This window comes from Bos taurus, chromosome 3 (genome assembly GCF_002263795.3).
Source record: "Bos taurus isolate L1 Dominette 01449 registration number 42190680 breed Hereford chromosome 3, ARS-UCD2.0, whole genome shotgun sequence".
In the NCBI taxonomy this organism is placed as follows: domain Eukaryota; kingdom Metazoa; phylum Chordata; class Mammalia; order Artiodactyla; family Bovidae; genus Bos; species Bos taurus.
In genome coordinates, this window is record NC_037330.1 from 9,813,382 (window position 1) to 9,955,219 (window position 141,838).

Sequence of the window (141,838 nt, forward strand, 5' to 3'; positions counted from 1 at the left end):
GCCTCACTCTTCCTCAAAATATTCTTCATTCATTCATTCACTTGCCCAAGTATCTCTGAGTACCTGCCAGATGCTAGGTACATTTCTAATGAAGTAAATTTCCAGTGAACACAGTGAACCTGGTTCCAATCCCAGAGAAGCATCTCATCCGTGTCAGTCAGTCTGCTCTTGCTTTCCACCTTATTTCTTGTATCTTTAGAAGAGTCTCAGCCTATTTAGCGGAGAAGGTGATGGCACCCCACTCCAGTACTCTTGCCTGGAAAATCCCATGGACGGAGGAGCCTGGTAGGCTGCAGTCCATGGGGACGCAAAGAGTCGGACTCAACTGAGTGACTTCACTTTCACTTTTCACTTTCGTGCATTGGAGAAGGAAATGGCAACCCACTCCAGTGTTCTTGCCTGGAGAATCCCAGGGACGGGGGAGCCTGTTGGGCTGCCGTCTATGGGGTTGCACAGAGTTGGACACGACTGAAGCGACTTAGCAGCAGCAGTAGCAGCAGCAGCCTATTTAGAAGGACTTGATGATCAGGCTCCCATTTTGGGCTGTGTACTAGCTTCCAGAGATGGAGCCAGTTCCCCATTTTTGTATGCCTTTGTGAGGAAAGGGCCTCCATCCAGCTCCCATCACTATGGCAACCTCCCTCCCCCTCAGTTTCATTTCTCCAATCCAAAGCCCGGTCTTGTCTCCTTCGGTGGGTCCTGTGCTGAGAGGAGGCGGAGGACAGCTGCCGGGCACATCCCAGGTGTTTACAGCACCAGGTTACTAGGGCCTTGGGCAAGAGTCCTTCATTTCTAGGACCCAGGGAGTGTGGGCAAGCTGCTTCCTGTGCTGCCGCTGCCTCTGCATCTTCCCCAGGCTCCTTCCTCATCATCCCCACTAGGGAAGACTGCTGTCCCCTTCCTCCCTAAATCAGATGGGCAGCCTCACCAGCAGTGTGGGGAAGAGGCTTTCTCACCTTCTCTGCTCCCTTTCACTTCCCCTAAGTGCATCCCTCGTACCTGAAGAAGTTGGTCTCGTCCTCCCCAGGGGTCTTGTAAAGATGTGGTACCCAGCCTGGGATGGGAGAGACAACACGGCAGCCGCTGAGATGGCCGGCCAACGTGCTTAGGTTCTAAGGGTTCCTAGTTGTTCAGTCGCCAGCTCTCTGTGACCCCACGGACTGCGGCATTCCAGGCTCCTCTGTCCTCCACTATCTCCCAGAGTTTGCTCAAATTCATGTCAACTGAGCCAGTGATGCCATTCAACCATCTCATCCTCTGTGGCCCCCTCCTCCTCCAATCTTTCCCAGCATGAGGGTCTTTTCTAATGAGTCAGCTGTTTGGACTGCAGTCAGATTTCCTTGCCATCCAAGGAACCCTCAAGAGTCTTCTCTAGCACCACAATTTGAAAGCATCAGTTCTTTGGCGCTCAGCCTTTATGGTCCAACTCTAATATCCATACATGACTACTGGAAAACCCATAGCTTTGACTACCTGGACCTTTGTCAGCAAAGTGATGTTTCTGCTTTTTAAAATGCTGTCTAGGTTTGTCATAGCTTTCCTTCAAAGGAGCAAGCATCTTTAAATTTTATGGCTGCAGTCAATGTCTGCAGTGATTTTTGGAGCCCAAGAAAAAAAAAATCTGTCACTGCTTCCACCTTTTCTCCTTCTATTTGCCATGAAGTGATGGGACTGGATGCCATGATCTTAGTTTTCTTAATGCTGAGTTTCAAGCCAGCATTCTCACCCTCCTCTTTAACCCTCATCAAAAGGCTCTTTAGTTCCTCTTAATTTTCTGCCACTAGAGTGGTGTCATCTGAGTATCTAAGGTTGTTAATATTTCTCCTGGCAATCTTGATTCCAGCCAGGCATTTCGCATGATGTACTCTGCATATAAGTTAAGTAAGCAGAGTGGCAATATACAGCCTTGTCCTATGCCTTTCCCAATTTTGAACCAGTTGTTTCATGTCCGGTTCTAACTGTTGCTTCCTGACCTGCACACAGGTTTCTCAGGAGACAGATAAAATTCTTAAAGAATTTTCCACAGTTGGTTGTGATCCACACAGTCAAAGGCTTTAGCAGTCAATGAAGCAGATGTTTTTCCGGAATTCCCTTGCTTTATCCATGACCCAGTGAATGCTGGCAATTTGGTCTTTGGTTCCTCTGCTTCTTTGAAACCCAGCTTATACATCTGAAAGTTCTCAGTTCACGTACTGCTGAAGCCTGGCTTGAAAGGTTTTGAGCATCACTTGGCTCAAATGCATTAGGCACTATGTGGAATGAGTGAAATTTGTATGGTGGTTTGAACATTCTTTGGCGTTACCCTTCTTTGGGATTGGAATGAGAATTGACCTTTTCCAGTCCTGTGGCCACAGTTGAATTTTCCGAATTTGCTGACATACTGAGTGCAGCACTTTTACTGCACAGTTAATAATACCTGCAGGGACCTTACAAGTAAGGAGTGGGTCCTTACTTGTTCCAGGGGACCTTCTTCACAGGAAAGTTAGAAAGGGCCTTGGGTGCCTGGAGTTTGCCCAGCTTCTTACCTATGTCATCCAGCTCAGGGCTACGAGGAACAAGCCCCCTTGGAGTGAAGGTCAAGAAGAAAAGGGCTTCCGTGCCCATTGTTAACTTCTGAGCCAGGTAGAGAAAAATGGTCCAATTTTGTGGGTTAAAAGCAAGACCAACACTTCTTGAGAACTCTTTGCAGGTGAAATGGAGCCTGTATTGTGCTGTTCTTAGTCGCTCAGTCGTGTCCGACTCTTTGCAACCCCATGGACTGTAGCCTTCCAGGCTCCTCTGTCCATGGGGATTCTCCAGGCAAGAATACTGGAATGGGTTACCATGCCCTTCTCCATGAGATCTTCCCAACTCAGGGATCGAATCCAGGTCTCCTGCATTGCAGGCAAATACTTTACCGTCTGAGCCACCAGGGAAGCCCCAAATTGGAGCCTGACAGATCCCAAAGCCTAAAAGTGAGACTGTCTTGACATGGCCTTGGGTGGGCAGCTAGAAGTTACATGACTGGGGTTTGGCTTTGGAGATGGGAGAATATAGCCACCTCTGATCACATGAAGATAGTTTGGGGGGAAATCTTAAGAGTTCTCCCCTCAGAGTTGTCCCCTCTAGGGATTCTCTGAGCTGCCCCGTGATGTGAGAGAGGTTTGATTTCTTCTCTCAGGATAACTGAGAAGCCCCACACAGGCTTCTGCGGCTTCAGGACTGGCCTGAGTCATCAGCAGGAATCTAATTCCTAGAAGTGGAGCATTCCTGACAGCCAGGTAGGCAGCTGTCATCTGAGGCCAGCTGGCTGCATCTGGTCACCTTTTATAAATCCTCCCCCTTTCTCACTGAGGAATGGCAAAGGAGATAATTACAGGGAAAGGTTCCCTGGTGTTAAATGGGGGCTGGAGGGTTCAGGCTGCGTGATATGGTGGAAGGGCCAGCAAGGGACTGTAGTAAGCCCAGCTTGCAGGGGGGCGGGGGTGGGACATGGAGATAAAGAGAGAAAATTGAAAGTGTTTTGAAAGCATAATGGATCTCCCCCCACGGCTTCCCACCTGCCCCATTCAGGAACAACCAGCCACAGACTTGTTACTTGAGGCCGGACTTTTGGGTGGGCAGTGTTTTCTCCTAGGGGTGGCTTCAACTTTCCCTCCTAGGGCTCAGGGGTAGAAATGAACTCTGTGTACCCCTCCAAGCTGCTATATCAGCTTAGGGGTCTCTGGGAGGCTGTGAAATTCCAAGCTGTGGTTCGGTGTGGAGGAAATCTGGGGGTAAGAAACGCTCATTGGTGCATTGTCTTTGTTGATGTGCAGATGTTAGAACCTTGCAAGAAAAAAAAAGTGCCCAAGCTATTAACTTTGTCGTATGAGTACCTGATTGACTTTGAGTGTCTGATTGACTATGAGTACCAACTCCCTTTCTGCTGAACCTTGGGTGTTCTGGTTCTTGCAACATCAGACTGGGCTGGTGCAGCCTGGAAAATCCAGTGGCTGGACGCCACCACAGAGCAATGAGTCAGGTCTGCAGGCAGCTGCCTCCTGGGCACGTGTGCCTATCGCCTGTGTCACACTGCACTGGTGCTTGGAGGCGGTCTCAGAGCCTTTGCCCCTGCCGCAGAAGCAGCACCAATGAGGCACGACTTAGCAGCCAGCTCTGGTGGCTGAGCCAGGCTGTCCCTGACTCAGTGGGGTCCTGGGATGTCCTCCAGTACCCCCTGAAAGCTTCAGTATCCCCGTTGGTGACTCTAGCCACCTCTGGGCATTAATTGGTCTCAATAAAAGTACTTTGATTAAGCTCAGATGAAAGGGGCTCAGGATATTTCAAAGCCAGTCAGGGCTTTTGGGGTGAGGAAGGGTGGCAGCTGTTGAGGTGGCAGTGGAGGGGAGACGCTGGAGTCTCAGACAAGAAGTCTGGGTGGAGAGTCCACGGAGCGCCTCGCTCTGGTTCCTCTCTCATCCCCTGCACTGCTGCTTCTGGGGGTCTAGGCGCCTGGGAGCGGACTGTGGGGAGGGGTGGCTCACTCCCGACCGACGTCTCTCTCACATTCCAGGCTGCTGCCGAGGTGGCCTGCCCCCCTTTCCCTCCCTCTCCCACCCTCTGAGAGACATCCTGGCAAATCACACCAAGGTTACCTGGGAGAAATTCATTTCCAACATCACGGAAATCTAGAGTCCCAGAAAAGACTAAGTTATTCTTGATTTGACTGGCTTTAAATAGCTTAGACCTTCCTGCTGTCCTCACCCTCCAAGTTCCCAACCTCCCAGCCCTGCATTTCTTCCCACACTCTCCACAGCCTCTTGGGAGTAGGGTAACCATCACCTCCCTGCGCTTGGATGACTTTGAGACTGTGACAGGAATAGGGTCCCTGGAAAGAGGAATCAAGGGGCTGAATGGGAGTAGGGAGTCGGAGAAACTGCCCAGAGCTCATGAGGTTTTTTGTACAGATCCTGGGAAAGACTGCTTTGTCCCCGGAGCTAGTGGGAGTGAGCACCAAATCACAGAAGGTCAAGGCTGGAAATGACATCCAAGACTCTTTTACCCTGGAAACTTCTTTGTAAACGAATCAAATGGTTGGACCATCTGAGCTTGCACACCTTAAGAGACAGGCTGCTCATTACCTCATAAAGCAAAACCCAAACTGTCTTAGAGCAACCCCAATGCTCAGAAAGTTCTTAACATGGAGTCACTGCATGTCTTCCTGACCATCCTCTGGGGGCCCTAGTTCTGCTTCTTGGGACCACATGAGACAAATCCATGTTTTCTTCATGATGCCCCTTCAGATATCTCCTACCCCAGCTACTGTGCAGCCTGACCCCCTGGGGAAAGCGTGTGCAGTTCGGGAACACAGTGTTCTTCTGAGCATTTGGTAGGGGGAGAGAGAAGCATGTTGGAGGGAGGGAGGGGGGGAAACTGGGAAACCTTCCACTTATCCCTTGGGCTGGGCATGTTGCTCTCCTGACAGTTCACACTCCCACCGCCCCAGGCAGCCCTGGCCAAGCTCTGTTGCCTCTGAGCCCCACCCCCTCTGGCACCACCTTCTGCTTTCCCAGTGTCCAGGCAACAGGAAGCAAACAGGGAGGGCAGAGTGCAGGCTGGTCGGAAGGGCTTAGTGGGCAAGGCCTTGCAGCAGATACACACCCAGCTTTGCTCTGCTACCTGAAGGCTCCCCACAGCTTCCCTGGCAAATTCCGGGAAAACAAGGCAAGACTGGAAACCACTCAGGAGCAGCGGCAAGGGGAAGCTCCCTCTGGGCATATGTGTTGAGGAATCCCAGTGGCAGAACCCAAGGCAAATTTTACTTCTATAAAGTAAAATTATACTTTCAGTTCAGTTCAGTCGCTCAGTCATGTCCAACTCTTTGCCACCCCATGAATCACAGCACGCCAGGCCTCCCTGTCCATCACCAACTCCCGGAGTTCACTCAAACTCACGTCCATCGAGTCAGTTATGCCATCCAGCCATCTCATCCTCTGTTGTCCCCTTCTCCTCCTGCCCCCAATCCCTCCCAGCATCAGAGTCTTTTCCAATGAGTCAACTCTTCGCATGAGGTGGCCAAAGTACTGGAGTTTCAGCTTCAGCATCATTCCTTCCAAGGAAATCCCAGGGCTGATCTCCTTTAGAATGGACTGGTTGGATCTCCTTGCAGTCCAAGGGACTCTCAAGAGTCTTCTCCAACACCACTTTACTGAAGATAAATACTGATACCGAAGATCAAAGTCCTATTGGACATGTAGGGTAATCATCACAAGGTCTCTCTCCCCGCATGCAAACATACACGGTCCAGGATGATCTGTCTTCATTGCCTGGTTTATCCCAGGGGTCTGGCTCTGACCCCAGGGGGCACTCGGGCAGATAGGGTAGAAGGTCCCCAGAGGTTCAGTTCTCAAGGATTGTGCCTCCTCCGTCCAAAAATACCATCAGCTGTCTTTTCCAACTTCACTCTCTCCTTTGCTGTGTCTGCCAGAGCTCTGGTTTATTTTTCAAGGACTGAAATACTCTGCCGGCCACCTCTTTCCACTCTCAGACAAACCAAGTACATCCTTAGTTATCCTTCAGATCAGTGTTTAAAGGTCATTTCCAACACACCAGGGGGTCTTGCCACATATGATGGGAGGTCATCAGCCTGTGATAGGAGCTGGTGCCCCTTCCCTTTTCTGTCTCCCCCTCCAGACTGAGCGCTCCAGAAGACAGAATTTTGTTAACCGTTGCTTCCCCAGGGCCTAGACACTAGGCCCAGCTGGTTTGTTAATGGATGAAGGTTCTGTAAGAAATGGTTGATCTCGTTGAGGTGAGTTCTCTTTTATCCTTAAGGTCTCTTAATTCTTCAGGTTTGCCATCAGGGATTCAGATAGTCTTTCAAAGTGAATTCTTCTTTCCTCCACTGTTCCCTTGATAACAACTCAGTTTATAGTGTTTAAGCAGCCTCACTTTGCTAAGACATTCTGCTGATAAAGTAGGTTAGACCACTCCTTTCAGCGAGGAGGACAATTTCGGGGCTGTCTGCTCTTCTGACTCTAGGTCAGCTCCAGGATGTCTCCTGCTGGCAGAAATCTGGTTGTATCCAGGCTCCCTCCTAGGGTCCCCGTTCTTCTGAAGTGGATGAGCAGGAATCACTGAGCCTTGGGAAGCCTGAGCTGAGGCGTAAGGAGACCCTGGGTCTCACATCTCAGAAACTCTTGCCCACTAGCCTTGACCGGGGCCTCAGTCCCTAAACCCCAATCTTGTTTCTGAAACTGAACTTCACTCGTGGATCTTATCCTTCTCTCTGTGTTCTCAATCACTCAGTCGTGTCCAACTCTTTGTGACCCTATGGACTGTAGCCCACCAGGCTCCTCTGTTCATGGGATTCTCCAGGCAAGAATACTGGGAGTGGGTTTCCGTGTCTCCTCCAGGGGATCTTCCCGACCCACGGACTGAACGTGCATCTCTGGTGTCTCCTGCATTGGCAGGTGGAATCTTTACCACTGAGCCACCTGGGAAGCCTTTTCTGAACTGTAACTCTTCACTGTCTGAACTTGACATGCTCCCATCACAGCACTCTACCACCCAGGCACCTCCATTCTTCTTGTCCAAGCAGGACCTCACCTGGCGGATCTCCGACACCAAACCTTCGCTGAGAGCTGGGGTTCCCGGGCTTCTCTGTGACCATGTACCAGGCACCTCTGTTTGCCCTCTCTGAGCATGAGACTGTCTGCCCCATGGCTCTCCTGCCACCAGACCCTTTCCTCGGAGGTTTCTCTGCTCAGCACTCCCAGGGCTGCTGTTTGCTCCCTGGATGTCACAGGGGTGGGCCCTGGAGGGGAGATGGGGAGCTTGAAGCTGAGCCTCAGAGGCCTGGGAGGAGGGGTTGGGGATAGGTCCAGGCAGATGGGGGCAGTGCCTGTCCCTCCCCACGATGTTCTGGGGTTGGGCTGCCCCTCCTCTCAGAAGCAGCCTCTGGGCCTCTCTAGGTCCTCGTCTGCCTCTTCTCTCTGCCTCTGTACTCCTGTCCACGCCTTTCCAAGTTTCTGTCTTTGAGTGTCTGTTTCTGCCTTAGAAGAGAAGCAAATACAACCCAGTCTGGTGGTGTGTGTGTGTGTGTGTGTGTGTGTGTGTGTGTGTGTGCACGATAGAGGGGCCATTCTCCTCCAGGGAGCTACAGATTTCTCAAAGAAAAACAAGGGGCCCTTTTGGAAATTGGTGCACTCTGTTCTGGACTGTAGCCTGGATCCTCTGCCTCCTGTCCCTGTCTCAGCCTCTGGGGGGGCCACCTGGATGGCATCTGTTTCCCTGCCTCTTTACTAACCACTGCCTCTCCCAATCTCTCTCTCTCTCTAAGGGGGCACACAGGGAATCCTAGTACTTTACTGGATCTGCCCAGACCTTTATAGGACCTGAAAAGGAAGTGGGTGGGGCAATGGGATGTTTGGGGTGAAGACTGGTGGGGAAAAGGGAGGGAAGAATTGGGGGAGGGGGCCTCCTCCCCCAGGATGAAAATCACAGAGAAAGGAGGGCTGGGAGCTGGTCCCAGAGGGAGGGGCCATGGGCTGGAATTGTGCTTTGAAAATTGAGCAGATGCCCCAGTGCCATCACTCCAATACCACCCCCCAAAACCCCTGCAGGGCTCAGGGCGCAAGGCAAGAATGCCGACAGCTTCTTTTATGGGCCCCAGATTGCAAGGAGGTGGTAATTAGCCCTCAGTGGGTCAAAGGGGAGCAACAATGTGTCCTGCCTTTTGAGACTTTGAGGAGCCCCTGCATGGAGACCTCAAAAGTGGCTGTTCTCCCAGGAGCATCTAGGCCCTTGGTCTCCCCCAGAGCCAATCTCCTCGACTTCAAAACCAGGAACCCCTTCACCCAAGTAAAACTGCCTCTGATGGACCCCATTGTCCAGTTCCATTTGGTGTCAGAGCCCCACTCACTGATATAGCTTCCTGCATCCCCTCCCCAAATGCCCTTCTGGGAGCTTGACCAGATGGTGAGCTTAGGTCATGGAGCAGAATTTAAGAGGTTGTATTTCTTATGGGATTCAGTTGCTTTATTTCTTTCAGATGGGCATACATGTATTTAGAACTCTTTCCAAAATTTTGAAATCCCAATGAACATGTGCTACTGGTATTCTCCCAGAAGAAAGGAATGAAAATTCTAGCCAAAGTCAGACTTAATGAATGAAGGTTGAGGTCTTTCTATATCATAAATACAACCTCATTTTTGATCCCCATGAACCCTCTGTCCATGTAACTTTAACCGAAGTTTTAACTCTAACCACAGCCTCAGTTCAGTTCAGTTCAGTTCAGTAGCTCAGTCTTGTCTGACTCTTTGTGACCCCATGAATTGCAACACACCAGGCCTCCCTGTCCATCACGGACTCCTGGAGTTCACTCAAACTCAAGTCCATCGAGTCAGTGATGCCATCCAGCCATCTCATCCTCTGTCATCCCCTTCTCCTCCTGCCCCCAATCCCTCCCAGCATCAGAGTGTTTTCCAATGAGTCAACTCTTCGCATGAGGTGGCCAAAGTACTGGAGTTTCAGCTTTAGCATAATTCCTTCCAAATAACACCCAGGACTGATCTCCTTTAGAATGGACTGGTTGGATCTCCTTTCGGTCCAAGGGACTCTCAAGAGTCTTCTCCAACACCACAGTTCAAAAGCATCAATTCTTTGTTGCTTTCTTCACAGTCCAACTCTCACATCCATACATGACCACTGGAAAACCATAGCCTTGACTAGATGGACCTTTGTTGGCAAAGTAATGTCTCTGCTTTTGAATATGCTATCTAGGTTGGTCATAACTTTCCTTCCAAGGAGTAAGCGTCTTTTAATTTCATGGCTGCAGTCACCATCTGCAGTGATTTTGGAGCCCCCCCAAATAAAGTCTGACACTGTTTCCACTGTTTCCCCATCTATTTCCCATGCCTATTCTAAGTCAAACCCCAAACTCAAGTTTGACCCAGCTCTAAATCCAATCCTAAGTCAATCTCAAGCCTGCCTTCGATTGCATCCCCAGGCAAAGCTGTAGATGACACTAAAACCCTGTTCCTTATCAAACACGAATCCCAGCCATGAAGCCTAGCCTCAGTTCTAGCTGTAATTCTATCCTTAATCCTAATGTTAACTCTCTTCCCAACCTCAAATGTGACCTGAGCCTCGTTCCTCATTCCACCTAACCTCAATCTTAATCTCGGCTCCAGTCTTCTCTCCAACTCTAACAGTAGCTAAAATTCCGAATCCAGTTAAACCTCAGCCCTACATTTCAGTCTAAAGGAACCACAGTCTTACTCCTCTCTTTTCAGACTCCCTCTTCCTGGCCCCACCTGTTCACCCCTCCATCTATCATTGCCTTTCCCCAGGAGTGGGTCTGGTAACCCACAGGGTTGCTATGCCCTTTTCTTGGTCCACTCTGGACTGAGAGTCAGGATGCCTGCTTGTTCTCCACTTAGTCAGGCTGTAGCAGCATCACCTAGACTAAATCCTCGTGTTTTTCTAGACCTCTATATCCCCATCTGTAAAGTGGGAATAATGATCTGTGTTCTCCAGAGTGTGCAGGCCAATCCTATAATCCTTAAAGTGAATAAGCAAATAAGGACATTTACAGTGTACAAGTCGTGGGCCCCGGAGCACGCTGTTATTGTTGGGAGTGCAGCTGTGGGGCTGGAATGCAGAGATTCCAGCATAGACTCCTTGTACTTCCTTATTGTTCTGTCTTATTTTTCCCAGAGGGGTGGGCCCTGGCAGCGTCCTGAGCCCCGTGACTCTCTCCAAGACTCTTCCCCATCCCCTTCCTGTGCCCCTGTCAGCAATAGGGCAGGACCCTTAAGCCTTTGGAGAGAGTTGAATTGTTGAATAAAGCCACTCATGGCTGGGCCCCTACCACTGTGTATGGGGCAGTCCTGGAGTCTAGGGGAGGCCCAAGGCCTGTTCTGGGACCGCCCCCCCAACTCCCAGGAGCAATGAGCAAGGGCTGGCCCTCCATTTTCTCGCCCTGCCCAGCAGGACTTCTCATCCCAGCTCCAACCTGCCTGCAATGGTGGGGGCTTAGTCACCCTGATGACCATCCACGTCAGGAGGGTCCTTGGTCTCCCTGTGCACAGAAGCAAGGGCACCATTCTATCCCTGAAAGAAGGGTGTAAAGAGGGGCTTGGTACTACTCAACAGACACTCTGGTGAGGGGTGTCCATGTACAAAGGCACACCCCTTCCCCTGCCTTCCTGGCGCTCATTTCCCCAGCAGCCCCTCACCTGCCTGTCCACTCACCTCACTCCCTCTGCACCCGCTGGGCCCTCTCGTCTTAGGCGTCACTGAACTGGTTTTGGTTGTGTGTGGGAGGTGGGAGGCTGGATCCCCTGTAACACACCCGGTTCTGCAGGATCCTGTGCACCTGGGGGTGACCCTGCCTCAGGTAAAGGCGCAGGGCACAGCTCAAGAGGGGGCAGCCAGGGGAAGACCCCAATTCCCCACAGACCCCTCCCCTCCTCCTTTCAGCTCAGGAGGCCTGACGCCCTTTGAAGTCCTGGGTCCCTTTAATCTGGGGCCTCCCCTCCAGTCCCAGCATCCCCTTCCCTGGTGCCCTTTCCCACAGGTCTTGACCTGGGTGGGAGGGGGTCTGCAGGGTCAGGGAAATGAGGAGGGCGTGGGATTTGGAAACCTGCGTGTCAAACACAGTGCCCTGGGGTCAGCGCCAGCCTTCAGCTCCTGGTTACCCCTGCACCCCCAGTCTGGCTTCCCCTTCCTCTTCTCCATTTCCCCGAGGGAAGAGGCAACAAATGAGTGGTGAGGGGTGCTCCGTGGACGCCGTAAAATTGGGTGACTGTTGTCACCCCAAGGATGGGGCCAGGAGGAAGTGGAAGTTTAACAGGTGCCTAATTACAAGTCCCGCTGGCCACCCTGCGCCTCTCTCAGGATAGGGAAGAGCTTGGGGAAGGGCTGGGTGATGCCTGGGTAGGCCACTCTTTGTCACCCTGCTAATTAGGGCTCCTGGGACTCCTCCCCAAGGCGGGGACCAGGCCCCCTCCCTCCTGTAGAAATAACTCCGGCTGCTCCCCAGCAGGGCACTTGCTGCACCTTCCTGCCACCCCCGGGCAGCGTCTGGGCCCTCCGCTCCCCTTCCCTCCACCTGTCCCCACACACCCACAGCCGCCGGCCTGCAGCCACCGGCCCCAGGGATCCTAGCCCCGGCGGAGGAAGCACTGAACCTAGAGACATGGGAGTCCGAGGAGCATTCCACCTTCTGCTCGCATGCCTGAGCCCAGGTATGGGGCTGGGCAGGGGCGGGATGCCCACCTGATGCCGGATGCACAGGAGAAAGGCAATGAGGGGCTCACAGAGGAGCCTGGAAGGTGGGCTCAGATTCCCTGGCAGGGTGCTGCCCCCCTTGCCCTGCTGGGCTGGAGTTTGGATGTTGCCAAGGGGACCTCTCCCCAGGAGAGCCCTGCACTTGGTTTGGGGCATGTGTTCTTGGATGGCTCTTCATTGTGTCCGTGAACCTGTGGGGCTCACACACGTTTGTACATGCTGTGAATGGGAGCAAAGGGCTCACCAGGAGTTACTATGGGAACTGGGGGTGGGGGCTTAGGAGGAGCCTGGAAAGATCTCTTTTCCATTGGTCTGTGTGCTATCCCCAGTGGGAGGGCCTCCCACCCACCCCACTTGCCTGGAGAGGGCAGAGCCTTGGGCTGGTGGAGAATGAATGGGCTGCTTCCAGCAGGACTGGGCCCCTGCACCGTGAAAGCTCCAGGGTAGCACACAGCCTGTCCAGGGTGAGCCTGGGGAGGGCGGGGAAGGTGACTCCCAGAGCCCCCTCCCTGGGACACGCGTGGAGGGCAGGGCTCCGGACTGGACATCGAGGCTGCCTGCCCAGGATGGGGCAAGTCCTAGCAAGAGCCCATCTGTATGGGCATCGGTGGACATGGCTGAGATGCTCTCGGGGGTCAGGGTGCAGGCTGAGGGGGCACAGGGGAGGAGCTCAGGGAGCAGGGAGCATATGAGTGTCCGCCTTTCTGGCAGCAAGCCTGCAACATCTTCTCTGTCTGGTGGGAGCTGGCCTGGCTGAGCTTACCGTGGAAGCTGTGCTGTGGGGACCTGGCACATCTCTGTGTGTCGTGTGTACCTTTTGTGGGGCTGCCGTTTCTCCCCTCCCTTCCCTTCTCCTCCTTTATCTGCAGAAGGAGGGTTCATGGTTCTGGAAGCAGCTTACAAATTCACAAAGGACTTACAAGCTGAGAGTAGACAGGGCTTTTGAGGCATCTGCCCTCTTCCTTGGCAAGCCTGTCGTGATTTCCCTGCCCCTCCTCTAAGTCTCTGCACCCAACTCTTGCTCTTCCACTCTGGTCTTCTTCCATCCCCCCAGCTTCTCTCTCCTCTCACACTCCCTGGAGGTACTTCCTTAGCACCTGTGAAGGTGAGACACCAGGAGTGACTTCCCCAGGAGAGCAAGAGGGTGCAGAAAGCCTGGGAGGAGGTTGAGAGAGATTTAGGGAAACTAAAAGGCTAGGGTGAGGCTCCCTGGCCTGGGACAAAGGCAGACACTCTGCCTAGTGCAGGGTGGAGACACTCTCTTTCAGTCCATCCCTCCCTCCCAAGCCCCCTGCCCAGAATACTTACCCTCCCGCCCGGCTGGCTCCCAGGATGTGGAGAGCATTCTCTTGTTGCTTCCCCAGGGTGGAGCCTCCGCACTCTACTGAGTTCTGGCTCATCTCTGGCTTGCCTTGTGCCAGCCCAGGGCCTGGCAGATGGTGTTAGGATCTTTATCTCAGGAGTGGGCTGGTGTTAGCATGGCCTGGGGCTAGAGAAGGCATCACCAAGTCCCGTTAGAGCCCCAGCAGCTAGTCTGCCTGCTCTGGGTTACCCTGGAGGCTTGAGCAGGGGTGGGGGGCAGGTTCAGGGCATGGCTGATGGCCCAGCTGGGATCCTGAGGGGCAGGTTCAGTGATGCCTGTGGTGCTGCGGATGTTGAAAGGGCTCCTGCTGGCTCTCTAAGAACCAGGCTAAGCTTATGCAGCTTAGTCTTGAATGAACGCGCATGGGGGACTGCCAGTGTATGCAGTGGGTGTATCTTCTGGATTAATATGTACCTGTGTTTGTGTGTAGTTGTGTCTGTATGACTGTGTGTCTGTGTGGATCTGACAGTGTCTGTGTGTACAGGAAGGTGGGACTCCATAGGTAGGTATCTGCATTTTGAAGGCGTGTAAGACTGTGTCTGTGTGTTGATGTCTCTGGCTGTGACAGTGTGTAATCGTGTGTGTGTGTGAGACGCTCTCTAAGTGTGCAGGTGGTCCCGGGAGAGAGCCAGAGAAGCAAAAGCAGGATGAGCAATCGAGACCAGGGGCTGAGATGCCAAAGGACTCGCTAATTCTTGCAGAGTGAGCCAGGCTGGGCAAGGGGCCGGGGGCGAGGGGAAGGCTGGAGACTGGGAGGTGGCGTGATGCCCGCTCAGCCAGGGTTGGGGCCCTTTGGGTACCAACCCCCCAACTTCGTGTTCCTCTGTAGGTCCAACCGGTTGGGGCTAGCACTTGCCTGGGGCTTCAGGGGAGGGAGGGAGAGATCAGTCCTGAGCTTCCAGATCCTGGCTCCTCACTTGGGGCTGACTCAGTGAGGCTAGGGCTGGTAGCAGCGGGAGGGGCCCCAGGTGGAGCGAGCATGTGAAGGTGGCTATACCTGAGCCACAGGATCACACAGGGGGCATGACGCAGAGCACACAATGCCACATGCCTTCACGCAAGGCTCGCCCGTCCTATACTACAGACGACTGCGGCCTTGGTCTCAACGCCATCATGCATTGTCACACACGGATGCAGCCAAGCTCCTGGTCACAGCTGCACACAGGCACACACTATCACTCAGAGCACTTACACAGCCAGGCACACACCGTCACGTGGGCACACAGCCACAGATATGCACTGTCACACACAGACACACAGAGGACTCCAGAGGTCATGGTGTCCATCCTCCTGCCTCTGGACACGACCACTTCACTTGGTCCAGACAGATGTGGCTTTTAACCAGCCAGTCGCTTCCATCAGAGCATTTAACAACTCGACGTGCTCCACATGCCTCCACACACAGGCACACACACGCTCACACCCGCAGGTCCTGTCATGTAAATATAGAAGCAGACACTCTACCTAGTCATGTGCATAAATCTCCCTACAGTACACATAAGCAGCCACAAACACTCATAAACACACAATGTACATATGTGGACATATCCACACATGCATATATAATCATGCATACATACAAGCATTCATATTTTATTTTAAAATTTTATTATTTTTATTTTGACTGTGCTGGGTCTTCACTGCAGAACATGGGCTTTCTCGAGTTGTGGCACGTAGGCTCTAGAGTGTGTTGGCTCAATAGTCATGGTGCATGGGCTTAGTTGCCTCACAGTGCGTAGGATCTTAGCTCCTTGACCAGGTATCGCACTCACATCCCCTGCATTGGAGGGCGAATTCCTAACCACTGGACCACCAGAGAAGTCCCATATATAAGCATTCTTAATAACTATATATATACAATATACAAACAGTATAGTTGCAATTCTACACAGTTATAGAATACAGACACGCTAACACAAGTCAGCACAGATATGCATGGATCAAGTCATGCACACTCTGAGAGCAGGCCCTACTCCCTGAGGAACCCGCACTGAGGCCCGGGCTGCCACTGACAAGGAATGGTGGAGAGAAGGGAGCTAAAGCTGATCCCAAGCCCTGGTCCCGCTCCCCTTATCCCATCTGCCCTGCCTGTATCCTAGCGCTGCTGTCTGCTGTACGGATCAACGGGGATGGCCAGGAGATCCTGTACCTGGCGGAAGGTGACAATGTGAGGCTGGGCTGCCCCTACATCCTGGACCCTGAGGACTACGGTCCTAATGGGCTGGACATCGAGTGGAAGCAGGTCAACTCAGACCCCTCACATCGGGAGAATGTGGTAAGTGATTCTCTCTGGGTACGTGATTCTCCTTACTCCACACTTCATAGTATTCACTTGTTGGGCAGCTAGCACACTGCAGGGCGAATAAGAAAACCCAGCCCTTGAACTTTCCCCAAGGCTTCTCGAGAGAATGGGGCAATGGGGAGGAGCTGTGTAATTTCCAATCAAGCCAGCCAGTCAGGCCAACTCCTCCCACCCCACTCCAAAAGGAAGACAGGCACTGTCCTGGCCCGACCTTACACTTCCAGCTCAGATAGCCTTTGATTGAGTACCATCCAGCTTCTCTGTGCGCCTGTGGCTTTATTCATCTCATCCCATTTAATCCTCACATGCCCCTGGGAGGTAGCTATTAGGCAGAGAGTGCCTGATTTCATATGATCTCACACATTCTGTTAAAAGTCAGTGGATCAGGCATTATCATTCCTGTTTTTCATCCAAGAAAGCTGAGTCTCAGGGAAGTTCAGTGAATTGCCCCAGACAGCCAATCCACAAGGCCTTCCTTGGCTCTACCTGTCTCACCATCTCTGTTTTCTTCTCTTCACAGTTCCTTAGTTACCAGGACAAGACGATCAACCATGGCAACCTCCCCCATCTGCAGCAGAGGGTGCGCTTTGCAGCCTCAGACCCCAGCCAGTACGATGCCTCCATTACCCTCTCGAACCTGCAAGTCTCCGACACAGCCACCTATGAGTGCCGGGTAAAGAAGACCACCGTGGCCACCCGGAGGGTCATCATCACCGTCCAAGGTGTGAGCAGGCTCCTCTGGGATCCCCTTCCCCAGCCTTCAGAATCAAGGGTGGCCTGGCCACCCTGAGCCTGGCTCTGCCTCTTGGCTGGGCCCTGGCTCACAACTATCCTCTTCCCTGTAGCGCGGCCTGCGGTGCCCTTATGCTGGTCTGAGGGCCACTTTACACACGGCAATGATGTGGTGCTGAAGTGCTTCGCCAATGGGGGCAGCCCACCTCTCACCTACAAGTGGGCCAAGATCAGCGGGCATACTCACCCCTACCGGGCTGGGTCTTACCATTCTCAGCACAGCTTCCACTCTGAGCTCTCCTACCATGAGTCTTTCCACAGCTCCATCAGTCAAGGTGAGGGGGCCTTGGGAGAGGGGAAGATGGGGATGCTGGGTCCCGCTGGGGCTCCCCTAGGTCATCAGCGGCACCAGCTGTGGGAGACTCCTCCTTGGAGCCTGTTCCAGAAGCTGCTATAGAGGGAAGAAGAGAAGGTAAAAGGGGAGAGTCAGTCGAAAGCAGCATGACTAATTCAGAAAGAGCATGGTTTCAGATAGAGCTGGGTTTGCATTCTGGCTGGACCGTGACTGGCAGCAAGGCTCAGGCAAGTGGCTTGGCCTCTCTGTGCTGTGGTTTCATTCTACGGTATATGAGAAGGGAATGCTAAGGGCCATCCTCCAAGCGCGTGTGAGAATTACACGGGATGAGGTGTGTAAAGCTGCTGGCACAGAGAGATGCTGACTGGTACTCACAATCAAAGACGATCAGAGCTGGAAGGAGCCTTAGAATTCCTCTGGTCTAACCTGGTCCTCACTGCACAAATGAGGAGACCGAGGCTCAGGGAGGGGGCATATTTCCCCAAGGTCAGAGAGTGAAATCATGGTTTCTTTCCTGTTGCTGGGAAAGGGGCCTTCCTTGCCTCTCTTTCAGCAGGGGAAGGTGACTCACCTGGACACAGTGGGGTGGACTTGTGTGTGTACACACACCCTCCTTCCATGGGCCATCCCGCAGTGGTCTAGGCTGGGGTCAAGCTCTCAAACACCAAGCCCCTTGGCCTCACCATTGCCCTCTGATGCTCCTTCAGTTTCAGGCCTGAACAACGGTGACCTAGTGTTGAAGGACATCTCCTACAAGGATGATGGGCTGTATCAGTGCACAGTGGCCAACCACGTGGGCTACAGCGTGTGTGTGGTGGAGGTGAAGGTCTCAGGTGGGTGCAGGCAATGGCTCCTTGGCTGGGAGGGTTGGATGGGAGGAACCTGGGCTGTATTTTGGAGTCTCAGCAGGATCAGCCTTATGGGTCTCATCAATGCATATAGCTCTGCCAAGGTCAGCCAGGAAGCCCTGGGAGAAACATGCAAATATGAGGAGTTAACTTGCCTCTCCCCATATATTCCTCCCTGTGTGTCCAAGGGCCCTATCTCCTGGGTCCCCCATCCTTTTTCATACAGAAGTCCTGTGCTTGCCACTCCGGGTTAGCCAAGCACCTGCTAGGCTGCAGAAAGCCTGACTAGTCTCTACTTCTCTCCCCAGACACCCGGCGCATAGGAATCATCATCGGCGCAGTGCTGGGCTCTTTGCTCGCGCTGGGCTGCCTCTTGGTGGGCATCTGGGGGCTCGTCTGCTGCTGCTGCGGGGGCGCCGGGGTCGGCGGCGGCTCCCGCGGTGCCTTCGGCTACGGCGGCGGGGTCGGCGGCGGGGTCGGCGGAGGGGCCTGCGGCGACTTGTCTAATGAGATCAGGTAAAACCTGATGCATGCTGCATGCTGCTGCGCGGCAGGGGACCGGCGCCCTGCTCCCTCTCACCCCTGCCTACCACCGGCCGGCTGGGACCCCCACCCCCACCCTGCCTACCATCGCCAAGGAGTGCTGGGACCAGAGCATGTCAACCGGCCACTCATCGCATGGCTTTTCTCTTTCCTCTTCCCCTGCCAGTCTTCACTTCTGCTCTCCTGCCCTCCATCTCCTTCGCGTCTTTGCACCTCTCTGTCTTGTCTAGACTGTAAGCTCCTGGAGGGCAGGGCCTGTATTTTTCACTTTTCCCTTGTATCGCGCCGGTGAGAATTCTTGGACATGCCTATTTAAGAAGAGTTCATTAATATTAAGAATAGTGCTAACAACTTATATTAGAAACAAACTAGAAATAAAAATAGTACAAGACTAGTAGTGCTAATGACTGCAATACCCTGGGGATGGAGAAAAAGATGGAGAAGATTAAGAGAGGAGAGATGAGAAAAGAGGAAGAGAGAGGGCAAGGTCAGGGTTAAGGAAGGAAAGAAGGTCAGGGAAAGCAGCTCCTTCTGGGTCTCCAAGGTTCCCTTTCTATCAGAGCCGGTGGTTCTGCGAAAACATGAGAAGGGGACAGGAGGGCGCCTAGATGGGGCGGCCTGCCCTGCCGTGGGCTGTCCGGACATGTGTGGACAAGCCCCGTCCGGAGGAGGATGGGGACGGTGGCTCCGGGAACGCTGCGGAGCCGCGGGTCAGGAAGGGGCAGAGAGGAGAGTAGGTCGAGGCTGAAGCTGAGAGGCGAGGGGAGGCGGAGGGAGGCGCGGGAGACGAGAGACTGCCAAGAGCCCCCGGCTCTGCCCAGGCCGTGCCCACGCCCCGCCGCGGAGGAGCCCGCTCACCCGCCCGCCTGTTGTTTTCCACAGAGAGGACGCCGTGGCGCCGGGGTGCAAGGCCAGCGGGCGCGGCAACCGCGTCACCCACCTCCTGGGGTACCCGACGCAGAACGTCAGCCGCTCCCTGCGCCGCAAGTACGCGCCTCAGCCCTGCGGCGGCCCGGAGGACGTGGCCCTGGCGGCCCGCCCCGCCCCCGCGGCCGCCGCCTGCGAAGCGGGCCCCTCGCCGGTCTACGTCCAGGTCAAGAGCGCCGAGCCCGCCAGCAGCACCGCCGAGGGGCCGCTGCAGAGCAAGGACGGCCTGCTGGTGTGAGCGCGCGCCGCTGGGCTGCGCCCCGGCTGGGAGTGGGGCGCGGGGCTCTCTGCTCGCAGCTGGGGACGCGCTCCGGCCGGCGCCGACCTCGGCTGCTCCCGGCCGCGCGGCGGCTGGGGGCTGAGGACGTTTCCCTCGGGAACTGAGTCGAACGGCTGAGCCTCCTTCTCTAAACGTAGGAGAGGGCGGGAGACGGCACAGAAAGGCCATTCGGGCCCTCTTCTCATCCTTGGAGCCCCAGGCTCGTGGAGAGGGAGAGAGGAGGAAGTCCGAGAGCGCACGAGGCCGGTGGCCAGTGTCCCCAGCCAAGGCAGAGAGCCCCGGGGGCTGGGTGGGTGGGGATCTGGACTGAATTGTGAGTGTGAGATCTGAGCTCCGAGGCAGCAGAGTTAGCACAATAAAGAAAATTTAAGATTCGAGACTGAGGTGGCTGTGGTTCCACGGAGGTTTGGGCATGGGGTCAGGGTGGTGGGCCATGCTCAGGGGTAGGGGAGGAGTCTTTGCTTCCTGTTGTCCAGTATCATTTCCTGAACATGTCCCCCTTACCCTCCTTGATCGGGAGCAGTCAGAGCCGGAAGGGCCTGTCTAATCCTACCCTTTCCCGAGACGGAGACTCCTCAGGCTTGATTTTCAATCCAGAATCCTGCTTTTCTCTTTTATTCCAGAAATCAAAAGAGAAAACAAGGAACGGGCAGGCATGACCTCTCTGAATATTCCCTGACCATTCTCAGCATCTTTCTTCCGTCTCCTCTCACCTAGCAAATCCTGACTTCCTGATCTCTCCCAGATGTATGCCATCCTTTTCAACAACTAGGAAGGGTTTCAGAGCCCTACTCTGGGGTAGAAAGACTAAGTTCATCTAACCTAGCCCCCTTTTTAATGGAAAGGGGATTGACATTTATTGGGCACCCTCTGAATGCCAGGTGCTTTCTGATATTTCTTCTTATGTAATCCTGTGAGGTGCAGTATCCCATTATATAGATGAAGCAACTGAGGCTCACAGGTATTAAGTATCTTAACCAAGGTCACAGGTAATAACAGGCGTGTTTGACTCTCAGACTGATGCTGTTTCCCTGACATTTGAATTCCTTCTTCTACATTCCTGACAAAAGATACTTCAACCTCTTCTTGAATACCTGCAGTGGCACCTCCCAAATCAGTCCTTTTGGCCTCTGCCTGTCAGAGATATGTTTCTCCTGTTGAACTCAAATTGGGTCCCCGCATTGTTTTTATCCCTTGGTCCAAGTGCTACTCTTCGTGAGCCCTAAGCATCACATTCTCAATTCAGCTGCCTCTAATGGACCAAGTGGCTGTACTCCACGCTGGATGATTGCAACAGGCACACGACTGGAGCTGTGCCTGGTTTAGGGGTTGAGGGTCTTCTGAGGACAATAATAGTACTTCAAGGTCACTCTGCTCTACCTGCTTCTGTCCAGCCACCTGCCTCTGAGAGCATAGCACTTCCTTTTCTTTGTCTTTTTTTTTTTTTTTGCCTTTTTTTCTCTTAAGGAGAAGCTGGGCTCCTGAAGTCTTTCTGCTTCTACCCTGTGGCCATGTGAACTGTGGGGAATGGATGGACCTCGGAGTTTGTTGATAGAGGAAGCTCTGAAACCTTGCTTGGTTGTACGTAACTAGGAAACCTTTCTTGTTGGCTTGGGTACTTGCAAAAGGGTAATGGCGTCTCTGGTTCTGCCTTGATAGAGTTTGGGAAGAGAAAGGAGAGATGACACTTACCTGGCAGGGGCCACACCGTGATCATGAAGGTGGTTTTTCCAGGGCGAGGCTCACCCATTGCACTCGGGATGTGCTGCCCCTGTGATTTACTCAAATGTGGGAAACTCGATGGCATAATTTGTGCTGGGGGGGACTGCATTCACACTTTCTCCTGAAGAAAAACAAAAGAAAGGAGAGATGATGGTGGAACAGAGGGAGCCAGGGAGAGATGTCTTAGAGTGGGGGTGGGGGGATGGAGGGTGGGGTTGGGGGGGAGGTGGGGATTCTTGAGGATGGATGGGGACACAAGGGGAGGGAGTAAGGGGACTAAGTGAGGGGAGCAGAGAACTGCAGGAACCATCTCTTCCTCATTTATTTGGAGACATTTAACAGCACCTGTAGGATGATTTGTTCATAGAACTGTAGGATGCTGGGCCTGGCACATTTTTGCCCTTAGGCTGGGGATTGAATAGGGTGATTTGGGGAGGGCTCTCCCAGTCTGAGACCCTCCAGCTCAGCTCCCTGCAAGGAAGTGAGGTACAGAGGCAGCCAGCTGTGCAGGTTGTGTTGAATGACATCATCTTCCCCATTCCAGGAACCAGGGAGCCATGCTCAGACTTAGCCTTCCTTTGAAGGGTGAGAACAACAAGGTGCTGGCAAGAAAAGCTCATTAAGAAGCAGTAAGAGATTTTAGAGAGACTTTGGAAACAACTTTCGGCAGGGTGACTCAACAGGGAAGCCCAGGAAGTTCCTAAATCCCTAAATAAATGATCACTGTACTCATCACCTCTGGATGAGAAAGGATGGGAGTTTCTGCTCTGAAGGTTTTGCTTCAGGGACACTTTGGGCTTTTTCATTTCTCCTGCTTGAAACCTTGTCAGTATTGGAGAACATTTATGGTGGTAAATGTTTACGAGTGGTTTTGGGAGTGAAGTTGAGCATGTTGGGGGCCAAAAGGCCCTAATGTGTATCATTTGCTATTGCCCTGATGTAAACTCCCCCACCATGGCTGACTTCAGGCTGCCGATGTGATGTCCTTGCAGTGGAGTCAGGAGAAATGTACACTATCACACCATCTCTGCAGAAGTAAATAACCTCAAGAATTAAGACAGTCATGAACTGTAGCAGACTAATTGGGATAGGGTGAATTTTGAATGCTTATCTCCTGTGTCTCAGCAGAATTCATTTAATTGTAAATTTTTATACTTTTATTTTTAATAATGGTTGCATTTAACAACTGACTTGCCAAACTTAGGCAGACCATATCTGCAAGCTGGCAGAGGGCTGTGCACACAAATGTTGCTTCAAGCGAGGGAATCTTAAGTGCAGTCTCAAGTTTTCTCTTTTTTTCCAGAGACACACAGAGCACCCACTTCCTAGTTCTGCCTTTTGGCATCCCAGCCTTGCCAAAACTGAATTCTAGTTTCTCTAGTCAATGAAAAATTACTCAGACAGTTTATGTGTCCTTGGTAACCATCAACAACATAACTTCCCATCCACATATCTTCCGTGAATGGCTCTCCAACCCTGAGAAATCTACTCACGGGACATCCTGAGTCCTTCCTGAGTCCGTTCCCTCTCTGATCCTCTTATTCAGGTTTTAGGAAGTCATTCTCTACTCATCCTCTATTATGTCCCGAAAACGTAACTGTGTGAAACCCCAGTGGTTTTTCTTCTGTGCTTCTGGTAGAATAACTATGCTTGCTGCCCCATTACATTTCAATTACTCTAGGCCCAGTCACACTGCGTGACTCTATGGAGGGATTAATTGTTTCCCCTGCTTTGCTGGAAACAAAGGGGTTTGAAGAGCTAATTACTCAATCACAGCTTAGGCAGCATTCTTTTGGAGGTTTAGCCCTGCCCCCTCTGCTTCCCAAGGGAGCCTCGGGTGAGGCTCTGGAGTTCATGCTCTTCCTCCATCCAGTCCATCTGGAGGACTCATTTAATTTATTCCTGCTGTGTGGAAACAAAATGGATTCCATTTAGTTCCTTGCAGTTACATTAGAAGAACACGCTGAACGGCAAAGAGCGTTGAGAGACATGGGACTGTGCAGGTGAGGAGATGGTGGTGGTTTTGGAGGATCTAGAAGAACATGGGCCAGGTCACTGCCTGCCAGCAGGGAGCGGACAAAACAGCCTCCCGCCACCCATCTGCCACCTGTGGCCATTGCCCTCAGCAGCCTTCCTGGATTTATTTTATTTTACTTATTTTATTCCAGATGTATTTTAGAAGGACAGAGGATGGAACACTGTTAGGGAGGAGACCAAAGCCCTTGACAAAGGCAGGACACTTAGCAGAGGAGGGTGAAGGTGAAACTGTCGAGCTTATTTTTGTAGCAACTGAGTTTGAGGTGATGGTGGACCCATACTGGCTAGCTTGGGGAGAAAAGAAAGAAAGGAAGGAGGAAGAAAACGTGTAGTAAATATTTGTGATTTAGTCATGTCCACGTATGTGGTGTTGGAGAAGACTCTTGAGAGTCCCTTGGACAGCAGGGAAATCAAACAAGTCAATCCTTGTTTGAAGGAAATCTACCCTAAATATTCATTGGAAGGACTGATGCTGAAGTTGAAACTCCAGTACCTTGGCTACCTGATGTAAAGAGCTGATGTTGGGAAGATCAAGGGCAGGAGGAGAAGGGGACAACAGAGGATAAGATGGTTGAACAGCATCACTGACTCAATGGACATGAGTTTGAGCAAACCCCAGAAGTTGGTGACGCCTGATGTATTGTAGTTTATGGGGTCGCAAAGAGTTGGACACAACTAAGCAGCTGAACAACAACAACATAAGAAAAAGCCCTAGTTTTGGAGTCAGACAGACCTGGGTTCCTTATTATTAATAAGTTCCCAAAGCTCAGTTTCTTCATCTGTGAAATGGAATAGTAAGAGGCTATTTTGTGTGACATGGTTTTAACAGAGCCTGGTACATAGTAGGGGCTTCCCTCATAGCTCAGTTGGTAAAAAAAATCTGCCTGCAATGCAGGAGACCCTGGTTCAATTCCTGGGAAGATCCAGTGGAGAAGGGATAGGCTACCTACTCCAGTATTCTTGGGCTTCCCTTGTGGCTCAGCTGGTAAAGAGTCTCCCCACAATGTGGGAGACCTGGGTTGGATCTCTGGGTTGAAAAGCTCCTCTGGAGAAGGGAAAGGCTACCCACTCCAGTCTTCTGGCCTAGAGAATTCCATGGACTGTATGGTCCATGCGGTCGCAAAGAGTCGGACACAACAGAGTAGGGGCTCTGCAAATGGTTGATCCCAAGCCCCTAGTCCTCAATGTGTAATTTCAGAGGAGGGCAGACCCGGAGGCAGCGATTTAACCACACAGAGGTCAAGGTTGGAGGCTGAGGTAGTGGGAGGTCCACAAGGAGGGGGAAAGAGTGAGGAGAAGCCTTGGGATTGAATCTGGAGATGCTCAGCATCTAGGGGATTAGGTGAGCAGCCCAGGGCCCAGCGAGTAGTAAAGCAGGAGAACCAGGCCTGGCCTCTGAATCCTGGAACACGTGTGCATATATTAATATTGACGGCAATCCTCCTGAGCAATAGTGATGCTAATAATAACAGGAAGCACCTGAAACACAAGCTCAGCAGGCCCGAGCCAGGCCTGAGGATGAGCTGCCAGGATTCTCAGCGCCGCCTCCCGGGACCAGGGTGTGGCCTCTGTGACCTTTCACCTCTGCCTGCTCGCAGCTCCTGGGGATCAGGCCACATCAACTGCCTCCCTGGGCCCGGTGCCGACTGTGGCGCCCCTTGGAGGACTGACCTGATGGCCCCTCCCGCAGAGTATTCACCCAGCTCTCCCAAAGCTGAGGAGGTACCCTCCCAGCAGAGGGCACGGAGATTTTCTTCAACATTTTTGGGAGAATCAGCTCCATCTTGAAATAGAGCCCCTTTTGTGCACTACAGGCCCCGCTTGCTGCCTGTCAGGCCCCACAGACACCTCCTGGTCAGGGCACCCCTCCCCGCTGCCCACCTTCTGCCTGGATGCCACTTGCAGCCATGGGGTGCCTGCCCTCCCTGCTGTGACTTGCCTGAACTTGCAAGTGGCTCCCCTTGCAATGCTCAATGCTCGGATTCAGCTCCCAACCCCAGCTACAGCCCCAACCCCCACCTGGACTCAGTCCTTTGGTAGAGGCTGTTTTCCTTGCCTGTAACCCTCTCCTCCTCTCACATCCTCTTTCTCATCCTGCATCAGTTCTTCAGAAAGGCGCCCTAACTATGTCCTGTTCTATGATGGCAGTCTCCCAGATAAAGGGAAGTGGTGTTGACTTTGCTTTCTCTGCCCTGTCCTGGGAATTTCCTGCATCCTCTCGCCTCCATCAGATTAGGCTTCCACTGAGGTCAGGGCTGTGTCACCTCTTTTCTCAACATCTGCTCCTTTCAAGAGTTCAGAACCTCTCCATGAGCTGACCTTCCTTGAACTTAGTGTGATGGATGACTATCAGACAGAAAATCAACTCCTCCCCCAACTTGGGGTGACAATAGCCAATGCCCCCGATGACTTCATGGGCACATGATGGAAAAAGCCACAAATATCCCCCAGATCCTTCCCAAAAGTGCATGTGAAAACTGTCCTCCCTAAAAGGGCCTGGAAGCCAATAAGCAGAGTCAGGCAGGACCTGGGAAATCTCTGGTCCAGGGCAAGTGGACATCTGGCATGGCTCTGCTGAACAGGTCAAGCTGCCCCAGTTCCTTGGACTAACAGGCTCCTTAGGAAGCTCTTTCCTATACAGTGTGCAGGCTTCCCGTTCAGTTTATTAAGGACTTGTGGAGATAGATTGCTGCCATTAAAAAACTGAGCAACAGGTTCTTGGGCAGGAGCCTGATCTGCAATGATAACATTGTTCCTGTGGGGAAATAAGATTCCTTCCTTTCAGTACCCATTAGCCTTTCTAGGAATGTATCACTCAGTTAGAGAAAGTGACGAAGGAGGGTGGGAATCATCTCCCAGTTGGCCGCTACCTTTCTATCTATCCATCCATCTAAAATGGATATGCCCAATGACCTCTGTTTAGTCCTGAATGGCTGGGGTCTTTCCTTCATTTGCATAGCTTGTCCCTATACTGCTGCTCCTGAGTGTGCAGCAGCAGCAGCAGCAGATTGTCTCTAATTGTTGCATACATTGTACCTTGAGAACTGCCTGTCCATTTATCTTTATATCAAATCTGAGTGTCTGGCCAGTATATACTTAGAGTCATTGTCTGAAAAATAATGTTAATAAAAAATAGTATACCCCAAATATGTAAATAAAATTGATATGCCTATAAAACTCAAATTTATCCACCCAGGCCAGGCCTCTCTCCCACAATGCACACTCCCCTACCTACTTAGATATGTAACAGACATCTCAAACTCAGCATGCCCCAAACCCTGCCCCTGATCCACTTCCCCCAGCATCTTGCCCACTGCAGTTGATAGCCAGTATGTCTTTTCTTAAAACCTTTCTTACACTCACCTGTCTCCCCAACACATCCCATCTGAGGAACTGTCTCCCTTCAGAGTGGATCCGACTTCTGACCAGCCTCTCGTCCACCACTGTTACCTGCCGACCCCCAGCCACCATCATCTCCTGCCTGGGTTACAGCAATAGTGACTCCATGCATCCCCCTGCTTCTCCCGCTTTTCACTTGCACTTACTCTCAATGGAGAAGCCAGGGTGATACAGAATCTTCCAGTTGGACACGTTTGGCTTCCTTGCTGAGGGGCTGTCTGAAGCATGGTCACTTTTGTCCACCTGTATGTCCCCAGCTTCTGCGTTAGCCACTTAGCGCATTACAGCTTACTGTGTGTCGGTGATGGGACCAGGGCATTAAACCTGACCCTCCCAGGGTCTCCCAGCCTCCCTAGGGAGATCATTAATCCATTTGGAAAAATTGCAGAGTGAGGCGCATGATTATTGATCCAGCTTCATGCAAAGCTGGGAGAGGTGATACTCTGAGATCCCTTGAAGGAGGGTTTCTTAGAGAAGGAGGGCCTAGGGCTGGACTTCAGAACTTCGACTGGAGAACAAGGTGGATAAAGGGATATATTCTAGTCTGGGAGGTAGGGGAAGAACCTGCAAAAATGATCAAAGTGCACGAGCTCGTCGGATTCAGGGACAGGCAAAGGTGGGTCTGTCTGGAATGGAGGGTGTGGGCTGGGGCTGCTAATTGCTGAGTCATCTCATCTTAAGGACTCCCAGGGCGGGGCTGGGGGACAGGGGAGGTGGGGTGTGTGTGTCAGCTGGTATGCTCCCCGGTAAGGGGTGTGCCCTCTTCCGTGCTCCAGACTGAGGACCCTTACGTCTTCTGCTGAAAATGACCACGAAGCCTCATCTGTCCAACACTCCAGCTTCCTCTCCATCTTCCCCAGACTTCCCTGACATTCTTCTTAGCTTTAGCATAAAGGACTTGGCTGACTCAGTTCTCCAGGAATGGGGCTGTGCTCTGACGGCAGCATTAAAGCCATGTTGGTTCCCGAGAAAGAGGCAACTTGGTGATGAGACGTTTGTGTGTCCCTCAGACTGGGTGCTCAGACAGCCTCATAGGAGACTGTGAGTCAGGGGAAGGATTTTTACCACGGTCGGTGATGACCAGATGGCCACAGCTTCAAGGGACGGTGCACAGCAGACCACTAGTGCCCTCCTCTCCCGGCCCAAGGCCCTGACTCATGCTGCCCCCGACTCTTGGCCTTGTCCTCCCTCTGCCTAGGTACCCACTGGCCCTTCGGAAAGATAAGAATCATTCCAGGTTCAGAGCACTAGGTACCCAATGATGATCTCTGCTTTGACCTTGCTTCAACTCTGGGGCCGAGAGCCCCCTGCTGGCAGGCACCGGTCTCCATCCCGGGAAGCTCTCCTTTCCCCAGCCAGCCTGATCTGAGGGGGCTCCTCTCCAAGTCCCCTTTCCTGGGCACCCCTCGCTTCACCCTCCACTGCCCTCACAAAAGGATGCCCTGAGCAGGTTGTCAAGACTGATCTCTGCAGGACAATCATGGTGTCTGGCAATGACTCCTGTGGTGAGCTGCTCTTCTCTGACCAGGACACTGGCTCTTCTTGGAAGGGCTCCCCTGAGACCTCACTGGGGCTCTCCCTGGACAATCTAGATTGGACTCTGAATGCTGTGGGGTGGGTTGCATTCAGAGAATGTTGGGGTCCAGGGTGGCCCCTCATGGCCAGTGAGGTATCTCCAGCTCACCCTCATCATTATCAACCTCGAGTCTCGAATGTTTCAGGGCTTTCTGGGGTGAGTAGGCAGGACTCAGGCCAGGTGGCAGAGAAGCAAACAAGGACAGGATCAGCCAGGGCAGTTTGTGCCGAGCGTGCTGTGGGAGGCCCTGTCTGCCTGAGATGTCTTACCGTCCCTACAACCTCAGGTTTGTGTTGGGGTCTAGAATGTAATTCTGGATCTGAATGGAGAAATTTACTAATTACAGGCATGAAACAGCTGTCCTGAGAGGGAGTGGATCCAGGGAAGAGGGGTCAATGGCTTCTCTTCCTTAAATCGATTTACATTTAAATTATAAGGTTGCATTGTTTGAAATTACCTACATTTGAGCATTCTATTTTCACATGATTTCACACAATACATTGTTCAGCCTCCAAATGTCTTGTTCCTTTTAAAGTCCTATTCCCTGATAATTTAGGGACAATTAACTTCCCCCTAAAACTTACCCTTCTTTCTGTATTCCCAGTTTGGGTAAGTGGCGCCTCTACCTGCCTTGTTCCTCAGGTCTGACATCCTGCCCAAGTACCCCTCACATATCCCCAAATCTTGTGGTGGCTCACACAGAAAAGAATCTGCCCGCAATGTGGGGAACCCAGGTTCAATCCCTGGGTTGGGAAGATCCCCTGGAGAAGGGATGGCTACCCACTCCAGTATTCTTGCCTGGGAGATCCCATGGACAGAGGAGCCTGGTGAGCTACAGTCCATGGGGTTGCACAGAGTCGGACACGACTGAGCTATTAACGCTTTTCACACACTTTGTCTGTTCTAGCTCCTAGATATTTCTCTAGTCCATCCACTTCTCCCCCACTACGCTTGTGCACCTCAATTCCAAGCTGTCATCACATTTTGCCAGGATCCCTGCACTAACTTCATCTTCCCGCATTCACCCTCCTCCCCCCAAAACCACTCCCCACCCGCGCCCCGCCCCGTCCCTGCAATCCATTCTTCACAAGGCCCCCAGAGGGAGCTTTTAAAAATGTAAGTCTGATTAATGTAAGTCTGATTATGTCATTTCCCTTCTTAAAACTCTTCAGTGGCCTCCTTTTACTTTAAGAATTAAATTTTAAATATTACCATGTCCTACCAGACCCTGCATGCTCTGATCTCTGTTGCTTCTCCCAGAGTCCCCCTTGCTCATTACCCTCCGTCCTTCAGACGTTCATATGTGCCAAGGTCTTTCTAGAAGGACCTCTGCTCTCTTATCCTCTGCGTGGAGGACCTCCCTACTTTGCATCACTAAGTACTGTCCATGCCGGTCTCAGAGGGAATGTCCCTCCTCAGACAGGGCCCTGGGGGTTGCCCCTTACCAGCTCTATTCTTCTCCTTCATTATTCTTGCTCACAATGTTCAGTTCTTTTTCTCTCTAGAGCTCAGCACAGTTTTAATTAAATATTTGTGTGTGTTTGTTTCATCTCTCTCTCTCAATTAGATGGAAGCTTCCTGGATGCGGAACTCTCTGTCTGTCCTACTCACAGCTGTATTCCCAGCATCTCTAGCATGGAAGCTGCCCAGGAGAGAGGTGCTGAGTGATGAGCTGGAGACACACGGCTCAGTCTTGCAGGAAATTAGGGGCTGTTGTTCCCCCACATGATTCCAGAACAGTTTGATTCTGTGCTGCAGTGTGAGCTGGGGCTTGCTGTTCATCATGGGGCGGCAGGCGGAGGGTCTCACTTCAGGAGCTGGATGGGAATCACGACAGAAAAAAAATGATTGTGGTCCAGTGGCTAAGACTCTGAGCTCCCAATGCAGGAGCCCTGAGTTCAATCCCTGGTCAGGGAACTAGAGCCTGCCATCTGCAACTAAGAGCCGGCACAGCAAATAAATAAGTAAATAAATAAATAGAAAAAAAAGTCCAGTGAGGGGGGTCCCCATATTCAGGCCCACTGTTAACTTTTATAATGATAAATAAGGCTAACAAATAGTTACATAAAACATGTCCTAGCTTCTTCCTTTGACACCTACCTATACTTTCCAAATGGCCTGGAAGGCTAGAAATCTTGGACTAATGGGATTTCATACCAGAACTTGGAAGCATAGAAGAACTGGCCCTTTGCCCCAGAACCAAGGCCAGCTCACTCTTGTTGGGAGTTTTAATCTTCAGCGAGTAACACAGGAACAGAAAACAGGACAGATTTACTCCATGGTAGTGCCTAAGGAGGTGGTCCTGAGGCCTGCGCTCTCCAAGGCCTCCTGGCTTCATCCTTTCCACGGCCAGGTTGGTCAGGATTTTCTTTAGTTCTCTGAGTGGGCTGAATGTTTATATTCCTCCAAATTCGTGTGCTGAAATCTAATCCCTAGTGTGATGGTATTTGGAGGTGAGAAGTTTGGGAGGTGATTAGGTCCTGAGGATGGAACCCTCAGGAACAAAACCATGCATGTGTGATCAGTCATATTTGACCCTTTGGGACACCATGGACTGTAGCCCACCAGCCTCCTCTGTCCATGGGATTTTCCAGGCAAAAATACTGGAGTGTGTTGACCATTCAGGAATAGAATTAGTGCCCCTAAAAAGAGACCCCAGAGAGATCCCTCACCCTTTCTGCCATGTGAGGGCCCAGCAAGAAGACTGCTGTCTGTGACTCAGGACTCTGGCTCTCACCAGACACTGAATCTGCTGGTGTCTTGATCTTGGTCTTCCCCGCCTTCAGAAACATAAATCAGTTTCTAGTGTTTATAAGCCACCTAGACTGTCATGTTCTTTTATAGCAGCTTAAACTGACTATGACACTGAGTTACCCAGAAGTTTTTAATAAATTCCTTTTCCTGCCTTAGTTAGAACCAGAGTTGGTTTCTGCTGCTTGCTTCTGAAGATAGCATCCCTTTATTCTTAAATATTTTGAAGAATGTGATGTTTTAACTGCTGTATGTATTGCATTCGCTTATTTGGCTGGTATCCTGTTGTTTTGTGCTTTCCTGCCAATAGCATTACTATTTTTGACCTATTTCTCCTTTTTTTCAGTTCTGATGCATTTCCTGAGCACTTACTTAGCAAAATGGCAGAAGCAGGCAAGCTGGAGTAACTATTCTTTATAGGAAGTATGGCTTGTTTTTGACACCTTGGTGGAATCCTTTCATCGTGCATTTTCCCCACTGTTTACTCATTCATTAACTTAGAATTCATTCTTAAGACTGGGAGGAACTTAATGTTGTTGGGAGGATCCTATGGTTTGTCTAGGGCAGGAATGGCATCTTGGCTTCCAGCTTCAATTGATTGGTCAGAGTTACATGAGTGTTGCATGAAGATTCAGTGGGAAAAGTGTGTCATAATTAATTCTCTGGATTTGACATGGTCACAGAAAGCAGAAGTCTGGATATATGTACTATATATTTGTCATTCCCAATCTAATGCAACTTCCCACCTCGTCTGAGAAGTCTCTGGTCTATAATATTACTCTGAGACGGTTTCTGCTTAAGCATGTTCATTGGAACAGATCATTTCATGTTTGGATTTCTCCATTTGTTATTAAGTTCTTCCCTGGGAGTATGGTGCAGGTAAGGGGCTCGGCTGGTTTAGATAACCTAAAGCTAGCTCTGACTCTGCCACCTACCAGTTATATGACTCTAGGGAGTAACAGTCTCTCTGAGTCTTGGTTTTCCACCTGAGAAATGAAAAACTTGAACTGAGTAACCACAAAGTTTCCTTCCAGGTTTAAGATCCTATTATTCATATGAGTCAGTATCTGCCTCACAGAGACATGTTCCATGTGTTCACTTACACAACCAGGCTTCTGTGAGAGCTCTTCAGATATTGGCCTTCTGAGTTTTCTGTTCTTGCTAAACATGACCAGTTTCTTTAATCATGCCTGATATGATGAGGTTTCCAGACTTTTCACCATTCTGGTTATTCTCCTGTGGACATGAGTTTTCCAGTGTCTCCCTGGAGGTGTGGCTCCCAGAACCAGACCTGGGCTAGTGGTGCAGTGGGATATCCCCACTCCTTAGCCATGTGCTCAGCCTCCTGGCCAATGGGACCCACGCTGACCAGTGCACAGTCCACTAAAACTTCCTGAATCTAGGGCTATATGTTTTAGAGGCCCTCCTTCAAGCTGCCTGCAGAACAGATGCAGGGGGCCATGGAGTCATATCTCACCAGAGATGGTGCTTCCCCGAAGACCAGTAAGTAGCCAAGTGCTGATGAACTGAACATGTGCTACTTCTTGATAAACACAGAAGAAAGATTTGCCAGAGATGTCGTTAATGTTTGCAGTGGTTGGTTTTAACTGATCAATTTTTAAAATTGAAGAATAGTTGATTTATAATATTATATATTTCAAGTGTACAAGACTGCAATTCAATATTTTATAGGTTATACACCATTTAAAGTTATTCTAAAATAATGACTATACTTTCCTATGCTGTGCAGTATATCCTTGTAGCGTATTTATTTTATACACAGTAGTTTGTGCTTCTTAATTCTCTACCTTTACCTTGCCCCTCTCTCCTTCCTTCCCAGTGTTTTTTTTTTGGTTGTTCTTTAAATGAGGCATTGGGTGCTCATATCTCCACTGGTGAAAAAATGTGTCTCTGACCCTTCTCTTTTTCTATTCTGCTCCCCACTCTCATTCTCTCTGACTTTGTGGTACATGACTCCTTTGCCTAAGTGGCTCTTGTATTTACACAGAAGGACAGGTGCGAAGGTTCTTGCTCACAGGAAATACAAGGAAAACAAGGAAAAACAAATGCAGACTTGGAGAGGATTCTGCTTTGTCCATGAGCCTATTAGAGATGATGATGCCAAAATCATTACGGGAGGACTCTGACCCTCAAACAGAAGAGGGCCCTCTGGCTTCCCTAACCCCAGGGACAGGACGTTCTGAAGACCACAGAATCCCAAGTGCTGTGGCCCTGCACCATCACTATGGCCCTCCCTTTTCCTTCCCCACTCCCTTTGTTTTGACCCAGATGCCCTGGCCTCTTCTCTGCTCATCGTAAACCCCAATCATGATCCCACTTCAGGGCCTTTGTATCTTCTGCTTTCTGGAATGTTCCTTACCCAGGCACTTCGTGGCTTACTCCACTGCATTTGGACTTCTGTTCATACATCACCCCATTTGTTCTCTGAGGTCCCCTTCTCCCCAACACACCATTCTCTTGTCATCTACTCTGCCATCTACTGTCTTAGCTTTCTTAACAAAGCCTATCCACATGTGACATGTGCTTATTTATATTATCTAGAATATAAATTCCATGAAGAAAAGACATTGCTTTATTCACTACTGATTCCCCAAGGCCTTGAAGTATACCCAGCACATGCTGTGCCCTCAATATTTGTTCTTATGTGACGTCAATCCCAGTGCTTATCAACACAAACACTCTTCTCACAGAAGCACTTTGAGGTTTTCAGTAGCTGGTTAATTAAGTCCACCAGTGGGCAAGTGAGTCACTGGGGATGGGAACGTCCATTGATTTGAGAAGCGTGGATTTGTTCAAAGGCTCTGGTGTACCACACTACAAACCCACCATCTACATAAAGTCACCAAGGGTTACTGTGTGAAGGGAGAACTGTGAGTTCCACCTCATCCAGAGCTGCTCTGATCTGAGGCGAGGCCCCCGAGATGAAGGCAAGAGAGAAGGTGAGTGGTGTGTGTGTGTTTCCCCCATACAACCACCGTGGCTCATTGCTAGATCTTGGGCTTTCTCTTTCACATCAGTTTTAGAGACCAAGGCCAGTTTTGCATGACTCATTGACCAGGCAAGGGGAATGCCCCTGGGGGGCTGTGGGAGCAATATCAGCTGCCGTGGCCACGTGCACCATTCAAGCGGACTTGGAAGAAGGTGATGAGGGAGTAGTGGATGCAGAAGAAGTGTGAGGTCTAGGAGAAGCCGTTGAGCAGCAGAGGACCTCTGAGCAGAGCCAACAGACAGGGAAATTCCAGGATCAGTCGAGCGAAGGAGTGGCCATGTGACTCTAGAGGCCAGTTGAGCTGACCATTTGTCCAAGGTGAAGTGACTGCCCAGGAACTGGGGAGAAGAGGGAAGCTCCTTGCACAGAGCTGACATCCTGAGTGGAGGGATTAAAGCATCCCTGGGAAAATACTTCAAAATCTATCCCTGTTTCTTCAATGCTTCCTTCCTCTATTATCAAGACTTGCGTGACGTCCCAGAAAAAAGTCCTATTACACCTGGGAGGAAGTAACTCTGAACCTTACCATTTACTAATTCCTAAGTGTCATGTACAGGGGTGAGAGTTGGACTGTAAAGAAGGCTGAGCGCTGAAGAACTGATGCTTTCAAACTGTGCTGCTGCGGATGACTCTTGAGTATCCCTTGGGAAGCAAGGAGATCAAACCAGTCAATCTTAAAGAAACTCAACCCTGAATATTGTTCGGAAGGACTGATGCTGAAGCTGAAGCTTCAATACTTTGGCCACCTGATGCGAACTGGAAAAGACCCTGATGCTGGGAAAGATTGAAGGCCGAAGGAGAAGAGGGTGACAGAGGATAAGATGGTTAGATAGTATTACCAATTAACTGGACATGAACTTGGGCAAACTCCAGGAGATGGTGAGGGACAGAGAAGCCTGGTGAGCTGCAGTCTATGGTGTCTCAAAGAGTCAGAACTGACTTGGTGACTGAACAACAACAAGTGTAAGTTTAGCTCTTCAATTCTTTTTTTTTCCCCAGTGACTGCTCAGTGGCAGGCTGTGTTTTGCAAAGCTGGCTGCAATAATACCTTCCCTCCCACATGCGCTCCTTTCGAAGTGACCTTGAACATCTTTCCATTGAGTGGTGAGTCCCTTGAACTTGGATCATCTGTGCTTGCATCTGAAGATGAACATGACAGATACTAGGATGCCTCAGCACACTTTCCCTCCACAGTTTCCCTTCTGCTTAGCTTTTCCTGGATCCTCCCTCTCTCAGGGTCAGACAGAGACACTTTTTCTGAGCTGAGCTGCTTTTCTTCAAGTTGTGCAAGAACTTCCTGTTGGCTGGGCAATTTTTTATTTTTTGACTGTGCACAGCCTACGAGATCCCAGTTCCCCAACCAGGGATTGAACCCGTGCCTCCTGCAGTGGAAGCATGGAGCCCTAACCACTAATCTGCCAAGGAAGTCCCATGGCTGGGGCAAATTTAATCTCTCTTTTTCTGATCACTGTGCTAGACAGTGAGGAGAGAATCTCAACCCCCCTCCCCACCCCAGCTCCTGCAGGAGGCATGATAGTTAGTCTTAGGGTGAAGATGTCAATTAAAACTATGTTACCTGCAAAATGTCACCCATCCCAAGCAAGAGATGTCAACCATCCTTTGATCATCTAGAACTGTAAATTACCTATGAGGACCATGAATTTGGATGACCTGCAAGTCCTTCAAGGCCAGAAAGAGAAACCCTTGACCCCCATTTCTCTTCATCAGGTTCTAGACCTTTTCTTATGATAATTCCTTGGCTTGGGGGAACCATCAGGGTCTCAGATAACAGGGGCTGGAATTGGGACTGGAAGTAGGTGATTTTCTAATGTCTTTTAGAGGCTGGGACCCAGGCTGGAGGTAATCCTTTGATGCTGGCTGGTTAATAGTTGTATTAGTCTTCTCAGTTCAGTTCAGTTCAGTTGCTCAGTCGTGTCTGACTCTTTGCGACCCCATGAATCGCAGCACGCCAGGCCTCCCTGTCCATCACCAACTCCCGGAGTTCACTCAAACTCACGTCCATCGAGTCCGTGATGCCATCTAGCCATCTCATCCTCTGTCATCCCCTTTTCCTCCTGCCCCCAATCCCTCCCAGCATCAGAGTCTTTTCCAATGAGTCAACCCTTCGCATGAGGTGGCCAAAGTACTGAAGTTTCAGCTTTAGCATCATTCCTTCCAAAGAACACCCAGGACAGATCTCCTTTAGAATGGACTGGTTGGATCTCCTTGCAGTCCAAGGGACTCTCAAGAGTCTTCTCCAACACCACAGTTCAAAAGTATCAATTCTCCGGTGCTCAGTTTTCTTCACAGTCCAACTCTCACATCCATACATGACCACTGGCAAAACCATAGCCTTGACTAGACGGACCTTTGTTGGCAAAGTAACGTCTCTGCTTTTGAATATGCTATCTAGGTTGGTCATAACTTTCCTTCCAAGGAGTAAGTGTCTTTTAATTTCATGGCTGCAGTCACCATCTGCAGTGATTTTGGAGCCCAAGAAAATGAAGTACGACACTGTTTCTACTGTTTCCCCATCTATTTCCCATGAAGTGATGGGACCAGATGCCGTGATCTTTGTTTTGTGAATGTTGAGCTTTAAGCCAACTTTTTCGCTCTCCTCTTTCACTTTCATCAAGAGGCTTTTTAATTCCTCTTCTCTTTCTGCCATAAGGATGGTGTCATCTGCATATCTGAGGTTACTGATATTTCTCCCAGCAATCTTGATTCCAGCTTGTGCTTCTTCCAGCCCAGCATTTCTCATGATGTACTCTGCATATAAGTTAAATAAGCAGTGTGACAATATACAGCCTTGACGTACTCCTTTTCCTATTTGGAACCAGTCTGTTGTTCCATGTCCAGTTCTAACTATTGCTTCCTGACCTGCATGGTCTTCTAGGGCTTCCAAAACAAGACACCACAGAATGAGTGACTTAACAGAAATTTATTTTCTCATTCTTGGAGATTGGAAATCCAAGACAGAGGTGTTAGCAGGTTCAGTTTCTCCAGAGGCCTGTCTCCTTGGCTTTCAGGGGCTTCCTTCTCTCTGTGTCCTTCCATGGTTTTCTTCTGTGTGTACATGCTTCCCGGGTGTCTCTCCCTCTTCTTGTAAGGACACCAGTTATATCAGCTTAGGGTCATCTCAATGACCTCTTTTAACCTTATTTTTTAAAGGCCTATCTCTAAACACAGTCATATTCTGAAATATTGGGGATGGGGTTTAGGATTTCCACATGTAATTTAAAGGGAACAGATCCATAACAATACTTCATGAACAGTGGATGGGCAGTGAGTGCTATGGATAATCAATCTATGGATCCTGGAGAACTTCTGGTGTTCTTGAAGAGATGTCCTGCTAGGCCCATGTTGCCCAGAGTAGGGCCAGAACATGTACCAGTAGAGAGAGAAGGGGGAGGGTGTGGAAGGTTGTGCCAACTGCCCCGGCCACTCCTGGGAGGTGGTACAGGAGTCTCATGGAAGGTCCAAGGTCCCAGGTGGTTTCCAGGCACCAGCTACATCCCAGACCATCATGTGGCTGGGCAGTGGGGCTCCTCACGATCCAGGCATTGCTCATGGCACAGCCTACACGAGGGGGCTCTCTGTCTCTTGATCCACTTCATCAGCACAGACATCCTTTTTCTTTTTTCCTGTCAAGGAGATCAGAAAGAAGGTAACTCCTCCAGTGTTTGTACCCAAGGCCCCTGAATCCTAACTGTCCTGGTCCAAGATCATCTTGGGCAAAGGGATATCTCTCCTGGTTTTCTAAGACCCTGGAAAAGGAGATGCTTCAAGGACAGGAAGTTCTTCCTAATGTCTAGTCTTCCTCTGCAACTGCGGTACACTTTTAGTTGTAGAAGGTATAGAAACTTAGAGCTGGGACAGACTCAGTTAATGACTGGCAGAAGCCACATGACAAGAGCCAGGGCTGGCTTCCAGATGCCCTGAATGTAGCCTTTCCACTTTCCCAGATAGTCAAATTCTCTCTGCCGCTTCTCGGTGGACAAAGCTGCTCTTTTCTGAGCCTCAAAAGCATCAGATTAAGTGAAAGAAATCAGTCACAGAGGACCATACAGTTTATGATTCCATTTACATAAAATGTCCAGAATAGACAGTCTAGAGACAGGAAGGAGATTAGTGGTTGCTTGGGGCTGGAAGGGAAAGGAAGGGTTAGGGAGTGATGGCTAAGGGGCTTGGGAATTTCTTTTTGGAGTAATGAGAATGTTCTCAAATTGAGTGTGGTGATGGATGCACAACTCTGTGACTGTAATAAAAGCCATTGAGTTTTACTCTTTAAATGTATGAATTATATGATATGTGAATTATAGTCCAATAAAACTGTTAAAACAAAAAGCTGCTCTTTTCCTGGCTTCTACCTTCTTACCATGAATCTTGGGGACTCTTCGGGCCAAAGGGCCAGGCCAGACGCTCTCAGGCGGAGACAGGGCCCCTGGATGGAGTGTGACCTCAGCTGTCCCCTCCTCCCTCCTTTGCAAGTGGAAAGAATACGCTGGAGCCAGCTTGGCGGCCCAGCTGCATGCTCAGCTGCTGGGCCAAGACTCTTGCCTTTGAGGACACATCCACTGTAATGGGGTCTTATGCCTCCTTCTCCTTGCTGGCCCACTATCTCCATCCTGGGACCAGCCCAGACAGCCTAGGATGGACATGTCCAGGAGGCCCAGGTCAGCAAGGACAATTCTTTCAGGGGTAACACATCCCAGGACTGGCTGTAGACGTCAGAACCCAGAACGCCTCCTTCTCTCTTCTCCTGGAAAAGGAAGCCCTGTGAGCTCCCGCCCAGAGAGGTGCTTCTCTCAGGGAGCATTTCCTAGGATGGTTGACAAGAAGGGGTTGGGTTTCACCTAGACTTACACCCAACACAGCTTTAGTGATACCAGCTATGTTCCAGGAACCCTTGCTAGGTGCCCGGAGGTGACACAGAGTTTGTTTTTCGAGGGCTGAGAACTCCATGGAGAGTGAGGGCAGTAGGTGCTGTGACTGAGGTGAGCATTGGACGGTCAAGGCGGGGCACAGACCCAGGCTGGGTGTGCAGGAGAAGTTCCAGAAGGCTTCCTGGAGGTGGCATGCCTTGAGGATGGTGGAGCTGACAGCCAAATGAAGAAAGCAAGTTGGGCGGGAAATCATGGAAAATATTTTCCAGACAGAGAGAGTAGAATGTGCAAATGCTTACAGAGGTACTTGAGAGAGTAGCACATTTGAAAACTGCTAAAGGAATTTCAAATAATTCAGTCTGAAGGAAGACCGGAATATTCGATGGAGAGGGCCAAGAGATGATGTGGGAGAGGTAAGGAGGGCAGAACATACGAAGCCTAAATAAGAGGAGGTCCAAACTCAGCCCTCCTCCTCCGCAGACCTGCCTCCTCCGCCCATCCCCAGCCCCCACAGGACTCCTACCTGACCAGGGGCCCCAGTGCCAGGCAGACAGACCAGCCAAGATCAGGAGCAGCGAGACAGGTACCACCACCAGCAGCACATCTTTGTAGGAGGCCCTCCCTGGAGCTGGACATGGAGGAGACACGGTCACAGGGGGACCAGAAGCTTCACCACCCCTCAACCACTGCTCCCCAACCCTCGGCATACCTGCCTGGCGATGGCAGCTCTCCCAGGGGGTGACTGTGGCCAGGTCCCAGCTGACGGGGTTGGAGACAATGCAGGAATAGGCCACGCCTTTGTCTCCTGGTCCCAGGGACACACTCAGCACCTGTCCATCCGTGAAGAGGCCAGCTGGCTCCATATCAAGGTCCACAGTTCCCTCCCGTCGCCAGCTATAGGTTATGTCGCTGGTGTTGGGAGCCCGGCAGGACAGGAACACGTGGCAGGTCTTGGGGGGCTGAGCATCCCCTGATACAGCGATGAACACTTTGACCACGGGCCTGGGCACTGCATCTGGGCAAGAACAGCAGAGCCGACATGGGTTAAAGGGATGCTGTGCGCGTGGATCCCATAGCTCCAGCTCTGGGATCCATGCAGGGCTAGAAGCTGCCTCTGACTAAGCCTCCCCAAAACCTTGTCTTTCTCCCACTGCCCACAGGACAGAAGCTGAATTTCTAAGTCTGGTATTTAACATCCTCCATCAAATAGTTGATGTCAACCTTTCCAGCTATACTTCCTGCTGACCCCCTCCTCACCCATCTGATTAATTTCCTGTTTTCCAAGTGTGTCATGCCTTTCCATATCTTCCATACGGCTCAGCTGTACACACATGCCTGTTGTTTCTCATCCTTCTAGAGAACTCCTACCCATCCTTCAAGGCCCAGTGTGGAGACACTGCTTGCCGCTCTGACCGTGGAGCCTTCCCTGATAGTCCTGGTGCAGCTCCGAGCCCTCCAAGCACTCTGTGTATCACAGTGTTCCCCTGATACACGGTACATCAGTCAGAGAGACAATCAGTGTTTATTAAGGTAGACACAAAGACAAACACATTCCTGGGTTTTTGGAGCTTTTGGAGTCTGATGAGGAAGACGTACTAATGAGTGACTATGAATAACTAAGAAAATTCTTACAAGAATGCAAAGTTCTGTGAAGGAGCAGACAAGTGGGTGGGAGCTCTGCCTTGCGATTTCCATACCCCTCACTCTTAAGGTGCTCAGCTACCCGGGCCACTGGCCAAACTGGTGTCCTGGTGTCCAGACCATGGCTCCCTTTTGCTATATTGGTTGATGAGTAGATCAGGAGTCTCATGGCAATGAATGCCAGCGGGGGCCCATTCTGGAGACAACGGGAGGGCTGTTTCTGACAGCATTCCAGAGTCAAGCAGAGTAAAACCTCATTAATGCCAGCTCAATCTGGTGGGATTTGTGATATGAAAAAAGAAAAGATTTGCTGGGTGCACTAATAGTATAAACAAAGATTACAGGGGGGATATTTACACTACTTAAGAGGACAAGCTGCATCCAAACATGATCAGGCACAGTAGAAACACCCATTGACATTTCTGGTAATTGATCTGCTAATTCAAATCATTCTCATCCATTGTCAAAGCAGAGCTCCTAAGGATGGCTGCTTGGCAGCTTTGTGCAATTAGTTCTAATCACGCTATGTATTTGGAAGCAATAAAACAGCAATTTCCTTAAAATCTGTAATTCAGATGCTGAGAACAAGGCATTTTAGAGCTTAGTGGTGTGGGTGCTGCATGTATTATCACATTCCACGTCCTTATTTCACATGTGCGGCAGCGGAGACTCAGAACAGGGGCGAGGCTCCCTGGCTGCCTGGATGGTTGTGAAGGTTGTTCACTGGGCAAGGGCCTTGGGCTCAGGGGTAACAGGTGAGAGGGTGTTGAATTTCAGCTGGCGCTTGGCTTGCCAAACAGTGCAGCCTGGGTCAGGGCAGTGTGCACCCTTTAGTCACACACTAGCAGCCCAAGGGGCTCACCGAGTGGTGACCCAGTTATCTCCCTCTGGGCATGGGAGGGTCTCTCTCTTTCCCAATTTACCACCGCCTCTCTCTCCCTCAGTGATTCCTTTTGCCCAGCTCTCACTTCTACTCTCCATTCTTCCATTGGGGCCTTTTCTTTTCCCTATTTCTATCCAAATTTCTGAGGTTTTACTAAAATAGCGGTCACTGACACATCTTTACCAAGCCACTAGGTAGATGAATAGGAGCTCAAAGGCCATTTTATCTTGACCAGCAAAAATATGGTGGCAGTGGTAGAGGTGGAGGCAAAGGTAGTGACGGTGGAGGCAGTGATGGTGGGGTGATGGAGAGGGGGCAGAGGTGGAGGCAGTGATGGTGGGATGGGTGATGGTGGGGTGATGGAGAGGGGGCAGAGGTGGAGGCAGTGATGGTGGGGTGATGGAGAGGGGGTAGAGGTGGAGGCAGTGATGGTGGGATGGGAGATGGTGGGGTGATGGAGAGGGGGCAGAGGTGGAGGCAGTGATGGTGGGATGGGTGATGGTGGGGTGATGGAGAGGGGGCAGAGGTGGAGGCAGTGATGGTGGGTGATGGTGGGGTGATGGAGAGGGGGCAGAGGTGGAGGCAGTGATGGTGGGGTGATGGAGAGGGGGTAGAGGTGGAGGCAGTGATGGTGGGATGGGAGATGGTGGGGTGATGGAGAGGGGGCAGAGGTGGAGGCAGTGATGGTGGGATGGGTGATGGTGGGTGATGGAGAGGGGGCAGAGGTGGAGGCAGTGATGTGGGACGGGTGATGGTGGGGTGATGGAGAGGGGGCAGAGGTGGAGGCAGTGATGGTGGGGTGATGGAGAGGGGGCAGAGGTGGAGGCAGTGATGGTGGGGTGATGGTGGGGTGATGGAGGGGGGCAGAGGTGGAGGCAGTGATGGTGGGGGTGATGGTGGGGTGATGGACAGGGGGCAGAGGTGGAGGCAGTGATGGTGGGGGTGATGGTGGGGTGATGGAGAGCGGGGTAGAGGTGGAGGCAGTGATGTGGGATGGGTGATGGTGGGTGATGGAGAAGGGGTAGAGGTGGAGGCAGTGATGTGGGACGGGTGATGGTGGGGTGATGGAGAGGGGGCAGAGGTGGAGGCAGTGATGGTGGGGTGATGGTGGGGTGATGGAGAGCGGGGTAGAGGTGGAGGCAGTGATGTGGGATGGGTGATGCTGGGTGATGGAGAGGGGGTAGAGGTGGAGGCAGTGATGGTGGGGTGATGGTGGGGTGATGGAGAGGGGGCAGAGGTGGAGGCAGTGATGGTGGGGGTGATGGTGGGGTGATGGAGAGCGGGGTAGAGGTGGAGGCAGTGATGTGGGATGGGTGATGGTGGGTGATGGAGAAGGGGTAGAGGTGGAGGCAGTGATGTGGGACGGGTGATGGTGGGGTGATGGAGAGGGGGCAGAGGTGGAGGCAGTGATGGTGGGGTGATGGTGGGGTGATGGAGAGCGGGGTAGAGGTGGAGGCAGTGATGTGGGATGGGTGATGCTGGGTGATGGAGAGGGGGTAGAGGTGGAGGCAGTGATGGTGGGGGTGATGGTGGGGTGATGGAGAGGGGGCAGAGGTGGAGGCAGTGATGGTGGGGGTGATGGTGGGATGATGGAGAGCGGGGTAGAGGTGGAGGCAGTGATGTGGGACGGGTGATGGTGGGGTGATGGAGAGGGGGGCAGAGGTGGAGGCAGTGATGGTGGGATGGGTGATGGTGGGGTGATGGAGAGGGGTAAAGGTGGAGGCAGTGATGTGGGGCGGGTGATGGTCGGGTGGAGAATGTGGTTGTCTTGGCGGTGGTGATTGTGATGATAGTGGCTCTGATGGAAGTGGAGGTAAAGTTGCTGGAAAGACTCATCCACCCCCCAGTGAATCCAGTCACACCAGTGAGGTGGTGAGTGCAACTTTATGAATGACCCTACAAACCCAGGTAGAGCAGAGGAGCTGGTCAGCTGAACCCTGGAAACTCAGAGTTGTGAGAAATAAAAAGAGTTGTTGTTTTTAGCTGGTAAAATTGGGGATGGTTTATTTTGCAACAATACATAATAACGAGAACCCTCGAATGATATACATTTAAAATCTCTCAATACGGCTAAAAGAGTTCTTTAAAGAAATATGAAATAATTCTATACTTTAATTAAAATTTAATTTTTAATTTAAAATGTTGTGTCATAGTTCCATTGTAATATTTACATTTCTTTTCTGTGGTGCATAAAATAATGGCACATCTTATAACCTGATATCTTAGAACTGATGACTTACAGGATAAAGAACCCGCTTGCCAATGCAGGAGATGTAAGAGATGTGGGTTCAATCCCTGGGTTGGGAAGATCCCCTGGAGGAGAGCATGGCAACACACTCCTGTATTCTTGCCTGGTGAATCCCATGGACAGAGGAATATGGTGGGCTACAGTCCTTGGGATCGCAGAGTCAGACGCGACTGAGGGACTGAGCACACGCGCACAGGCTAGCCTCTATCCTAGACGCTTTCTCAACTGATTTTACCTTTATTGGCATTTTCATGATAATATTACTGTGCTGGTTTTACAAGTGAGAAAGCTCAGTGTCAGGCAGCTAAGTATTGTTCTCAGGCCACTGAGATAAGAAGACAGAGCTAGAGTTCTGACCAGGGCTGTCCAGTGGCAGAGTCTGGTGGCCCCAGCCAGAAACTCACGTGGGAGAGCCCCAGGAGTTTTCTTACCTGTGGGTGTGGGGGAGCAACTGTTCCCTGAATCAGCCGTGAGGTCAGAAGCCAGAGGTTTCTAGGACTCCGCTCTCCCCAGTTCCCAGGACTCAAGATGCCTTCCCGGAGTTTGATGGGAAGGCGTGGGGCAGAGAATCTGCATCAGGCACACTCACCGTACACTTTGAGCTGCAGGGTCTGGGTCCGGGCCCGACCTTGCTTGTCCACCAGCAGCACGGAGAAGTTGCCGCTGTCTCCAGACTCCAGTGGCCGCAGCTCCAGGCTGAGGTTGGTGTGTAGCTGGGCTCGGCCCAGGAAGCGGGAGTGGTATAGCGTCTCTGGGGAGCCCCGGAAGAACGTGGCCAGGAGCTCCTCTGAAGGCCAGAGGGATCTCCAGATGGCCTCTCGGACTTGGAAACCGGGAGGGTGATCCGCCACCAGCAGCGCCGAGCCACCCACCTGGCCCTGCACTTGGGCACTGGCGATGACCATGGGAAGCAGTGCTGAAAGGACAGAGCTCCGTCACTCTGCCTGTGCCAAACCTTCTTTCTCCCTGCACTCAGCTGAGCTGCTATGGAGCAGAGGGCCCTTCTCTCCATGCCTCCTCCACCCAAGCTGAAGGGGCACTGTGCCAAGGCCTGGGAATAAAACAGTGAGGAAGGAATTTGGTCCTTGGGCTCACGGAGCTCTGACTTTTAAGAAAGCAGTCTGCCACAATGGCCAAAAGGCGTGCCCTGGGAGAACATGGGTATGGTGATAGGGTGAACTGGCCTGGCCTTGAGGAGCTCAGAGAAGCGAAGGTTAAGCTGAGACTTGAAAGAGGAATGGGAATCGGCCAGGCCAAGCAGAGGGCAGCCTGTAGTGGGGACTGGGCAGTGTTAGAGGCCGGGCGAGCAGCACAAGGGTCCGGAGGGTGAGAGAGCTCGGTGCACCAAGGGAACTAAAGTAGCTCTCTGCAGGGGAGCAAGACATTGCACTGCAGTCTGCCGGAGCCAGGTCCTGCAAGGCCCTGAAAGCAGCTTTGGAGTTGGGGCTTTATCCTTAGAGTGATGGGGAACCTCGGATAGGTTTTAAGTAAGCGAGTGACATGATTAGATCCATGGTTAGAAAGACAACTCCAGCAGAGGTATGGAGGATGCAGAGGACGTGGGGGAATGCTGAGGCTTTGGCTACTAATCCCAAGGAGGGTGATGGGAACTTGTACCATGGAAGGGAGCAATGGGGATGGGCAGAAGTGGGAGGAATGACGTGGGATTAAGGTGTGTAGTCAGTGGGATCTGGTAACAAATTAGATCTGGGAGTGAGGGAGTGAGGAGTCAAGGATGGCTCCCAGGTCCTTGGGACCCACTAGGTACCATTCTCCATGATCCAGAAAAGGAGAAATAGAATGGAGGTGAGATGGCAAGAGGCTGTTTTGTTGGGAACATACTGCGTTCGACGTGTGTGGGTGACACCTCTGTTTGAATTCCCACTCTGACTCCTTTGCTGGCTAATTTCTGCTCATCCCTGAAGCATTCCCGCCTCCCCAACCTCCCCTATTCCTCATTGCTGTTTACAAACTCTCTGTGTTCTCACAGCAGCCTGGGGCCACCTCTACAAATGCTCTTATTCCTCTATGTTACCGCTTGTTTACGAGTCCCATGAGACCCTGAGTTCCTCTTCTGATCTTTGGGCTCCCCGTGACCACTGCTGTTTAGGAAGAGGATGCAGGAGAAGCCAGCAAGTTTACTTACCGCATGATGAAATTGGTGAGGACTTCCCTTGCGCCTGACTCAGTGGAATGCGCAGGGGTGCAGAGCAGAATGAGTGCAGATAGGGAACATACCCAAGTGTTGGGAGGTTGGTTAGGAAGATGTATTCTGGATGACCACTCAGCCAGCCACTGTAACTCCAGTCCCCAGTGCATCTCACTGCCCTGCCAGCCCCAGGCACCTCAGTCCGAACTGGGGATGGCTCCAGAGTTAATGCACATCGGAGATGCCACATCCAGAGAGCACAGCATTGAATGTCAATCAAGACTCCTGTTCTATTCTACTCTAGCTCTGCCATGAATGAACTGAGCAATCTTCTGGGGCACTCTCCTCCCTTCTGTCATCCCATCCAGAAAATAAGGGGGTACATTCAGTCAGTGGTACTTTCACCACTCAGAAAAATTATTTTAGCTTCCCATGTCCAAGGATATGAAAGATTTTCAAACCTAACAGATTTCCTCTTTGGGGCAGGACTTCCTTGACATGTTTAGAGATGTTGACACTTGCAGATTTTTGGAGCCAGGAACTCAGGTGGGAAACCCAAAGTTGTCTCAAAGGCCTTGTGAGTCTCTGATGCAAACAGAAGAGTCTGAGTCTTTGCTGCACCCCACAACTCTCATCCCCTGGCCTAGCACTGCTGGCTTTTGTCACATTGACCACTTGTTGACCAATCAGGGGCGGGGGGGTGTCAGGCATCAGACAGGATGCAAGGGGTGTCACCCAGTGTTGAGGAGACCTGAGGTCTCTTCTGACATCACACTGTTATTGGCCACCCGGAATCTGCATGCACTATATTAACTTGCTTTTGCCTCTTACTCTCCTCAGTGTCCACTTCCACAGACCTTGGGGTAGGGGCTCAGGTTTCCCACAGGCAGCTGGAAAGAAGTCCTTAGACTGCAAGAGCCCCACTCCCCCCCTGCTCCTCCCAGACTGTATTTAGAATTTGCATGCTGCCAGACCCTCATGTTCTCACCACTATATCTAACAAAACCAATGGTCCTACCAGCTTCAGTTTTAACCTCCCTGGACCACAAAACAGTTCATGTCTCATGGACACAGAGGCTCCTTGTGCTTCCACCCTTCTTCCCAAGATCCTGTGTCTCTTTGCTCCTGCCTGGCTTTCAAGGCTGCCTGAGAACTTACTTCCATCTTCCCTACCCCTCCTCAGCTCCTGAGTTCTCCCTTGGAAGGGGGAGGGGCCTTCAGTTCTCTGAGGCTAGGCCTGCCCTACTTACCTTCCCAGAGAAGCAGACTCCACAGAGACCACACAGCCATACTTCAGAGAGGCAGACGAACTCCCTCAATGACCCAAATCCAGAACATCCCAGGTCAAGTGGATGCTCGGAAGGAGCTGTGGTCCTTCTGGAAAGTCCCATGTTCAGAAGGAGGAATCTTGACTCAGAACAAGATGCCCCGAAAGTGAAAATATCCAGAGAAAAGTGGAAGTTGGCTTCAGACTTAGCTGGGCTCTTTCAGGAGCCATTTCTTGTAAGTCAGCCTCTTTCAAATGCCTATGGTTAGCTAAGGCAGGCGGCAAGCACCCCCGCACAAGCCGACATCCTCCTCACTGAGTCTCTCTGGGCAGCCCCGCATCCCACGCTGCCTGGCTGCCCCTCCTTTCCTGTTGAAGCCACGGAAAACCCTTTAAACTGCAATTCCCATTGTCACTTCTCCTCTGCTTAAAATTTTTCCATGGCCTCCAGCTGCCCTCAGGATCAAGGGCAACTAAACTGTTGGCTTAAGATACAAGGCTCTCCTAAGTCCAACTCCAGCCTGCTTCTCCAGCCTGGCGTCCCATGCCCTTCCGCTCTCTAACCACACCAAGCAGTGCCGCCTCTTCTCAGAACTGCCGATTCCACACTTTCACGTTGTGCTCGATCCTCCAGCAGGCAAGCTGTTCCATCCGTCCTCCCGGACTTGCTGTGGTTATGTGGGCAATGCAGCTGACCAGACTCCCATTCAGGGCTTTCTGACCACGGGCAGTGTGGGGAAGCTTCCCTTCTGTGTGCTCAGGGCACGCCTGTGCTTCTGTGATCACTCGTAACATGTCATCCTGTAACAGTTTTCTCATCTGCATAGACTGTTTATTGCCAAGGTCTCATATTCATTTCTGTGTTCCCCTTGGTGCTGGGCAAGCCACGAATGCTTTGTTGTTTAGTTGCTAAGTGGTGTCCTATTCTTTGTGATCCCATGGATTGTAGGCTTCCAGGCTCCACTGTCCATGGGATTTTCCAGGCAACAGTACTGGAGAGAGTTGCCATTTCGTTCTCCAGAGGATCTTCCTGACCCAGGAACCGAACCTGTGTCTCTGCGTCTTCTGCATCAGCAGGCAGTTTCTTTACCACCACGCCACTGCATATCAGGGACTATGAACCCAGACCTTAATGGATGCTTAATGAATATTTGTTAAACGAGGGCACGAATTCTAGAGATGGTTACATATTTTGCTACCTGAAAGACCTACAACTCTTCTTCAAGAGGATCTGATTATCTCCCTGTTAGAGATGGGGGAGTTTGAAGACCAGAACGAGGTTAGCATCTTTCCGGGGTCACAGAGAAGCAGAGCTGTGAGCTGAGCTTCAGCCTTTGGAGCATGGCCCATTCTGCCAGTCACCCCATCCTCACTACCTTTATCTTTTCACTTCTGAAGGTTACTTGGTTTCTTGAGTCAAGGAAGGTTTTGCAAGAAGGAAGATCTCCGAGCTTCCCGAGTGTGGCTTGTGGTACCTTGTCCTGCCTAGCTTCTGACCTGTCAGTCAAATTGGACGCTCCGCACTGGACCAATAAGGAGGCAGACGTGGTGGCGGATGAGCAGGAGGATTCCGGGATAGGCTTCCAGCCCTCCAGGTACTCACCACCAAATGGTAGGAATAGCATGTGCCTAGGCAATGGCACCCGACTCCAGTTCTCTTGCCTGGAAAATCCCATGGATGGAGGAGCCTGGTAGGCTGTAGTCCATGGGGTCGCCAAGAGTCGGACACGACTGAGCGACTTTCCTTTCACTTTTCACTTTCATGCATTGGAGAAGGAAATGGCAACCCACTCCAGTGTTCTTGCCTGGAGAATCCCCGGGACGGGGGAGCCTGATGGGCTTCCGTCTGTGGGGTCGCACAGAGTCGGACACGACTAAAGTGACTTAGCAGCAGCAGCAGGAAGGGAAGACCCACCATGGACAGACATGGGTCTGGGCAAAAGAGCAGCACAGAGAGTCTACCCCACACGATCCCATAGACTGTATCCCACCAGGCTCCTCTGTTCATGGAATTCTTGGGGCCAGAATACTGGGCTGGGTTGTCATTTCTTTCTCCAGGAGATCTTCCTGACCCAGGAATCAAACCTTGGTCTCTGCATTTCGAGCAGTTTCTTTACCATCTGAGCCTCCGTGGAAGCCCCTGGTGGACAGGAGCTGCTTCCTTAAAAGGAGGAATTTGAGCTGCATCTTGAATATGGATATACTTTGGATAGGCGGAGAAAACAGGGTGGGCCAGAAGTTGGGTGGGAGTTGCTCTGAGCATGAGGGGAGAGCAGTGTGTAAGGCTTGACGGTGGGGAGGTTCCAAGTAGGCTCCAGGGACAATGAAGGATCAGAAGGGGGAACCCTCTAAGGCTGCTGTGGGTAAAATGGAAAGGGAGGTTGGGAGTCAGATTGTGGAGGCTTTGAGTATGGGGTTAAGTTTAGGTTTTTATTCTGGAGACCAGCAGTTCTCATCCTTGCTGAAAACTTGGGTTCTCGAGGATTCTGTTCAGTGGGGCTGGGCTGGGTCCCAGGAGTCTGTCGCTTTAACAATCACTGCATTCGGGTGGTTCTGAGCTGGTGGATGGAGGGAGCTCTGAGAAGCACTGCTTGGAAGGAGGGGGCTGTTTGTTGCCCATTTTTGGCTAGCTTGCTAGTGGGAGGACAGCGTGCAGGGCTGATTGCTGTTGTTCTTTAGTTGCTAAGTCGTGTCTGACTCTATGTGACTTCATGGTCTGTAGCCTTCCAAGCTCCTCTGTCTGTGGGATTTCCCACGCAAGAGTACTGGAGTGGGCTGCCATTTCCTTTCCTAGGGGATCTTCCCAGCCCTGGGATGGAACCCGCATCTGCCGCAGCAGCCGGAGGATTCTTTGCTGCTAAGCCACCAGGGAAGCCGAAAGGCACACTGAAGCAGAGGATGGTTTTGACCCATTAAGCCTTGGGTTATGGGCCCAGCACACTTTCACAGTACCGCTCTGCTACCTCAGGGCTGACAGGGGGAGAAAAAGAGGCAGGGTGGCCTGGTAGCAGCTGTTGTGATCATCCCGACTGAAGTAGAAAGGAACCCTCTAGGGAGAAAGGGGCAGAGCTGGAGTCATGATGGAACTAACCCTAATCTGCCTATAGGCGGAGAGGCCAAAGGAGGGGATCAGCTACATGACTCCACTGTCAATTTCCTCATCCATGTGTCAGATATTTATTGAGCATCTACTTACTTGCCGGGTGCTGGGGACACAGACATGAAAGGCACAGCCCCTGCCCTCAAGGAATCTGCAGTTTAGATGAGAAGATGGACATGTAACCCAATAATTACAATCAGAGTGGCCAGAGCAAAGCCAGCTGTGTGCAAAGCACGCTATGGCAGCCAGAGGGTGGATGGATAGGAGCCAGCAGGGTGGGCAGGAGGCTGGGAGGCCCCTGTGGAGCTGGGGTGGAGACTGAGGGGAACCTTAGGATATAAACGAGGGTGAGGATAGGACTTAACTCAGGCTCTGGGGTTGGGTTTTGTGGGTTCAGATCTTGGTTGTGAAACAAGCAAAGTGACTGCTCTGTGTTTGGCATCTTCCTTCATGAAATAGAGATTAATAACAGTATCTACATCTTCATGGTGCCCTCAGGGTGAAACCACTTAGAATGGGGTCTGGCGCATAGTCATGTGAAATGAAGAATGTTGCCCACCATCCAGTTCTACAAGAATCAAGTCCCTGGCTACTGCAGTTGTTACCCTGAAAGGAATTCAGGGTGACCATCAGGATGAGGCCCTCTGTGCTCTGGGAAAACAGGCAGAACAGGCCCTCAGATATATTGAAAGAAAATTTTATGAACCCTATTTCTTGCATCTTCCCATACTTAGAAAAGCAATAAAATGATTAACTAAGATGGCTGTGCCTCATGCCTGGCAGCAACCTTCTACCAAGGTGTGTGCTGGGTTGCACGTACCCCTTCTCCCAAACCACATATATGCTGACTTCCCCTAACCTCTTCGGAGCAGCTTCTCAGAGTGACTGGAGAGGCTGTCTCCTGGGCTCTAGTTCTCAGTGAGTCTCCAAATAAAACGGAGGCTCTCAGCTCTCACATTGTGCAATTCAATTTCAGTTGATAGTCTGCACTCAAAAAAATTAACCATTGTTACTACGCGGCCAGAGAGAGGGAAGAAGGAGAGCCGGGCAAGCGCAGATAGTGGAGTGTTGAGGTTCGAGCAGCCCTGCTGTAACTCTCTTCTCCCAGACTGTGAGCTCCTGAGAGTGGGGATCAGGCCCCCTTCATGTCTGCACCCTGTATATCACCAAGGACAGGCTTTCTACCAAGTGGTGCCCTGCAAACAGGTGTTGAAGAGGATTGAATGATTCTGAAATGTCAAGGCCAGGTTTGGGATGGCCCTGGGGTGCGGGAGTCTGGCCAGTATGTGAATGCTGGAAATACAGATGCTGAATTCCCTTGGGGGAGACAGTGAACAGTCACACTCCCTCTTAGCAGAAAGGGTGGTCGGTAATGGTCCATCCCAGCAGGACATGAGTTGCTGTCTCCAGTACACCAGCCCTTTTTCTTGAGGGGACTTTCGGAGGGGGAGCTGAGAAAGTGGGGAGGAGGAGGTTGGGTGAGGACCTGAAAATATCGCACGCACCTCCCCTCAAAGAACTTCTAGCAGCCCTGAGACAACTGGAGAAGAACCGACTGATGAAGGCACAGGAAGGGTTAAGTCGTGGAGGCAGTTTCTCTCCCCACTGCTAATCACTGGTTCAGACCACATTAATTACCCAGCCACAGGGGGAGTGCACAGAGCAAATTAACTGCTGAGTTCAAAGGGGCCACTCCCCACATTTCTTAATTAAGAGAGCAGCTGGCAGCCTGGGCTGCACTCAGCCTCCCTGGGGCCTTTCAGGGAAACTCCAGTGGCTGAGTCTGAGTCCACCTCTGCCCAGGCGTGGGCAGGCAGGGTGGCCCCATCTGTCAGGTGGAGTGGTCTGCATTCGCCTTCACTGTGGGCTGTGGGTGGGGGGCTGGGGGGAGCAGGTGTGCACTGTGGGGGTGGGGGGAGCAGGTGTTAACTGTGGCTCATCTGAGCCCGCAACCCTCAGCTCTGAGAGCAGATTTCAGGTCGGGTGGTGGTGCAGATTCAGGGTGGGGTGGAACTGGATGCAGTGTGAAGGGTGGCCCAAGCGACGCCCTGTCCCTGCCTACTCACACTTGTTCTTCTTGGACTGGCCTTAGGGCAGAATGGCCTCACTCCTTCCCCGCCTCCCTGCACCGGGAGACAAGTGAAACGGGGGGGGGGGGGGGGGGGGGGAAAGGTAGAATGTTTGAGAAGAGAAGGGAGCTGGTAGAGGAAGAGCACCAGGCAGGAAGGGGTGGGGGGCCTTTAGAGGCTTTTGGAATACAAGGAAGAAAGCAGGGTGTTTCTGGGGGTGGATGGGTCTCTGGGCACTGCTTCTTCTTTTTTTTTTTTTTAAATCACTTATTTATTTTAATTGGAGGATAATTGCTTTAGAATATTGTGATTGGTTTTGCCGTACATCAACATGAATCTGCCATCGGTATACACGTGTCCCCCCGATCCTGAACCCCTACCTCTTCCCTCCCCACTCTATCCCTCCAGGTTGTCCCAGAGCACCGGATTTGGGTGGGCACCACTTCTAAGCAGGATGGGGCTGAGGGGCAGGTAGAAGCCCCATGAGCCCATCTGTGTCTGCCTTCACCTATATGGTTCCCATAGAGTGGACCAGCTGCCTGCACCATCTGCCAGCTGATGCCATGGCAGCCCCGAAGGCTGCCCTGGCGAGGGGGCGTGCTGTGTGCACCCCTCCCTTGGCAGCCAGCTTGCTCACTGGCGCTGCCCTGTCGGGGAGACTAGGTTTGAGGCAGTGTGTGCATATTTGAAATGGACACATCTCACTTCCCCTGAGAGGACACTCTAGTGTCTGCCCGGCCCAAGGATGGCGTCTGCTTCAGTATTTGTGCCCAGGGCACCTCTCCTACATCAGCCTTATCCTGTCCCTGCTGGGAATTGGTGGAGGGAATGGGGCCTGGTGCTCACAGCTGGAAGTGGGAAGACTAAGGAGAGGGGAGAAAGAGGGAGCCTATGAAACAGCACTCAGGAGACTGGGTGGGAGGGGTCTGAGGCTTCAGCAGGCAGGGCCTGCTTTTGAGGCAAAGACACACTTTCCCAGAGGGTGGAAGAAAGATGGCCCAGAACAGAAAGCAAGGCATGACTGAGCCGTGTTGAAGTAGAGAAGGGGGAGAAGGAAACTCACTTCTTCACTTGCTGGCTTACACAGTATTTGCTGGGTTCCCATGGTGTGCACGCTGACGTACTGAGCAAATGTTGATCGGGGATCTAGCATGAGTAGGCCCTGTGCAGTCAGGAACACAGGCTGATGATGACAACGATCATGTTCCCAACCATGAAAGAAACAGTCACTATTGATCGGCACCTCACGTGGGAGAGAATTCCAGAAACAGGTAGAACAGAGGCTCTTCATTCACAGAGTGGTGCGAGCTGAAGGAGCAGCCTTGGTGATGCTCTGGGTCTGCCGGTACAACTTCTTTCGGCTGTGTAGACAGAGATTCAATATGGGGAGGCCTGGGTCTTCCCCATGCTGTGGTCCTTGTCTGTGCTTACTGTCATCACAGTTGAGACAAAGATGAAGGACACAGAGCTGTTTCAGTTCAGTTCAGTTCAGTTCAGTCGCTCAGTCGTGTCCGACTCTTTGCAACCCCATGAATCGCAGCACGCCAGGCCTCCCTGTTCATCACCAACTCCCGGAGTTCACTCAAACTCATGTCCATAGAGTCGGTGATGCCATCCAGCCATCTCATCCTGTCACCCCCTCTTCCTTCTGCCCCCAATCCCTCCCAGCATCAGAGTCTTTTCCAATGAGTCAACTCTTTGCATGAGGTGGCCAAAGTACTGGAGTTTCAGCTTCAGCATCCATCCTTCCAAAGAAATCCCAGGGCTGATCTCCTTTAGAATGGACTGGTTGGATCTCCTTGCAGTCCAAGGGACTCTCAAGAGTCTTCTCCAACACCACAGTTCAAAAGCATCAATTCTTTGGCTCTCAGCTTTCTTCACAGTCCAACTCTCACATCCATACATGACCACTGGAAAAACCATAGCCTTGACTAGACGGACCTTTGTTGGCAAAGTAATGTCTCTGCTTTTGAATATGCTATCTTGGTTGGTCATAACTTTCCTTCCAAGGAGTAAGCGTCTTTTAATTTCATGGCTGCAATCATAGTGGATGCTTATTTAAATAAAAATGTAGGGGGTCTATTTCCTAGCCAAATTTAAAATAACCTGGAATTGAAAGAAATTCCAGCATGTGCAACCTGCCTGGTTCAGGGAAGGGCCGTGCTCAATTTTTGTTGTTCATATCTAAATGGTATAGTCACATACAAAACAAGGGTGGGGTGTTTAATGAGACCTAACAACGAAGTTGTCCAATGAATGGATCAGACCACAGTGTAGGCTGCTGTGCAAGTCCCCGACTACCCAAGAGAGTCACTAGGGAGCAGCCCTGAGGCTCCTGGTCATCCTCTTCATCTCCACATTAAGGGGCAGCTCCAGACTGCCTCTCGGTCCTTATCCCAGCTAAGTTCTCTTACCTGTAAATGATATGACGCCATAGAGCCCAGGTCCCTAGATGAGGCACAGCTAACTCACCCCTGCTGGGTAAGTGTTTGCATTTAGCTCTGACTCGGAAAGAAAAAGAACGTTTCATATTTCAGAGCCTTGATCAAGCATGGAGGCTGCTGTGGGCCTTCCTGTGGGCAGCAGCACTGCAGCAGGCTGTGGGATCCCTTCTGCAGGGTCTGGCCCACCCTGGGCAGTGCTCCTTCCACCCCTGCCCACCAGCATCCCTGGGAACAGAAGGAGGTACCTACTCTGAGAACTGGAGATGGGATTTGGGGCTGGATGTGTTGACATTAGGGCTTCAGATGTCACTAGTGGTAAAGAAAGAGAGACGGAGAGGGAGAGAGAGATTACAACTCCTCACGTACCTGAGTTGAAGGACCCGTTTTTCTTTATTACTCCCAGTCCACTGTGGAGTTATACTTTTGTACAATATCATAAAAATGAATTACTAAGAAAACATTGAAAGAGAGGTACAAAACACAAGCCCTCGTTTTAATGATTATATTAAAAAAACATAAAATTACTCTATCAGATTGCTATAAAAGTTCCTAAATTCTTGTTTTCAACTGTTCTATTATCTTACCTGGACTGGTAAATTCAATTCACAGACAGACCCCAGTCCGTGGACCAGGAGCGGGTGTGGGGCAGAGGGCAGGGAGGTATGAAAGCTCAGGAAGGAGGTGATCTGTGGGCACGACTGGAGGGCTGGCTCCTTCCAGTCCCCATCACCGCTGTTCCCTTCTTGAGCTGTCTTACCTACGTTTCGACTTTTTAGAAGTGGGTGGCTCGTTTACAGAGGGCTGGGTAAAGGATTAGGGTCGGGGGAGGGTTACTTCCTGATGGACCTTGGCTTCTGGATGGTGTGTGCCTCCCAGTGATGCTGGCAGAATCAAGGGGCAAAGGGGAGGGGGCCCTGGTGTATTCTGGCTGTGCACTGGACGGGCGATGAAAGAGACAGAGAACCGGAAAGAGGAAGGGCTGGGATGGGAGGAGGCAAGGGAGAACAGGGAGTAGAGAGGCAAGAAAAAAGGGCTGGCCTGGGTTGCCCTACCCACTGTCTTCTCCCAAAGGACAACTGCAAGCAATTAAGCTCTCCAAGGCAAGCGGACTGATTTACTTCCACCAAGTATGTATTTTGGAGGTAGACAGGGCTTTTAAAACTTTCATGTACATGCAAATCGTCCGCCTAGAGAGCTAATTGAAATGCAATTCTGATTCAGCAGGTCTGGGCGTCTGCATTTCTAATAAACTCGAGGGGAAATGATAGAAGTTTGCAGCTCTGAGGGGCCAGGAGTTCTCTGAACATTAATTTCTTACTAGGAGAGGAAGATGCCAGTTCTGGTAACTTGGACCCCACTCCCTGTGATTCCAGGGCACGGGCCCACAGAGCAAATATATATTAATAACTAACCTTCATTGACCCTGCTTCCTTTGTGGCTCAGATAATAAAGAACTTGCCTGCAATGCAGGAGACCTGGGTTCCATCCCTGGGTCAGGAAGATCCTCTGGAGAAGGAAATGGCAATCCACTCCAGTATTCTTGCCCAGAGAATTCCATGGACAGAGGAGCCTGGTGGGCTACAGTTCATTGGGTTGCAGGTCGGACACGACCGAGTAACTAACACGTCCACTTTGTTCATTGACACCAACTCAATGGACATGAACTTGGGCAAACTCCAGGAGATGGTGAGGGGCAGGGAGGCCTGGCATGCTGCAGTTCATGGGGTTGGAAAGAGTTGGATGTGACTTAGTGACTGAACAACAACAACCTTCATTGAACACTCTGGTTGTGGACTGCATTGAGACTCCCCTCCTTTTCCCTCCCCTGGTCCTTCCTCTTCCTCGCCCTCCCAAACTCTCATTACCAGGCCGGTTCATGGAGTCCAATCTCCTTGAATAAACCAGACCAAATAATCAGGCAGCCCAAATGATCGATACTGATGGACAATATGAAATGAATTGATACACCTTTATTAACAAACAGATCTACAACCATGTATCTTTTTGAACACTAAGGGATAACAGGAGTTTTCTCATGTGCTCGGCAAACGGGGGTACTTGCTGCTAGGTTGGGGAACTGGAAGCCACAGAAGAAGCTGGGATTGCCTGGCCTCCTGGGGAGCACTGGGGGCTGCGGAGGTGTGTGTGTTGGGGGTGGGGGGATGCCGTTGCTAGCAGAGGGCCTCCTTGTAGTCACTAGTAGGAACTCAGTGGATCGTGCTTCTTCTATTCAGCCCCTTGTCTGGATTTTTGCTGAGCTGTGGGTGTCTCACCTCAGCATAGATGACAGAAATGTCCTGTGGGAGGGTGGGGTCAGGGTAAGAGAGCTGATGTCACACAGAGGAGGAGAAAAGAGCAGGAGTCCCATCTCACCTTTTCCTGCTGGGCTGGCTGGGCAGGCCTGGCTGTGGGGGAAGAGCAGCATTCAGGTTAGGGTACTGGGCTCATGGGGTGTCCCTTTCCCACCTCCTCACTGGCACCTTCCTCTAGAGAACACGGGCTGGCAGGGTCCGGGCTGCTCTCCTGTTACTTCTCAGGGCCTCTCGCCCTCAATCTGAAAACAGGTGGAGTCAGGAAACCCCAGCTGTGCAACTTGAGGCCACTGACCTGGCCTCTAAGCCTCAGCTGCTTCAACCAGGAAAGGGAGGTGGTGATGACTGTGACTGCTTCATAGGATTCCAGTGAGAAGCAGGGGAGATAAAGGTCTCCAAGATACTTTTAGAATAACTCCTCCATTAGACACCTGTTCTGCATGGGGCAACCTTTTAGGCGTGAGAATTATATATCTAGTCTATGTAGTATATAATAAGCAGAGGTCTAATTCTACATGTCTAATCTCACATCAGTCCTATATAGCAGGGGGTATTGATTCCAAGGCTCAGCGAGGTGAATAACTCTCCACAGTCACTTCCATAAGAAGTAGTCTGTGCTGAATCACTTCAGTCGTATCTGACTGTTTGCGACCCTATGGACCATGTCCTTCCAGGCTCCTCTGTCCATGGGGTTCTCCAGGCAAGAATAAGAATACTGAATCTTAGAGAATGTGAAGCATTCTCCCACTGACAAAAATTCCAGCATCTTGGAACATAAGGGCTCTCTTTGCTTTGGGTTTCAGATCCCTGCACCCACCATCAGGTAAAGCCTGTTCAGAGCTTGAGTTGGAAACAGACCACCTCCACCCCCACCCCTGCCTTCATCTTTGTTGTCTGCAAGGATTAAAGGATCCCATTTCCTCATTTCCCTTATTTTGCTCGTGAAAACCATATAGTCTGTGGTTGACTTCTTTTTTTTTTTTCTCTTATGTTTAAGTCCTCATTGTGACTCTTCACAGGAAGGAACTGTGCCCACGTGGGCTTCCCATCTGCCTGGCCATGTTATAGGCACAACTGGTCAGGTCTTGAGGGAAGAGCCCTGTGTCCAAGAGACTCCTTGGCTGTCCACTTTCCCTAATGTGGGGGAAATGTGGCGGTGGGGAAGCAGAGCCCCTAGGCTGATTCAGACCCATTGTATTTTATTTATTTATTTTTTCAGACCCATTTTATAGACCAGGAATTGAAGTCTCTGTGCAGGTGAGACATAAAAGAAAGCTCCCTGTTTTTGAACACCTATTGCATACCAGACAAACTTTGTGGTTTCTACAACCCAGGTTCTATTCCTAGTCATTCATAATAATTTTACAAAGTAGCCATTATCTGGGCTTCCCTGATGGTGCAGCAGTAAAGAATCTGCCTGCAATGCAGGAGCCACAGGAGATCAGGTTTGATCCCTGGGTGGGGAAGATCTCCTGCAGGAGGGCATGACAACCCACTCCAGTATTCTTGCCTGGAGAATTCCATGGACAGAGGAGTCTAGTGGGCTTCAGTTCATAGGATCTCAAAGAGCTGGGCATGACTGAAGCGACTTAGCACGCACACATGCAGGCATTATCTACATGTTATAGATTGGGCTTGGAGAGTTTATGTAACTTCCTCACAGTCACACAGAACACAGAGTCAAGTTCTGAACTCAATTCTGACCTACGCAGAAACCCGCACTTTCCCACAATTCCGTGTTGCCTGTTTGTCTGTTTGAGAGAGGACTAGCTCTCCCCGTTCTGCCAGCCTCACTGTCGTATCTGTGGCTGCGGTTCATGGTCTTTTTGGCTCCATCTTAGAGCTGGGACTGTCCTGTTTAGACTTATATTGGGGGCAGAGACAAACTGTCATTCTTTTTCCTTTGTTCCTCCACAGTGCTCAGAAAAGGGCAAACAAACAAACAAAAACCACCTCCCTAGTTGGGATGGTCACAGTGAAGGTGTGGTGGAGATGATGTTTATGATGGTGAGATCTGGCAGAGTGCCTGAAGAACTGTGGACAGAGGTTTGGGACATTGTACAGGAGGCAGTGATCAGGACAATCCCCAAGAAAAAGAAATGCAAAAAGGTTGTCTGAGGAGGCCTTACAAAGAGCTGAGAAAAGAAGAGAAGCTAAAGGCAAAGGAGAAAAGGAAAGATACACCCATCTGAATGCAGAGTTCCAAAGAATAGCAAGAAGAGATAAGAAAGCCTTCCTCAGTGATCAGTGCAAAGAAATAGAAGAAAACAATAGAATGGGAAAGACTAGAGATCTCTTCAAGACAATGAGAGATACCAAGGGAACATTTCATGCAAAGATGGGCACAATAAAGGACAGAAATGGTATGGACCTAACAGAAGCAGAAGATATTAAGAAGAGGTGGCAAGAATACACAGAAGAACTATACAAAAAAGATCTTCATGACCCAGATAATCACGGTGGTGTGACCATTCACCTAGAGCCAGACATCCTGGATTCCGAAGTCAAGTGGGCCTTAAGAAACATCACTACGAACAAGTTAGTGGAGGTGATGAAATCCAACTGAGCTATTTCAAGTTTTAAAAGATGATGCTGTGAAAGTGCTGCACTCCATATGCCAGCAAATTTGGAAAACTCAGCAGTGGACACAGGACTGGAAAAGGCAATTTTCAGTCTAATCCCAAAGAAAGGCAATGCCAAAGAATGCTCAAACTACCACAAAATTGCACTCATCTCACACGCTAGCAAAGTAATGCTCAAAATTCTCCAATGCTCAAAATGCTTCAACAGTTCATGAACTGAGAACTTCCAGAAGTTCAAGATGGATTTAGAAAAGGCAGAGGAACCAGAGATCAAATTGATAACATCTGTTGGATCCTCGAAAAAGCAAGAGAGTTCCAGAAAAACATCTACTTCTGCTTTATTGACTATGCCAAAGCCTTTGACTGTGTGGATCACAACAAACTGTGGAAAATTCTCAAAGAGATGGGAATGCCAGACCACCTGCCCTGCCTCCTGAGAAATCTGTATGCAGGTCAAGAAGCAACAGTTAGAACTGGACATGGAACAATGGACTGCTTCCAAATTGGGAAAGGAGTATGTCAAGGCTGTATATTGTCACCTTGCTTTTAACTTATATGCAGAGTACATTATGTGAAATACTGGGCTGGATGAAGCTCAAGCTGGAATGAAGATTTCTGGGAGAAATATCAATAACTTCAGATATGTGGATGACACTGCTCTTATGGCAGAAAGCAAAGAAGAACTAAAGAATCTCTTGATGAAAGTGAAAGAGGAGCGTGAAAAAGCTGGCTTAAAACTCAACATTCAAAGAACTGAGAACATGGCATCTGGTCCCACCACTTCATGGCAAATAGATGGGGAAACAATGGAAACAGTGACAGACTTTATTTCTTGGGTTCCAAAATCACTGCAGATGGTGACTGCAGCCATGAAATTAAATGATGCTTGCTCCTTGGAAGAAAAGCTATGGGAAACCTAGATAGCATATTAAAAAGTGGAGACATTACTTTGCCAACAAAGGTCTGTCTAGTCAAAGCTATGGTTTTTTCAGTAGTCGTGTATGGATGTGAGAGTTGGACCATAAAGACAGCTGAGCACCGAAGAAGTGATGCTTTTGAACTGTGGTGTTGGAGAAGACTCTTGAGAGTCCCTCAGACTGCGAGGAGATCCAACCGGTCCATCCTAAAGGAAATCAGTCCTGAATATTCATTGGAATGACTGATGCTGAAGCTGAAGCTCCAATACTTTGCCACCTGATGTGAAGAACTGACTCCTTTGAAAAGACCCTGATGCTGGGAAAGATTGAAGGCAGGAGGAGAAGGGGCCGACAGAGGATGAGATGGCATCAGTGACTCAATGGACATGAGTTTGAACAAGCTCCAGGAGTTGGTGATGGACAGGGCAGCCTGGCGTGCTGCAGTCCATGGTGTTGCAAAGAGCCAGACACAACTGAACAACTGAACTGAACTGAACTTTCGACACACCTGTGTTTGTGGTGATGGTGGTCGTGAAGTCGTGAAGGAGGAGATGATGGTGGTGGTGGTGGTGGTTAAAGTGCCAGTAATTATGATGGTGGTGGTCAGGGTGATGATGGTGGTAGTGATACCTCACCCTAAGCCCCAAACTTCCCCTTTACATGAACAAAGATGTCAAGGTTGGTCAGAGATCACTTACCTTCATGCTCCCTTGGGATTGTGATTGTGTGAATCTCAGAGTAGATAACTCCTTCGTTGTTTTCATTCTGGTGATAAACTGAAAGAAGAAATGTGACTTAACTAGGACCCACCTGCTCTCCCACCTCGAGACCTAAGTGTTCTGAGGATGCTTATGGAAGGAAGCCAGTCAGGGGCTGTTATGCTGATAACTGGCAGTGGGAAGTGGTTATTAATGTGAGATATCCATCTTGGCAGGAGGACTGTGCTCCCTGACGCAGGTTCTAGCAGTGTCTCTAGCCCTGATATTGTTCAAACTAGAGGTTGGCAGCTAGAGGTTGGTTTGGGTGTTTTTGTAAAAAAAGGTAGTGAATATTTTAGTTTTTGCAAGCCCCAGCTCTGTGGTGTGAAAGCAACCATACACAGTACATACACAATGTTCCTTGCAAAAATACTTGGTGGGCCAGATTTGGCTCCTGGGACATAACCTGGTAATCGTTGGTCTAAACCTCCCCTCTGGGGGCTGGGATCCCTTCCTGCTTCCCTCTCCCACCACCAGCTCCATGCCCTTGCTCCTCAAGCTCTCCCCAGAAGCCTCCTGCTTTCTTCCCCAAATGACTGATTCCCGAGACTCAGGCTCATGAGGCCTTCTTTTTCCCAACTCCCCTGGCAAGGCCCTTCTCTGCCTTTATGGACAGACGCTGGTCCTGATGCAAGTCCTTACCATTGACATACAGCGGGTGCTGCTCTTCACTTGGGGCTGAGGGTAAATTCCGGGGTGGAAGGGGCCCTAGGAGATGCAAAGGTATGATTCACTGAGTGCCCTCAGAGAGCAGACTAGGCAGAGGGTGAGAGAGACTGAGAGTAAGACAGTCAGTTTACCTTTACAAATCGTGTAAAATTACCTTTAAAAATTGTATAAAATATTTAAAAATTAAATTTCAAAAAATGTCAGTGGAGGTTGCTGGTCTTCCCTAGTGGCTCAGATGGTAGAGTCCATCTGCAATGCAGGAGACCCGGGTTTGATTCCAGGTGGGAAAGATTCCCCTGGAGGAGGGCACAGCAACCCACTCTGGTATTCTTGCTTGGAGAATCCCATGGACAGAGGAGCCTGGCGGGGTACAGTCCATAGGGTAGCAAAGAAACAGACGCAACCGAGCGACTAACACAACAACAGTGGGTTGCTGGAGGTCTGAGACGGGTTTGCTGATGATTGTTAATCAACAGGTCTGGACACGGTTGATTTTTATGGGATGTTTCTTTTGAAAAAAATACTCTAATGGATAGGATGGCTCCATAGGAATCACAAACTGGAGGAAGCAGGGTCAGAAAAGATGGGTTACACCCTTGCGTTGAAACAGTGCAGATCCACAAGTCAGGCCGCTTTTCAGAAGGAGGAAAGCTAATAATTTTAACAACACACCATGTGCCAGAAACACCCCAGGACCAGGGAATTCAAATGCAACGTCTACTTAATAGCAAAGCTCCTCACCCAGGGGCCAGCAGAGAGCGGATGTCAAAAAGGGCCCCCTTCCTAATTCTCTGCTGTCTGACATTTTTCACAACCACTTTGCAAAGGTTAATACTATGATTTCCATTTTTTAAAATGAGATGACTGGTTGGGAGAGGTGACTTCTTCAAGGTCACACAGAAAGCTGGTGGAGACAGAATCTTAATCCAGTGTGTATGTTTTTTTCTCCATTAGCCTGCTGCCTCTGTGATAGCAGGCGTTTCCAGAACTTTAAAAATTATGTCCTGGGGTGGGAATTGGGTCACAGGTGTATTTGAGAACACCCAGTTCATGCCCGGTGTCCAAGAAATATTCATCAGCTCTAATAGCAAGAAAGCATCAGAGTCATCAGGTAGCGCCTTTGAACATGGCTCCTCCTGTAAAACGAAGAGGGCATTTGTGGAGACTCAGAGAGGCCCCTGATTATTAGACATTCCCTGATGCTCATCTGTCAAGGCTGTGATTCTGAGTTTTCATTCTCAAAGAGCTCTGTAAATTTGATGGAACTGTGTTTTATGGGAGGCGTGACAACAGGAAGTAAAATGAACACTTAAAAAAACAGCGAGAACTTGGACACTTAGGTAAGTGCTACTTTGAAGCAGACCCCCTGTATGACCACATCCTAGTCCTAGTGATTCCGTCATTGGTCAAAACGCTTTGAAGCTTGCCTTCAGAGATACAGTCTGTGGGTTGTTTTCATTTCTTGAGGAATGAATATGCTGTCTGGAAATGATTAAGGATCTTGGAAAGTCGAGCATGGAGAAAAAAGTTGTTGGACAGTGTTTCTTGGGTAACTGGGGAATTTGGCCTGAAGCTGGTTTTCTGAGTGACATTCTAAAGAAGGATTTGTGCCCCTGAGATTCTGAAATGGTAAGACCTCCACCGGGAGTCTTATTTTCATGAGAGAAAATAAGTTTCTTTTGAACTGGAGTCCAGGTGCTAGCAGGCTGACAGTGGGGGTGGGTAGGGGGGTGGAATGAGAGGGGAGGCAGAGTCTCCACATGAAGAGGGATGTCCCTTTGTCCCATCTTCTTGCAGATCTTTCACCAGTGACTGCTCCTCCACCATCTTGTTTGGGGCTGGGAGGGAGAAGACTGTGATGTGTGGCTTTGCCTTTAATGCTTTGATCCAGAGGTGAGTGGGTAGGAACAGCCATGTTACTGAGGCCAGGCCAGGGAAGGAGGTTTTATGCAGGTGCGGGGAGAGCAGAACTCACAGGCCATCAGTTCACGGTCCCTGCTCCTGTGCCTCCCCATCTAACTCTGGGCCTGCCTCCGTCTCTCTCCAACTGCACTGTCCTTAGTTCCTCAGTGGTGTCCAACTCTTTGCAACCCCATGGACTGTGGCCCACCAGGCTCCTCTCTCCACTGCGCTTCTCCATGCAAGAGTACGGGAGTGAGTTGCCATACCTCCTCCACGGCATCTTCCCAACCCAGGAATCAAAGGTCTCCAACTCAGGTCTCCCACATTGCAGGGAGATTCTTTATCATCTGAGCCACCAGGGAAGCCCATGAATACTGGAGTGGGTAGCCTATCCCTGCTTCAGGGATGTTCCTGACCCAGGAATCGAACCACAGTCTCCTGCACTGCAGGCAGATTCTTTACCAGCTAGGCTACCAGGGAACCCCCCCTGGTACCTTAAAGCAACCCTGGCCTGACTGCATGGACTCAAGACTAAAGGAAAGCAGAGATGAGAAGTTAGATGGACAAAGGCTGCTAAATTAAGAAGGGGAGAGGAAGCTGGAGGTTGACTTAAGCTCTAACTGGGGTGCCTGGTGAGGTGGTGGGGCTGGGGGTGGGGAGAGATACTTTCAGGTACCCTGGCTGTGGTCAGGGAGGAATTCTTGAAACTGTAGGATGGGGTGGTCTTCCTCAAAGAGCAGGCTGGCTTAGCTCCCAGAAAACTCATCACAAATTCCTTAACAGAGGGGGCCGCATACTTGAATAAGCAAATCTAGCTGAAGGTCTATGACACCAATTACTTTCGCCCTTGGCAAGTGGAAAATAAAAATGTCCCTGGGGGAGGAAGAAATAAGTTGATTTGAACCACTGTAGGTGCCCTAGGAATAAACTGGCACCAAATAGCTTTGGTGCTGGGAACCATTCCCTTCAACATGGCTTCATGGCTTTGTTTAACCTTCAAACAAAGGTTAAAATTGGAATAACTTGGAGCCACCCAAGGTGATTGCTTTGAAAGCCAACATTCATGCTTAATTATCATGACCAAGACAGGAACAGGAGAAGAGTCTTCAATTTCAAAACCCATAGATTACCTAGAAATCCCATTTATCTAATTATTTTCACTTCTTTCTCCCTATAGAAAGGGAAAGTTGCTCAGTCATGTCCCACTCTTTGTGACTCCATGGACTATACTGTCCATGGAATTCTCCAGGCCAGAATACTGGAGTGGGTAGCCTTTCCCTTCTCCAGGGATCTTCCCAACCCAAGGATCAAACCCAGGTGTCCCGCATTGCAGGCGGATTCTTTACCAGCTGAGCCACAAGGGAAGCCCTAGAATACTGGAATGGGTAGCCTATCCCTTCTCCAGGGGATCTTTCTGACCCAGGAATCGAACTGGGGTCTCCTGCATTGCTTGCGGATTCTTTACCAACTGAGCTATCAGGGCAGCCTCTTTCTTCTATAGAATCCTCCCTATAGCCTATAGCATTTCTCTCATCTGATTTTTGTTGTTGTTGCTGTTCCGCAGAAGAACGTGATGGATTTATTTCAAGAGTACATATTTCAGTCTTTAAATGCTGTTAAGAGAAATGAGGCTTGTTGAAATGTAAGTTGGAGGCAGGCATGTGGTAGACAATATCTTATGGAATAGTTTCACATCTCACCTGAAACTTAACTAAACTTTTTATTTTCAAAGACTCTGATCGGAGGAATTGGAGAATGGATAGCAGGAGCAAAGGCAGCCTGGGAGCCTGCCAGGTGATGTGCTCAAACTAGAATGAGAACGTGCTGCGCTCCCACTCAATGCCAGGCTAATACATTAGGCATGAGATAGATGTTACCTCATTATCTCAGACCTTACAACATCCCTAGAGGGAGACATTTAGTGAACCTTCGAGGGAACTGGCCCAAGGTCGCCGAATTAGTAAATAGTGGTGCTGGGATCAGGCCACTCCCCAGTCCTCTCCACCACACTTCCTTCCTGTTGAGTTGACATACATGGACACTCACCCAGAGCCCAGTATAGCACAGAAGTGTGTGTGCGTGAGCACACACGTGCACTGGAGTTTTCATGCCCTCTTTCTCCCCTGCTAAGCAGACCAGAGCTCCCCTGACTTCAAGGAGAGAGTTGGAGGCCTTGGGTTTGTCATATTCACAGCCATAGACTGTCTTTCAAATGCGAAGGACACTGGTCTACATCTCGTTTGGCTTGTAAGAATTCCTCTGTTTGTGCCTTATTCATGCCTGAGTGTGCAGCTGTGTGTTTGTGTGACTGCACCAACACACTCCTGGGTGTGTGTGAGTTTTGGAAGGTGTAGCTGTCCCTCTGGGGGCCCCTTTGTGTGACATGTGAAGAAAAGTCCCTCTCCCCACCAGTACACGTAAGTAAGCAATTGGTCCCATCAGACTTGCTTTCCAATGACTGGACTGTGCCTGGCATAGGGATTCAGTAACCAAGAAGGCCAAAAAGAGTTACTAACCGTTTTTCCTCCAGGGTCTGCAATACCCCAGAAGTGCAGCAGCAATGACCATCATGGCAAGCAGACTTGCAGGCAGCCAAGGAACCAGCCAGTTGCTACTGGTGGGTGCAGATAAGACCTGAGGATCTGGGGGGTGAGTAGAGGTGACCATGAGGATTGAGGACGAAATTCACAAATGCACCCCAGACAAGTGCAGGAGAGTCAGAGTGGCTGGCATTAGTGGGAAACGCCTGGCCTGAAGAAGCCTGGGCAACGGGAATGAGGGAAGGACCAAAGGATGTCAACGTGGATGGGCATCCCATGGCTGACCATGTGGCACCCCCCCCCCCCCGCCATGGTGTCCCCTCCCTCTCCGTGGGCTTCACTATTTCTCCACCAGGTTCAGTGGAGATGTTCCCATCAGGGTCTATGCTCAGTCAGTCATGCAGTGCCTACTCTGTACCCAGCACTGAGCCGGGCACAGCAGGAGGAACACAGATCAGTGAGGTCTAGGGCTCAGAGCCCAGCTGGGGGACAAGACCTACCATCCACAGAGAGTGTCTCGGGCTCACTTGTCTCTCTGGAGACACGGTTCCCAGCCTCGCAGGAGTAGTTCCCAGCATCCTGCTCTGACGTCACGCGGAAGAGGCAGGAGGCGGGTCCCCCATGGGGAGCCACGTGGTTCCGCAGGATGTCCCCATTGAGGTGGAATGAGTACAGGATCGGAGGGGAGCCCCTCTGGACCTCACAGAGGAGCTCCACCTCATCCCCCACAGCTAGGCTGGTGGGTCTCAGGGTAAGCAGAGGACGGGACACGGGAGCTGGGGAGCACACAATTGGGAGGTCAGTGGACTACCCAGGCTCCTCCCTTAGGGACCCCTCCCCACACAATCAGGGGCCCCACTGCCCACAGCCCAGGCGTCTAAGCAGTGTCTCCCCTCCCCCACTCACCCCACACCCTGAGCTCCAGCTGAGGGCTCCGTTTCTGGATCTGGCCACCCTCAGAGGATGCCTTGCACCAGTAAAGCCCGGCGTCTCCCTCTTTGGCTGCTGGGATGCGGAGTTCTGGGCGGGAGCTCCTGTTCTTCAGGGTGCGGCCCTCCTTGTGGAAGGAAAAGAGAAGCCGCGAGGCCGACTTCTGACTGTGCAGCTTCGTCTGACATCTCAGGGTCACAGGGCTCCCCTCGCAGAGCTCGTGAGAGGGGAGGGCTGTCAGCACGGGAGGCAGGAACAGCTCTGGGGAGAGACAGCTGGGGGCTCAGGACGGGAGTCTGGACAGTGAGGCCTGGGGAGGCTGAGGTCTGAGCTTTGGCCCACTCCAGACCCCACGGAAATACCGTCACCGTCTCCCAGCACCTCACCGCTCATCCCAACCACAAACCCTGAAACAATGCCCATGCTCCCAAGCCCCTCTGGGGTCCCAGAAAGCCAGACCCGGAGGGGCCTTAGCGGTCACCTAGTCCCCAGAGGAGAAGAGTCTGGCTCAGGGTCTCAAGGGGGCAGTGAGCATCAGGGTTGCTTCTGGGCTCTTCCTGCCCTGCCCGCCCAGGGCATCTTCCACCTCCTTCCCTGACTCTACGCATGTCCCATGGTGGGGGAGGGTATGCAGACAGCATCTTGGGCATCTCAAGGCCCTACCGACTGACCCAGCAGCAGGGGCAGCCAGAGAGAGGGGTGCAGCTCCAAGCCCTGCTGTCCTCTAAGACCAGGCCCCTGAGCAGCACCCTAACCATCCCACCCACCATGTGGTGACTCACCTTGGACTTGAACCATGGCAGTCCCTGAGTCCCATGAGTCCATGTTTCTGGGATATTTCACCCGCCCAGTGCAGTTATACCAGCCACTGCTGTTAGCTGTTGCTGTCCCCAGGAGGAGAGGCTGGTTTTCCATAGAGAAATGGAGGAATTTTCCATCTCTGTAGAATTTCACATGGGACAGTGCCGCGTTCTTCCTTCCCCGGCATCGCAGAATCAGTATATCCCCCTCAAACACAAGTTGTGGCTGGGCTTGGGGGCTCAGCCAGACTGTAAGATGCAGGAACAGGGTCACCCTGGAGCTGTGGACCCCTCAGTCCACTTTCCCCCTCTTCCCCAGCCTAATCCTGCCCCCTCCCCCCACTCCTGGGATGGAGACTCCTGGATGGCACCCTCGCAGCTGTCACTGTCCCCAGGTCGTCATGCCAGACCGGGGGCCCTCTGCTTTCCTCCACTCCCTTCCCCCCTGTTTCCTCTGCCCTTCTCCTGTTTTCCTCCTCCCTCCTCTCCCTCCTCTTCTCTTTCCGTGCCTTCTCTCTGGCCTCCTTCCCTCCTACCCTTCTTCTCTCCATTTTTTTTTTCCCCTCTTACATGACCAGAGATGGAACCCTTCCCTCTGCAGTGGAAGCTCAGAGTGTTAACCACTGGACCATCAGGGAAGTCCCCCTCCTTGTTTGCTTTTGCAACGCACTTTCCTCTGCCACCTTGGCAAGCTTGAGGCAAATTGCGTTCCTTCCATCCATTGTTCTCCTTGTTCTTCTTGATTGGATCCCCATTCTCCTAGTTCGGTTTCTTCTTCCCTGGTGACCCCAGCACAGCTCTTTCTGCAGCATCCACTTCGGATGGTATGTGCACCCCTCTCCATCAGAGAGGAGCTGGAGGGGTGGGTGTTGGACGTGCCATGGCCTGGGCTCGCTCCCCCCTGCTTCCCTCATTGGGCTTCCCCTGGCCCAGCCTCCATCAGCACTCCCAGCAGTGAGGTTCGTCTCCACCACAGTCACGATGTGGGGTCTGCCACCTCTGTCCTCATTTCTAAAATGCCTTTTATGCCCCGATGTGGACAAGAGAAGAGCTTCTGGGGACCCAGCATTATTTGCAGGGCAATCCCAGACTGGCCTGGCCCCGGGACATACGTCTTTGGCAAACCAGGTACCGCTGGTCCCAGATAACCTCAGAAGCCTGAGAGTAATGATGCGTAATCAGATAGGGAGCCCTAAAAAGAGCCTCAGCACATCCTACGTTTGGTTCTCTTGGATCCCCTGGACTCTTATTCTCACCCAAGAACTAATGATGCTCACAGCGTAGCTGAATAATGGCCCTTGCTTCCTTGGCTGCTCTTTCTAGCACCACTAAATATTGGTTTGGATTCGTCCTCTCGGGCATCACAGAACATGCCCCTAGAGGTCAAGATTTCATAGGTCAGAGTTTTCACCCACTTGACAGAAGCTCCATGGAGGTCAGTGGGACAGGATGAGCAGGAGGGCAAAGGTAGCCAGGGGAGAAAGAAGGCTGACCCACAGACAAAGATGCCTGATTCCTTGAACATGAGAGGGATGGAAGCGAATCTGGATGTTGATGAGTGGGGATAGCAGGAGCTCCAGAGCCACACTGAGAGGAGGAAATGGAGGCCATTGGACTTATAAGGGGGCTGGGTGGAGGCTGAGAGTCATTCTTCTGGAACTTGAAGTCACCCTGTAACTATCACAGCCTGAGACAGTGAAGTCCTGGGTTTCCCCTCTTCCTAGGCACTGGTGAGGACTCCCGAGGAAGAGATCTAGGCCGGTGATGCTCTGAGGATGTTGCTGGGGACCCAACGTTGTTGTTGTTGTTCAGTCTCTCAGTCGTGTCTGACCCTTTGCAACTGCATAGACCTGCAGTGTGCCAGGCTTCCCTGTCCTTCACTATCTCCTGGAGTCTGCTCAAACTCATGTCCAAACTCATTGCTAGCAATACTCAGTGATACTAGAACGAGCAGCCAAGGAAGCAAGGTCCGTCATTCAGCTACACTGTGAGCATCATTAGTTCTTCTGATCCAGGGATCCAGGTGGACCAGGTGAAGGCAGGATGTGCTGGGGCTCTTCTTAGGGCTTCCTAGTCTATTACTCATCATTACTCCCAGGCTTCTGATGCCATCCAACCCTCTCATTTTCTGTCGTCCCTCTCTCTTCCTGCTCTCAATCTTTCCCAGCATCAGGGTCTTTACCAATGAGTCGGCTCTTCGCATCAGATGGCCAAAGTATTGGAGCTTCAGCTTCAGCATCCATCCTTCCAATGGATATTCAGGGTTGATTTCCTTTAGGATTGACCCAATGGCCCTGATTTTGCCTATCTATTAAGTTTTGGCCCAGAGACACCCTTGGAGATGAAAGAGACATGGACAAGACTCACCAATTTTCCCAACACAGGGAACTGCAAGAGAAAAAAAGTGGTAGATTAAGTAGCAGAAAGAACTTTCTGACAAGGAGAGGGCCTGTCACCTTATAAATAGACGCTAACATTCATGCAACCAGTCAACCACCCAGCCCCCTAAGCACATAACTATCTAAGCCACCCAACCATTCACATACCCAGCCACTCAACACCCAGCCACCCAGCTGTCTAACCAAACAGCCACCCAGCCACTCAGCCACTCAACTTTTATGGTGGACCTACTGCCTGGAATTCTTCGCCCCATCTCATTTTAAATACTACCTCCTGGGACAGGTCTTGCTGGGCTTCCCAGGTGGTGCTCATGGTGAAGAACCTGCCTGCCAATGCAGGAGATGCAAGAGACATGGGTTCAATCCCTGAGTTGGGACGATCCCCTAGAGGATGAAATGGCAACTCCAGTATTCTTGCCTGGAGAATCCCATGGACAGAGGAGCCTGGCAGGCTACAGTCCATACGGTTGCAAAGAGTTGGACATGACTGAAGCAACTTAGCACAATTATCATAATACCCTATTGTGTTACTATCAGAGCACTTATCATCATTTAAAATTACCTTACCATTAAATTGCTTACTTGTAATCACCTGTCTCCCTCCCTCTGTCTAGAACTTAAGCTCCATGAGAGCAGGTCCTCTGCCTGTCTAGTTCACTGCTGTATTACCTACACCTAGGGCCCGTGCCTGGACCATGGTCTGTGTTCAATAAGCATATACTAAATAGATGCATGAATGCTTCTCCCACTCGTGCAGGGATGGAAACAAAAAGTAGAAGACACAGGACTAGATTCCTACACTATTGTGCCTAAGGGGCCTGTTTACATGCACAGAAGAACTCAGCAAAGCAGGACCGAATTCTTGTGGCCCACCTGCCCACAGAGCTCTGGGGAATAGAGTATATGGAAGTGATCGTAGGAAGGAGGTAAGAATAGACTGTATGGATGTGATCACATGAAGGAGGTGAGGTGTCCCTGGAGGAGTAGTCATTAAACAATTGTGGGGCATGGACAGGCAGCTTGGACGCGTGAGAGAACTATCAACAGGCCAGCAGTCACACCGTGTTGCACCTTGTATGCATCACACTGATGCTTCTAGAAGAACGAATGTTTGAGGAGAGGAAGTGGACAGGAAAGTGAAAGTGTTAGTTGCTTAGTCATATCTGACTTTTGGTGACCCCATGGACTATAGCCTGCCAGGCATCAGTGTCCATGGGATTCTCCAGGCAAGAATACTGGAGTGGGTAGCCATTTCCTTCTCCAGGGGATCTTCCTGACCCAAGAATCAAATTCAGGTCTCTTGCATTGCAGGCAGATTCTTTACCATTTGAACCACCAGGGAAGCCCAGGTGGCCTGGAAAGAGAGGCCAAACCACAAAATGATGACAGATGAGGTTAGGCAGGTGTGATCAGCCTAAGGGATGGGAGACCCTAAACTGAGGGACAGAGTTGGATATAAAGCAGTGGAGCATATTCTGGGCTTTGGGGCAAGAGGCAAAAGAATGAATGATGTAGGGCTGAGTGCAGTTGGTCCAGCCGGTCCCCAGGCATTTACTTGTGCCTTTCTTTGCTGGGTGCTGTGCAGAATCCTGAGAAATGCAAGAATGGTCCTGGGAGGGGTGGGTGCTGAGATCCCCTCAGCAGATCTGCCATGTTCATTCACAGGCTATCATGCTTGCTGTCCACATGATTTGGGACATATTCTCTACCTACTCAGCTCAGGTCAGCTCCCCCGCAGGTTCTCAGGGTGTATAAGATTATGAGTCCATCCCTTTATCTTCCCCTGCCTCCAATCTAAGTACATCTTCTGTGATCTTGGTGTAGAGGGAAGCACACAGGCTTTGGAACCAGATGACGTGGACTGATTCCATGAGTCCATCCCTTTCTATGGGAACTTGCACAGGTTGTTTAAAGTTCAAGAACCTCCAGTTCCTGACTCTGTCTGTATAGTGGAAATGACAATGAAACGGAGCAGGACCGTATGGTCCTTGCTCCTCCCCCCACCAGCTTCTCTGCTAGCCATTTGCCTCTGGAAAACCTTAGTCAAAGAATAAGCTTAATCAGAGAAGTGAGAAATGCTGAAACAAAGGAAAACAGTCAAAGGGGACCAAATAATAATAATGTAGTCATTAGGCATAGTCAAGGACCTTTAGTTCTGTCTCAAGGGCTATAGATAATATTCTGAGCCATATCCTGTGAGCTGTCTTATAGATACCAAAACCCCAGGTGGAGAAATTAACTACATGATGTCCAGACTGTGTCCAGGACATGAGCTGCCACAATTTCAAGAACTGACTGCAAAGAAATGGGAACAAATGGACCCCCAAACTGAAGATTAACAGTACCTAAAACAACCAAGATGATGCCAGTCAGACCACTGATGACCAGTTTGAAGATGACTGTCAGACATGACTGTGCTGTTTCTGCATGTAGCCCCCCAACCCCCAACTCTGTCTACAAAAGCTCTCACCCACTGCTTGTCAGAGCAGCCTTTGGACAGATGTCCGCTACCCTCTCCCACAGTTGCTGGCATCTGAAATAAAGCACTTTCCTTTCCACCAACCTGGCCTGCTTATTGGCTTTTGAGTGGCAATCAGCCAGACCCCGCCATGCATACCTTTTGGTAACAATAAGTCATTTTTTCCTTACAGAGCAGTTACATAGATTATGCCGACCCCCCGCCTGGGGAGGTGGCTTCTACATTAGCTGAAAGCAGAAAGAAGGCCTGACCTCAGAGTAACTAAGACCTCACTGGGCAGTGATGCCTCCCCTTCCTTTCCCTTCCCTACCGGAAAACAGTTTTGCAGCTACAAAGTGATGAACAAACAAGGCTGAGGTGACTGATGCCTATAACAAGAGGGTAGGCTCCAGTGAGCATAGATGCTTCAAATGAGCTTGTGCCCCAGATCTCAACGACTTGCTCTCCAAGGCACTGCAAGGCCTTGGGGTTGCGTTTGCAGAACCACTGTGTCTAATCAAAACGGCCACCAACTGGGGACTAACAGAGTAGACGACACCTGCTTACAGCAGTTCCTATGACGAGAACCCGAGGGTTTCAGTCTGGTACAGGCTGAAGATGAGGTGACAGTGTGATGTGAAACCAAGAGCTACTGTAAAGCTGTGGAGTCCTGGATGGCGGAGGTCACAGCCCCAGTGAGCTCTGCACTCACTGGGCCACTTTGGGAGGGATGAGAAAGCCCAGCTCCTGACCCACTGACAAAGCTTAGCAGGACCGAGCAGACCAGGGCGACGAACAGGGCCTAGAAACCATTTCCTACTACAGGAATTGGGAGATATTTATCTGAGAAAGATGAGACAGAGTAGGGATAGTCAGTGGCCTTCGAATACCTGATGGACTAAGGCAGGGTCTTTACCACTAGCGCGACCTGGGAAGCCCTCATAGGGCAGAAGTGAAACTAGTTAGATCAGAGAGGCAGGTTTCAGCTCCACACGAGGAACTGCTGCTGCTGCTGCTGCTAAGTCACTTCAGTCGTGTCCGACTCTGTGCGACCCCATAGACGGCAGCCCACCAGACTCCCCTGTCTCTGGGATTCTCCAGGCAAGAACACTGGAGTGGGTTGCCATTTCCTTCTCCGACTACATCACAGTAAATCTCTACCACGCTGTAACATGCTACTCTGCCAAGGGGTGGCAGCCGCGCACCGGGAGGGCTGTGTGTCACGGATGCTGTGTGTGTATGGGGGTGGGTTCCAGTACGAGGACTGAAGCTGGCCGATGCACAGCTCAGAGGAAGATCAAGGTTCATCGCCTAAATTTTAAATACATCATACTGTGTGTTAATCACTCAGTTGTGTCCGACTCTTTGCAATCCCATGGACTAGGGCTTGCCAGGTTCCTCTGTCCATAGACTTCTCCAGGCAAGAATACTGAAGGGGGTTGCCATTTCCTTCTCCAGGGGGTCTTCCTGACCCAGGGATTGAACTCAGGTCTTCTGCGTTGCAGACAGATTCTTTACCATCTGGGCCACAAGGGAAGCCCAAATACATCTGTTATACAGCCATGACCAGCATGTTCAGTGTCAGGGCTTCTAGCCTCTAGAATCTGTGATAGCCAATACTAACGACAGGTACCATTTGTCATGTGACCATGTCCTGCCAGGCACTTTAAATGAATATGATTTCTAGTTTTACCAGATTAAAATCCAACTACATCCAGACTAGAGAGATAGAACAGAGCAAGTACAGGGTTTGACAAAATGAATTGGGTTTCCATCTCTGTTTTGCTTGTTAGCAGGGTAATTCCAGGCAAGTTTCTTAACATTTCTGAACCTCAGTTTCCCCAACTGCTTCATAGGGATAAAAATTAAACCCTAGCCTATAATGACTCTGAAGGTTATATGAGATAATGCATGTACCGTATATTTAATTTTTTTTTTTCTCCTCTATCTCTCTGGCCACATCTGAGAGGAAGTAGCACTTGAAAGGAAATAGCAGCTTTACCCTTACAGCAACTTCGTTCTGACTCTTTCAGACAGGGGGTCCGAATCTCAGGCTGGCTTTCTGGGATCCTGAGCATCAGATGTGACTCAGTCTTGCCTGGGTTTCCCATATGCCATCCAGTTATTCAGCCAGTTACTGACTTTCCACCCCTCCTCCTTTGCTTTCCCCCGTCCAGATCCTGGGCTACATGCCGGGAAGCTCTTAGATTTTTATCTAGTCAAGTCCAAGGACTCTATTCCTTTCGCAAGGAAGGGATGTGCCCTTAAGAATCTCCCATCTGGAGCGTATCCAGGCCTGAGGCCTGCCCTTATGTGAGCACTGACCTTCTCACTTGTCCAAATGACCATTCGTAGAACACACAGGGCAACATGGTGATGTTGGGGAAGGAAGAGCCCTGAGTGGAACAAGGATTTGCTTCTCAGAGGCTAAATTCCCACAAACTCTACCCAGGAAGGGGGTGTTTTTAGGAATGCTTTTGCTTTTCAGGGCTTCCCTGGTGGCTCAGACAGTAAAGAATCTGCCTGCAATGCAGATTCTGGATTTAGTCCCTGGGTGAGGAAGATCCCACGAAGAAGGAAATAGTTATCCACTCCAGTATTCTTGCCTGGAGAATTTCATGGACAGAGGAGCCTAGCGAGCTACAGTCCACTGGGTTGCAGAGTCAGACATGACTGACTGACTAACACATTTTGCTTTTCTGGTTCAATGAAAACAAACTTCTGAGACCAAGCTTAAAACAAAAACCAAGTCAACTCAGAAACTGTGAAGCGAAGTGATCTACGTGCCCAGACTCATTCCTTTCGAGTGTAGCATATGACAATGGCTGAGACTGAGCTGAATCTAGAGGAGCCGAGTAACCCATCCCCACTCCAATCCTCTGTCTGGAGACCAGTCCCTTCTGGCATGTGTGACTGGCCCCAGTGGATCAAGGAGACAGCTATGGATTCAGAAGAATGGGTTTGAACCTTCATATGCATTGGAGAAGGAAATGGCAACCCACTCCAGTGTTCTTGCCTGGAGAATCCCAGGGATGGCAAAGCCTGGTGGGCTGCCATCTATGGGGTCGCACAGAGTTGGACACGACTGAAGTGACTTAGCAGCAGCAGCAGCATAGGTCCCCATGGGCTTCCCAGGTGGCTCAGTGGTAAAGAATCTTCCTGCCAGTGCAGGGATTCAGGAGATGCAGGTTCAATCCCTGGGTTGGGAAGATACCCTGGAGAAGGAAATGGCAACCCACTCCAGTATTGTTGCCTTGGAAATCCCATGGACAGAGGAGCCTGGTGGGCTACAGTGCATGGGGTTGCAAAGAGTTGGACACAATGTAGCTACTCAACAACAGCAACAATAACAAGAACATGGGTCCCCACAGGCGTTCAGACCCAAATCAGAACCTCCCTGGACAGAGAGAGGAAGTAGGCAGAATAGGAATAGCCATTTTGAGGAGGGCTTTGGACACTCAGGGCATAAATCTCTTGACCAGGGAAGAAGCCCAGTCATTGTTGACTGGTTCCAAGAAAAGGCTGAGGCTTCTTAAAAATACATCTCCTTGTAAAACCTCACGTTTAGTTCTGCTTGCTGAGCAAAATGTGTGGAACTGCCTTTTGTCCACTTCCCTGATCTTTCCTCTGCACCCCAGCAGCCTCCTTTCCTTCTGTGATTTTATTTTCCTTTCAAGATAGACCTGATGGATATTTTAACTTGATTTCACAGGGTGAAAAATGTCATTGGACTTCAGCATGTGATTTTTTTGGCTCCCTAAATTAGCTTTGACACATCAAATGGTTGCCCTTCCAAGGACCCAGGAAAATGGGGTAGGAAAGCTTGAGGCTCCCCAAATGGCCTCATCCTCATCACTCTCATCCACATCAGTCTCACCTCCATCAGCCTCACCTCCATCACTCTCACCTCCATCACTCTCATCTCCATCACTCTCATCCCTATCAGTCTCACCTCCATCACTCTCATCTTCATCACTCTCATCCCTATCAGTCTCACCTCCATCGCTCTCATCCCCATCACTCTCATCCCCATCACTCTCATCCCCATCACTCTCACCTCCATCACTCTCATCTCCATCACTCTCATCCCATCAGTCTCATCCCCATCACTCTCATCTCCATCACTCTCACCTCCATCACTCCCATCCCCACCACTCTCACCTCCATCACTCTCATCTCCATCACTCTCATCCCCATCAGTCTCACCTCCATCACTCTCATCCCCATCACTCTCACCTCCATCGCTCTCATCCCCATCACTCTCATCCCATCAGTCTCACCTCCATCACTCTCATCCCCATCACTCTCACCTCCATCACTCTCACCTCCATCACTCTCACCTCCATCACTCTCAAGCATACCCATGTGCACACACTAGTCTCAAGCTCTAGCCATAAACCCACTTGAATTAGGAAAGGTGAAATAAGGAACTTTGCATCTTAGGAACGACACAGTCTTTGGTGCCCAGGAGAGGCTACTGGGACTTGGTGACTTACCGAAGAGGAGCGCAACTGTCCAGAGCAGCATGGGGCCCAGCCTGGCGTGGAAGAGGGTCCACAGGGCAGATGGGAGTCAGGGGCGAGGATGGCAGGGAGAGCATCTAGGCCACAGGGGTGGGTGGGTGACCCCCTCTGACGTGGGTTGTGTTAGCGCTTGATAATCTAAATACAGGAAGTGGGGAAGAAACTACAAGCTCAAATTGGTATTTCTTCTTTGCTAGAAGGAGCGTAACACAAATGAATTTTCTTGACTATAAAGCATAAGGTAGTCAGATAAGCCACTGGCAAGCACTTCATTGTTTTCTTAATATATATATATATATATATATATTACTGAAGTATAGTTGACTTACAATGTTTCAGGTACACAGCAAAGTGATTCAGTTATACATATACACATATATTGTTTTTGAAATTATTTTCCATATAGTTGCCTGTGCTGTCCCGTAAACCTCTGTTACTTGTTGCATATCTATTTTTTAACTAGAAATCTAGCATTCTATTAATACTAAGTCAAACAAGTGGAATCAAAATGTCATTAATTGTGTTAGGCAAAAATTCATATTTTCTAAAATATATATAATACATATTACTTATATACATATATGTATATAAAAGCTTTTCTACTACATTTGATGAAGGCTTGAGAAAGAACATAAAAAAAAAGAATAGATGGAGAAGTTGGAAAACATAAATTGCCGCCAGTGTCCCAGCCCAGTGGTGAAGCCCCGCTGACCCCCGCCTCCACAGGAGGCCCTCCAACACGAGCAGGTACTTTTGGTTCAGTCTCCTGTGGGGTCACGGCTCCTTTCCTCTGGGTCTTGGCGCACAGAAGATTTTGTCTGTGCCCTCCAGGACTGGAGTCTCTGTTTCCCCCAGTCCCGTTGAAGTCCTATAATTACACTCCTTTGGCCTTCAAGGTCAGGTTCCCCAGGGATTCGCAGTCCCTTTGTCAGATCCCCAGGCTGGGAAGCCTGACGTGGGCTTCAGAGCCTTCACCACAGTGGGAGAATGTCTTTGGTATTATCGTTCTCCAGTTTGTGGGTCACCCCCCAGGCTGCTATGGAATTTGATTTTACTGCGGTTGTGCCCCTCTTACTGCCTCGCTGCAGCTTCTTCTTGGTCTTCGGACATCTTTACCTTTTCTTCTTTATCTTTTTTTGGTGGGTTCCAGCATCCGCCTGTCCGTGGTTGTTCAACGGCTAGTCGTGATTTTGGTGCTCTTGCAGGAGGGATGAGTGCACTCCCTTGCAAGCACTTTTGGACACTCTCTTGGTGGTTTGAAAAGGCTCATGCTAGGAATTAGGGTGGGGCATGGCTAAGGAAAGACCCAGAAACTGCCAGAATTTGTTAGCCTCAGCATCACTTGGTCTGGAAGGTAGCACAGCAAAGGAAACACTAAGATCCTCCACAATGCCCCGTCTCTTTTTCTCCAAGGTGCCCTCTTCTTCAAGAAGAAATGTGTCTGGCCTCTGCAATAAGGTAGAGAAGTGGAATCCTGAAGATATTCCATAGGGCCATCAGCTCAGCAGAGAATCAGGGATCAACGTGGCTGGCGTAGAATGGGGATGGAGGTTCTGCCTGAGGCTTTAAGACTATCAGGTAATTATTTTGAGAAAAACTGTTCATTAAAAGACATCATTAAAAGAGTGAACAGGTAAGCCACAGAGTGGCAAGATATTTTAAATACATATGGCTGACAAAGGACTGGTATCCAGAGTGCAAGGATTTCTACAATTCAACATGAAAAAGACAGGCAACCCTCTAGAAAAATGGACAATATTTTGGATAGCTACTTTACAAACACAGATATCCAAGCTTTCAATAAACACAGGATAAGGAACTTGACTTCATAAATCACTGTGGGAGTGCAAACCTGCACAGCAATAAGATTCCACTGCATCCCCCATAAGAATGGCAAAAACTATAGATGACCAAGCGCTGGCAAGGGTGTGGAGCAACTAGAACTCATGTGCCCCTCCAGAGGGAATATAAATGGGTACAGCCACTTTGGAAAACTGTGGCAAGATCTAATCAACCTGGACACACGGATCCCGAGGGCCCAGTGTTTTCATTCTGAGGTATTTGCACACGCGTGGGCATCACAAGACAGGTGCAGGAATGTTCATAGCGGTGTCACTTGTAACAGACGAAAACTGGAAATCACTGGTCTCTCAGCACAGAAGGAGACCATCCCCCTGGCCCCCATGTCCTTTGAGAACTGAACATGTGAATTTAAGGCAAAGCGTGGAGAGCTGGGTAAAACGCCAGGAAGCATTTTCTGACAGTGAGTTCTTCCTGGAAGACTTTAGGTGAGAATTTTCAGTCTGAAAAGAATTTGCTGTGCTGACTGCTGAAGGAGTTTCCCAGGTGGCGCTCAGTGGTATAAAACCTGCTTGCCAAAGCAGGAGATGTAAGAGATTTGGGTTTGATCCCTGTATTGGGAAGATTCCCTGCAGAAGGGCATGGCAACCCACTCCATTATTCTTGCCTGGAGAATCCCATGGACAGAGGAGCCTGGCGTGCTACAGTCCATAGGGTCACGAACAGTTGGACAGGACTGCAGCGACTTAGTACATTCGCACTGCTGAAGGTGGGAATGGAAAGGGTGAACTTTCTGTTTTCTCCCCAAGATTCTCTGATTCAGCAGAAATGGGCAACCGATCTGGCACTGCCAGGAAGTTCTTTTGAGTCTCGGTTGATTGGGAGGGAGTTAAAAGGAGTGAGGAAGTAAAGTAGGAATTGAATACCTTGTTGGCTCAGCTCAAGATGTTAACATTTATGCATTTTCCTCTATTCGTTCTCTTTCCAACAGATCTGTCGACTTGAGTCATCTTTAACTTTGTTCAGCTGCAAGTGTAGAGGGTAATGTGACACCTCTGCAGGGCTGCAGCTAAGAGAGGAGACGGAGCAACCACAAATGGTCTAGCTTGCACGCACTGAAGGTGCTTTGCAGGCAGAACCCGTGAAGCCTTGGCCCCTGGCTGCTTCTACCTTCCCTGGGTTCAAGTGGCCTGACCGTGTGAAGCCTCCCCCACTTCTCACCCTACCCTTGCAGAGAGAGGTTTTGTTGCACCTTCAAAGGTGTTAGTGACATTGGCTCTCTGAGCTTAACTGGCTGCACACTGCTTCTTGGGGGTGAAGATCACCAGAGGCAAGCAGGGCTGCTCCCAAGTTAGGATTCTTCCAGGGCCCAGACTGAACGGAATCAAGATTGGAATGGGTTGCGGGGGTGGGGGATCAAAACCCACAATACTCTAAGGGAAATGAGGGGCTAAGAGTAGGTGGGTGGATAACAGAGAGGGGATTCTCAGCCAGCAAGGGCTTGAAGCCCAGGGGTCCTCCTTCCTCAGGGTCAGCTCACAGGGGAACGGTGGTGATGGACAATGGCTTCTGGGGAATGGGAAGATTCAGTCCCACTCGTAGGAGGGAAGAGAGGAGAGTAGGGTAGGCAACTGGGGTTAGGGGGCAGCTCTGGACATGTAGACGCCATGGTGGGCCCCAGAGCCACCCACCTGGACTTAAATCCTTGCTCTGGATACTAATCTGCTGAGAGCTTGGTGAAGTTTTTAATCTTTCTGCACTGCAGAGTCCTTAACTCTAAAGTGAGATAAATGATTACACCAGCATCGTAGGGGTGTTAGGAAGGGTAAATGAGATAACACTGTGAGAAATGCTTAGACAATGCTTCTAACAGCCCTCTCTGCAATGGTGGTGATGTTCTCTGGGCTGTTTAGCCAGCTGTTATCAGCTACATGCAGCTACTTGTGGTTGGCTAGTGAGACTGAGGAACTGACATTTTCATTGTTTTAAACTTTTGTTGTTCTGTTGCTAAGTCTGTCTGACTTTTTGCAGCCTCCTGAACTGCAGCTCGCCAGGCTTCCCTGTCCTTCACTAACTCCCGAAGTTTGCTCGAACTCATGCTCGCTGAGTCGCTGATGCCATCCAACCATCTCATCCTCTGTGGCCCCTTCTCCTCCTGCGTTCAATCTTTCTCAGAATCAGGATCTTTTCCAATGAATTGGCATTTTGCATTAGGTGGTCAAAGTATTGGAGCTTCAGCTTCAGCATCAGTCCTTCCAGTGAATATTCAGGGTTGATTTCCTTTAAGATAGACTGGTTTGATCTCCTTGTTTGTTCAGGGACTCTCAAGAGTCTTCTCCAGTACCACAATACAAATTAAATAGCTAGATGTGGCTAGTGGCTGCCTTGTTGAATATTGCAGGCTTAGAATAATGCCTGGCAAGTGCTTGATGATTAGCTGCTGTTGTTAGGAAGAGTAAAAGCCTTGAGCCACTAGAGCCTTCCTCTCAACCTTAGCTTGTACTGGTAAATCCCAGAGAGGTGAAGCAATTTGAGCAAAGGTACTCAGCCATGAAGCCTGCTGGGACTGGAGTCACATCCCTAGCTGGGACTGGAGGCCCAAGGAAAGACTTGACATTTTAGAATTAATGGCAATCCACTCCAGCACTCTTGCATGGAAAATCCCATGGACGGAGGAGCCTGATAGGTGACAGTCCATGGGGTCGCAAAGAGTCAGACACGACTGAGCGACTTCACTTTCACTTTAGAAAGAGGGCAGGAGCTGTAAAGACCAGGAGTCCAGTGAAGATGGAGCTAGACAGGGAATGAGACTCTGGGCCTGGCCTGCAGAGGGCAGACAACATGGAGGCATCTGATCACCACCCTCTTTCCCTTTCCTCCTAGAGACTTGGAGAACGAGCTTGGACGGGCCAATGGGAAACTTTGTATCAGGCCTGCAGCGACCCCTTGTGGTTACATAGACAACTGCCCTAACGAGAGCATCTTTATTAATATCGAAAGATCATTCTCTATTTACCCACCCATCCAGGAAGCTTTATTTTTTATTTTTTAGGTCTTGCTCAATGCCCTGTATATCCTGCCTTCAGGAGCTCAGGAGGAGACAGGCATATACTCAATATAGTCTTTGTGTTTTTTAAAGCATTTTTTCATGCCTCCATTATCCTATTTTCATCAATTTGTTTTATTGTCTTTTTCTAATTCCAGTTTTTGATCTCCCTAAAGCCAAGAGCCAAGTCTAGTTTATTTTTGTGTCTCCAGGCCTAGCATAGTAAGATCTTCAAGATACAGCAAAGTATAATTTTTAGAAGTTCTGGAGTCAAAGAGTTGGGTTCTAATTCTGGTTCTGCTGATGGGGGTGGGAGGGGTGGCTTAATCTCAGATTTTAAATCTCTAACAAGGTGATAATGACATTGATTTCTAATATTGTGGAGAGGATTATGCTTTTGCTCACACAATATCTTGTACACTCATCTCTCCACCTGAAATTGGGGTCTACACTTACATCTTCGATTCCTGGGTCAGGATGAGCCCCTGGAGAAGGAAATAGCAACCCACTCAGTATTCTTGCCTGGGAAATCCCACGGACAGAGGAGCCTGGCAGGCTACAGCCCATGGGGTTGCATAGAGTTGAACACAACTGAGTGATTAACACTTGGCCTTCGCTTCATGGAAGCTCTTTGCTGACCAGGCTTCGGGGCACATACATGTCTCAGCTTCAGGGTACATACGTGTCTCAGCATTTAGTATACCTATCTGGCATTGTAATCACCTCTTGTATGCATTCCCCGCAAAGGACTGCAAGCCCTCAGAGGTTACAGGCCACATTGTCTTCTGTGCTGTGCATTCAGTGTCTGATTCAACAAATCTGTGTGGGATGGAGGATGAGATACAGCAGAGGCCCCCCTCCTACGGGTCCTACTAATGTCCAGTAGCAACCAGCAGGAGGCTGCTGAATTGTCACCCGATTTGACCTTCTTCAGGTCCTCTCACCCCACCCCTCGATTCTCTTACTCTTAAATAAATGGGTCTTAAGGTGAGAGTTTCCTACCTTGCACGGCTTTGTTTATTTGCTTGTTTCTGGTTCTGTTGCTGAGGTTTTGTTTCGTTTGTTTTGGCCACACCACGTGTTATGTAGTATCTTAGTTCTCCCAACCAGGGATCACACCTGCCCCCTGCAGCGGAAATGCAGAGTCTTAACCATTCCCTGATAGCTCAGTTGATAAAGAATCCACCTGCAATGCAGGAGACCCCGGTTCAATTCCTGGGTTGGGAAGATCCCCTGGGGAAGGGAAAGGCTACCTACTCCTGTATTCTGGCCTGGAGAATTCCACGGACTGTACAGTCCATGGGGTCTCAAAGAGTTGGACACGACAGAGCGACTGTCACTTTCTCACATCCTCAACCACTAGACTGCCAGGGAAGTCTGAGATTTCCCTACCTAATGTGCTTGGTTGTCTCTGAGTTAGCCTAGTATCCAAATAACTCAGCAGCTCTATTTCTTCCTTTCTGGCAATGAGAGATCATCCACTTCTTTGAAGGGGGGGGTGTCCCATTTGCTCTATGTTTCTTTGAATCACAACTCCACCCCACCTCAGTTTCCTCACTTTTGATTGTATACATACTCATTACATTCTTCCTTGCATTTTTTCCCCCTAAGTAGTATGTTAACGTTTTTTTCAGTCGTGCTTCAGATAGGGCAGCCTAGAAGCCTGTGGTCACCAAAAGCAGCCTTAGAAATTAGGGAATGGTTTCATAGAAGTGACTGGAAATGGATGGAGACACATTCTTCCCTGGAGACTGAGGAAGAAAAACATATACAATTAAAGCAATAAGTTGGATTGTTTGAGGTTTTTTTTGTTTACCATTGTCAAACATAATCTATTTCATGCATTTCTACAGAATGCATAAAATAGGTCAGATTTCATTTTCTTCAGTTTGCTTATTTTCTCCTCCTGTTCCCTGCATAATGGGAAGACGGTGGACGTGTGTATTTAGAGAAGGTGGGGGTAGAGGACTGGGGGCGCTGGACCCTGGAGTTGGACGCCCGTGAGCAAATAAAAACTAAACGTGGCAACGAGGTATCTGGGAACGAGCACAGGGTTTGAATCAGACAGACCAGAGTTCAGGTCCCGGCTCAGCTGCATTCACCACGTGCCTTGGGTTTCAGTCTCATTCATCTCCTGCTGCATTCACCCCCTCCACTCCTCTCTGCACCAATTTCTCTCTCCACTGGGTCCCTTTCGTCTGCATGTGGTCATGCACAAGTACCGTCTCAAACCAAACAAACTTTGCCCTCTGCCTTCCTCATCCCTTTCAGCTTCCACCCATGCTTCTCCTCCCTTTACTGCCAAGTTTTCAGAGGAGTCGCCCACACTCCCTGTCTCCTCTTCTGCAATCCCTCCCCAGTTCTCACTCTCGGATGATCTGCCTTCAGCCCTCACTGACCCACTTGTGTCACTCACAATGGCTCCTCTGTGTCCAGCCTCAAAGACCTGCCCCCTGATCGCCTGGCTCCTCAGCAGCGTTTCCAAAAGTCGGGCTGCTTCCCTCCTGAAACACTTCTTGACATCCATTACCTCCCCCTCGTCTGATGGTCTCCTACTTCTCTGGCTAATCCTTCTTAGTCTGTTTACTGGACCCTTTTCTTCCTGACACTGAATGTAGGGGTCCTCAGAGCTCAGTCCCGGGATCCCCTCCCTTACCATCTCTTCTCTGTTTATGCTGTTTCCCTGGCCCCACAGCATTAAATAGTGTAAGGCAACCCCAAATTTATATATCCTGACCTGACCCGACCTCTCTGGTGGACTCTGACCCCGAATATACAACTGCTGGTTCTCCTCCTCCACTGGGGTGGTTCACAAATATTTCGAACTTTGCATATCCAAAAGAAAACCCTTTGTCCCTCTTCGTGCTGGGAACAAATTACCCTTCCACTGTTCCCACCCTCCTCCCCATGTTTTCTCATCTCAGTAAGCACCACCACTCAGAAACTTCAGAGCCATTTCTTACCACTAATCTATCATCTAGTTCTATAGGTTCCTCTCCAAAATATGTCTCAAATCCACCTCATTCTCCCCATCTTTACTGCTACCTATAATGGAGTTCCTGATACCTTTTGCCTTCATCACTGGGAAAGCCTCTTGATCCTTTTCATTATAGGGGACTGGACTGCAAAAGTAGGAAGTCAAGAAACACCTGGGGTAACAGGTAAATTTGGACCTTGGAATATGGATGGAAGCAGGACAAAGACTAATAGAGTTTTGCCAAGAGAACACACTGGCACACACCCTCTTCCAACAACACAAGAGAACACTCTACACGTGGACATCACCAGATGGTCAACACCGAAATCAGATTGATTATATTCCTTGCAGCCAAAGATGGAGAAGCTCTATACAGTCAGCAAAAACAAGACCAGGAGCTGACTGTGGCTCAGATCATGAACTCCTATTGCCAAATTCAGACTTAAATTGAAGAGAGTAGGGAAAACCACTAGACCATTCAGGCATGACCTAAATCAAATTCCTTATGATTATACAGTGGAAGTGAGAAATAGATTTAAGGGACTGGATCTGATAGATAGAGTGCCTGATGAACTACGGACGGAGGTTCACAACATTGTACAGGAGACAGGGATCAAGACCATCCCCATGGAAAAGAAATGCAAAAAAGCAAAATGGCTGTCTGGAAAGGCCTTACAAATAGCTGTGAAAAGAAGAGAAGCAAAAAGCAAAGGAGAAAAGGAAAGATAGAAGCATCTGAATGCAGAGTTCCAAAGAATAGCAAGGAGAGATAAGAAAGCCTTCCTCAGCGATCAATGCAAAGAAATAGAGGAAAACAACAGAATGGGAAAGACTAGAGATCTCTTCAAGAAAATTAGAGATACCAAGGGAACATTTCATGCAAAGATGGGCTCGATAAAGGACAGAAATGGTATGGACCTAACAGAAGCAGAAGAGATTAAGAAGAGGTGGCAAGAATACACAGAACTGTACAAAAAAGATCTTCACGACCAAGATAATCACAATGGTGTGATCATTCACCTAGAGCCAGACATCCTGGAATGTGAAGTCAAGTGGGTCTTAGAAGGCATCACTACGAACAAAGCTAGTGGAGGTGATGGAATTTCAGTTGAGCTATTTCAAATTCTAAAAGATGATGCTGTGGAAATGCAGCACTCAATATGCCAGCAAATTTGGAGAACTCAGCAGTGGCCACAGGACTGGAAAAGGTCAGTTTTCATTCCAATCCCAAAGAAAGGCAATGCCAAAGAATGCTCAAACTACTGCACAATTGCACTCATCTCACATGCTAGTAAAGTAACGCTCAAAATTCTCCAAGCCAGGCTTCAGCAATACGTGAACTGTGAACTTCCAGATGTTCAAGCTGGATTTACAAAAGGCAGAGGAACCAAAGATCAAATTGCCAACATCTGCTGGATCATTGAAAAAGCAAGAGAGTTCCAGAAAAATATCTATTTCTGCTTTATTGACTATGCCAAAGCCTTTGACTGTGTGGATCACAATAAAGTGGAAAATTCTGAAAGAGATAGGAATACCAGACCACCTGACCTGCCTCTTGAGAAACCTATATGCAGGTCAGGAAGCCACGGTTAGAACTGGACATGGAACAACAAACTGGTTCCAAATAGGAAAGGAGTACGTCAAGGCTGTAGATCTTCTATGCAGGGTACATCATGAGAAACGCTGGACTGGAAGAAGCACAAGCTGGAATCAAGATTGCCAGGAGAAATGTCAATAACCTAGATATGCAGATGACACCACCCTTATGGCAGAAAGTGAAGAGGAACTAAAAAGCCTCTTGATGAAAGTGAAAGAGGAGAGTGAAAAAGTTGGCTTAAAGCTCAACATTCAGAAAACGAAGGGCATGGCATCTGGTCCCATCACTTCATGGGAAACAGTGGAAACAGTGTCAGACTTTATCTTTTTGGGCTCCAAAGTCACTGCAGATGGTGACTGCAGCCATGAAATTAAAAGACACTTACTCCTTGGAAGGAAAGTTATGACCAACATAGATAGCATATTGAAAAGCAGAGACATTACTTTGCCAACAAAGGTCCATCTAGTCAAGGCTATGGTTTTTCCAGTAGTCATGTATGGATGTGAGAGCTGGACTGTGAAGAAAGCTGAGCACCCAAGAATTGATGCTTTTGAACTGTGGTGTTGGAGAAGACTCTTGAGAGTCCCTTGGATTGCAAGGAGATCCAACCAGTCCATAGTAAAGGAGATCAGTCCTGGGTGTTCATTGGAAGGAATGATGCTAAAGCTGAAACTCCAATACTTTGGCCACCTGATGCCAAGAGTTGACTCATTGGAAAAGACCCTGATGCTGGGAGGGATTTGGGACAGGAGGAGAAGGGGACGACAGAGGATGAGATGGTTGGATGGTATCACCAACCAGATGGACGAGTTTGGGTGAAATCTGGGAGTTGGTGATGGACAGGGAGGCCTGGCGTGCTGCGAATCATGGGGTGGCAAAGAGTCGGACACGACTGAGCGACTGAACTGACTAATAATGGAGTTCCTGATATCTTTTGCCCCCATCACTGGGAAAGCCTCTTGATTCTTTTCTGCACCTCTGCTCTTGCCCGCCCATGCATTTCACAGAGAAGAAAGACCTGACTTAACAGGCAATATAAACAGACCCATCGTAAACACTCCCTGACTTAAAACTTCCAATGTCTCTCCATTGCACCAGAATGAAACATACCCTGTTTTGTAAAGCCCAGAAGGGCTTTTACAAAAGTGTCTCTTTCTAGCCTCATGTGAAGCCAGCTGCTTCTCTTCCTTTGCTGTGGATCATCCTTCAGGTCTGTGAACGACCTCAGAGCCTCCCTCCTCACAGCCTTCATCTGCTGCTCCTTTTGCCTCAGAGCCTCTGCCTCCGCCCCCACCTCTTCTTCCCCTCTCCATAGTGTGTAATGATATAAAATTAAGGAAAGTGATAAGGTAAGCAGCATCTGAGTACTCACCACCCAGCTCTATTTAATCTAAAGTGCTGTCTTACTTGCTTCAGATTTTTGTCTTTCTTAAAGGAATAAAGTAGCACGGAATTAGCTGAAGACATCTCGCCCCTGGACTCCTCCCTAATTCTAGTCTCTCTCCTTTCCCAGAAGTAACTTCTGAATTTGTTGTTTATCATCCCCGCCCCACACCGCTTTTTTTTTTTTTTTTTTTAACTTTCCTTACATGCGTTTGTATCCATCAACAATATTTAGTTTGCAGGTATTGTGGGAGGGTTTTATTGTGGGAAGATTCTGCAACTCACCCAGTTCTTCAGCATGGTTTCTGAGAGGGATCCATACTGAAACAGGTGGTTCTGGCTGTCATTTCTATGAAGGCATAGTATTTCATTGGATACAAATGTCTACGGGGAAGGCGACGGCACCCCACTCCAGTACTCTTGCCTGGAAAATCCCATGGACGGAGGAGCCTGGTAGGCGGCAGTCCATGGGGTTGCGAAGAGTTGGACACGACTGAGCGACTTCACTTTCACTTTTCACTTTCATGCATTGGAGAAGGAAATGGCAACCCACTCCAGTGTTCTTGCCTGGAGAATCCCAGGGACGGGGGAGCCTGGTGGGCTGCCGTCTCTGGGGTCGCACAGAGTCGGACACGACTGAAGCGACTTAGCAGCAGCAACAAATGTCTAACTTGATTTACTCTCCTAATGATCAATTATGGTGCCATTTTCAATTTTTGGCCATTATAAACAAGGCTTCAAAGAACATCTGAACACATCTCCTTGTACACATACTTGAGAGTTTCTCTAAGGTAAAACCTTAAAATCGGAATTTCTGAGTAATCTCTGCAACTTTACTAGATTGTGCCGGATTGCTCTTCAAAGCTGTTGAAGAGTTTCCACTCCCACTGCAGCCGGGACGTTTCCCGAGCTCCTTATTCTTACTACCGAGCTGCCGAGCTCGGTCAGGCCTCCAGGGGGCGCCGTGCAGCTCCCTGTAATTCGTGGTGGCCACGCCACAGCTGTTGGACTCTGCTTTTGTCGCTGCTATTAAATGTTTGTGGTCCGCTGGGCCGGCAGTCATTGCTGAAGACGGTATCCCAGAGACACGTTTAGGGCAAGCTCCAGCCTCTGGGTCGCTGGGAGATGTGGTCTTAATCCTCCTCTTTTCCAAATCTTTTCTAAAGTTTGAAAGCAGTACAAAACAAAACCTTCTCTGTCTTGAACTAAAACCAAACAAGAGCCTAGGTTCCTAAAAGAAAAATCTGTATGCTTAATCAGAGAAGGCAATGGCACCCTACTCCAGTACTCTTGCCTGGAAAATCCCATGGACGGAGGAGCCTCGTGGGCTACAGTCCATGGGGTCGCTAAGAGTCGGACACAACTGAGCGACTTCACTTTCACTTTTCGCTTTCACGCATTGGAGAAGGAAATGGCAACCCACTCCAGTGTTCTTGCCTGGAGAATCCCAGGGATGGGGGAGCCTGGTGGGCTGCTGTCTATGGGGTCGCACAGAGTCGGACACGACTGAAGCGACTTAGCAGAAGCAGTATGCTTAATATCCAAATATACAATGCTAACATTTTAACCTATATGTTTCCTTCAGATGTTTTCTTTTTAAGACACAAAACATTCCAGTTACACTTGGAATTCTCCTCCTATTCTTTCACCTCTCTGCCTTCCGGAGGCAGTTAAGATCCTGAGTTTGGCCAGTATCCAAACAATAAATTTGCATAACATGTATGTATCCATAAACAATGTATAGTATTATCTATTTTTTTATATATACAAGTGGTATTCTGTACCTAATACTCCTGCAGTTTTATTTCCTATGCACGCATTGTTTCTAAGATATATCTAGCTCATTCAGTATTTATCTATTCTCCTAACAATGTATTTTTTATATTGTTTTCAGCGTTTGTGTATTTAAACAATGCTGTATGCACACTTCAGGAAGGTGAAGATGTTTATGGTTTGTTCATGTTTACTTTTGAGCCCCTACAAGTGTGCCTGGCACATGGAAGTTGCTTGATAAATTTGCATTGAGTTAATGAATAAATGAATAGCCTCACACATGTTTCTAGGCGATCCACATGCAGACTTTGCCTAGAATATACATATAAAAGTGAAGAGGCTGGATTTTCAGGTGAACTCGGCCTGTCACTCTCCAAGGTTTACTGTTCTTTGGGTTTCCAGCTGGCGACTGCCAGCCAGGACAGCCCTGGGACCCAGGGTGGTCTGGCGTTTGTAGCCGTCTCCATGAGTCTGAGGATCCTGCATGTTCCTGTGGTGGGAGCTGTCTTTGGTGTCCCTGGCACTGCCACTCCTTGGCACACAGCATGCCCTTTACTTACAGGAGAATGTGCCATCTGGTCTGTTTGGCTCCTCTGTATTTGACAAATTGACCACTATTGGGAGAAGAGAAGACAAGTTCAAAGTTAAGCTGATGGGTGTAATGGGAGAGAGGGCTGGGGAGCAGGGTGAAACTGAGGCGGAAGGATGAACTTACAGGGCACCCCTTGGCTTTGGGACGGCAGGGAGGGAAATGCCGGGTGCTGGGCTGAATGCAGCCCCAGGGGTGCCCTCCCCCGTGGGCCTGTGAATTGAGTCAACAGCTCAAGATGCGAAATGAGACTCCAGTGATCCGCCAGAGCAGTGGGTGTGCAGGAGCCAGTACCCGCTGCCATCGGGAAGGCCCACTTTTATAGCATGTAGGATGACACTTCCCTGAGATCCTTTCCCATTTGGAAAGCACTAAAAAGGCACAACCTGCTAAGCCCAGAGGGTGAGCACTCTGACTTAACAGCCCTTCTACTTTCTTTTGCAAAGCATTAAAGTCATTAACTTCCAGCAGGCAGGGAAAGGTTCTTACTTAACTGTTCTCTTCCGAAGAGTCTTAAAAATCAGCTGCTGTGAGACCTTGTCTGTCATTGGCGGTGTGAAACCATAGAGCACCGTACAGCTGCCAAGTGGTGGGGCCATTCTGTCACTGTGTAACCTAAGAAGAACTGAACCCAGTGGCGTGTCCTCTGCTCAGAAGCCGTGGTGACTCCGCACTGTGGACCAGGTATGATCCTTCCCCTTTGCTGGGAGGTTCTGCTGCCCTTTCACTTTTACTGAGTCTAACCACGTGTTTCCTGCTACCGGAGGAGGTTTCGCCTCATCTCTGCCAAGTGATCCTATACCTTTCCCTCTCCCTCACTGTCACCCATTCATCTTGACCGTCTCTCTCTCTAAGCCCCCATGTGTGGACTCATTACCTGATACATAACATTTGAATTTTTAATAACATCCAACATTTGCATATCCCTCTACGCTATCTGACCACACCCTCCACATCTCACTGAAGGTTCAACTTCGTGAATTTTGCCAAACACATTCCTCTTATCTCTTTAATCACTAAGTGTTTATACATTGCATATTTTCTAATTACAGGTAATCATCTTTGCAGGCACACTTAGGGGTGTACCTGTCATGTATCCCCCAGTAGATTGTGCTGCTGCTGCTAAGTCACTTCAGTCGTGTCCGACTCTGTGCAACCCCATAGACGGCAGCCCACCAGGCTCCCTCGTCCCTGCGATTCTCCAGGCAAGAACACTGGAGTGGGTTGCCATTTCCTTCTCCAATTCATGAAAGTGAAAAGTGAAAGGGAAGTTGCTCAGTCGTGTCCAACTCTTCTCGACCCCATGGACTGCAGCCCACCAGGCTCCTGCATCCATGGGATTTTCCAGGCAAGAGTCCTGGAGTGGGGTGCCATTGCCTTCTCCCCAGTAGATTATACATTTCCCTAAATTTATTATATTCTTCCCATTCCTGCCTCTGTGTGCAGATACCCAGGCGGGTGGGGGCATGTCAATTAACCACTCACCACATGCTTACTGAGCACCCAGGTGCCAGGCATTATGCTGAATGGTACGGGGTTTGGGCATGGTCCTGAGACTCTTGTAGGAAAGAGAGAAATCGAACAACTGAGTGAATCATTATAGGTAAGCAAAGGGCCACAAAGTAGAACAGATGCTCTGGGAATACGTGTGAGTATATGTGGGGGTGGTTGGATGCCATTTCCCAGGAAATGGTGTTAAACTGAGGCCCACAGTGGGGGTAGAAGTTGGGAGCTAGGCAGAGCTGGGGAACGAATCATCTCAGGCAAAGGGAATAGCATGTGCCCAGACTGTCACGCAGAGAGCATAAAGCATCTGGTAACATGCAGAAAAAGGTTAATTCAGGTGGTGTGGGTTGCCCCAACCTTATACATTCCAAAGGTCTTCAGGACTGCCTCTGGATCAGCGCTTGTAAAATGACCTCTGAACTCTTGGAATATCCTGCCTGAAAAGAGTACCTCTGTACACGTGAGACCTTGGGCCGGGCCAGAGAGTCTATGCTAACAAAGTGACACGGTGAGTGCCTATTTTTAGACCCTGAGGATTTTGGGGGCCTTCCATATCGATTTGAGCGGCTAAAGTCAGTTATGCAAATGCTGCCTATATGATACTCAAATGACCCCCAACAAACACCCTGGATACCATGGCCTGGTTGAACCACCCTGGTTGGCAGTATTTATGTGTTGCCGCACATTGCTGCTGGGAGAATGCAGTACTCCACTCAGAGGGCATCACTGGAGCCCCTGCCTGGCTCCTCCTGGACTCTGTCCCGTGTGCCTGTATTCTTTGCAGGCTGTGATGTGTGTCCTTTCACTGCAGTAAACCACAGTGGAGAGGATGACAGCTTTTCTGTGAGTCCCTCTAGCAAATCATCAGAGTGGTCCTGCCTGTGCGTGCACTAAATTGCTTCAGTCATGTCTGACTCTTTGTGACCCCATGGGCTGTAGCCCACCAGGCTGCTCTGTTGATGGGATTCTCCAGGCAAGAATAGTGGAGTGGGTTACCATGCCCTCCTGCAGGGGATCTTCCCCACCCAGGGACCAAACCAGAGTCTCTTATGTCTCCTGCATTGGCAGGTGGGTTCTTCACACCAAGGAAGCCCAAGAGTGGTCTTAGGACATCCCCCCCACCCCCAATACAGGTAGAACAGAGAGAACAAGGGCTATAGGGGAGGGGAATGATAGAGGTGAGGAAGGAGATGGAGAAAGGGACTGGGTTTTTCAGAGCCTTCTCGGTCAAGCTCAAGGTCAAGAATGACATAGTTCTGCCTGTGGGATTGATTCCAGTGTGGTTACTTTATTTCTGTTCCATGGCCCTAGGTTGCATCCAGCCCTGGATATCACCAAATGTACCTACAGAAAACACGTCAATCAGTGAATTTGCAAGGCGTGGGGTTGGGGGGCCCCAAGGGCACATAAAACCTATTGGAGACAAGCAGTGTCGCCTGTCCAGATGGCCGCACCCACTATTTCTCATACGGCCTGCCCTGGGTTTGAAGCAGAGTCGCTGCTCAGTATATATTGGTAAAGAAGAAACAGTGGTATGTTTATTAAAAAGCTTGGGTGGGGGGGAATCCCAGAACTGTTTTCTGTACTGAATCCCACATAATGAAAACTCAGAGGTGACATCACCAATCTGTTTCATGATCACATATCCATGGTGACAGAATAAGTAAAGGGAGAAAATAGGGTCAGGGAGTGGTTGAAGCGATTTAAGCAATTTGTTGGCACAAAGGACTCAGTTATCAAGGTTGCAAGTAAGTCATCAACTTCAGGTGTGGACGTGCACCAAAGTGTTTCTTACATTTCTGCTTGCTTGGACAAGCATGCCGCCTTCTCAAGAGTATGCCTGGAATCCATAATAGCCAGAGAAAAATGTTAAAGTAATGGATGAAGTGCTTATGTAACACATTTCTAAATCAACGAGGGACTATATTTTTGATGGTGCAGGAGGCTTGAGGCAGAAGCCTGTTAGAGGTGATGACTGTGCTGGCGGCCCAACACTCCCAAGTCAGAACCATGCTGCCAAGGCCTGGGGCAGCAATGGGCTGGGGGGGCACGTGATCTCAGAGCCCCACTGACAGCCTCGTGAGCCAAGTGCCTCGGTTCTGGGGAACATAGGATGCTGTTATGTAATTCGTAATCACAGCATAGTCTCTTCTTTCTGTTCCTGACAGGGAAGGCAGTTTATATTAGACAAACCCAAGTTTGAGCCTTGTTCTGGCTATGTGGCTTTGGGTGTGTTACTTAAACTCCTGGGCCTCAATTTACTCATCTGTGCACTGGTCATTTATAAGAAAACCTTGTTCATACGGTTGTTTTGAAGACTGGATGAGATGAAGCCTATAAAGTAATTTTCACAGCTCCTGGCAAGCATCAAGAGCTCAAATAACAACACAACCAGAAAGGATGTTAAGGTTTTTAATAAATCCTCAGACATAAGACATTTTTGAGGGCTCAATGCCAGTCACATATGCCTCAAGGTTGTCATGATGAGTGAGGACATCCCCATGCTCTGAGTTAGACAACAGTGGATGCAACAGAAGAGCCCTAAGGAATCAGCTTTACTATTTTGGCCTTTGATGCTTTGGCTGCATTTTAAACAGCAGCCTGTAACTCAGGTGCTATTGGCTTCAGTGTCAGATACAAGGTTGTTCTTTGGCTTCCTAAGAGGATGAAGAGGCTGTGCTAAGATGGCCCCCAAGGTCAAATTCTGATGATCGAGATAGATCCCTGTGTGACTGGAGCCAGGGGGAGGTCTTGGCAGGTGTGCTGTGTGGTGGAAGGAGCCTGAGTCTGGAGTTACTACTTGGGTTTGATCCCAGCTCCTTTTCTACAAGTGTGCGAAGCTTCTTTAATGCAAGTATGATGTGTTGGGCAAGTTAGTGGTCTCTACATCTCAGTTTCTACATCTGTTCAAAGGGGAAAATACCTGGCTTGCAGAGTGACTATAAGGATAAACTGGTAACGGTGGAGGGTAAAATACCTTCTATATGGTAGGTGCTTCATAAATGATGATACAAGCAAGCATAGTCACAGCAAAGCGTGAAATGCATTAGTGGTAACTGATACTGTTTTGTGACAAAGCGATCCTGTGAGACCAGATTATTTTCTTTTTTAGAAAGAATGGCAAGATACAGACAACAGGTTTGATGTGAAGATTGGCAGTTCATTCTGGGAAATGGCTTATGGTTTGGATCAAATCCCTGCCCTGGGAAAACCTGATCTAGGGGATCATGAGGGGCAGGCGGAGAGGGTGTGCATGAGGACCAGATTTCCTAGCTGTCCCATGGGATGTTATGAATGTCTCTAAGGGTGATGACGAAGCACAGCTCCAAGGGAAGCGAGGGTAGCTGCAGTGAGTACACAGGATGTAAGCCTGTCTCTGCAGTGGGAGGTAATGGAAACTGCAGCCCAGAGAGCAAGCAGACCCCGGTCCAGGTGTGCTCAGGTGAAGTAGAGGTGGGAGAACCAGGCTGGGGAGGAAAGGTCTCAGAGAAGGGCTCCTGTCCTGACTCCAGCTACTTCTGCTTCAGAACAATTTCCTGGGAGAGGAACCCAAGAGGTGAAGAGGAACCCAAGAGGCGAAGAGGAACCCAAGTGAGGTGGGGGCAAGTTTTCCACATGGAAAAGCCTCCATTCAGCAGGGAACTCAGATCTGCCAGAGAATAAATACGAGTGAAACTTAAAAAACATGAGGGTGGAAGCCGACATTAAAGCGACGCCCACCAGCAACTCATTGAGAATAAAGCCCTCCTGAGTGTAGCAAGTTAAGAGTGTCTATCACCCTCTTGGAAACCTAGCCTGGGAAGACGAGGGACTGGGGCCGGGTACCAAACATTGCTTGAAGAAGTAATGGTGTGTGGTGGCATCTGATTGGCCCACTCTCCATCAAGATGTGTGAATCTACAGGAGAAACCCCCGTGTATGTCCCCACCTCACCTCCCATAGGAAGTGAAAGCCTGTGCCTGCTGCTTGTCAGTCTGATGCAGTGGTTCTCAACTGCGCCAACTCTGTCCTCCCAGGGGGCATTTGATAATGTCTGAGGACACTTTCTGTTGTCACATTTTTTGTGGAGGGGGGGTGGGTGGAGATGCTTCCGGCATCTAATAGGTAAATGTCAGGAAAGGAAAGTGAAGTCGCTCAGTCGTGTCCAACTCTTTGCGACCCCATGGACTGTAGCATACGAGGCTCCTTCATCCATGGGATCTTCCAGGCAAGGGTACTGGAGTGGGTTGCCATTTCCATCTTCAGAGGATCTTCCCGACCCAGGGATCAAACCTGGGTCTCCCATATTGCAGGCAGACGCTTTACCATCTGAGCCACCAGGGAGGCCCAGGTAAATGTCAGGGCTCTTGCTAATTTTCTCACAGAGCACAGCAAAGAGCTGCCCAGCCCTGAGTGTCAGCAGTGCTGGAGTTGGGCAAGCCTGGTCTGACTGACATGGAGATTCTGTCAAAGGAGGTTGCTTGTTCGTCTCACCTGTTATCACACTGTGGGGGAGGATGGGGAAGGGTCACGGCTAGCCTGCGATCCCTCACTGGTGGCCATACACAGAAGAGGGGGTGGTGGGAAGGCAAAAAACTGGGGGGTGGGAATGAGCCCAAAGGGAGACTCAGGCTCACCTCCCAAGGTAGACAGAAGGAGAAGGGCAGAGTTTTTCATCTCAAGTCAACCCTTAGTTATTTAAAAACTGATTTCCTTAAGCACATAATTATATGTTTATTTCCTTGTGGAACTCTTGAGGCAGAGGAGACCCGCTTAAATTATGGGGATGGAGGCTGCACACAGGGCTTTAATGGCGTTAGAAAAATTTTCTCTCCTTTGAAGGAGGCTTGGGAGGAAGGGAGGGGCAGGTTCTTTGCTTGCAGTGCAGAGGATCTGGGGGGATGGGGTAAGATAGGAATGGAGGGGCAGAAAGAATGAACAGTGGTTGTGTGACCTCCATAGGCTGGAACTCCAGAGTGCAGCTTCAAGCCTCCCTGCTTTCCTCCAATCCCGGTAATCGGAGGGAACAGATCCAGGAAGTGGGCTGTTCACACCATTCCTTTCCCACTGCCTTCATGCACACACACACTCAATACACCCCTTTGGAAGGAGGCCCTGGTTTGCATCAGGAAATAGAATGGGCCATGCTGTTGGGGGAGGGCAGGGAAGAGGAGACTCTGATGGGAGGAGGGTAAGGGCTTCAGTGCTTCTTGTCATCCATTTTTCACTCTTCTGTTTTGGCCTGAATGCTTGGAATTGTGGTTTCTTCTCTTTGAGAGATGCCCTCACCTGAGTAAGCTGGGTGGGGACCAAGGGAACAGAATGAAGAAACTGATTACCTAGATTTGACACACAGAGGAAAAAGCGGGGGGTGAGGGGGATGGCTAGGGCACTTTACAGCTTTTCTCTCACTTAGGAGTGAGATTGGCAAGACTCTGGCAAATATTCCTTTTGTCTAAGAGTTGGATTGATGTTTTTGAACTGTGGGTTGGAGAAGACTCTTAAGAGTCCCTTGGACAGCAAGGAGATCAAACCAGTCAATCCTAAAGGAAATCAGTCCTGAATATTCATTGGAAGTACTGATGCTGAAGTTGAAACTCCAATATTTTGGCCACCTGATGTGAAGAACTGACTCATTAGAAAAGACCCTGATGCTGGGAAAGAGTGAAGGCAGGAGGAGAAGGGGACGACAGAGGATGAGATGGTTGGATGGGATCACCAGCTCAATGGACATGAATTTGAGTAAGCTCCGGGAGTTGGTGATGGACAGGGAGGCCTGGCATGCTGCAGTCCATGGGGTCACAAAGAGTTAGACATGACTGAGCAACTGAACTGGCGAATATTCCTTTTGTCTAAGAGTTGGAGGAGGGCAGAGTTGAGGGGGCAGCAGTGGAAGGAAGATGCAGTGAGGAGTGGGTGGCCTGGGGCTAGTGGTGGCTAGGCTACAAAGAATGGGCTCTATGGAGGAACCCTCTCCTCTTCTATGTCCCACTGGATGGAATGTGTGTCTGTCATAATACCTGTTCTCTGTGGTTGGACTCTGTTGAACCCACCTCCTTGAGGCTGTGAATTACATGTTCTACAGCTGGAGAGTCCCAGCTTCTAACAAAGCCTGGCCCACAGGCACGGAGTACACATTTCATGATGAATCCTTACCTGATCTAGCTTGGTCAGCCTGGTCTGCACATCCCAGAAGAGAAGACAGGAACTCAGACTGGAGTTAAAGCAAAAAATGTTCACCTGCCTAGTCCATCCCACTCATCCTGTCTCTTGAAGCTGCAGGCGTGGTGGTGGTGGTGCTGGCAGGGTGGGATTCAATGCAGGAAGTAAAGGTAACATCTCAGAAACATGGCCAAGGTTCATAGCCCTGAATGTCTTCATTTAACCATCTAATGTCCTCTGTCCAGAGAGGCTGGGTTCCGGCACTCCTCAGCCTCAGACTGTGGGGCAGCATAATGGATTGGAGGTCACAGGTGAGCCGAGCAGCCTAAGGCTGGGGAGAGGCGCCCAGACCCAGGGAGACGGAGATGGTGATTCTCTGTGAACACAGCATGCAGGCCTTCACTGTCTCAACAGGGCTCAAGGGCTGACACACATGGGGCATGTGGGCAGGACTGAAGGGCTGTGTCCACAGGTGCCCTCCTGGCCTGCCAGCATCAGAGACCCTGGCTTGCCAGGGACTGGTTTCCTTTTCACCGACCAGTTCCCCAGAAGACACATCAAATATTTTCAGAGGGCAGATATATAAGAGTTTCAGCATCTTTAAAAGGCTGAAAATGCCTGCTATAGTCCTGGCCCACACTTCTACTTTCCAGAAGTGTGACCTTGGAGCTTTCTGAGCTTTGGCCACCTCATCCAAAGAACAGGGATGGTTTCTGCTTTTCCTTTGTGCTGTGCTGTGCTTACTCGCTCAGTCGTATCCGACTCTTTGCGACCCCGTGGACTGTAGCCCCCCAGGCTCTTCTGTCCATGGGGATTCTCCAGGCAAGAATACCAGAGTAGGTTGCCATGCCCTCCGGAGGGGATCTTCCCAAACCAGGTACTGAACCCAGGTCTCCCACACTGCAGGCAGATTCTTTACCGGCTGAGCTACCCGGGAAGCCAGCTGTTTGTTTATTACAGGGCTACTGAGAAGCTCAACCCACTCCAGTGTTCTTGCCTGGAGAATCCCAGGGACGGGGGAGCCTGGTGGGCTTCCGACTATGGGGTCGCACAGAGTCGGACATGACTGAAGAGACTTAGCAGCAGCAGCAGCAACTGAGAAGCTCAAAAAAGTTGATGTGTGGGAGCACTCTGTAAACTGTAAAGTGCTATGCAATGCGAGCTGTTAAGTTATTTATTCAAGGCAGCAGCAGAGGGACCCCCCACATCAGTGCAGCTCCAGCCATTCCTCCTACCAGGTCCTGCCTGCAGGGAAGGGCTCCTTCAGTCTCTTGAGCCAGCTGGGTACTGGAGAGCTTAGCACTCTTAGCCCACTTCTGCGTCTCTGGCCCCATCTAACGCACAGATCAGGGCCGCGGGGGCCCTGCAGAAGGGTACGGAGGCCCCTTATTTCGTTCGCTGGTAGAACTGGAAGACCGCCTTCTCTTGCTCATAGGTCTCGATGGAGCCGGGTCGAAGGCGCCGGATCTCAGCGATGGCGTCTCCGGCAGCCAGGCCCCGCTCCTTCACCAGGTAACAGGCCAGCATGGTGCCAGTGCGGCCAAAGCCCAGGGCACAGTGCACCGCCACCGCCTGCGAAGGGGGAGCTGGGTGGGGTGGAGCTCGACACATTCCCAACACTCTCCCGCCCCTCATTTGTGAAATACAACCAAGTTTTAAAGATGTAGGGCATTGAAGAGTGAAAATATCTGGTTAAGAATTTATTTTATATTGCTTATATATTGAAAGAATATTTTGGACTTACTGGGTTAAATTATACTATTAAGACGAATTTCTCCTGCTTCTGTTTACCTTTTTAAAAGAGGCTCCATCACATTTGGACAGAATCTTGCTCTGGAGTCTGCTCAATAGCCCTTGACTTCAACCCCCATCTCTCCCTTTCTTTCCAGAGAAAGTCTGTCCACCCTTTCTCCTTCTCAACTCAGAAGAACTTAGCTGGTTCTTTGTTGCCTCTCCTCAAACCCAATTCTCCCGCTGGGCCCTCTTTTTACTCCTCCCTCTTACAGCTTTGGCTTTGTGTACTGGTGTAATGGTTACAATGGTCTTCTGGCCTCACCATCTTCCTCCAATCTTTCTCCTGGAACCCAGTTAAATTAATCCTGGCCCTGACGTCCGCAGCTCCGAGTGTCCCCGCTGACTCCTCCCAAGCCCCTCCCTCCCCGCACTGACGCCGCCCTCTGACCTCTCCCCTGGCGTTGGCCTCGTCGACGATCTTCACGAAGCGGTCGATCTGCTCTGGGCCCGGCGGGCAGAAGTCTGGGATGCGCAGTCGGTGCAGGGTGAGGCCGGGGCAGCTGTCGCTGTGCGGGGGCCCGCGCTCCGTCAGTGACACCAGATGCCGTACACCTTGGTCCAGCAGGAACTGGTAGTGGGCGGGGAGCCGGGGCAGCGCCAGCCCCGCCAGCCGGCGGGGCAGCACCCACGAGAAGTTGGGGGGCTGCACGCCCATGGCTGAAAGAGGGCACAGGACAGCAAGTCACCGGCGGTGAAGCCGGTCGGTCCCGCTCCGCCCACCCGCCTTCAGGCCGGGTAACCCTCCACCTACCAGGCAGTGGCGCCTCCTGGGACCACGTGGTCTCTGGGACAGATCCTGGGCGACGTTCTGCGCCGCCGCGGGGGATTGGCCAAGCCGCCTGGGGGGCGGGGCTAGAATGCCGAACTCCTGGCTCTGAGTGACCGCGAGGAGCTATACGGCCCCAAGCAGGACACTCGTTGATTGGTTGGATTGTCAGTAATGGGCGGGATTACTGCAGCGGTGCGCAGGGAGATTGGTGGGCCGCAGAAACAGCTAAGAAGGAAAACCTAGAAGGAATTCAGTAATTGTTTTCTGTGGATGAAGCAACCCCGGGTCGAGCTCTGCTGCTCCCTGGCGGTCTTTGGGAGTTATTGCACCACTGGCCATCTGCCCCTGCCCCCAAGAGCCTGGCTCTCATAATTTTCGTCACAGTGGATGCCCAAGAGTTTAAGAGATGGTAAATCTACATCATCCTTAAGGAAGGAATTCCCTCTACAGTGACTCTGACAAGTCATTATCAGTGACTTTTAGAACTTGTCCAGTAAGGGAGAATCACTGTTGTACAGGGGACTCTTCTCATTTTTCCGCTGCTGGAATTATTAAAAACAAACACACAACCGTGTTGCCGCCATCTGGTGCCCTGAAATCTTACCCGGGGTAGTAATTATATAACAACAACAACAAAGACAACAACTTAAAAGGATTAACAAATTGAACATTTACTATGTGTCAGGTATTATCCTAAGTACTTTACATGTATTAACTGATATAATTGCCACAATAATCTTATGTGGTAGGTAATCTAATTAACTCTGTTTTACAGATGAGAACACTAAAGCTCTGGAGAGGTTCAGGAACTTGACCAAGAGGTAACTGATGGAAGGGGATTTGAAGCCTAGCACTTCAGCTCCGGAATCTTTAACAAAACAGTATTGTATTCTAAAGTTCAACAGAAGGTTACTGCTTCTTTACATAACCATCCTCATGCCCCTCAGCTGGGTTAAACAGTTGCAGGATTTCTTTATTTTATTTAATTTATTTATTTATTTTCAACAGTTGCAGGATTTCTTAATTTCTCTTCATGTTTCCTAAGTCCCAGGTTCTGTGAGTCACCCTTCCCTGGAGAGGCTAGAGTTTATATGTGTCATTCATAGAAGGTGGGGAAGTAGATTTGAACACAGTGTCTTAACTGTGATCTCAATGTTTCATATCCTCCTTTGAACAATGTGCTTCTAGTAATCAGACTAATTGTAATTATGAAAATAGTTAACTGTTATTGAATTTGCCTACAAACCAGGCCCCGGGCCAGGTGCTTTCTGGAAGAGCCGCATGAGGAAGGTAATTTTATATCCCTTCTGCACATGAGGCTTAAAGAAGTTGGTTAACTTACCTAAGCACACACAGCTAGTAAGTAGCTGGGCTGGTTGAGCCAAGATCTGTCTCATTCCAAGCCCAGGGAACCATGAAGACATACACCCCTCCCTGTCCCTATCTACTCTCACCCACACACTTGGTTCCAGCAAAATGAAAAGGAAATTTTCTTCGTCCGAAGATCAAAGCCTGCTCTGACCCTGTGGAAAGCGCACTTAACCATTTATCCTGGCAACTGAAGCATTGCCTCCACCTACTCTCCTCAGGTTCCAGGAGCTTCCAGATCTACCCTTTCCCTTTCTTCTGAACAATCACAGCCCTAATTAAGTCCTTCCTGTCTGCACTCCCATTTCCTGCACAACTCGCCCCGGCTCTTTCTAGCCCATCCCAGTGTGTTCCCACTATGCCTCTCGGCCACGTTACCCCGTCTCTCCTCCCAGCAACTTCAGTCAACCCCTAGCTCAGCATTTCTGATTGCACTCCCTCAGTGACAAGAGGCACTTGCTCCTATCAGATTGAACTTTTCTTAGTTCCTTTTCCTTGCTGTCCTTTCTTCTCTCCCTCACTCATTAGAGAAAAATTTTCCACATCTCTCCCCACCTCCTTATGCCCATTCCTTGCCTCCTTGAGAGCCAGGGCAAAGCCCATCTTTTCCAGAGAGAAGACATTTCTAGGGGAGACAGAGATTCCTATGGGGTCTCTGCAGGGGTTGAAGTGCATCCATTAACCCCTTTTGGGCTTCCTTTGTAGAAATTCCTCCTCCGTCTCTATTGCTCTGCCTCTCGCTTTTAACAGACCCTGCTTGAGTCTCTGCCTTGGTCTATGTCCCCTTGTCAAGAATACTGTTTAATTTTCTGTCTTGGGCCCGGGGCCTCACACTGAAAGAAAAACTCCTTTATGGTGGTTTCTTGGCTAGGATTCTTGCAACTAAAACAATGTCCGCTTCCTACACGTAGGCTCCAGCCCCAGGCAATACTGAGCTTCTTTTCTTTACTCTTCTGTAAAGTGTTACCTGACCTTCAGGAAAATTTAATCTCTATCCCCATCTCATTTTATATAAATATGTACTCCTGGTAGAGCAGTTAGTTTATTGAATTAGGGTTATCGGTTTGTGTCATTCCATCTTTGAATTTCATACATCTAATATAGAGCCTCATACACGGTGCTCAAAAATGTTAAATGAATGAAAAAATATGTATATGCAAGACTGTGAAAGTACATTTCTGGGAGTGTAGGCAAGTCTCCGGGGCTATGTGACAATGGATGTTTGTATCTTTTTTTTTTCACCAGCAAAATGAGTTTATTCAGGAATAGTAAAGAGTTGCAATTTGAGACAAGCAGACAAGCCACAAGGGCTTCCCCAGTGGCTCAGCATTAAAGAATCTGCAGTGCAGGAGATGTGAGTTCAATCCTTGGGTTGGGATGATCCCCTGGAGAAGGAAATGGCAACCTACTCCTGTATTTTTGCCTGGGAAATTCCATGGACAGAGGAGCCTGGTGGACTGTAGTCCATGGGGTCGCAACAACAAGCACAAAAGAAGTCAGTAGGGGAAAGGTAAGCTTGGATTGGAAGCACCAGCACAGACTTAGGAGGACAGGGTCTTCCTTCCGTTTTGTTCACTGTCTGTTGTGAAAAGCTGGAAATAGCATTCTTTGAAAGTCCAATATAATGGTTTTAGGGCTCTCTACCTCCCACTTCCCCAGCTGATAAGAATGTTTTGACTTTGTCCTCTTTGATGGCGAAGCCTCAGTTCCCTGATGGCTTGATTCCAGCGGCAATTGGAGCTGAAGCCAGAGTCAGAGAATTCCTTCCTCCAAGTGAGTCCCTGTGTCTTACCAAGGCAGAAGGTTGCTTGGATTTGTGTTCCTGTGGCCCTTAGACTGCAGCCAGAGCTCCCAGTGTCTTAAGTGTTCTGATCTTTTGTCTTAACACAGTTCAGACGTGGGACCCTATGATGTGGAAACTGAGTTTAAGAAGGGATGGTGTGGTAGCCAGCCTTAAAGATACTCCCCCCTAGGGAACCACCTCATGTCTTGTGTAATCCTTTCCCACATTGTTAGGGCTGGTTTGTGCCATCAACAGGATTTTGTGGAAATGATGGTATGTGACTTCCTGAATGGAAGAGAGAAGGCAAACCTAAGTGGACATTTGCAGTGACTGCAAATCGATCAGTCGTGACTGACTCTTTGTGACCCTATGGACTGTAGCCCACCAGTCTCTTCTGTCCGTGGAATTCTCCAGGCAAGAATACTACAGTGGGTAGCCATTCCTTTCTTGAGGGTATCTTCCCTACCCAGGGATGGAACCCATGTCTCCTGCACTGCAGGCAGATCTTTACTGTCAGAGCCACCAGGGAAGCCCTTTATGACTTTACCTATCTATGTGACTTCTTAGGTAAAGTCATAAAGGACATTATGGTTTTTAACTTGCTCTTTTGTGGGAGAAGCCAGCTGCTGTGTTGTGAGGAGTCTCATGAGAGATCCATGCGGGAGGCTTTGTATCAACCTCGTGGAAGGGGACTGGCTATTTTGGAAGTGGATCTTCTGGCTCCATCAAGACCTTAGACTACCTGCCCAACATCTTGATAATAGCCTCATGGATCCCTGAGCCAGAATCACCCAGTTAAGCCTCCCTTGAATTTCTCATGCATAGAAACTCTGAGATAATAAATACTTAATATTTTAAGCCATCAAATTTTGGGATAATTTCTTATGTGGCAATAGGAAACCAGTACAGATGGGAATATTCAAATAAAAGGAAAGAAGAGAAATAATTTTTCTTTTCTACTATGCATAATAGCATGTGGGATCTTAGTTCCCAGACCAGGGATCTAACCCATGCCCTCTCCACCATCCCCTCCCCCAGCAGTAGAAGCATAGAATTTTAACCACTGGATCATCAAGGAAGTCCTGAGAAATAATTGCTAATAATCTTAAGAAGTGAAATAAAATCAAGTTTATTTTTCAAAGAAAGAGTTATACTCTAAACAACTGCGGTCTAAGTGTGTGTGTGTGTGTTTGTGTGTGTGTGTGTGTGTGTGTGTTTGGGGGATGGATTGTTGTGATAGGTCCATGCACATTTTCTACATTTGGAGAACCGTACTGTATGTAGGAACCAAACAGAATAGTTTGGGTGTGAGTTTGTAAATATGGTATTGGAGGTATGTGGGTTTTATGTGGTGTTCATATAGTTATGGATGATATACAAATAATTTAATAACTGGCCCTGGCACAGGAAGCAAGGAATTGGAATGGACTCCCTATCAACCATCACCGGTGCTATAAATGAATGGTGATGCTATCCTGCCGTCTATTGGGTACACATTGGTATTGAGTGTACAGGCTCTGACGTGATCTGGGGTGTGGCCAGATTACCTTGGACATTTTAATATAGGTCTTTCCACAAGATGGCACTGATAGCTTTTCCCTGTTTCTTTCTCTCTCTCTCCCACTCCTTCTTCCTCTGTCTTTTTTGTATTTTGATTTTTATACTGTTACAGAACATACCGTGACAGATAGGTCACAACTTACTAGTTGATTTCATATACTTTCTGACAATTCTATCACCTTCATGGCACTTAAAATTCTGTTTTTCTTTTAGACCATTCCAGGAGCACACTTGAGACCATGTTGGGATATTAGGGGGAGGTCTTATACCGGAAGCTATGATTAGGTGGGGTTAGAGATAAAGAGGGAATTGGGGACTGGGCTTTAGTTTTTGCAAAGCTGTTCAGTACTCTCAAGTGAGAGCAGAATCAGAGAAGAGGGAGTGCTCAGTAAGAGACACCTTTGAGATGAGAATAGTTTTGGTAAACTATCTTACTTCCAGGATTCATGCTCTATAAACTGCTTTCCCGTGGATCCAGAGGGAAGAAATTACTGAAAATCTTGGCATTGTACTTTTCACAGCATAAGTGTAAAAATCAGAAAGAACCTCAGAGATCTTCTGGTTTAACCTCACTATTTCTAGGTGAGGAAACTCAGCTCATTGAGTCATTCAGTTGGTCCAGACTAGGACTCAATCCCCTGTAACTAAGAAGTAGAAACTAACCCAATAAAAACTGGGCAGGGGACTTGGACACTTCTTAAAAGACTATATAGAAAAGGCCAATACTTACCTGAAAAGGGTCCCTACATCAGTAGTCATCAGAGAAGTGCAAATCATAACCACAGTAATATACCCACTCAGTTCAGGTCAGTTCAGTCGCTCAGTCGTGTCCGACTCTTTGCGACCCCATGAATCACAGCACGCCAGGCCTCCCTGTCCATCACCAACTCCCGGAGTCACTCAAACCCATGTTCATTGAGTCAGTGATGCCATCCAACCATCTCATCCTCTGTCGTCCCCTTCTCCTCCTGCCCTCAATGTTTCCCTGCAGCAGGGTCTTTTCCAATGAATCAGCTCTTCTCATCAGGCGGCCAAAGTATTGGAGTTTCAGCATGGCTAAAATTAAAATGACTGATAATGCCAAATATTGGCAAAGAAAAGGGACTGTTGGAGCTCTCATACACTGGTGGTAGGAGTGTAAAATTGTACAACTATTTTGGAAAACTTTTCTACAGTTGCTTATAAAGTTAAATATACACCTCCCTGTGATCCAGTAATTCTGTTCCTAAGAATTACTCAAGAGAACAAAATCATTTGTCTACTAATACACTTGTAGAAGAATGTTCTTAGAAGCTTTATTCATAATAATCAAAAAATGTCAGGAAAACCAATATTCACCAACAGGAAAGCATCCATAAACAAACTGTGATACACATCCATAAAATAGAATATTATTTAGCAGTAAAAGGAAATAACTACTGATAAAAGTAACAAGTAACAAGATAAAAGTAACACTGGATGAATCTCAAAAGCATTAAGCTGAGCAAAAGGAGTCAGACACAACAAGAATGTAAGTATGATCTTCTGTGTGTGAAGTTTAAGGCCTGGCAAAGTAAATCTGTGGTGATAGAAATCAGAATAATGGTTGCCTCTGTGTGGGAAGGACAATAAGCTAGAAAGGGAATGAGAAAATTTTCAGCAGTGATGGAATCATTATCTTTTTTTCTTTTTAAAAAATGAAATACAGTTGATTTACAGTGTTTCAGATATACAGCAAATGATGCAGATATATATATATTTCATATATATATTTTCAGTTTTATATATATATATATATATATTTATATGTATATGGGCTTCCCTGGTGGCTCAGACAGCAACGAATCTGCCTGCAATGCAGGAAACCTGTGTTTGTTCTCTGGGTCAGGAAGATCCCCTGGAGAAGGAAATGGCAACCCATTCCAGTATCCTTGCCTGGAAAATCCCATGGGCAGAGGAGCCTGGTGAACTACAGCCTGTGGGGTCACAAAGAGTCACATGACTGAGAGACTGACATGCACACACACACAGGTGAATATAAATAAATATATATGAAATCCTCATACTATCAAACATCACTGGGTCACTAAACTATGTGACCTGGCCCAAATTACTTTAAATTTCTAAGTCTCCATTTCAGATGTCTATAATGATATAGATTATTAAGGATTATTGATAGGGTCAAATAAGGTAGAAATATGTTAAAACCTGGCAAAATGCTGGCACACAATTGGTGTTCACAAGCGGAAGTTGCTGCTGCCATCACCATCATCATAACATGATTTAGAGACCGATGGGAGTATCTCTAATGTCTCTAATGTGAAGTGTGGTCATAGGATGCTGTGGTTAGTGGAATTCTAAGATGGGCCCAAATGAACTATACACTTTGATGAGGGGATATCACTCCTATGATTTTGTCACAAAACATGGCAAAAGGGGGCCACTCAGCAAGGTGGCTCTGGGAGCTGATTCCCCGTTGACAGCTACTAAGAAAGCAGAGGCTTCCATCTTACAACTTCAAGGAAGTGAACTCTGCCAAACGGATGAGCTTAGAGGACTCGGGCCTCCATTGTGAGGTACAGCCTGGCTGTCTTCATTTCAGCCCGATGAGACCCTGAGCGGAGGATCCGGCTAACCTGTAGTTGGACTTCTGATCTCAGAACTGTGAGTTAACAAATGGGTATTTTTTTTAGCCACTAAGCTTGTGGCAATTGATCATACAGTAATAGAAAACTAATACAGATGCCTTATTTACTTGTTTTATTTTTAATATGCTGGTTGCAATACTAGACTTTTGAGATTTCTAAAGTGTGGTCTTATTTCTTGTCTCTTTTCCCCTTTAAGTCTCCCAGTCTTTAAAACTCTAGATCACGTGGGTCCATTTTCCAGGGCAGATGTGACAAATACAATGAATCAGTGGAGCATAGGAATTATCATTGTCTCATTCCCACTAGGCACCTCCCCACCTTCCTGGCTCATCCTCTGACCACTTGTAGACTAGCGCTTCTCAAAGTGTTGTGCACAGCTGAGCAGTATCACATGGCCTGGGAGCTTGTGAAAAATGCAGGATCTTAGGCCCCCTCCCAGACCTGTGGGATCCCAGGTGGCTTATATGCACACCTCTGCCTGAGAAGGAAGCCCTGTTGAGAGACCTTTCATCCCGCAGCTCTGTCTTCCCTTCTGTGGGACAGTTATCAGTAGCGCCTAAAACAGCCTGGTCATAAGAGGTGGTTCCTGACATCTCCAGGTGTCTTTGGATGAGCAGGGCAGTGGGCACAGGAGCCCACAATTAGCACAGGGAAAAAGGCCTCAAGAGACATGACTGGCCTGGATAAATGCCTGAGGTCAGTTCCAGACACTTAGTGTCCCCGGTTGGAACAATCTGTTGCTTTCTCCACTGGTTAGGGAGCTATCCAAAAAAAAATGTTTAGATGTGTATTGTGAATTTCCTGTTTTTGTTCCAGGAAGGGCTTGGCTCCTTGATTTCCTTTCTGGAGAAATTCTTGAAACATCACTTTCTACTGTTTCCGCCTTTAAAGTATGTTCCAAGCAGGACTGAAATTGCCTGATTTATCATCCTTAAGTGTCCCAGCCTCCTTGCCATTTGGGGAAGAGGAGAAGAACCCATTGGACCACCTCAACATCCCCTTATCCCTCCAGTGGGACTTCCTCCCATCCACATCCCATCCTTCTGGAATCCCCTTAGGAACCATCACCCCCATGGCCTCCACTATTTCTGCCTGTTCACACTTTCCCTCTATGAAGCTAGGGTGCTTCTTTGCAGAACACAGCCTTGACATTCCCAGCTCTTCAGTAACTCCTATTGCCTTCAAGAAGAAAAAAAAAAAAAAAATCCCGACATTTGTAGACTGCCATAAAAATCCCTCTGGAATGAGGCCTTTGCTTCTCTCTTTAGCCTCATCTTACCTCATTTCTTGGAGTCAATGCGAGTCTCCAACACGCGATGCAGAGCAGAGCCCTCTCTTGTACCTCTGCACACGCTGTTCCCTTCACCTGTCCTGTTCTTACCTGGACCCTGCATCAACTCCTCTCCTCCCTCAAGATTCAGTTTGGACCACACCACTCTCTCTAGGAAGCCTTCCCTGTGCCCTTACAATTATGTTTTGTATCCTTCTTCTTTAGCATCTCTATGAAAACATTTATTACATCACATATCAAAAATATTTGAAAGCATTTATAGCTTTATAATATAAATGTGTGCTGTGCTGTGCTAGGAGAAGGCAATGGCACCCCACTCCAGTACTCTTGCCTGGAAAATCCCAGGGGTGGAGAAGCCTGGTGGGCTGCAGTCCATGGGGTTGCTAAGAGTCGGACACGACCGAGCGGCTTCACTTTCACTTTTTCACTTTCATGCATTGGAGAAGGAAATGGCAACCCACTCCAGTGTTCCTGCCTGGAGAATCCCAGGGGCAGGAGAGCCTGGTGGGCTGACGTCTATGGGGTCACACAGAGTCAGACACGACTGAAGTGACTTAGCGGCGGCAGCAGCAGTGCTGTGCTAAGTTGTCTCCGTTGTGTCTGACTCTGCGACCTTTTGGACTGTAGCCCTCCAGGCCCCTCTGTCCATGGGACTCACCAGGCAAGAATACTGGAGTGGGTTGCCATGCCTTCCTCCAGAGTATCTTCCCGACCCAGGGATCAAACCCGTGTGTCTTAGGTCTCCTGCCTTGGCCGGCGGGTTCTTTTATCACTAGGACCACCTGGAAAGCCCTTATTATATAAGTACCATATCTTTATTTTAAAAGCACTAACATATAGGGACTTCCCTGGTGGTCCAGTGGTTAAGACTCTGTGTTTCCAATATAGTGAGTGCTAGTTCAATCCCTGGTTGGGGAACAAAGACCCCACATACCTTGTACCTTGTGGTGTGGCCAAGAAAATATATAAAACAAAAAGTTGAATACTAAAAGAAGCATTAACATATATACACACAAAAAGGAAAAAAATGATTACTTATTACCTATTTATATTAGTGTTCAAAGAGAAGACACACTATATTTTCCAAGTATGAAGGGAAGTGATACAAGAAATTAGAGGTTTACACACCTGTCAGAGGGGGTGTCCTAGGAAAGGTCCCTAGAGATCCTAGCCTGTGACATCTAAGTGAGAGGCTCTCAGACACCTCGCCTGGAAGCCACTCCACTATAAAGCTCAAGAACTTCTGGAAAATTCCCACCAGTTATCTCAGTCTGTGGCACTAATGTGGGGAAACTCAAGAGATTCACCTGTTTGCTGTTCTGAACTTCTTATCTGCTTTCCCATCTGCCTGTCTCTGGAAAAGAATGGCCTCTTCTCTCTTTCGGAAAGACTGTTCCCAGCATCTCCTCTGTGGTAGAATGGTCTTAATACTGAGAGGCATTGATGCTAAGTTTGCAACAGACAGTTCACCTAAAGATAACCGCACTTTGTTGCACCACTTTTGATATGTATTTGTGTGTGCGTGCGTGTATGTGTATATAAGTGAATAATACACATATAAAATCTCTCTCTAACGTGCAGTCTCTATCTTTATATCTATATACATTTCTCCCCTCTGGCTTCTTGAAGGTTTAATGAGCTTGTTTCTCTACTTTTTGGAGCAAGGATTCCCAGCACTGGTTTGATGACACCCTGGAGTGTCTTCATTTATCTCAGGGGGTGCCTTGAAATTCACAAAACAAGATTAATTTAAATTCATTTTCGTTTAAAAAAGTAAACAGACATTATATAGTAATTACAGGTACAAGTGTGTGTTTTGAAATCAAACTAATAAACGCTCTCCTTAGAGAGAAATTAAGAGGATGGGAATGGGATTGGAAGGGACTAGAAAGGTGGTTTAGTTAGAATTTTTCTACAACATCCCCTCTAATTATTTCCAGGTTTGTATTTCCCCCAAATTAATCCTGTTTCTCAAACTGGAAGGCAGGGACGTGGGGGCTGAAAGCTTCCTGTATGCAGGTCTATATATTCGATGTCTACCACAGGTCCTGACATCTTCAGGAAACAGATTTTAACCAACTGCATGTTGGGCAGGACATAGCGTTGGTGGCTGAGGAGGGTGCATGGCTCATGAGAGTTCCAGCTCTGTCTCTGTAGGATTGGAGGCTGAGAGGTATTTTGGGAGGTAAGGGTCTGGGTACCAATCCCATTCAAGTTCCAGGAGAGTGTAGATGCCCAGTCAATCAAGGATAAAAGAACCTAGGCTAAGATTCATTGGCCTTATATGACTTGCCAGAGGCTTCTGTAATGGCCTTTCTGTTAACAACTTGTGTAAATCATCAGACAAGTAGATCAACCTACATCATACGTGTATAAATGCAAGTGACTTGGTGCTGAAGGTACAATATTAAGGTCACGGATGCAGGAAGGAATTTTGATTTTGGCATGAGGCCGTTGTCTTTGAAGCGATAGTGCTGGTGGTGGGTTCAAATCGGATTCTGCCATTTAAAGCTGTCTAACCCTGAAGAAATTGCTTTACACCTCAGGACCCTCCTTTGTAAAGTCTAGATAATCATAACACCTACCTCATAGGCTTGTGAGGATTAAATGAGTTAATCCACGTAAAGTGCTTTGAACCACACAGGGCATAGCAAGATCAATAAACACTGGCTCTCATGATCATCATCGCAGTAGGTTCTACGTACTTCAGGACTAATTGGTCCTAGGTCTTTCAATCAGAGACCAACAGGGATACCTTTTCCTCTCTGCCCTCGGCTTGGAGTTCTTTAGTGACCCCATCTGGTCCCAAAGAATAGGCTCACGAATTCTTTCTGTGGCCCCATAGATTGGGTTAGGAAGGTTACTTGCAGCGCTAGGACTGGAAACTTAGGCAGAAGATTAATAGTATAACAAGCAAGTAAGCAAACAAACAGAACAGAAAACTACAACATGCAAATAAAAGTCTCAGTGAATCCTCTTGTTATACTTTGATAGGATATTCTGCTTCATGGGGGAAAAACAGTGCAAACATGTCTGGATTCTTAGAATCACAATTGGTAGCAAGGGAAGAATATGCCTTTAGTACAGATTTTATAGTCTCTCAGTCCTTGAAGGCAAGAAATCATTAATCAAGAACCAGTCTCAAAATGTGTTCGTCATTACCCACTACTGTTGATGAAAAATCCCAACCTCTTCTGGAGAAAATGATTGATGGAAAGACCTTAGAGGCCATTAAAACACAGTCCTAATTCTCTTTATTTTAGTGAAAAACTAAATATACCTATATCCCCAGATGAGAAAGACAGATCAAGTTTCATGTCTGATCTTAGCAAAAATTCAAATACTGGGTTTGAAATACCAATAATTCTGTTCAATTCTCTTCCTCTTATACAAATATGATATACATTATATTATTATTCTGATGTTCAAACAGTTATTTAGGATCAGAAAAATTTCATATTCATATGGAATTTATTTCTAAGATTGATTATAACCATAACAGAAATAGGATTAATGAATTATTCATATGAAATTCATGATACTCTAAAGACCATGTTTGGCCAGAAATATAGTTGATTCATAAGAATGTGGAAAGATGGTGGGAAGAAAGGTTTTTTACTGGTTGGCTTTGTTTTATAGTATTTTGGATCTTCAAGGATATAGTAGTCTTATCCTTTTTGATTCTTTTGTTTCCAGAACTCTGTGCTTCTTCAATTCAGTTAAGCAAATATATACTAGATATGCCTAGGTAAATGAAATATATTGGGCTATACACTTGAATAAAGATACAGAAAAAACCCCCACAAAACTTACATTTTACTGCTATAGACAATTATCGTAGCCGTGACCCCAGTGATTTATACCTACCAGTACTCACACCCTTATATATTCTTCTATTACATTGACATTGGCCTCATCCACGTGACTTACTTTGGCAAATGAATATAAACAATTGTGATGGAAGCAGAGATTTGATTAAGTACTTGCACGTTGAGGCTTGTCCTCCTAGAACCCTGAGATCACCATGCAGTGAAGAAGCTTGGAATTAAATACTGTATGATAGGAGAGGCTACTTGAATCCAGTCCCCGAGGGCAACCTCTGTTAGCTGAATTCAGTTGCATCAGTGAGCAAAGGCATGACCTGCAGAAGAAGAATCCAGTTAACTGATGGAATAATAATAATCATGAGGTTACTACATTTTGGATACATTTGCTACAGAGATGGAAAGCTGATATAAAAATTGATATCCAGAATTTGCACATTGCTGTAATAAAAGCCTAAATTATGTAGCATTGGCCTTGGGACTGAGTGTCTGGTGGGAGGTTATGGTGACTGCAAGCAGAATGCTGGTGGAGTCTGGAAGACCTGAGAGGAAGCTGCTGCTGGCAGTTGATAAAGGTCACCCGTAGTACTTAGTAGTGACCCAACTGACAATACTGTCACCACCGATAATCTGGAGGATAGAAAACGTACTTCATGAAGTTGTGGATTTGACTTAAGATTTCCATTTATAATGTTGAGGGTGGGGTCAATTAGATTTTTAAAATGTTATATATAACGGGATATGAGAAGAGAGGGATGAGCTAAAGAAAGAACTGCTATAATTATAAGCAGAATTTACAGCACATATAGAGGGCCCCACGATACACTGAGCTGGGAAATGAAGTTTCAAAATTTCACATTTCTAGTGTTTTCAACTGGCCAAAAGTTCTCAAAGTAAGAAATGACCAGAGGATACAGATCAAATCAAGAATGTGGCTGTAACACTTTGTGAAGACCACAGTAAGATTTTAAATGTTGCCTACTCTACTCTCTTAGACAGATAAAAGGACTTCTAAGAATCTTAAGGGCATTTTCCCCAAAGGACCTTGACATGCTGGCCAAAGTAGAGCCGAGTCTTAAAAATAATTGTTAGTATAGATTTTCTGTAATGAAATGGACTGTAACCTTGTACATGGGAAGCCCATGAAGTTTTTCAAGGAATTGGACCAGTTTAGACTAAATGGTTGGAGAAGGCAATGGCACCCCACTCCAGTACTCTTGCCTGGAAAATCCCATGGATGGAGGAGCTTGGTAGGCTGCAGTCCATGGGGTCGCTGGGAGTCAGACATGACTGAGTGACTTCCCTTTCACTTTTCACTTTCATGCATTGGAGAAGGAAATGGCAACCCACTCCAGTGTTCTTGCCTGGAGAATCCCAGGAACAGGGGAGCCTGGTGGGCTGCCGTCCATGGGGTCACACAGAGTTGGACACGACTAAAGTGACTTAGCAGAAGCAGCAGCAGACTAAATGGTGCAGGAAGGAAGCTGAGAAAATTACTCAGCTGCAAACAATGCTATTTCTTATTGAAAAGGAACACCATTTCAGAGGGCAGAGCTAACTACTTTCAGGGAATAGAACTAGGCTCTAGTAAAGAACCATTTCCCATAATCAGAGTAGGAGGCTCTACAACATTTGCCTGCCTGGATTTCAGAATTGCTATGGACCAGGTCATAGCAAACAGCCTCTTCCAACAACACAGGAGAAGACTCTACACATGTACATCACCAGATGGTCAACACTGAAATCAGATTGATTATATCCTTTGCAGCCAAAGATGGAGAAGCTCTATACAGTCATCAAAAACAAGACCAGGAGTGGATTGTGGCTCAGATCATGAATTCCTTATTGCCAAATTCAGTTAAATTGAAGAAAGTGGGGAAAACCACTAGACCATTCAGGCACGACCTAAATCAAATCCCTTATGACTATACAGTGGAAGTGAGAAATAGATTTAAGGGACTAGATCTGATAGATAGAGTGCCTGATGAACTATGGATGGAGGTTCATGACATTGTACAGGAGACAGGGAGCAAGACCATCCCCAAGAAAAAGAAATGCAAAAAAGCAAAATGGCTGTCTGAGGAGGCCTTACAAATAGCTATGAAAAGAAGAGAAGCAAAAAGCAAAGGAGAAAAGGAAAGATATACCCATTTGAATGCAGAGTTCCAAAGAATAGCAAGGAGAGATAAGAAAGCCTTCCTCAGCGATCAATGCAAAGAAATAGAGGAAAACAATAGAATGGGAAAGACTAGAGATCTCTTCAAGAAAATTAGAGATACCAAGGGAACATTTCATGCAAAGATGGACTCAGTAAAGAACAGAAATGGTATGGACCTAACAGAAGCAGAAGATATTAAGAAGAGGTGGCAAGAATACACAGAAGAACTGTACAAAAAAGATCTTCACGAGCCAGATAATCACAATGGTGTGATCACTCACCTAGAGCCAGACATCCTGGAATGTGAAGTCAAGTGGGCCTTAGGAAGCATCACTACGAACGAAGCTAGTGGAGGTGATGGAATTCCAGTTGAGCTATTTCAAATCCTGAAAGATGATGCTGTGAAAGTACTGCACTCAATATGCCAGCAAATTTGGAAAACTCAGCAGTGGCCACAGGACTGGAAAAGGTTAGTTTTCATTCCAATCCCAAAGAAAGGCAATGCCAAAGAATGCTCAAACTACCGCACAATTGTACTCATCTCACAAGCTAGTAAAGTAATGCTCAAAATTCTCCAAGCCAGGCTTCAGCAATACATGAACCGTGAACTTCCAGATGTTCAAGCTGGTTTTAGAAAAGGCAGAGGAACCAGTCATCAAATTGCCAACATCCACTGGATCATTGAAAAAGCAAGAGAGTTCCAGAAAAACATCTATTTCTGCTTTATTGACTATGCCAAAGCCTTTGACTGTGTGGATCACAATAAACTGTGGAAAATTCTGAAAGAGATGGGAATACCAGGCCACCTGACTTGCCTCTTGAGAAACCTGTATGCAGGTCAGGAAGCAACAGTTAGAACTGGACATGGAACAACAGACTGGTTCCAAATAGGAAAAGGAGTACGTCAAGGCTGTAGATTGTCACCCTGCTTATTTAACTTATATGCAGAGTACATCATGAGAAATGCTGGACTGGAAGAAGCACAAGCTGGAATCAAGGTTGCCGGGAGACATATCAATAACCTCAGATATGCAGACGACATCACCCTTATGGCAGAAAGTGAAGAGGACCTAAAGAGCCTCTTGATGAAAGTGAAAGAGGAGAGTGAAGAAGTTGGCTTAAAGCTCAGCATTCAGAAAACGAAGATCATGGCATCTGGTCCCATCACTTCATGGCAAATAGATGGGGAAATAGTCAAAACAGTGTCAGACTTTATTTCTGGGGCTCCAAAATCACTGCAGATGGTGATTGCAGCCATGAAATTAAAAGACGCTTGCTCCTTGAAAGGAAAGTTATGACCAACCTAGACAGCATATTAAAAAGCAGAGACATTACTTTGTCAACAAAGGTCCATCTAGTCAAGGCTATGGTTTTTCCAGTGGTCATGTATGGATGTGAGAGTCGGACTGTGAAGAAAGCTGAGTGCCGAAGAACTGATGCTTTTGAACTGTGGTGTTGGAGAAGACTCTTGAGAGTCCTTTGGGCTGCAAGGAGATCCAACCAGTCCATCCTAAAGGAGATTAGTCCTGGATATTCATTGGAGGGACTGATGTTGAAGCTGAAACTCCAATACTTTGGCCACCTGATGTGAAGAGCTGACTCATTTGAAAAGACTCTGATGCTGGGAAAGATTGAGGGCAGGAGGAGAAGGGGATGACAGAGGATGAGATGGTTGGATGGCATCACCGACACAATGGACGTGGTTTTGGGTGGATTCTGGGAGTTGGTGATAGACAGGGAGGCCTGGCGTGCTGCGGTCCGTGGGGTCGTAAAGAGTCGGACACGACTGAGCGACTGAACTGAACTGAATGGACCAGTGACTGCTGTGTGGCTCCCTGGTCTTCCCCCTTGTGAATGGGAGTGCCTATTGGGTATTCCATTCTCAGATGCATGCTGGGTATGTGTGGAGAAGATGAGTTATTTTTTCAGTCCGTGGGTCTCTGAATGATGTGAAGCCACACCTGAGAAGCTTCACGAGGGATTGCACCTGAGAAGCCTTAAGCACATCTAGACCTGAGCCAGATCAGGAGATCCAGGACCTATGGTTTGATGACATGATTGGAGATCTTGATAGTTGAGGGAGGAGTAGTCAATTTTTCAAATAAGAGAAATGTGAATCGGTAGGGCCAAGGGGAAGACTATGGTTCCTCATTATAGTAATAGGCCCCAATAAATTGTGCCCTATGGTATCCATGCCCCTGGGTACACAATGACTTTATACTCAGCCATAAGACTTACTTTGATCAGTGGAACATCATCACATGTGATGCAAGTAGAGGCTTAAAAGTGCTTTTACACTGGTCTTTGTCTTCTTGGAAGCTGCCCTGAGATCACCATGCTGTGAAGAAATCTAGTGAAGGACCATGTGGAGAGATTAGCCCAGTCACTTAAAACTGTCCCAGTTTAACCCTGAACCCAACCAACCCATCAGCTAAATGTGGCTTCATGAGTGAGCCCAGGCCAATAAAGAATGGCCCTAATACTCACAGAATCATGAGATATAGTAAATAATTGTTTTAAGCCATTAATTTTGGGATGGCTTATTATGTAGCAGTAGATGACAAATATAGGTGTTTATTACTAAGATTCCAGCTATTTCTAGTAAATTATAGCAAAGGAGGATGCAGTACCTTGGGTTACATGGATTTCTGAAAGTCATCGATACTATCTCCATACCTTTGTGTACAAGTTGAAGAACTAACGATGGAGAGAAGATAATGTATTATAGGTATGTGACACATTATCTCCACAGCTGTATATAAAGATGCTGAATAATAGATGAAGTCCTTGATGAACGTGTGGCAGAATGGAGGAATGAGAATGGGAACAGGGAGATCTGGTGCAATTATAATTCTAAAACTTAACTTTGGGCAAGTTATTTAGCATCTCAAAATATTTGTTTCTGTACCTGTGAAATAAGAGTTACGTTGTATATTTTATGTGATTACCATAAGGGTTAACAGAGATAATACGTATAAAAATATGCTGTGCAATGCCTGGCACATGGCCCGTGTTCTTCTGGAGTTGAGTTGGCTCTCTTCACTATGTAACATTTCACTGAGGAATCCACTTGGACCTTGGCCATGGGATAGTGGAGCAACAATTTCAGGATTAGGAAAGCTGGGGAAACTGGGTCCATGATAGCAGGGATAGGGAGCTATAAGCCAACTCCAGGGATAGGTCAGGCTTTCTGAGCTGATTTGTCTTCAGGGGTCTTTTGTATGTGCTTTCATTGATTTTTTTTAGCAGCACATTGTGTACCAGCTGAGTCTTTGGAATACTCTTCCTCTCCCACTTGTCAAAATAACCTGTTCTTTGTCCCATTTCCTTCAGGTTCTGCTGAAGTACCTCTTTGTCTTACAACTGTTCTTGAAATATGAATGCCACTCAGATGTAGAGTCAGTAAGCTGTCTCTGACACAACCCAGGACACACAAAAGAAGATACCCCTTTTGTGAGAAAATGATGATCTTTTGGATTGTCAATGTTATCAACCCAGACAAAGGCAATGTTTAATTACTCAGATGGTATGGTCTCAAAAAATGTAGAAGAGGACGCAGCTGGGCACTACATTTAGGACATTTCTATCTATCTATCTACCTATATTTTTTTGTCATACCACATGTAGGATCTTAGTCCCTGACCAGGGATCAAACCTATGTCCCCTGCATTGGAAATGCAGTGTGTTAACCACTAGACTGCCAGGGAAGTCCCCCAGTTAGGACAATTCTAAAACAAGGTACCAGGGGAATTCTTGGCCAGTTGGGAGGGCACCATGGCTACCAATGAGTTGCCTACTTGAGTCTAGTACCTACTTGAACTCTGTTGGCCTTTGGGGTAGTTTGTGATAGCAAGAAATGATCACTATGGTGCACTGGGGAAAAAAAAGTTAATTACCGTCAAAACATAAAATGGTGGAAGAAAAAAAGTAGAAGCTCTTCCAGCGCAGGGAATGAGAATAATTCTTAAGTCCCCTTGAGAAGGAAATTCATCCATTACAAAGTTCCTCAAAATAATGTTCATGACACATGGGAGACTTGGGAGGGGGAGAGTGGATACTTTATCAACAACCTTTTATTTTCCCGCTGACCCACTTGCTGATTTTCAGGCTGGTCTTGAGTTATAAGTCTTTGGTTTCCTTTTGTTGATTTTGTTTTTGAATTTCCATTTGTTAAGCAACTTTTAATGCATCAGAGGCTGTGCTAGGTATTTTATTAATTAATTAAAGTATTCATTTGTTTATCTGGCTGCGTTGGCTCTTAGTTGCGGCACTCAGGATCTTCACTGTGGCATGCAGGATCTTTCCTTGCGGTGCACTGGCTTCTCTAGTTGGGGCCTGTGGGCTTAGTTGCCCCACAGCATGTGGGATGCTAGTTCCCCCACCAGGGGTCAAACTTGTGTCCCCTGCATTGGAAGGTGGATTCTTAACCACTGATCCACAAGGGACATCCCTGTGCTAGGTATTTTAATATCTGTTTTTCCGTTTGATCCTCACAACTACTCTACTTTGGAGATGTTTTCCACTTTATAAACGATTTGACTTAGAAAGATTTGAAAGCAAGTTTGCTTGACTGCTTTTGTTCATTCCCTGCAGCATGGTGGTAGGTAGGGCAGCCCCAAGGCCTTCAAGTCAAGAACAATTACACGAATCTTTGGGAGAACGAGTCTCATCTCCAGTTAGATTCTGGTTTTACTTCCTCATGTACTGCTTTGATTACAAAGTGCTTTCTGAAGACTTACCACTACCAGAACTGCTCAAATTCTGCTCTGATTGGGAGCTAATTGGCTTACTCTCATTAATTTTACCTGGTTGAAGCCTTCCTTCCCCTGCATCTTAGAAAAGGACAGTATTGCTCTATCAAGTCATAAAGACATTATTTTGGTAGACTTTTCATATAAATGTTGTGCTGGTTTTGTCTTTCATAAATTATAGTTCTGTTTTTTCCCCCCTGACTAATATTTTCTATGAGGAACAAGGTTGGGCTTGGGTAAAATATTCCATCACTAACCTTGCTATTATGTGTTGGAAAAAAATCTGTCAAGAATAGCTTTAACATTGCTTATAGATATAACTGACCTTGATTTGGTGTTTGTGCATAAAAACTAGTAATGGACTAGTATATCAATCAGTGCTTATAAAGAGATAGTCCATACAAACTGAATAACAAAAGGGAAGGTAAGAAAGGAACTATATACAAAGGTATGCGCAAGGTTAAGGAAAAATCTACAAGGGTTGCTGTAGTACCATGGGTACATTGCAACTCACAAGCCTGAATGATCAAAGAAAGTGAGGGTTTACTGAAATTCTAAGAGTACAGCTATATAGAGAAGGCTGCCTGACATAGACAGCCTTTGTTAGAGAATGGAATCAACCCCCAGTGGCCAGGCAGGGAGGGAATGGGGGACAGATAGTCTAACCTTTCTATCTTCTCATCCTCTCTTCTCCTGCTAATGCCTCCCATTGGCTGAACTCCTCCAGAAGTCAGAGGGAAAGGGAGCTTATTGATGCAGCTCAGACAGTTCAGTCTTCTGAGGGCACAAAGCAGTGGGGAAGAAGTGTGGAGGGGAGATGGAGAAGGCCAAATGGAAGACATTCAACACAGCTGGGATGCAAGATCTGATAACAAATGTTTATGTTCAACCTGAGCTTTCGACCACAGCAAACATTCATGAGAACGGTCTAATAGATCAGATAATAATTTCAGTCTTCAAGAAATGGGAATGTGTTCTGCCTCTGCTTCCTCCAGTCCTTCTTTTTAATTTGTTTCTTAACGATTTGAAACAATTTGTGCATGATCTAACTGCATATATCCCTATTATGAAAAGTATAAAAATAACTATTCTCTATGCTGGTGATATAATTTTATTGTTGCTAACCAGAAATGGCCTCTCTGTCTTACTGGAAAACAGAGTGGCTTGATTTCAACTTCTCTAAATCCCAAATCATCGTTTTTGGCAGGTAATATATTCAATCTAATTGCCTTATATCTAATGCTTATATATAGCCAGCCAACTTTTTCAGCTACTTAGGGGACATCTCGCAACCATTTTCCTCTGGTGGTTTCACTAGAAAATTATGCTACTTAAAAGCAGATATTTTTTGGGTGCATTATTGATATTTGTTTCTAAGGCCCAGGAGATTGGTAAAATCTATTTTGAAAATGTTTTCAGGTACAAAGTGTAACATGCATTCCTGTTCAATATATTTTGGTTGGATGAAAGAGTGAGGGGATTTACTTTGTAACTTTGATTTTTATCTTTCTTTCCTTCAGCTGTTTTTAGAAAACAGTTTTTGCAAACCATCTTGAAGGAAATTTTAGTCTTGCTAAAATTCAGTGATAGATCCTCCACTGAAAATCCCCACATGGAGGTTGGGGTGGCTGGCTATTTGGGTCTTGATTGCGTGCGTGTATGTTCAGTCACTCTGTCATGTCCAACTCTTTATATCCCATGGACTGTAGTCAGCCAGGCTCCCCTGTCCATGGGATTATCCTGGCAAGAATACTGCAGTGGGTTGCCATTTTCTCCTCCAGAGATCTTCCTGACCCAGGGATCAAACCTGAGTCCCCTGTGGCTCCTGCATTGGCAGGCAGATTCTGTACCACTGAGTCACTTGGCAAGCCCTTGGATCTCGGTTAGGAGCCTTCATTTACTGTAAAGGAAGAGAGACTTCCTTGAGTTGATCTCCTGCCCCGTGGATTGTTAAGGTGTATGGAACTCTCCTTTATTACCATTACAGATTTCATGCAGCACATACTCTTGTCAAATGTTAAAATTTGGACATTTCTGCTGCCTAGTGCCTACCAAGAGCTTAATAAGATAGGTGAGCAATTCTGATTGACACCTAAAGAATGCACATTTCTTTCATTATTCTAGATTGATACTGTCCAATAGAACTTTCTGCAATTATGGAAAAGTTCTATAATTGTGTTGTACAATATAATAGTCACTAGCCTTGTGTGGCTATTAAACATTTAAAATATGATTGTCAAGACTGAAGAAAGGCATTTACAACTTTAAGTTTAATTCCAATTAATTTAAATTTAAAATCAGCTATACTTCAGGAATTCTCTGGTGGTCCAGTGGTTGGATTACTGCCACCGAGGGTGCAGGTTCAATCTCTTCTTGGGGAACTAAGATCCCACAAGCCATGTGGCATGGCCGAATAAAAGTTAAAATCAACTATACTTCAATTTAAAAAAATACCCTAAGAGGAACAACAAAAAATTAAAACTGAGGGAAACAAAAAATTTATTATGTGCCAGGCTCTGCTCTATCTCAACTAATCCTCATAATAATCCTCTGAAGGAAGTACTACAATCAGCATTTACAAATAATTTGTTTCTCATTAATCACAGCTGAAATTGACAAGAGTAAAATTACACCAAATGTCTTGGGTAACTGATTTCAGAAATGATTTAACACTTCTTAGATGCATTGTTCCTTAGCTTTTGCTTTCTATTTCAACTTTCATATATATATATTTTGAGAAAAATAAAAAATTCAAAGTAAACTTAGTGGCCTACTAAAATAAGCAAATAAATTTAAATAGCCTCATAGGCTAGAGACTAACATCTTGGGCAGATATCTTAGATATCCTAGATTTTATCCCTGTATCAAATCTGACTGTCCTTTTGCTTTCAATAGAATAGCATTGTTGAATTGCAAATTTCTATTTTATCATTTATATAGGTGGCTTTAAAACATGTTTTCATATTCTTGGACACTCGTCCATCAAAGTATAGAGACAAATTACCCTTCCTTTGAATGTGGGCCTACTTTAGTGACTTGCTTCTGGAGAATAGAATGTGGAGGAAGTGATGCTGCGTGACTTCTGAGGCTAGTTTATGAAAGACAGCCTGCCTGGCTCTCTGTCTCAGCCTGAGCTCCCACATAAGGACTCTGGCTGCTCTCACACTGCCATCCTGAAGTCACGTGGAGAGACCACCTACAGATATCTGAAGAGGACCAGCTGTTCCAGCCCCAGCTTAGAGAACTGCTTAGCTGACTCCAGTCAGTCCCCAGTGAGTCTGTAATAAATGATCACTATCGTTTTAAGGTTGTTGCTCAGTGAGATAACTGCAACAGTCTCGTAGGCAATGATGCAGCAGAAAGCAGGTCTATTAAACTCCCTTGTGTATTCATTGTTGGGTTGTTTTGAGGACAAAGCCTATGACATTAGTTTCTCATAGATCTTAGTATCAGGGAGAGCTGTACTTTCTTGAACAACTACAATCTCTTACTTTTTGCTTTGGTTGCTAGGAAGCTCAAAGTTGAATTCATGACCCACTTTTTGTAATAAAAAAGGATTGTATTTTTCCTTTAGCCTCACCCTATTATTCCCTTTACCAAGTTTTCTTTTTAACCCCCCCAATGCAGCCTCTTATCCAACCTCTTCAAAAACTGAGTGAAAGTAATGTTGGGCCTTTGCTGAATCAATGTGAGAGCTACAGATCATCCAGTAGATTGATAATGATGGCTGGTAGAATGCTGGAATTTTGTGACTCTCAAATGGCCTTATCTTATAGGAAGGAAATAGGCCCTGAGAAGTAAAATAACTACTGAGAGATACAGAGCTAGTGAGTAGCAAAATCTTACCCCAGTTGAAGCTGTGTCATACCATCTATTCACCCACGTGGCACCCATTGGTCAGAGGTTTGTTCTTTACACTGGGGGTGGGATGGTGGTAAAAGATAAGTAAGATCTTGCCAAGGGATTGACTCTCAAGATTGTGCCTGGTGGGGCTGATGCATGTCTTTAAACATAAAGGAGTATACAGTTGGAGAATTCCAGTGGTTAGGACTCCACACTTTCACTTCAGGGGGCACAGGTTTGACCCCTGATTGGGGAACTAAGATCCCTCAAGTCATACAGTACAACCAAAAAAAAAAAAAGGCAATATATAGTTGACCCTTGAACAACAGGGGGGTGGGGTTGCTGATTCTGCACAGTCAAAAAATCCACTTGCAATTTATACACATGGTTCCTTATACATGGTCCTCCATGTATATGATTCCTTCTATCTGCAGTTCTGCATTCATGAATTTAACCAACCGTGAATCATGTAGTATTTCCTACTGAAAAAAATTCATGTACAAGTGGACATGCAGTTCAAACTCATGTTGTTCAAGGATCCACTGTATATCATAAATAAGTAGAATTAAACTTTCAGAGGAATGAGAGATTGCTTCCAAGTGGAGGGTAATGGAAGTTTTCATGAAAGAGTGATTCTGAGCCAGTCCTCGAAGGACAGATGGGATTCACATGTGCAGACACTGGAGAGAGGATGGGGTGGATGATGGAGCAGACTAGCAGCAGTAAGTTCAATGCTGGGAATTCTAGGCTCCGTGGCATTTGGTGGGGAAGATATTTTTGGAAGGGGGCTGTGACACATCTCAAATTATGCTGTGTGAGTACTTGCTTACTCTTCTGTTTAGGGGATCAGCCTTGTCCAGGGGTGTGTGCACATGTGTCCTGCACATGTGGGTGGTATTGACCCAGGGAGAGAGACAAATGCTGATTAAAGTTTCCATGTAGCTGATTGCTTAGAAAACTCAACACTTGGGACTGTGTTCTGAGGTAAACTCCTTAAAACCTTTTAGCAACAAATTGCTTTTAGACTTCAGAATCGCAGAGAAAATACTGGAAGAGATTCTACAGCACTGCTCAGCCCTGAAAGCAGGGGCATTTCAGGACACTTGCGAGGAACCCCAAAACATGGTCAACCTTCTTCTTAGACTGCCTTGCGTTTCTTGCAGCCTCCTGTGATCATAGGAGCCTGTTATTCCATGGAAATAAACCCAGCAAAGCTAGAGAGTACAACTCTGCAGGGACAGAACTTCTTATTTCTAGATTTCAATTTGTTACAATTGGTAATAGGTGCTCTTCTGAAATTCCACAATTGCCTCTGCAAATAGGGAAATCCCAGGTCACATGGGTAGGAAATCACTAATAGATTGAAAACTTTCCAGACAATTAAAACAAGATCCTGCCACTTGCCTGTAAGTGAAAGTCTAAACAAACCTCCTTTCTTGATTGGGAAAACCAAAGTCAATATCAGATTACAGCAAAATTTAATTTGCCATTCTGTTGCATTCTTCTGGGTCTGTAAAACCCCAACAGGATACCAGAATAGGTGGATGACTCATAAGAGTTCTAACTTAGAATCCAACTTCTTGAGATGCTTTCCCAAAGGTGCTAAACCAACCAACAATCACAGCTGCTGTATTAACTTTGTATGAAACTTCACCAGCCTATAGGACCTCCCAGGTGGCGCTAGTGGTAAAGAACCCATCTACTAATGTAGGAGATGTAAGAGATGTAGGTTTGATCCCTGAGTTGGGAAGATCCCCTGGAGGAGGGCATACCAACCCACTGCAGTTAATCTTGCCTGGAGAATCCCATAGACAGAGGAGCCTGGCAGGCTACAGTCCATAGGGTTGCAAAGAGTCGGACACAACTGAAGTGACTTAGCATGCACATACAGCCTATAAATCATTTTCATATATAGTATCTCATGTAATCCTCCCCCAAACTCAATGAGGTTTATATCACTCTTTCACTGAGACCCAGAGAATTTAAGCAAATTATCCTAAATCTTGGGGTGAACATGTATCAGTGGAAAAGATTTACATCTGGTCTTTGGAATCTAAGTCCATTTGTGTGTTTGAGCAAGGTCTGAGGATGAGAGGCAAGGTTGGGAAGAGTGGATGCAGAGGTCCCTTGGGCCAACATTTGATCATCTGGGGATATCTTTTTGCCAGCCTTCTCTCTGCCTGGGAAGGTAATCAGTTATGGACAGAGGCCCCTCAGATCCGGAAGGGACCACAGCTATGATGGAGTTCAAATCCTTCATTTTTCAGATGTGGAATCTGAGGCCCAGATAAGTTCAATGTCTTGCAAAGATTTACACAGGTAACTGATGACAAAGCTGGGATTGTTATCTAGTTTTCTGTATTTTACTGGAATTTCTGCTACTACACCCAAATGCACTTCCTGCTACATGCTCTCTCCTTTTCACCAGGTAGAAATGTGTTTACAATGAAAGATAATTGGGCACTCTTAGATAAGTGAGCTAATATTAACAATCACTACTATTTCTGCAACACCTGTGATATGCAGGTTCTCTGCCAGATCCTTCACATGCATTATTTTGAATCTTCACAACAATTCTGCAAAGTATGTATTATTATATCTGTAAGGAGATGGAGACCAGGGTTCAGGAGGGATTTGCCAAGGCAATACTGAGTTTATACTTTTTACACTGTGGAGTGCAGCCTCTGTAAGAATTTCTGTCTTGTCCTAGAAAACAGAAATGTCTGAACTTTTTTTTTTAAATGGTCAAGTATCATTTTTGGAAAATCATTAAAATTATCTGTGTTTATTCCTAGGATGTATCTGATGAAAAAGTGAGATAAGGGAGATGAATTAGTTATCACTTTCAAACACTTCTTAGAAGTCTCGATTAATAAGGATTTCTTTTTATTGTGAAGCAAATCCAACATTTAAAAAAGACTGTAATTCAAGTCATATGCTTAAGTAATTTCTTGAGAAGAGAGACAGGATTTTTTCAAAACCCCTATTCATCTAGAGTGCTAGGGACAGAGCTCTAGAGGTTCTTTTGTATTAATTATTCTTCCCTCAAATTATCTTACCTTTAGGAGCACTGAGCAAATTCATCATTTATATTTCAGTTGGAGTACTTTGACACACCTGCTTTCCTCTTAGCATCTGTGATATGCCTTCCAAATTTTGTTTTAAAAGAGCATTTTAAATGATATTTTTAATTTTCTGAGAAACCACCATGCTGTTTTTCATAGCAGGCAGGCAGTTTTTTATTACTACCACATTGTATAAGGATTCCAGCTTCTCCTTGCCCATCCCAGCCCCTGTCTGCTTTTGTTTTGCTTTTATGGTAGCCCTCCTGACAAATGTGAGGTGAAATCTCACCGTGTGTTTTTTTAAATAATTTTTTGTTGGAGTGTAGTTGCTTTACAATGTTGTATTAGTTTCTGCTGTACAGAAAATGAATCAGACATACATATATATCTATATATCCCCTCCTTTTTGGATTTCCTTCCCATTTAGGTCATCACGGAATACTGAGTTGGGTTTCCTGAGCTACACAGCAGTTATCAATTTTATGCGTATTTTCAATAATGTATATATGCCAATCACAATCTCCCAATTCATCCTATCTCCCCTTCCCCTCTTGGTGTCTTTACATTTATTCTCTATGTCTGTGTCTCTATTTCTGTTTTGCAAATAAGATCATCTATACCTTAAAAGAGCATTTTTTTTAAACTTGGAAAGCTTTGAGGAAATGGAGAAATTTAAGTACCATCCATCCAAGGAAGGGTTTGGAACACAGATGGGGAGCTTGGAATTGCTTGTTACTTAAAACCAGCAGGGAAGGTTGCCAGAAAATGGGAAAATAGAACTGACAGGGAGCTGGGCAAGTATCAATGTGAAATTCCTCAATTTCCATTTTCCCCCCGACCCCTAATGGCTATTGCTGGCCAGTGTGCTGCCAAATCCTGATACAACATAGGTGGCTAATTACTGGCTTCAAGTTCTGACCTTCATCAGGCAGTGCACAGAGGTGTCATGATGTGTCTTGAAGTCTGACTCCAAACACTATACTTCTGTCATCTGACTCCATTCCTTTTCACATGGACCCTCTGCTTCCATCTCTACAACTGAGAATGGTCGCATCTTAGATTGCTCTCACAAAACTGGGAGAAGAGTCTTCCCCAAAACAGCTGGTACTGCAGCTTCAACGTCATTGTGATGATGCCTCTTAGTCCGCTGTCACACATTTAACTTGGTTTCTGGTCCTTTGACTTGTATTGCCTGACTCCAGTGCCTGGGGGTTTCCTGATTCCTGACTGCTGGCTTGGTTTTTAACCTTCATACTTAATCTTGACTCCTGATATGTATCTGATTGCTGACTGTTCATTTGGCTTGAGCCCTTTTGACTTGTCCCATCCCCAGCCCCTACCTGTGATTCTTAGATTGGTTTTCTCCCTGGCTTCCCACCCTGGATCTGGGATCCGATGATTCTCATCAGCACCAGACCTGACTCAATAGGGAGATTCAGTCCCATTGAGCAGCCAGGTAAACACAAGGACTGTGGAACGAGTTGACAGCCTTACATTATCATTTAGCACCTGGCACAGATCTCAAGGTCTTTCTGATCATGGAGTTGCTTTTACATGTTATAAGGGTTCAAAGGACGCTTAAACAGAAGAAATCTTTTATAATCAAGGGGGCAATAGTTGTTATTCTTTCCAGTTGTTGAGTTAGCTATGCCTCTATAAATTGTAACATAGTATTTCAAGTTTTATTGCATTCCTGCAGTGTCCTGAAATTGGGGTCAGACCACCTCTCCAAAGAAGACCAGACATGTTCCTGTGTTGCAGAATATTTGATAGAGTTCATGGGTGATAATTTCTATGGCTCCTTCCTCATTCTAAAAGTGAACAAAATTCAGTTTCTGCACAGAGCCTAGATTTTTGAAATAACTTTACTGTGTAAAATCCCAATTTACCTCAATAGGCTACTATTAAAGGAAGGACAATTTACCATCCAAAATAACTAACCCAAGTCAAGGTCCTTGGTTGGGAAACAAAACTTACTATCTGATCCCCACAAAGCTCTGGCATTTTGTCTTGCAGGTTTGTTTAAAGTATACGTGCTGCTGCTGCTGCTGCTAAGTCGCTTCAGTCGTGTCCGACTCTGTGCGACCCCATATAAGTACACATAACCTTGGGTAATTTCTTGGGCAAACAAACCCAAGATTAATTTCTCTCCATTTTCTGGAAATATATAGAAGCTTTTGCAAGTGAAGGGTAGGATGGGCTCTCAAATATCAATTCTTTTAGACCATTGTTCTTAAGAACTCACAGTAAGCTTGTTTCTGAAATTATAACTGACCATGACAGATAAGTTGACGAGTCAACATCATCTCTTAAAAAGCTCATTATCGTTTTAAGGGCATGTTATCAACCACATTTCTAGCCAAAATCAAGCAATTTTAGGCATGGCTCTTAGTTTTCCACAGTGTCATCCTTTACCCCATACTTGTAGCTGCTTTCTGAGCCATAGGGGTTGGTGGGGTCAGGAATTCGGACCTCAGGAAGGATTTGAGACAGTGCTTGGCAATTCCATGACACATGGAATTGTCCTTTCCCGTCATCTAACTGGCACTGACTGGATCAAAAATAGCACTATTCCCGGTTTATGTTGAAATTCTCTGCTGTCCTTTGAAATTCCAAGCAGAGATTTCCTCCTATTGTGTAACTTGAGAAGTCTGATAAAGTATTATGTTCGGTGTTCTGTTTCTGGAACTCTCTCTTTACAGAGGCCACCTATGCACATTCTAGAGTTGCCTGAATGACAGTTAGCGCTGGATGATGCAACAGAGGCCACAAGCCAAGTCCGTGTGGCAATAAAACACACTCTAAAGGAACAGAGGCAGAGATAAGTAGAGGCCATTCTAAGAGGGATGAAGCCACAACTCAACGGATCCATCACTCAGACAACCAAGGTCATAGGGAGCGGAATAGGAACACCAAGAAACAGCCCCTGATAAACCAGTGCAGTAATTGGAAGTGTTTCTGACGATGTGAAGCAGGGCTCTGGAGGCCTCCGGGGTGAGATAAGGCAAGCAATCAACATGTCAAGGTAATTTGTTAGCGGTCCTGGCTTTGGGTCGAGGTGTGTAAACCTGCCCGCTATGATGTATGAAGCCTGCTAACCTGAGGAGACTTGGCTGTAGAAGGACAACAGCAAAGGGGAGCCTGCTTGGAACTGACAAGAGGGCCACCTGAACCTGGCAATGTACCATCTGTTCCAGGGAAGGCAGACCCTGATTATAAAACATGACACAGACAAAGGGGAAGTGTGGCCTCCAATAGGACCGTAGGTATTTCCCGCCTTTCTCTGATCTTGCTGAGGAATTGTTATGGACTAATGCTCTCAAACCGGAGAAGGCAATGGCACCCCACTCCAGTACTCTTGTCTGGAAAATTCCATGGATAGAGGAGCCTGGAAGGCTGCAGTCCATGGGGTCGCTAAGAGTCAGACACGACTGAGCGACTTCATTTTCACTTTTCACTTTCATGCATTGGAGAAGGAAATGGCAACCCACTCAGTGTTCTTGCCTGGAGAATCCCAGGGACGGAGGAGCCTGGTGGGCTGCCGTCTATGGGATCTCACAGAGTCGGACACGACTGATGCAACTTAGCAGCAGCACCAGCAGCAATGCTCTCAAACAGCTGCAAAATGGGAATGAAGGCTTTAGTGAAGGTTCCTCAGTGTAGGCCAAACAGACATTAACTATAACTATCTGAACTCACACCAGCTGAGCACGGCCCTCACCCTCTCACTGAGCCCACACAGACTGTATAACACCTACCCCATTGTTAATCTCACACCTCTGTGCATTTCTCACTGACCTGCCAAGCTCACACTAACTAAAACTCTCTCTTCACCGTTTCAGGGATTTGACATCTGCCAGACCAACCTAGATAGCATATTCAAAAGCAGAGACATTACTTTGCCAACAAAGGTCCGTCTAGTCAAGGCGGTTTTTCCAGTAGTCATGTTTGGATGTGAGAGTTGGACTGTGAAGAAAGCTGAGCACCGAAGAATTGATGCTTTTGAACTGTGGTGTTGGAGAAGACTCTTGAGAGTCCCTTGGACTGCAAGGAGATCCAACCAGTCCATTCTGAAGGAGATCAGTCCTGGGTGTTCTTTGGAAGGAATGGTGCTAAAGCTGAAACTCCAGTACTTTGGCCACCTCATGCGAAGAGTTGAGTCATTGGAAAAGACTCTGATGCTGGGAGGGATTGGGGGCAGGAGGAGAAGGGGACAACAGAGGATGAGATGGCTGGATGGCATCACTGACTCGATGGATGTCAGTCTGAGTGAACTCCAGGAGTTGGTGATGGACAGGGAGGCCTGGCATGCTGCAATTCGTGGGGTCGCAAAGAGTCGGACGTGACTGAGCAACCGAACTGAACTGAACTGATGTTCTGCAGTCTGATGAGATCACCCAAACTGTCTTACTGACTTCACATGGATTATCTACTGATGGGAAAGCTCTTGCTTTCTGTAATACCTATTTTCCCATGTATTCAAGGTTGTGCTGTACATGCAGCTAAGTGACCATGTTTCTCAGCCTCCCTTGAAGTTACATTTGGTTATGTAACTAAGTCTGGCCAATGAGCCCTAAACAAAACTTGTTGGGTGGGACTCCTGAGAAGGTTTCTTGAAATGAGACAGAATGCTGGGCTCTTTTGCTCTTAGTTTTTGTATTTTCCACCTCCCCCTCAGTTTTGAAAACATATTATGGTGGTCAGATCTCATCTGTGGTCTTGTGACGTTGAGAATAGAAGTCACCTAATAAGAATGGTTGGTTCATAAGTTAGAGGAGACCTTGGTCCTTGATGACTTTGTGAAACTACAATATTACTTCTGGGCCTTCTGTCTTTTAATTTCTTTATGTGAGATAATGAACCCTTAGTTTTGCATAAGTCACTGTATTTGGATCTCTGCTACTATGACTGAAGGCGGTTCTTACTGATACAACCCCTTCCCGTTCTTTCGGGCTCACACTGACTACACATGTACTTACCTTCCCCCTTTGCCAGTGTGTACTCTGCATGTTATCACTTGACCATGATGTTGCATAAGTGAAACAATCATCTTTTCTTTTAATGCCTAGATGAGTCTCTGCATTTTCCTTTTTACTTATCCCAGTGCATAAACCATGTTGGACCAGAATCTCTGAGGTACGTAAAAACCATTCTTTACATGTTAATGGAGACAAGCTAAACCAGTACAACATGGTTGTACACAGAAACCAATAGGAAGGTAGCGCAGAGAGACTTGAGATCAACAGTTTCTCCTCCCCTGAGCCAGCACCAAATCATATCTTAGTGCTACCTCTGCTGTCATAGAGGGTAGGATGGTGCCCTTGAGGGCCACCACTAGAGAGTCTGTGCCCCACAATGGAAGATGCTGCGTGCTGCAACCAAGACCTGACACTGCCAGATAAATAAAGAAATAAATATTAAAAACAAAACAAAGGTAGGGAGATGGCAGCTGGAAAGCAGGAAGGAAAAAGACAGGCTTACCAGCACCACCCACCCCATAAAGGGGTGTCATGTGAATGGTGCCCCCTGGAGGGGTGCAGCAGCGGCCCCAGCTCATTCCCACCTCTACCATCTCAGCTGCTATCAGAGTCCTTGGGGACTGGCTGGGTGAAACTGCTCTGGTTCCCTTCCTCCTTATTCTTTTCGAAAATGCCCTGTCTCCAGGCTTCAGCACGTTGGAGCAGGGGAACGGGTCTCCTGAGAGGACAAGTGTTCAGATGAATGACTTTTCTGCTAAGGACTCTTCAGGCTGTAAAGAATAAGACTGAGGAGGGTGTGACTGACATCTCTTGATAGGAAGAGTGGTTGTTTTTGTTCAGTTGCTAAGTCATGTCTGACTCTGCAGTCCCATGGACTGCAGCTGGCCAGGCTTTCCTGTCCTTCACTATCGCCCAGAGTTTGCTCAAACACATGTCTATTGAGTCAGTGATGTCACGCAACCATCTCATCCTCTGTAACCCCCTTCTCTTCCTGCCCTCCATCTTTCCCAGCATTAGGATCTTTTCTAATGCGTCGGCTCTTTACATCAGGTGGCCAAAGTATAGGAGCTTCAATTTCAGCATCATTCCTTCCAATGAATATTCAGGGTTGATTTCCTTTAGGATTGACAGGTTGGATCTCCTTGCAGTCCAAGGGACTCTCAAGAGTCTTCTCCAACACCACAGTTCAAAAGCATCAATTCTTCAACGCTCAGCCTTCTTCACAGTCCAACCCTCACATCCATACATGACTACTGGAAGTGATTACCTTGGCATAAAAATCACCTTTTCTTGTTCCATCAGGACTAGAAAGCATGACTAGAAACTTTAAAAGCAGTATATTTAGGATAAAAGTGAAAAGAGTTTGCTTTAAACAAGGAGTTATTGTCTGGTCTCTACACGTCTAGGCCATTGTTCTCAACTAGTCGAGCGCCCAGAACGACTGGAGGATGCACCTACGTGAGCCCTTTCATGAGACTCTTGATGAGTGGCTGTGACTGGCAGGCGGGGGAGGGTCTATGACTCTTTGGAAACTTCAAAGTTGTCTCCCAGATTTGGAATTCAAGGGTAGTCACATGTCTGAGTCATGGTCATCTGCTCATTTTGCTCTTTATAGATTCCATTGGGACTAGCATTTACACAGTCATTTCTTAGAAAAATAACTCATGTTAATTATTTGATAATGGATTTCCTATGTTCTTCGCCTCAGGGGTCCCTTCTTCCCACCCTACCCATCTCGGCCTCTGGATATTATTTTCATGTTAATCACACATAACAAAGAAGGTGTTGCTTCAGGCCTTCATTCCTTCCAGTCTGTCCCTGTTGCTACCCATTGGTAGGGACAGGTCACTTTTCACATGTGAGTTTCTGTTTTGTCATTTGTGAAATGAAGGCCCAAACATGCCCTGAGGATAACTAACTTACTTGGGATTGACATATACACACTTCTATATTTAAAATAGATAAACAATAAGGACCTACTGTATAGCACAGAGAACTCAATATTCTGTAATAATCTAAATGGGAAAGGAATTTGAAAAAGAATAGATACATATATATGTATAACTGTATCAGTTTGGCGTACACCTGAAATCAACACAACATTGTTCATCAACTCTATTCCAATGAAAATAAAAAAAAGACACAAGGTAACCAGTGAAAGCCACTCCGTCTGTGTCTGACTCTTTGTGATCGCATGGACTGTACAGTCTATGAAGTTCTCCAGGCCAGAATACTGGAGTGGGCAGCCTTTCCCTTCTCCAGGGGATCTTCCCAACCCAGGGATCAAACCCAGGTCTCCCACATTGCAGGCAGATTCTTTACCAGCTGAGCCACCAGGGAAGCCCATGGCAGGGAATCAGTGGCAGAGTTCAGGCCTGCACTCAGGCCTCCTGAGCCCCCTCCTCACATCTTTTCCCATGACAACAATAACTCCCAGCTTGTTGTGGAAATCACATTAGATGATGTGCTGAAAGGCCTTTTATGCTCTGAGAAGTGACATGAAGAGTTTTGTGATTATTGCTAGGGATTTATGCTCCCTAACAATCCTAGTGACAGAGTGAGGCCCTTGCTCTTAGAGAAAATTACTTTCCTTCACTGTTTTGCTTCTCCCACAAACCTCAGGGGAATGGCTTTTAAGCTTTTGAAAGAGTCAACTAATATGAGATTTTAAACTACAGCTGATGAAGCTTCTGTTGGCTTTCCCCAGTGTCTGAATCTTCTCTGATCTCTCTGTAAGCTAGAGTTAGCTCTCTGCTCTGCCTCTAGAGACCATGGTAATAATATCATCCCTTTTAGGTATAGTATCTGTGTATGTATGTGTATACGTGTGTGTGTGTGTATGTGTGTGTGTGTGTGTGTCTGCTAAGAGTCACAAGGATCCCTCCTGTGTTCCTATTTTATTTTTATGTGACTCAGAGCCAAGCTCATATTTTGTTGAGTTTTGTACAAATACAAACTCTCTAGTGAGGAAGATCCTGAAGAAAGAACGTTTTGAAGAGATAGAGGCAAAGATGATTTTAGAGTAGGAGGAGTGTTCTTTGGAGGAACTTTCTTAAGAACCAGTCTTTGGGGACTTCCCCGGTGGTCCAGTGGCTAAGACTCGGCACTCCCAGTGCAGGGGGTCGAGGTTAGCTCCCTGGTCAGAAAACTGTGTCCTGCATGCTGCAACTAAGACCTGGTATAGCCGAATAAATAAAAACATATTTTAAAAAATTCAAAAGAACAGTCTCTGGAGGAAGATAAAGTGTTGGATCACATCACCAATTCAGTGGACACAAACTTGGGCGAATTCTGGGAAATGGTGAGGGACAGGGAGGCCTAGTGTGCTGTAGTCCGTAGGGCTGCAAATAGTTGGACACGACTTAGTGACTGAACAACAACAGCAGCAAAGAAGATACAAAGATGGAGTCACTCTTGTCCCTGAAAGGATCAACAGTGTCCACGGTGCTGGGGACCTTAGCCCTGACCTCCCGGACTGGCCAGTGCGGATGTAGGACACATGTGATGATGGTCCCAGCTGTGGTCCTGAGCCCTGGACCTCTCAGAGGGCCTGGTCCTTCCTGTGCCTGCTGGAGACAGGTCCTCCCGCTTCTGCCTCAGGGTCTGGGGCTATCCTGCTGGTGTCTACACTGAGGCTCTTCCCTCTCTCTGTCTGACCCAGGAATTCTTCAGAGAGTCTAAGGAATTCTCAAGAGCAATGAGCTTCTTTAAGAGGGTTTGGTCACTAGAAAAAATAGAGTTGTAGGATTTTTAAAACCAAAGAGGGCCTCAGAAACCCATGAGGACATGGAGGCCCAGAGAGATTAGATGATTTGTTCAAGGTTTTATTGCACAACAGTATCTGTGTTAGGATGATAATGCAGGTTTCTTGATTTCTAAATAAATGCTCTTTTCTACTGAATCTTTTATATTCAGGAAGGAGACATTCTTTTGATAAATGACAGTAGGAGAGTTAGGGCAGATTCAAGAATTATCTATTATCTGGCTGTAGTAGCCACTCTGAGAGAAAATAGCTCAGTTAGTTTTAAGACACTGTCGTGCTCATGTACTCAGTTGCTTCGGTCATATCTGACTCTTTGCAACCCTATGGGCTATAGCCCACCGGTCTCCTCTGACCAAGGAATTCTCCAGGCAAGAATACTGGAGTGGGTTGTCATGCCCTCCTCCAGGGGATCTTCCCAGCCCAGGGATTGAACCCATGTCTCCTATGTCTCCTGCATTGCAGGTGGATTCTTTTCCCACTGAGCCACCTGGGACACCCGAAATGCTCAGCTGTGCTAGCATCACAGGACACATAGTTAGTATTATCTCTTCATAGCCACGTGCATGCTAAGTCACTTCAGTCACGTCCAATTCTTTGGGAACCTATGGACAGTAGCATGCCAGGCTCCTTTGTCCACGGGATTCAGTCCATACAGTGAATTCACCTATCATGGAAGTTATAAAGAATGCATGTTCTCACCCACTGATGTGTTAGAGCTGATTCTACTAGCTCATGAGAATGGATTGTTATTCAGAAATTATTGTGAGCCTGTTGTGAAGTCACTGACAGCTTGAAATCAGTCATGATGGGAATACTTATACCACGGAGATGAGCAAATACTATAAATTAGGACCTATTTTTTTTTTTTTTTAATCAGAGAGCCTTTTTTTCTGGCACAACAATATCTTTGCCACACGAGAAGTTCCACTATCCAGAAATAATCATTGTTAATTTTCTTATGTAAAACATCAAAAAAATGATTATTTGTACTCGGATACATGTGCATGTTATTATTTTAATTCATTTATAGAAAGAGAATAAGGGACTTCCCTAGTGGTCCATGAAGACTCTGCACTTCAAATGCAGGGGACATGGAAACTAAAGAAATAAAGTAAGAATACGAAAATAAATTTTAAAAAGAGAATAATATTTTTTGAAAATTTCTTGAGATTTTTCATATAACACATACAGATCTAACAACTCACTATTTTAAATTATAATAAGCTATTACCTGGCTGTACCTTAGTTTACTTACTCAACCTCTTTTCTTTTCTGTATTAAAGGATGTATGCTTGTGCTCAGTTGCTTCAGTCATATCCGACTCTTTGCAACCCTGTGGACTGTAGCCCACCAGGCTCCTCTGTCCATGGGATTCTACAGGCGAGAATACTGGAGTGGGTTGCCATGCCTTCCTCCAGGGGATCGTCCCAATCCAGAGAAGGGAAGGAAAGGAATTATTGAAGGATAGTTGATTTCCAATGTTGTGTTAATTTCTGCTATACTGCAAAATGATTCAGTTATACATATATATCTCAATACATTCTTTTTTATATTCTTTAACCAGTCTCTTAATGATGGGTGTCCTTGTTTGGATTTCCCCAAAGAAGACCCTGAGATGTGGGGTTGGGTGCAGATGGTTCATTTGGCAGAGCTGACTGAGGAAATACAAATGATACAATGGAAAAATAGAACAAGGAAGTTTGCTTGTTTAAATAAGATGCAAATAAGGTCCTCACATTTGATTGGTTTATATGTCTCCTAAATCTCTGCTTCTTTAGGGTTCTCATTTGTCACTTTTTCTTTTGCAATTTATTTATTGAAGGTACTAGATCATTTTGCTGATTGAATTTCTCATGGCATAGTTTAATATGTTCCTCTGTATGTGGTATTTCCTGTAAATTATTGTTGGACATAAAGGTAGAAATTTCTCAGTTTAATAATGATGATAAAATAATGATAGATATTCTAATTGTTAAGCTCCATTTATTTTTATTACCACTATTTTTTCATAGACTTTCCTTTTTGGTACTTTTTTAAAAACTCTTTATTTTGTATCATAGTATAGTGGATTAAGAATGTTGGGATAGTTCCAGGTGCACAATAAAGGGATTCAGCCATACATATACAAGTATCCACTCTCCCCCAAACTCTTCTTTCATCCAGGCTGCCACATAACATTGAGTAGAATTCCCTGTGCTATACAATAGGTCCCTGTTGGTTGTCCATTTCAAGTGCAGTAGTATGTACCTGTCCATCCCAAACTCTCTAAATATCCCTTCCCCCCATCCTTCCCCTTGGTTACAATAAGTTCATTCTCTAAGTCTATATCATAGACTTTACATTTGAGGACAGTTTTAGATTTATAGAAAAATTGGGAAGATAGTTCAAAGAATTCCCAATATACTCCCCCTCCCAATGATCTCCCCTCTTATGAACCTTTTACTTTAATATGATGTGTTGGTTATAATTAATGAACAAACATCAACACATTTAATTAATTAAGTTCTTGGTTTACACAGATTTTTAAAGTTTTTACCTAACGTCCTTTCTCTGTTCCAAGATTGCTCCCAACAAATGCTCATTGCATTTTGTTGTCAAGTCTCTTTAGGCGCCCTAAAAGATGGGAATACCAGACCACCTGATTTGCCTCTTGAGAAACTATATGCAGGTCAGGAAGCAACAGTTAGAACTGGACATGGAACAACAGACTGGTTCCAAATAGGAAAAGGAGTACGTCAAGGCTGTATATTGTCACCCTGCTTATTTAACTTCTATGCAGAATACATCATGAGAAACGCGGGGCTGTAAGAAGCACAAGCTGGAATCAAGATTGCCGGGAGAAATATCAATAACCTCAGATATGCAGATGACACCACCCTTATGGCAGAAAGTGAAGAGGAACTAAAAAGCTTCTTGATGAAAGTGAAAGAGGAGAGTGAAAAAGTTGGCCTAAAGCTCAACATTCAGAAAACGAAGATCACGGCATCTGGTTCTATCACTTCATGGGAAATAGATGGGGAAACAGGGGAAACAGTGTCAGACTTTATTTTTGGGACTCCAAAATCACTGCAGATGGTGATTGCAGCTGTGAAATTAAAAGACGCTTACTCCTTGGAAGGAAAGTTATGAACAACTTAGATAGCATATTGAAAAGCAGAGACATTACTTTGCCAACGAAGATCCGTCTAGTCAAGGCTATGGTTTTTCAGTGGTCATGTATGGATGTGAGAGTTGGTCTGTGATGAAAGCTGAGCACCGAAGAATTGTTGCTTTTGAACTGTGGTGTTGGAGAAGACTCATGAGAGTCCCTTGGACTACAAGGAGATACAACCAGTCCATCCTAAAGGAGATCAGTCCTGGGTGTTCATTGGAAGGATTGATGCTGAGGCTGAAACTCCAATACTTTGGCCACCTCATGCGAAGAGTTGACTCATTGGAAAAGACCCTGATGCTGGGAGGGATTGGGGGCAGGAGGTGAAGGGGACGACAGAGGATGAGATGGCTGGATGGCATCACCGACTCAATGCACATGAGTTTGAGTGAACTCCGGGAGTTGGTGATGGACAGGGAGGCTTGGTGTGCTGCGATTCATGGGGTTGCAGAGTTGGACATGACTGAGAGACTGAACTGAACTGACTATGACAGGTTCTTAAACCTTTCTGGTTTTTGATGACCTTGGCAGTTTTAAAGAGTACTGGTCAGGTATATTATAGAATCCTCATCTATTGGAAATAGTCTGATGTTTTTCTCAGGATTAGACTGTGCTTATGGGTTTTGGGGAGGACTATCACAGAGGTAAAGTGCCATTTTCACCATATTATATCAAGAGTACAAACAATGCACATGATTTGTGGCTGTGATGCTGACTTTGACTACTGGGCAGAGGTTACAGTTGTTCAGTAACTAAGTGTGTCCGACTCTTTGCAATCCCATAGACTGCAGCACACCAGACTTCCCTGTCCTTCACTATCTCCCAGAGTTTGCTCAAACTCATGTCCATTGAGTCGATAATGCCATCCAACCATCTCATCCTCTGTCACCTGCTTCTCTTCCTGCCCTCGATCTTTCCCAGCATCAAAGTCTTTTCCAGTGAGTCAGCTCTTTGCATCAGGTGGCGAAAATATTGGAGCTTCAGCTTTAGCATCAGTCATTCCAGCGAATATTCAGGGTTGAGTTCCTTTAGGGTTGACTGGTTTGATCTCCTGGCAGTCCACCAGACTCTCAAAGAGTCTTTGAAAGCATCAATTCTTTGGCACTCATGCTTCTTTATGGTCCAGCTCTCACATCTGTATATGTCTACTGGGGAAACCATAGCTTTGACTATATGGACCTTTGTTGGCAAAGTGATATCTCTGCTCTTTAAAACTGTCTAGTCTTGTCATAGCTTTTCTTCCAAGGAGCAAGTGTCTTCTAATTTTGTGGCTGCAGTCACCATCTGCAGTGGTTTTGAAGCCCAAACCAATAAAGTCTGTCACTGTTTCCACCTTCCCCCATCTATTTACCATGAAATGATAGTGGTTGTCAGGTTTCTCCACTGTAAACTTACTCTCCCCTCCAGCCTCCACACTTCCACATTCCTTGTAGCCCACACTTAAGGGGTGGGATGGTATACTTCTCCTCCTTGCTTCCTCTCCTCCTTGAGGATGCTGTGCGCTTAGTCACTCAGTCGTGTCCAACTCTTTGCCACCCCATGGACTGTAGCCTGCCAGGCTCTGCTGTCTATAGAATTTTCCAGGCAATAATACTGGAATGGGTTGTCATTTCCTCCTCCAGGGAATCTTCCTGTCCTAGGGACTGAACCCACATCTTGTAGCTCCTGCACTGGCAGGCAGATCTTTACCACAGAGCCACCTGGGAAGCTGAGGGTGGAATATGCATATAATATGATTTGAAATTCTTCTGTGTGAGATCTTTGTTTTTTCTTCCCATGTATTTATTTACTCAATCATATATCTCAGTGTGGACACATAGGTATTTATTTTACATGTTGGTCTATAATCCAAAACAACTTTATTTTGTTGGCCAAATTGTTCCAGCTTTCTGTTGGCTTCTGTGTCCTCTATCATTGTGGGTTATTATTTATTTATTTTGAGCATTTCCTTAGTTTCTGGGCTCCATTGGTTTTTAAGGAATAGAAACTTAATCCATTTACAAGTTTTGAAAGGGGAGATTACATTTTTTTAACAGTATATACATAAAGATTTACTCTCCTTTTCCTAATCTGATGAAATGTGATGGCTGGTTTTACATGACTTCTTAAACTACTGAGGTCAATACCTTACTCTGCCATGTCTCCCTTTAAAAGATTCTTCATTAGCAATGGTTAAATGAGTCTTCCAGCCTTCGCCTTCGGTCTTTCTTTTCTAACCGGTGCTAATTCCTTTAAAATGCTGTCCTGTTTCTGTAACCATTTCAGTGAGGATGTAGGACCAAGTTGGTCTTGGCATGACAGGCGCTGTGTGTGGTTTGTAGCTGGGGTGAGGGGATAGTCTCCGTTCCTGCTCCATAGCTGTGTGAAGACCGCGCTGTCTCCTGTCCCTGAAGCCTGGACTTGGGCAACTGAGATCACCACATGTCCTTATTATTTTGCACTCTAGCATTTCCTCTTCTTTTTATCTTGTCTCTCGAGACTTTCTTTGCCTTTTTTTGTAGTTCAGCTATGCATTTTAAAGCATGTTTGTTATATTTCACCCAGAATTTCTAAATCTTTTATATTTAAAACTTTTAAAGTCTGTTTTGTTGACAGAAATGGTAGTCCTACTCTTTACTTCCTCTTTTTAAAATTTTATTTCAAGGAATTAAAACAGTCAAAAGCTACAAGTTATTATTTCAAATCTATCTTAACCTTCACCTAGAAATGGAAATTCTTTAATT

General features: G+C 47.8%; 4 protein-coding genes, 2 long non-coding RNA genes and 1 other non-coding gene across 11 annotated transcripts; 3 read left to right on the top strand and 4 right to left on the bottom strand.

The window, feature by feature from the left end:
- Positions 1 to 11,921: 11,921 nt before the first annotated feature.
- VSIG8 (V-set and immunoglobulin domain containing 8) lies at positions 11,922 to 19,982 on the top strand. Of its 2 annotated transcripts, none has more exons than XM_010802760.4 (7): positions 11,922 to 12,212; positions 15,718 to 15,893; positions 16,441 to 16,642; positions 16,766 to 16,987; positions 17,715 to 17,840; positions 18,164 to 18,371; positions 19,281 to 19,982. In XM_010802760.4, exons 1-7 carry the CDS (start codon positions 12,164 to 12,166, stop codon positions 19,561 to 19,563), a joined length of 1,266 nt encoding a protein of 421 aa, XP_010801062.1. In that variant the 5' UTR covers positions 11,922 to 12,163; the 3' UTR covers positions 19,564 to 19,982. The 2 variants fall into 2 exon arrangements, with proteins under 2 accessions (XP_010801062.1, NP_001192802.1); NM_001205873.1 differs by having other exon boundaries at positions 12,030 to 12,212; positions 17,721 to 17,840; positions 19,281 to 19,563.
- On the bottom strand, positions 15,204 to 17,721 carry LOC101903248 (uncharacterized). 2 transcript variants are annotated; one of them, XR_805288.4, is made up of 3 exons: positions 17,579 to 17,721; positions 17,383 to 17,443; positions 15,204 to 17,103 (listed from the first exon to the last, which is right to left on the bottom strand). It is a non-coding gene; the product is annotated as an uncharacterized lncRNA (long non-coding RNA). The 2 variants fall into 2 exon arrangements; XR_003033922.2 differs by having other exon boundaries at positions 15,204 to 17,443.
- A 1,307-nt stretch (positions 19,983 to 21,289) lies between the features above and the next one.
- LOC112446136 (U1 spliceosomal RNA) lies at positions 21,290 to 21,451 on the top strand. Its single transcript, XR_003034207.1, has one exon. It is a non-coding gene; the product is annotated as a U1 spliceosomal RNA (small nuclear RNA).
- A 15,571-nt stretch (positions 21,452 to 37,022) lies between these two features.
- On the bottom strand, positions 37,023 to 47,266 carry SLAMF8 (SLAM family member 8). The gene is made up of 5 exons (NM_001205794.1): positions 47,158 to 47,266; positions 44,348 to 44,674; positions 39,696 to 40,001; positions 39,510 to 39,614; positions 37,023 to 37,744 (listed from the first exon to the last, which is right to left on the bottom strand). Exons 1-5 carry the CDS (start codon positions 47,195 to 47,197, stop codon positions 37,680 to 37,682), a joined length of 843 nt encoding a protein of 280 aa, NP_001192723.1. The 5' UTR covers positions 47,198 to 47,266; the 3' UTR covers positions 37,023 to 37,679.
- Positions 47,267 to 56,737: 9,471 nt separating this feature from the next.
- On the bottom strand, positions 56,738 to 78,154 carry FCRL6 (Fc receptor like 6). 2 transcript variants are annotated; one of them, XM_015461679.3, is made up of 10 exons: positions 77,551 to 78,154; positions 70,565 to 70,585; positions 68,180 to 68,446; positions 67,374 to 67,658; positions 66,968 to 67,243; positions 66,444 to 66,569; positions 61,999 to 62,064; positions 61,297 to 61,374; positions 57,161 to 57,192; positions 56,738 to 57,084 (listed from the first exon to the last, which is right to left on the bottom strand). In XM_015461679.3, exons 1-10 carry the CDS (start codon positions 77,579 to 77,581, stop codon positions 56,995 to 56,997), a joined length of 1,272 nt encoding a protein of 423 aa, XP_015317165.2. In that variant the 5' UTR covers positions 77,582 to 78,154; the 3' UTR covers positions 56,738 to 56,994. The 2 variants fall into 2 exon arrangements, with proteins under 2 accessions (XP_015317165.2, XP_024845658.1); XM_024989890.2 differs by lacking the exon at positions 57,161 to 57,192.
- Positions 78,155 to 99,549: 21,395 nt separating this feature from the next.
- On the bottom strand, positions 99,550 to 100,958 carry DUSP23 (dual specificity phosphatase 23). The gene is given in 3 exon segments (NM_001082609.2): positions 99,550 to 99,961; positions 100,572 to 100,840; positions 100,935 to 100,958. Coding segments are annotated over 2 exon segments (453 nt in total). The 5' UTR covers positions 100,839 to 100,840; positions 100,935 to 100,958; the 3' UTR covers positions 99,550 to 99,775.
- Positions 100,584 to 135,595, top strand: LOC132344823 (uncharacterized). 2 transcript variants are annotated; one of them, XR_009493835.1, is made up of 3 exons: positions 100,584 to 100,668; positions 101,728 to 101,773; positions 131,065 to 135,595. It is a non-coding gene; the product is annotated as an uncharacterized lncRNA (long non-coding RNA). The 2 variants fall into 2 exon arrangements; XR_009493834.1 differs by lacking the exon at positions 131,065 to 135,595 and having other exon boundaries at positions 101,728 to 103,559.
- The last annotated feature ends 6,243 nt before the right edge of the window (positions 135,596 to 141,838 follow it).

Excerpts from the sequence above, each read along its gene's own strand:
- VSIG8 (XM_010802760.4), top strand. The coding sequence starts at position 12,164 with ATGGGAGTCCGAGGAGCATTCCACCTTCTGCTCGCATGCCTGAGCCCA. Across the intron at positions 12,213-15,717 it reads GCTCGCATGCCTGAGCCCAG|CGCTGCTGTCTGCTGTACGG; the intron begins GTATGGGGCTGG and ends CCTGTATCCTAG. Across the intron at positions 16,988-17,714 it reads CCACAGCTCCATCAGTCAAG|TTTCAGGCCTGAACAACGGT; the intron begins GTGAGGGGGCCT and ends ATGCTCCTTCAG.
- SLAMF8 (NM_001205794.1), bottom strand. The coding sequence starts at position 47,197 with ATGGCTGTGTGGTCTCTGTGGAGTCTGCTTCTCTGGGAAG. Across the intron at positions 44,675-47,157 it reads GAGTCTGCTTCTCTGGGAAG|CACTGCTTCCCATGGTCATC; the intron begins GTAAGTAGGGCA and ends CTGTCCTTTCAG. Across the intron at positions 39,615-39,695 it reads GAGCTGCCATCGCCAGGCAG|CTCCAGGGAGGGCCTCCTAC; the intron begins GTATGCCGAGGG and ends CTCCATGTCCAG.
- FCRL6 (XM_015461679.3), bottom strand. The coding sequence starts at position 77,581 with ATGCTGCTCTGGACAGTTGCGCTCCTCTTCG. Across the intron at positions 62,065-66,443 it reads CAGACCCTGGAGGAAAAACG|GGCCCCTTCCACCCCGGAAT; the intron begins GTTAGTAACTCT and ends TGCATCTCCTAG. Across the intron at positions 57,193-61,296 it reads AATCCCAAGGGAGCATGAAG|CCAGGCCTGCCCAGCCAGCC; the intron begins GTAAGTGATCTC and ends CTTCCCCCACAG.